The 142802-nt window shown below is 45.7% G+C and overlaps 6 protein-coding genes across 22 annotated transcripts in view; 2 read left to right on the forward strand and 4 right to left on the reverse strand.

Annotated features, from left to right (window-relative positions):
• Positions 1-6643: 6643 nt before the first annotated feature.
• LOC146355967 (uncharacterized) lies at positions 6644-37960 on the reverse strand. Of its 10 annotated transcripts, XM_084831289.1 has the most exons (11): positions 37637-37960; positions 30498-31506; positions 28589-28709; positions 27709-27791; positions 26317-26443; positions 25265-25399; positions 20361-20495; positions 18398-18610; positions 16463-16651; positions 14689-14823; positions 13526-13596 (listed from the first exon to the last, which is right to left on the reverse strand). In XM_084831289.1, coding segments are annotated over exons 2-11 (1872 nt in total). In that variant the 5' UTR covers positions 31230-31506; positions 37637-37960; the 3' UTR covers positions 13526-13594. The 10 variants fall into 10 exon arrangements, with proteins under 10 accessions (XP_084687414.1, XP_084687416.1, XP_084687415.1 ...); XM_084831281.1 differs by lacking the exon at positions 13526-13596 and having other exon boundaries at positions 13913-14823; XM_084831288.1 differs by lacking the exons at positions 13526-13596; positions 14689-14823; positions 18398-18610 and adding an exon at positions 6644-9604.
• On the reverse strand, positions 9453-13339 carry LOC146355968 (uncharacterized). 2 transcript variants are annotated; one of them, XM_084831749.1, is made up of 2 exons: positions 13252-13339; positions 9453-11968 (listed from the first exon to the last, which is right to left on the reverse strand). In XM_084831749.1, the coding sequence occupies exon 2, from the start codon at positions 11916-11918 to the stop codon at positions 10821-10823; it is 1098 nt and encodes a 365-aa protein (XP_084687875.1). In that variant the 5' UTR covers positions 11919-11968; positions 13252-13339; the 3' UTR covers positions 9453-10820. The 2 variants fall into 2 exon arrangements, with proteins under 2 accessions (XP_084687875.1, XP_084687872.1); XM_084831746.1 differs by lacking the exon at positions 13252-13339 and having other exon boundaries at positions 9453-12049.
• A 10145-nt stretch (positions 37961-48105) lies between the features above and the next one.
• Positions 48106-81454, reverse strand: LOC146355969 (uncharacterized). Its single transcript, XM_084831340.1, has 9 exons — positions 81114-81454; positions 75530-76535; positions 74395-74515; positions 70317-70399; positions 68642-68768; positions 66247-66351; positions 62063-62197; positions 56709-56843; positions 48106-53529 (listed from the first exon to the last, which is right to left on the reverse strand). Exons 2-9 carry the CDS (start codon positions 76259-76261, stop codon positions 52523-52525), a joined length of 2445 nt encoding a protein of 814 aa, XP_084687466.1. The 5' UTR covers positions 76262-76535; positions 81114-81454; the 3' UTR covers positions 48106-52522.
• On the forward strand, positions 81246-92323 carry LOC146355970 (uncharacterized). Of its 7 annotated transcripts, none has more exons than XM_084831509.1 (5): positions 81246-81630; positions 84099-85330; positions 86706-86876; positions 88517-88643; positions 89221-92323. In XM_084831509.1, the coding sequence occupies exons 2-5, from the start codon at positions 84599-84601 to the stop codon at positions 90273-90275; spliced, it is 2085 nt and encodes a 694-aa protein (XP_084687635.1). In that variant the 5' UTR covers positions 81246-81630; positions 84099-84598; the 3' UTR covers positions 90276-92323. The 7 variants fall into 7 exon arrangements, with proteins under 7 accessions (XP_084687635.1, XP_084687636.1, XP_084687637.1 ...); XM_084831510.1 differs by having other exon boundaries at positions 84312-85330; XM_084831511.1 differs by having other exon boundaries at positions 81247-81746; positions 86706-86861.
• A 23040-nt stretch (positions 92324-115363) lies between these two features.
• On the forward strand, positions 115364-126953 carry LOC146355971 (uncharacterized). Its single transcript, XM_084831434.1, is given in 7 exon segments — positions 115364-115515; positions 119603-120088; positions 121024-121144; positions 121888-121988; positions 122229-122349; positions 123361-124709; positions 124711-126953. Coding segments are annotated over 6 exon segments (2226 nt in total). The 5' UTR covers positions 115364-115515; positions 119603-119629; the 3' UTR covers positions 124786-126953.
• Positions 126954-132114: 5161 nt separating this feature from the next.
• Positions 132115-142802, reverse strand: part of LOC146355972 (uncharacterized) — a 19238-nt gene continuing 8550 nt past the window's right edge. Inside the window, 3 exon segments of the mRNA XM_084831461.1 lie at positions 132115-134856; positions 134859-135907; positions 136782-136908. Coding sequence (XP_084687587.1) covers positions 134779-134856; positions 134859-135907; positions 136782-136908 — 1254 coding nt within the window. The 3' untranslated portion in view covers positions 132115-134778.

Consider the following 142802-nt stretch of genomic DNA (forward strand, 5'->3'; position numbering starts at 1 on the left):
CAGTAGTCGTGGTGCTAAGATTTAAGTAAGTTTACAGTGCAAAACTGCACATGCTCAGAGAATTTGTTTTTTAACTTTATTGTGATTTCTCTAAATGTGCAGAGGATATTTTACATCTTGTTTAACACTGTATTTCTCATTCCTCCATTACTAATTTCAACAACAGCAAAGAACAACCAATCAATGGATGCACAGCACTGTCAGTCTATACAAATTGTCAATAGGAATTATACTGTCAATCACTTTTTCCAGATCTATGTGTAAGCTGCAGGTGCTGTACGCCTGTTCTCTGACTTACTTGTGAAGTAAAGGGATGCGAAACCATAAAAAAATGGTTTGTTCTCTATAAAGCCTGAGCTGGTGGGTTAGCTTCTGTGCTGTGGCAATGTGCCAATCTTTTTGATACCAGGTTTGCACCGAAAGTTCTATGATAACTTTCCAATGTCTCACAAAGACAGAAGATTTTTAAAATAGGTTTGGCAGTTTTCTTATTTTTAAGAATTTAAGATTTTTAAAATAGGTTTGGCAGTTTTCTCACACTGGGGTGTGAGTGACGTGTGGCTTTCCAGGTTTTTTGCCTACAACTCCCATCAGCCAATGGTGAGAAATGATAGGAGGTGTAGGTCAAAACATCTGGAGGCCACAAGTTTCCCACAATGACACACATGGCCATCTAAAGGGGTGCCCCATAAATCCATTAAGGGTGCAATCCTATGCATGTGTTTAGACAGAAAAAAGTCCAATTCCCAGCATTCCCCCCCAGCATGGCTGACTGGAGAATGCTGGGAATTGTAGGATGTTTTTCTGTCTAAATATGCATAGGATTGCACCCTAAATCCATCATCTAATATTACCTAGCTGCACCACTGAACCTCTGAAATGGAAGTCCCACTGAATTCAGTGGGGTTTATTCACAGGAAAATGTGTATAAGACTGACACCTTAGATGGCTTTAAAAATATTAGATAAATTCATGGAAGCCTATCAACTGGTATTAGCTGTAATGCTAAATGGCGTTTCCCTGGTTAGAAGCAGTGTACCCCAAATACTTGATGCTGGGAATATACAACAGGAATGGTCATCCCCTTCACACTCCACTGTTAACCTCTAGTCTATCAAAAGATTTCAATGCCCTCCGCATACTGCAGTTTACAATATTCCTTGAGGAAAACCAAATGTAAGGATTGTCTTGGGCCTTGCAATTTACATTTGAGTACAATATGGAAAGGGGTTAAAGCTAATGTGCAACGGGGCAAGTAGGGGAGCAAAATCCACTGTATTAGAAGCTTGCTAGATGCTGATAAGAGATGTTTTGATAACCTTCCAACCTTATCAACTGTGTCTTCCTTATAAGGAAACTGGGTAAAAAGTAGGGGGTCATAGATAAGAACATGTTGTGGTTTGAGATTGCTCTGTCTGGAAATAAAGGGAAGAAAAAAGGAGCTGTTGACCACATAAAAGGAGAACATAGACCTGTTTTGTAGTAAACAAGAGGTAGGAGGGAATGTTTGGGAAATGTGTCATGAGATGGGACGAATAGGATGACATGGACCAATAGGTGTAAAGATTTTGGAATATGTATTAGAGGGGAGGACACCAAATTTGTGAGGGTATTTAAGTTGATACACGGAAGAGATCTGGGTCTTCTTTCTTTACTCTGGGTCGAGCCTGCTACACTGTGGTCTATGTTATAGGCCATAGTTGAAGCTGGGATTTGGAGAAGGAGAGAGTCCCTTTACCCTTCATGGTAAAGTAGCCCTGTGTGTGTATGTCTTATCTTTGCTTTGTTGCTGTGTGGAAGGTTTGTGTGCTTGTTAAACTTTTCTTTATCTTTCTTTAATAAATGCATTTAGCTTATGTTGTTGTTTTAGTCCTTATCTGTAGAATAAGATATAAATATAAATAAATATAAATTATATATATATGTATATGAATGAATAAATCTGAATGAATGTGAACACTCTGGTCTTTTATTTATTTATGTATTTTATTTATTACATTTATATCCCGCCTTTTTTCCTCATTTAAGGTCCCCAAAGTCTTGGTCCCCAAAGGAACCTCACCTACCACATCAGGGCCAAACTTGAGGCTGTTTATGCCTAGGTATCCAATACCAGGGACCCTGAAATTTTAGCCTCCAGTTTTTCCCTTACAGACAATGGTTTAATCCTAAAGAAGTTTACACATAAGCCTGTTTAGGCAATGCCTGCTACATTCTACTACATATGCTTAGGATTTGCAACCAAAGACAGTGTACATCTTACTGACAAGTTAATCAACCCAGGGTTAACCCAACAACTGCCCATGGTCACTGACTCTCAGCCTAACCTGCCTCACAGAGTGATTGTGAGGATAAAATGGAGAGGAAGAGGATGATGTGTGACACCTTGGGCTCCTTGGAGAAAGGGATGGGATATAAATGTAACAAACAAGTTGTACTTTCCAGCTCGCGTTCCCCAGCAACTGGTATTCAGAGGCATACTGCCTTTGATACTGGAGGTAATTTGTAGCCAACATGACTAGCAGCTAGTGATAGCTTTATCCTCCTTGCATTTGTCTAATTCCTTTTTAAAGGTGCCCAGGTTGGTGAGCATCACTAGATCCTGTGGCAGCAAATTCCATAGTTTAACTTTGGACTGTGTGAAGAAGTACTTCCTTTTATCTGTCCTGATTCTCCCACCCTTTAGCTTCATAGGATGACCCCCCTAGTCCTAATTTTACAAGAAACTAAACCAGGCATAATTTTATACACTTGTATCATGTTCCCCCTCCCTTACTCGCCATTTTTTGATGCTAAAAAGCGCCAAACATTGAAACCCTCTTGGGGAATTGTCTGAGTCCCTTAATCATTTTGACTGTCCTTTTCTGCACATTTTCTAGCTCTACAATAACCTTCCTGAGATGCAGGGGAATCTCACTGTTTACATCCCTCCATACCAAGAACGAAATATCCTACTCTGTAGTTTCTGTTTTTACTTATCCGTAAGAGGATATAAGAATATAAGAAGAGCCATGCTGGATCTCTAGTCCAGCATTCTGTTCACACAGTGGCCAACCAGCTCTTGACCAGGAACCCACAAGCAGGGTATGAGCACAACAGCCTCCCACCCATGTTCCCCAGCAACTAGTGTACATAGGCTCACTGCCTCTAGTTCTGGAGGTAGCACATAGCCATCAAGACTAGTAGTCATTGACAGGCTTTTCCTCCAGGAATTTGTCTAACCCTCTTTTACTTGAGCTTGTGTCTTTCCTCCCTCCCAGTTCCCTTTTTTTTTTGTGTTTTATCTTTTACAGGCTTACAACATCTTTGTCAGCAACTCTGGGAGCCTTTCTTCAGCTGAAGAGCAAGAAACATCTTTTAAAGAAATAAAACAAATACAAGTCAGGAGAACTGAAGCTTTTCCCATCAGTGTGTTCCCATGCTGGGAAATGCTGCTCTTACTGTGGAATTCCCTGCCTTTAGAGGTCAGGCAGGCGCCAACATTGTGTTCCTTCTGGCGCCTCCTGAAGACGTTATTTCAAGAGTCCTTCCTTGCATGACCAGCCATGGTTTGTTAAATTCCATTTCATTGGGGTTTGTCTTGTTTAAAAATGTTTTAACTCTTTTAACCTGCTGTTTTATTCTTTTACTGTATTGTTCACCGCTCCGAAATCTTCTGATGTGGAGTGGTACATAAACATTGAAATAAATAAACAAACAAACAAATAAATAAATGTGCTGTGATACTGTTATTTACTTACTTACAGCATTTATATACTGCTCCACATCTAAACAGATTCCAGAGCAGTGAACAGTAACAGATAAAATAATAAGAGATAAAAGAAATAAAACACCATAATAAAATTGTTATTGTTTAAAAACACAGTACGAATAAAGTAAGGCTTCCTGGAATAAAGCTATTTTCAGGAAGCGCCAGAAACATCCCAGTGTTGGCGCCCGCCTGACCTCCAGAGGCAAGGAGTTGCATAGGACAGGAGCCACCACGCTGAAGGCTCTTCTCCAGGTAGACTCTAGTTAATACTAGTTAATAGCCTCTGGGAAAGCACTGCTTTCCCAACTTGGGAGGTTTCTTTCCCCTTTTTTCCCCATTTATACTATTTTTCTTTCTTTTCTGTGGCCTGCTGCCTGTCTGGGTATCTATTTGTTCATAACAGCCTAAGAAATTGTTCTGTGGCATGCACATGTTTACTCAGTAGTAAGTCCCATTGTGCTCAATGGAGCTTACTCCCAACAATAGGGATGTAAGATGGCAGCCTCAGTCTGTTACCCTCTTTTCTCTCACAAACAATTGGGCTCCCGTTCTCCAGGCCAACTGCCATTTTGAGCAGTCTCTCAGTTGCCAATTCCTTTTCCCAGGTTGTTCTTTCACTGCATGAATATCAGGCCTTTTAATTGTGTTGAATATTCTGTTCCTGTGGGATGGTTTTGCTCATACTCAGCCCTCACCAGGAGAGTTTTTGTTCTTGAACAAAGTTATATTTTATATTTTAGAGCATTTCTGCCTCTTGGTGGCTACTCCCTCCTGCAACTACCATCACAGAGCTCCTCAAAGACCATCCTGCTGGGAGGGGAGAAGAGATTTTGGAGGGGGAACCTATAGTTTTGTTAATGCTTACTGCTTGAATGTATTTATGTAAACCAGTTTGTGAGGTTCACCTGAAAAACAGCATATAAACACCTTAAAATATAAATAAATGTCTGGCTGACTGAGAGGGAGAACAGTGTAGACAGCTCAGCTAGGCCCAACTGCAATTTGGCTTCTCTTCCAGACCTCTCCCTCCGGCCATCCCATCTGCTCATGACATTACACATTTATATACCAATAGGCCTGAATATCCTTGTTTTCCTCATCAATCCCTGTCCTTTTTTTCCTTTTGTAGCACGCCTATCCAATTATAAGTTTTCGAGCAAAGACTGTGCTGGTCTCACAATCATTTTCAGCCATGGTGGCTTAAATAAGGCATGGTGGTTTGCAGCGTGGGGCACCCATTCCATAACCCAGCTCCACTCGTAGGTTGTCGTGCTTTCCAAACCTGTTGAGGGTGGGGTGATACTGTGGTTAACAAGGACAGCTCCCCCAGGAGCAAAATTCAAAATATGGGGGGGGGGGATGTGTGTGTGTAATATGAGAGCATGAGGTTTACGACAACCCTGAAATGTAGTCCAGGAATATTAGACCACAAAGCCAAGAATGACCAAGAGCAACTTTGGGCAAAAGTAAGGTCTTCTAGCAATGTTATCCCCACAATGCAGGCTGAGATGAGGAACAGTGGCTTACAATATCCTTGTAATATAGTTGAGGGATATTATTACCCACATATTGCAGATGGGTAGGGTCTGAGCTTAGGTATAAGTGGCTTAGGATTGATGCTACAGTCTAGTGCTGTCTTCCCAAACCTAATGACCTCCAGATGTTTTGGACTCCAACTCCCAGAATCCCTTACCATTAGCCATGCTGGTTGGGGATGATAGGATCATAGAATCATAGAACAGTAGGGTTGGAAGGGGCCTACCAGACCATCAAGTCCAACCGGCTGCTCAATGCAGGAATCCAAGTCAAAGTATCCCTGACAAGTGTCTGTCCAGCCTCGTCCTGAATGCCTCCAGTGTGGGAGAGCCCACCTCCTCCCTAGATCATTGGTTCCATTGTCATATTGCTCTAACAGTCAGGATGTTTCTCCTGATGTTCAGCCGGAATCTGGCTTCCTGTCACTTGAGCCCATTACTCCATGTCCTGCGCTCTGGGACGATCGAGAAGAGATCCTGGCCTTGCTCTCTGGGACAACCTTTCAAGTACTTGAAGAGCGCTATCCTATCTCCCCTCAGTCTTCTCTTCTCAAGGCTAAAACATGCCCAGTTCTTTCACTCTCTCCTCGTAGGGCTTTGTTTCCAGTCCCCTGATCATCTTTGTTGCCCTCCTCTGAACGCTCTCCAGTTTGTCTGCATCCTTCTTAAAGTGTGGTGCCAAGAACTGGACACAGTACTCCAGATGAGGCCTAACCAGTGCTGAGTAGAGGGGAACTAGTAGTTCCCGGGATTTGGAAGCTATGCTTCTATTAATGCATCCCCAAATAGCATTTGCCTTTTTTTCAGCCACATCACATTGTTGGCTCATTGTTGGGGTTGAAGTCCAACAGATCTGGAGGGCATGAGGTTAGGGAAGGCTTTTCTAGCATTATCCCTGTATTTCAGGGGAGGAGGAGCTAGTGGATATGTAGCAGACCACCGTCCCTGATACCCATCATTCCTTTAAGATCATCAGAGGAGAGCTTGCTAGTCATTCTGAAATTAACAGAATGCCACATAATACCTCGACAGTGGGGCCTTCTCGGTAGCGGCACCCACCCTTTGGAAAACCCTCTCCTGTGCATTTCAGGAGGCAGAAAATGTGGCATGTTTCAAATGCCTCCTGAAAACACACGTGTTCACCCAGGCTTTCTCTGGCTTGTAATTAAATTAATCATGCTGCGCCAACTTTCTGCTCCTTATATTATTCCATACTATTATTGTAATTGGAATTGTTTTTAATGTTGTATTTTAAATGTTAATCACTTAGGGATTTTATTATATTTAGTGATATATAAGTATCACAAATAATTTTTTTAAATGCTTAAGACAACCGTATAACGTACCCCAGTAATATTATCCCAAATTGGAGAGGAGCAGCCAACGCTGAAACATTTACAACAACCCTGTACTGTAGTCCAGCCATAGTGTCCCAATATTTCTGACTTGGAAGGAGAAACTGATAGAAGTTTGCAAGAACTTTGTAAGATAGTCCAGTGTTTCTCCATGTTTATAGTGCGGGGGGGGGGGGCTGACATAAGCAACAGTGGTTTGCAGCCCTTCTAGAGCATAGCCTTATGGAATTCTGGTGGCTAGATGCAAAAAGTGATAGGGCTTCTGCACCTTTAATAGTTGTGTAGAAGAGGGAATTTCAACAGGTGTAGCTTGCCATGCAAGGTGCAGGAGGAGCCCTGGCCTCTTTTGCATGACCTGGCTATCCTAACCACAATCCTGGGTGAGTGCTGAAGACAACTACTCCAATCCCACATTGGTGTCTTTTGACTTAGCCCCTGCTCCAGCCAATCTGCATGCAGCTACATGGTGCTATCACCGCCCATTGCCATCACCAAGCCATAAAAACGTCCCCTATAATGCTGGAAAATGGCATGGCTCAGCTTCTCCTCGCTCCAACTCTGTTGTTCAGACAGATCAGGTCTGCTCAGGCGCCTATGCAGGACTCACTCCAATCTAACAGCAGGGCCTTAATATCTTCAGGAGACCCTTCCTACAGGGATGTTTGGCTGGAAAGTGGAGAAAAGCAGGACATCAAACATACAGACATGTGGAATTGCTGCTTATGGTAGCAGCTCTCAAGAGTTTCCTCTTTTGGCTTTTTTGCCTGAAATTTAATGGCTGATCCACAGGGGAAGGCTCCACAAGTCTGCCCCTCTACTGAATGACTCCGTTGTTACAGCTCCTTCCCCTGCAAAATCACATGGATGTGAAAGCATCCTATGCACACAGAATAAATTTAATTGGACCCAGCGGATGAGTAAACTGGCTGGATGCTGTGCAGATCAGGCTGAGTTTCAGTGCTATTATTTATTTGTTATTTGTTAGACTGAGCTGTTTTCATTATGGGCATTTCTTTAATAGTGCTGCTTTTACATCTCAAATTTCTGAGAAAAAGTTCCTTGTGCAGCTTGCTAAAATAGGTAAAAAGGATACCAGTCTGTTTTGTTTTGAAAACCCAAGACTTTATTGAAAGTATTGTTAGCTTCTTAAACACACCATCATTTATGCAGAAGAAGCTTTGCCTCACAACCAACCCTGCAGCAATCTACCCCCAAGCATCTCTGAAAAGGAATGAATAAAGCCCAGATTCTAGTTACTCCAACTTGGGTGTGTGTGTGTGACAAAATGCCCCTCCAAGAATAGGAGGGGATATTTCTGTACACTAGTGAGTTGACTTCAGTCTTGCCAGGGCTATTTAATTTTTCTAGAATCCCATGGGCCAACGTGTGTTAAATGTACAAAACAATGCATACCCAAGATACCCCAATCCAAGAAGGTGATGAGTAGGATGAACATTTTGTGCCTCTGAACTGCAGGTGTAGAAAGCCTGTTACATTTGTTTTCATTTGTTTGTTATCTGCTACACGTTTGGATCCCTTCTGTGTGCTGGACTGGGGATGGACAGTTCTAGTTGCCTTATTGCAGAAGGGATGTCACAGAGCTGGAAAAGGTATAGAAAAGGGCAAATACAACTATAAAGGAGTTGGTGCTCCCTCCTCACACACGGAAAAACTAAAGTGTTTGGTGCCAATTAATGGAGAAGGCTATCAATGGCTACTGATCCTGATAGCTATATGCCACCTCCAGTATCAGAGGCGCTATGCCTATTTACTATTTACCCCAGTTGCTGGGGAACATGGGCAGGAGGGTGCTATTTTATTTATTTATTGCATTTATACCCCGCCTTTCTCCCTCTCGCAAGGAACTCAAGGTGGCTTACATTATCCTCCTCCTCACCGTTGTATCCTCACAACAACAACCCTGTGAGGTAGGTTGGGCTGAGAGTCTGTGACTGGCCCAAAGTCACCCAGTGAGCTTCCATGGCCAAGTGGGGACTAGAACCCGGATCTCCCGGCTCCCAGTCCGTCACTCTCACTTCATGCCCTCCTTGTGGGTTTCCCATGGGCAGCTGGTCGGCCACTGTGTGAACAGAATGCTGGACTAGATGGACCTTGGTCTGATCCAGCAGGGCTCTTATGTTCTTAAGTATTTGATTTAGGGAAAAAGCCAACAACAAAGATAAGAGTTTTTACTCATTCAGGAATAGCATGGAGAAAGTGGATAGATCCAGAAATGTAATTCTTATTTTCACTCTGTTTGACTGTAGAAAAAGCTCTTATTTGCTCCTGTATGTCAGATGCTCTGACTTCAATAGTAACTAATATTTTTGGAGTGGAATGATAAGATTTACAATATTGATATTTTTCTACCCTTTGGATTCCCTGATTTGTAACAAGCCACTGAAGTCTTTTTCTGTAGAACAATGAAGACTCACAATATGAACTCTGTTACTGAGCTAAATGAATTCTTTGGTGGCTAACCAAAGTGTCTTTGCGAGTAAAGCCTATCCCACACTCAGGGCATTGATAAGGTTTTTCTCCTGTATGAAGTCTCTGATGTCGCCTCAAATGCATTTTCTGAGTGAAGAATTTCCCACAGTGGGAACATTCATATGGCCTCTCTCCAGTGTGAATTCTCTGGTGAACTTTTAAGGTTTTTCTAGTAGTTAGGTTTTTCCCACACTCAGGACACTCGTACCTTCTCCCATATTTGGAGCTGAGGGGTGTTTTTAGCCTTGTATGCACAAGAGTTTCATTCTTGGTAGCTGTGAGAAAGTATTCATTCTCTCCCTCCACTGGTTTTGTCCCCTGCTGCCTTTTGGACTTGCAACTTTTGTCTTGAATCTCAGCTGTCACTGACATATTCCTCTGGGTTTTATCTGGATGTGTCCTGGATGTTTCCTGTGTCTGGCTTCCTCCACACTGAGAATTCCCCATCTTGAGCTTAATTTCCTTCCTGTCACCTGCAGAGAGAGAGAGGATTTTTGTTCATGCTCTAGCGATCTTTCCTCCCGCCCCCACGACCACTGCAACCTCCTTGTGGCAGGTTATGATACCCCTCTCTTTATAGCCTAGACTATGTCCATTCTGTGCCAATTTGTAAGAAATGCAAATTCTGTGCCAAGTGCTAAATTTTTGCAGCCTATATAATTATACAAATGTGTTTATTTTTCACTTATTTGCATAATATATTACTATTTTGCTAGTATGGGGAATGGCATGAACAAAGACGAGTGCACCGTTTTGTCTTACTGGTCATGCTAAACATATTAATTTCCCTGTCGGAAGGGAAAGGGGTTAACTCTTGACAGAACACAAGAAGGGCCCTACCGGATCAGCTCAAGGGTCGATTTAGTCCACTATCTTGTTTCCAATAGCGGACAGCCAGATTCTTCCTGGATGCAGGCCATGGAGGTAGCAGCCTGCCACTTTGTTCCCTCCCCCCTGCAACTTATATTCCTCTGAAAATGGGATGTTTGAATTAGCTATCATGGTTAATAGCTGCAGGTAGATCTGTCCTCCATGAATGTTGACAATCCCTTTTTAAAGCCATCTGAACTAGTGGTCATCTTGCAGCAGCAAATTCTCCAAGTAAATTACATGTTGTGTGAAGAATTACTCTTTTTTCCATCCTGAATTTACCAGCCATCAATCTTGTTGGGTGACCCAGAGTTCCAGTATTGGGAGAAAAGTTTCTCCCTGTCCACTTTCTCCACACCATTGGATAATTCTATAAACCTCTATCACCTCTTACTGAGCCACCTTTTTTCAAAACTAGAAAGCCTTTTTAGCTTTGAGTTGTCCTTTCTGCACCTTTTCCAGATCTATTACATTCTCTCTGAGATGGGGCGAGTACAATTGTATGTACAGGCTTAAACACTGGGAATTGTTATTTGAGAGGCAGCAACAGACCTCTAGTATATCAAAACCTTTCCAAAGATTTCCAGCAACTGAAGGGCCCTGTGCCCACACCAGCCCCCTAAGGGATGCATACTGACCACTCAGTTGCTTATCAAGGGCTTAAACAGGCATAGAGATAGTGGCAACTGTAGTATTAGAATCTGATGGCAGACCACTTTGACGGGGAGTGCGATGAAGCGTTGGCCCACCAGTCCTTACCCACTGCTTAAAAGTGGCCCTATACGAAAAATAGTTGCTGACCAAGGAGCAGAAAATAGGTCAATGTTGTTCATGGATGCTCTGGTGTTTAATTAGTCTATTTTTCTGACTGAAACTCTTCCCACACTCAGGGCATTTATAAGATTTCTGTCCTCTGTGAGCTGCCTGATGTCTGATCAACATATCTCTCCGAGAGAAGGCTCTCCCACATTCTTGACATTTCAGTAGGTGTTCTGTGATATGGGTTCTCTGATGACCAATCAGGTGTTCTCTCTGTCTGAAACATTTCCCACACTGAGAACATTCATATGGTTTCTCTCCAGTATGAATTCTCTGATGTTTCTTCAAATGTTCTCTCCGACTAAAGCTTTTCCCACACTCGGGACATTCATATGGTTTCTCTCCAGTATGAATTCTCTGATGGTTTTTCAAATGGTCTCTGTTAATGAAGCATTTCCCACACTGAGAACATTTGTGTGGTTTCACTCCAGTATGAATTCTCTCGTGTTTTTTCAAATGGTTTCTTTGGCTGAAGCATTTTCCACACTGAGGACATCTGTATGGTTTTACTCCAGTATGAATTCGCTGATGTCTTTTTAATGTTTCCATCAATGTGAAGCTTTTTCCACAGGAAGAACACTGATATGGTCTTCCTTCAGAATGAATTCCTTCGTTTTTCTTTAACGGTGATATATAATCAAAACTTTCACACTCGGGATAATCATACATTTCCTTTCCCGTATGGTTACTTTCCTGGGTACTTTGACATCCGGTCAAATTATCTCTCTTCCTGTACTGGGAGGCTTCATTTTCTTTCTCTCCCATTTTGAGTCCCTGATATTTATCAAGGCACGATTTTTGCTGGAAATTTTTCAACAATACAGGGCATTCATAGTGATCCTCTCCAGTGTGCATCATAGTAAGTTCTGATCTGTGGCTGTATTTCCTATCATACTTGGGAAACAAGGGAATTTTTCCCCTTTGGCTAATTGCACTTGTGAGACCTTCTGCAACCTCACTGTGTTCATTCTCTCTCTCCACTGGCTTCTTCCCTTGTTCCCCTTTGGACTCACATCTCTGTCCATGAATTTCAGCTCTTACAAGAATGTTCCCTTCGGATATTTCTGGCAATGTGCTGTGCATTTCCTCACGCCCCATCTCTCCCTCCTGAGAGTTTTCTGTCTTGATCAGACTTCTCTTCTCGTCACCTGAAGAAACATAGAGATAATTTTTTCCCATGCTTTGCTCCCCAAGAATCCTGCCACCTCCTTTTACTGGCATTCCCGCCCTCTCCAGTGGATTCAGGATAAACTGGGTCAGTATAAATTATGCAAATCAATCCAATGTGCACATATTTGCTGATTCCACATAATTTATTCTACTGCTGCTATTCATGGGATGGATAAGGAATTCTGCAAGGCACCGAAGATGAGAACTACTGTGTTTCGTGCTTCAGGTCATGCATGGCATCTCATCTTCCCAGTTGAAGGGGAATGGGAACACTCAGGGTTAAATTATAGGAATTGTGCTGATAACAAAAAAAAGTTGTTTCCAGAGACAGCTACCAACCTTTACAGTGCAATCCTGTATGTGTCTACTCAGAAGTAAATCCCACTGAGTTCAGTGGAGCTTACTCAGATATATGTGTGTATAAGATTGCAACCTTAGTCTCCCAAGAGGGGTGCCATTTGGATGCTCAGCTGTATATGAAGCATGGGCAACATGGCATCTGTTTGACTGATCAAAAGGAGACCACCAAAAAGGAGAGGCAACACCTCAGACTTCTGCTCAGCAATGAAAATGGATTCCGATGTGACACGCCTGACAAATTTCAACAGTATCTCTTCAGGGACATTGCAACTAAGTGGCATAAAATGGCCATGAGAGTATAATGGGCGGAAGAGTCCATCATGGAACCATCGTTGTTGTTGCTGGTATGAGCCTTTTTTCTTGAGAGTGTTATGTAATTATACTCCCGGAGATTATCTCCAACTACATGGTCTCTACTTTTGCAAGTGTTGCTATGCATTCCTCAGCACCACCTTGTAGATTCACTTTTAATTTTTATAGGAGTGGGTATGCATTTTGCTTTAAGGAGATTTGGATTTTATGTTTCATATCTGTTGGTTGGCATAAATGTGGCTGAATCAGAACAAACAGCCAAATATTTTTCTGGGGCTATTGAGATTTCAATTAATTAATGGCTGGCAGTAACAGTTATTGGGAGATCAATGGTAAGGGAACTATTTATAATGTAAAGTTGGTTGCTGATTTTATGTCACGTGTATGTTTAGCTTTTAATTCTTCTTTTTATGATTCGCTGTATCATACTTTGTTCTTTGTATTTTACATATCTTAATTTATTCTCATTTTACTGTTTGTTTTATAAACCAATATGTGGAAAGGTCCATGGAATAAATAAACACTTTTGGTTTGTTTTGGCATTTTGTGTATGTATGAGTAACTGGTGACTTGTGACTAATGCTCTTACTCAGCCTTTTCCAAATGGATGTGCTCTAGATGGGTTGGTGATGCTGGCTGGAGATGATGGGTAGTAGTCCAACACATATGAAGGGCACCAGGTTGGGGAAGGCTGCTCTAACTGAAAGCAGACAGAGCAGTTCTTTCCTTCCGGTTTTCAGAGATATCTCTCCGCACATCCAAATTATGACTTGTTTAAATACAAGTGGGCAGTTCACTTTTCCCATTTGGACATTATACGATTGTGGAGTTTTTTGTCTTATAACTCCTCTACATTTTTTATGAAGCTCTTTTGACATGTTTTCTGTGTTTCTTTCAGTTAGCTTCTGGTTGATAGGTTGTAACTTCATTATTCCTAGCAAAGAGGGAAACAGGAGTTACTGCCATGATTGAGAAATAATTGGCTTTATTATCTTCTCTCAGTGCTTTGGAAAAGTAAATGCTAAAAAAAAACATGGTCCTGTTCATGTAACATTATGTTAGCTGTTGTGTGTCATAGGTCACAATAAATATTCATTCCTGAGCAACAACCTGAGTCTTCACTTTTCATTTGTCAGTAGCAACAGAACCTGCTGCTAGCAAGCCACTTTAGTGCGTGGGAGTTTAGGCCTTTCTCGTTTCTTAGTGGCATTCAAGGAAACATTCCTCTAGACTACAGAGTATAAATTCTCTCAATACCCTTCATGCAGACTGTGATGTTTAATCAGTGCAGCTTTCTGATCTAAATTCTTCCTACCCTCAGAAGACAGAGACCTTATGAACGTTCTATGAGTTCTCTGATGTCCAATCAACTTATTTCTCCGAGAAAAGCCTCTCCCACATTCAGGGCACTTGAACGGCTTCTCCCCAGTATGGATTCTCTGATGACCACTCAAGTGTACTCTCTGTCTGAAACATTTCCCACACTCAGAACATTCATATGGTTTCTCTCCAGTATGAATTCTCTGATGTCTTGTTAATTCTGCTCTAGAAATAAAGCTTTTCCCACACACAGAACACTCATGCGGTTTCCTTCCTGCATGAGTTTTCTGATATTTCTGAAAAGTCTGTTTGTGTCTGAAGCTTTTCCCATCCTCAGGATATTCATAAGATTTCTCTTCTGGATGGTTATTTGGGTATCCGATGAAATCTCTCCGATGGAAACTTTCCCCACACTCAGAGAGTACATATTGCTTCTCTCCTGTAAGGATTCCCTGAGATTTATGAAGGCAACATTTTGTCTGGATCTCTTCCCGTGTGGGACATTCAAAGGAGTTCTCCCCTGTGCGTATCACAACAAGATCTGACTTGCAGTGGTATTTTCTCCCATACTTGGAGAATGAGGGCTTGTCCCCCTCTGTTGACACTACAGAGGAATTGCCAACAGCACCTGTATGACCTTCTGCAAGTTCACTGAATTCTCTCCCTCTTGCCACTGTCTTCTTCTCCTGCTGCCCTTTGGACTCACATCTCAGTTCATGCATTTCAGATGTCACTGGAAAATTCCACTGGAGTGTTTCTGCTCCCACCCTGTGTGTTTCCTCTGCCACAGAATCTCCTTGCTGAGATTTCTCCATCTTGATCCAACATCTCTTTTCATCACCTGAAGAGACAGAAAGAGGAATTTTGACCATGCTCTGGTCACCTTTTTTCTAGATTCCTGCAACCTCCTTCCTCTTGGACTTCTCTACTTCCATATCTACCTTTCCAGCTGATTCACAATCTCTCTACTAAACTCAGCTTCTCTCTCTCTCTCCCCACATCACCCCTCTCCTTATATCCAGGGCCATGTATATTCTTCACTTAACTCAGGTTCTGCTCTTGAAGAATTGGTTTTTGTTGTCTGTACACATTAAAAAAGGAAAAGGATGGCTATTTAGCTTATTTGTACAAAATCTGCTTCAGCTAAACCACGGAGAAAAGCTATTGGGGGCAATGAAGACCAGACCTGCCCCTTTCCAATGTATCTCTCATGTCTCACATGAAGTTTCCCTGTTGAAGGAGAATGGGGACAATTCAAACCCTAGGAATTGTGCTTTGGGAAGCAAAAGGTTTCAACATCCCCCAGAAACTGCAGTTTCTAATATTATTCCAGTAAATCCAATGGTCAGAACAATGGTTTAATTCCAAGCATATTTACACTTAAGCAATGAGCACTACGCCCCACTACTTATGCACAGGATTTGCTGCCAAAGCCAGTCTATATCTTACTCACAATATGAAAATGGTTTCTGGAGCATTTTGCACAAAACTGTCAGGGAATAATGGAGGCGAAGACCTGAAGGGTCTCTGTGTCTAATCCAGCTCGTTGAGGAATGCATTCTGGCCACACAGTTGCTTATCAGGATCTTAAATGGGTGACTAAAATGGCATTTATGATAATAACACCTGATGGCAGCCCATTTTGAAGGGATTAGGTGCTGGCCAACCACTACTCCCTCATGTCTTAAATGTTCTCCCCTTGAAAAATAGTTGCTGGCCAGGGGAGCAGAAACTCAGCATTGCTCTTGGATGTTCTGGTGCTTAATTTGTCTATTTTTCTGACTGAAACTCTTCCCGAAATTGGGCCTTTTGTAAGATCTCTGTCTCATGCGAGTTCTCTGATGTCCGATCAACTTTAAATGGTTATTCTCCAGTATGGATTCTCTGATGACCAATCAAGTGTTCTTTTCGTCTGAAGCACTTCCCACACTGGGAACATTCATATGGTTTCTCTCCAGTATGAATTCTGTGATGTCTCATTAAGTTCTCTCTCCGATTGAAGCTTTTACCACACTCAGGGCATTTATATGGTTTCTCTCCAGTGTGTATTCTCTGATGTCTTGTTAGTTCTGCTCTAGAAGTGAAGCTTTTCCCACAGAGAGAACAGACAAATAGATCTCTTCTTGAATGCATGTTCTGATACTTCTGCAACGTTTGTCTGTGTCTGAAGCTTTTTCCATTATCAGGGCATCCATAACGTTTCTCTTGTGTGTGGCTATTCTGGTGTTGGAGAAAATCATCTCTCTGGTAGAAACTTTCCCCACACACAGAGAGTACATAATTTTTCTCTCCTGTAAGGATTCCCTGAGGATTATGAAGGCAATCTTTTGTCTGGATCTCTTCCCCCCATGTGGGACTTTCAAAAGGATTCTCCCCAGTGTGAGTCACAACAAGACCTGACTTGTAATATTTCCTCTCATACTTGGAAAACAAGGGCCTTTCCCCCTCTGTTGACACTGCAGAGGAAATGCGAACAGCACCTGTACGACCTTCTGCAGGTTCATTGAATTCTCTCCCTCTTTCCATTGGCTTCTTCTCCTGCTGCCCTTTTTCAGATGTCACAGGAAAATTCCACTGGGTTGTTTCTGCTACCACCCTGTGTATTTCCTCTGGCACAGTCTCTCCCTGCTGAGATTTCTCCATCTTGATCCAACCTCTCTTTTCATCACCTGAAGAGACAGAAAGAGGAATTTTGTCCATGCTCTGGTCACCTCTTTTCTAGACTCCTGCAATCTCCTTTCTCCTGGCCTTCTCTACTTCCATATCTCCCTTTTGAACCGATTCAGAATTTCTGTACTAAACTCAGTTTTCCTCTCTCTCAACACATCGCCCCTCTCCTTACATGCAAAGCTGTGTGTATTCTTCACTTAACCCAGGGTCTGCTCCTGAAAAATGTGGGTTTTACTGCCTGTACCCACCAGAAAATAAAGTAAAAGATGGCTAGTTTGGGTTATTTATACAAAGTCTGCTTCAGCTAATCACAGAGAGATGCTATCTGGGGCAACGAAGACCAGACCCACCCACCCCCATTTTATCAGTTATATCTCATATCATAGTTTCCTTGTTGAAGGGGAATGGGGACAACTCAAATGCTGTTAATTGTACTTTAGGAGGCAAACCATTTCAACACACTCCCAAAATTTCAGTTCCCAATGTTCCTTGAGAAAAACAGTGGCAGGAGCCATGGTTTAATTCCAAGCAGATTTGCACATTAACAAGTTCCACGACAGCCAATGAGCTCTGTGTCCAACTAAGTATATGCGTCGGCTTCCAGCCAAAGCGAGTCCACTTCTTACTGATAAGATGAAAATGGATCCTGAAACTTTTTCTGTAGAACTCAACATTCCCAGGGAATATAAAGAAGTCAGCCTCTCAAGGGGTCCTGAGGCAAATCCAGTTAAAAAGTGTGAGGAAAGTAGCATCTGTGGTAACAGAACCTGATGACAGACCACACTGATGAGGATTAGGTGTTGGATCACCGCTCTTTCGTTGCTGCTTAAAAGTAGCCCCACCCGAAAATAGTTGCTGACCACAGAACAAGAAACTATGTCAATGTTGTTCATGGATGTTCTGATGCTTAAGACTATTTTTCTAACTGAAACTCTTCCCTCACTTGGGCCTTTCATAAGATCTCTGTCCTCTGTGAGTTCTCTGATGTCTGATTAATGTATCTCTCCGAGAGAAGCCTCTCTCACATTCATGGCATTTCAATGGATACTCTCTGGTATGGATTCTCTGATGACCAATCAAGTGTTCTTTCCGTCCAAAACATTTCCCACACTGAAAACATTTGTATGGTTTCTCTCCAGTATGAATTCTCTGGTGTTTCTTCAAATCTCCTCTCTGGGTGAAGCATTTCTCACACTGAGAACATTCATATGGTTTCTCTCCAGTATGGATTCTCCGATGTCTCATCAAGTTCTCTCTCCGACTGAAGTGTTTCCCACACTCGGGACATTCATATGGTTTTTGCCCAGTATGAATTCTCTGATGTCTGGTTAATTCTGCTCTAGAAGTGAAGCTTTTCCCACAAGTAGAACATTCATGCAACTTCCTTCCTGCATGAGTGTTCTGATATTTCTGCAGTGTCTGTTCATGTCCGAAGCTTTTTCCATGTTCTTGATATTCGTACGATCTCTCTTCTGGGTGACTGTTTTGGTGCCCAGTGACAGAGTCTCTCTGATGGAAACTTTCTTCACATTTGGGGAGTACATGTTGTTTCTCCCCTGTAAGTATTCCCTGAGGTTTATGAATACAACATTTTGTCTGGATGTCTTCCACCCATGTGGGACATTCAAAGGGTTTTCCCCCAGTGTACAGCACAACATCTGACTTGTAGCAGTATTTTCTCCCATACTTGGAGAACAAGGGTTTCCCCCCCTCTAATTGCACTGCAGAGGTTTTGCTAACAACACCTGTAAGATCTTCTGCAAGTTCTTTGCATTCTCTCTCTCTTCCCACTGGCTTTTTCTTCTGTTGCTGTTTGGACTCACATCTCATCTCATGAATTTCAGATGTCAGAGGAAAATTCCACTGGGATGTTTCTGCTAACATCTGGCGTGTTTCTTCTGGCAAAGTCTCTTCCTGCTGAGATTTCTCCATCTTGATCCAACATCTCTTTTCATCACCTGAAGAGACAGAAAGAGGAATTTTGTCCATATGCTGGTCACCTCTTTTCTAGACTCCTGCAACCTCCTTCTTCCTGGCCTTTTCTCCTACTATTTCTCCCTTTCCTTTTGTGTGGATTCAGAATGTCTCTGCTATGCTCAGCTTTCTTTCTCTCTCTCTCTCTCTCTCCATCACCCCTCTCCTTAGATCCAAGGCTGCATGTACTCTTCACTTAACAGACATTCTGCTTCTGAAAATGTTTGTTTTTGTAGCCTTTATAAATTAAGAAAAAAGACAAAGAGAAAAGAGAGGCAAAGATCGCTATTTTGGTTTGTTTAAACAGTGTCTGCTTCAGCTAAATCACAGAGAGACGCTTTGTGGCACAGAAGACGAGACCTGCCCCTTTCCAATCTATCTGTCATATCTCACATCATGGTTTGCCTGTTGAAAGGGAATGGGTACAGCTCAAACCCTAGGTATTGTGCTTTGAGAGGCAAAAGATTTCAACACCTCCCAGAACTACAGTTCCCAAGATTAATTGAGAAAATCCAATGACAGGAACAATGATGTAATTCCAGGCAGATCTGCACATTGCTAAGTCCCATGACAGCCAATGAGTGCAACGCGCCACTACATATGCATAGGATTTGCAGCCAAAGCCAGTCTACATCTTACTCACAAAATTAACATGGTTTCTGAAGCATTTTGCATAGTATTCTCAAGAAATAAGAAGACCCTATGTCCAATCCAGCCTGCTGAGGAATGCATTCTGGCCACCCAGTTGCTTATCAGGATACTAAACGGGTGACAAAGATGGCATTTATGGTAATAGTATCTGAGCCCATTTTGAAGGGGTTAGGTGCTGGCCAACTATTAGTTCCTCACTACTTAAAAGTTCTCCCCCCTCAAAAAAAAAGTTGCTTGCCAAAGGAGCAGAAACTGTCCATATTGCTCATGGATGTTCTGATGCCTAATTAGTCTATTTTTCCAGCTGAAACTCTTTCCACAGTTGGGCCTTTCATAATGTCTCCGTCCTGTGCGAGTTCTCTGATGTCTGATAAACTTTAAATGGTTATTCTCCGGTATGGATTCTCTGATGTCCAATCAATTGTTCTTTCCGACTGTAGGATTTCCCACACTGAGAACATTCATATGGTTTCTCTCCAGTATGAATTCTGTGATGTCTCATTAAGTTCTCTCTCCGATTGAAGCTTTTACCACACTCCGGGCATTTATAAGGTCTCTCTCCAGTATGTATTCTCTGATGTCTTGTTAGTTCTGCTCTAGAAGTGAAGCTTTTCCTACACAGAGAACATACATATAGATCCCTTCTGGAATGAATGTTCTGATATTTCTGCAATGCTTGCCTGTGTCTGACGTTTTTCCTGTCCTCAGGACATCCATAAAGTTTCTCTTCTGGGTGGTAATTCTGGTGTCGGATAAAATCATCTCTCTGGTGGAACCTTTCCCCACACTCAGAGAGTACATATTGCTTCTCTCCTGTAAGGATTCCCTGAGATTTATGACGGCAACGTTTTGTCTGGATCTCTTCCCCCCACATGGGACATTCAAAGGGGTTCTCCCCTATGTGTGTCACAACAAGATCTGACTTGCAGTGGTATTTTCTCCCATACTTCGAAAACAAGGGCTTTTCCCCCTCTGTTGACACTGCAGAGGAAATGTCAACAGCACCTGTACGACTTTCTGCAGGTTCACTGAATTCTTTCCCTCTTTCCACTGTCTTCTTCTCCTGTTGCCCTTTGGACTCACATCTGAGTTCATGCATTTCAGATGTCACAGGAAAATTCCACTGGATCGTTTCTACCACCACCCTGTGTGTTTCCTCTGGGACAGTAACTCCTTGCTGAGATTTCTCCATCTTGATCCAACCTCTCTTTTCATCACCTGAAGAGACAGAAAGAGGAATTTGTCCACGGTCTTGTCAACTCTTTTCTAGACTCCTGCAACCTCCTTTCTCCTGGCCTTCTCTCCTGCCATATCTCCCTTTTCAGCTGATACTGAATGTCTCTGCTAACCTCATACTGTTCTCTCTGTCAACACGTCACCTTTTCCTTACATACATAACTGTGTATATTCTTCACTTAGCCCAGGTTCTGCCCCTGGAAAAGGTGGGTTTTGCTGCCTGTGTAAATTAAGAAAATAAAGGCACAGATGTTTCTTTGGCTTATTTACACAAAATCTGCTTCAGCTGATCATGGAAGAAGCTAACTGGAATACTGAAGACCAGACTTGCCTCCTTCTTTTCTATGGGAAATCATGGTTTCCCTGCAGAAGTGGAGAGGGGACATCTCAAGATTTAAACCCTGGGGATTTTGCTGCAGGAAGCAAAAGGTTTCAGCATCACTGGTCCCAAAAGCTATTTATAGGGTGGCTTGGAGGAAAACAATGAAAGGAACCATGTCTTTTAGTATGACTGATCTCAAAATTTCTGTTTACTTGTTCCACTAAAACAAGTGGGAGCTATTCTCAGTATGTATGCTTAAAATTCCAGCCTAAGCCTAAACGATCTTACATCTTCCTAATTGGGTAACTGTTGTATTGTTTAGGTTATCACTTTCATATTATCCACTAATTTGATGGGCGAAATGTTCCTTCCTCCCCTAAATTAGGAATTCCCTTCAGCAAAAACATTTTGGACCAGGGAAGTCAAAACTGGCTCAAAATACAGCAGGGATATTTTGATGTTTGGACAGTGCAGCTTTCTGATGGGAACTTTATGGACACTATGGAAATTAATAATGGATGACCCTATGAGTTCCCTGATCTTTGATTCAATCAGCGTCCCCCAACCAGGTTCCCCTAACCATTGGTCATGCTGGCTAGGGCTGATGGGAGTTGTCGTCCAAACCATCTGGAGGGCAAAAGATTGGGAAATGCTGGATTAGATTATTGCTCCAAGTGGACTCTCTCATATACTCAGCATGCGTGCAGTTTCTCTTCGGTATGTATCTCTCAGGTATCATCAAATGTGCTCTCTGCCTGAAGCATTTCACAAACTCTCTTGTATGATTTCTCCTCCACTGGAAATCTCTCAAGTTTATCATGGTCTGATTTTTTGCTGGTAGTTCCCCCCTACATGAGGCATTCATACTAGCCCTCTCCAGCGTGTTTCATAAGAAGTCCTGATCTGTGGCAGTCCATTCTATATTTCACAGAATCATAGAATAGTAGGGTTGGAAGGGGCCTATAAGACCATCGAGCCCAACACCCTGCTCAATGCGGGAATCCAAGTCAAAGCATCCCTGGCAGATGGCTGTCCAGCTTCATCTCGAACACCTCCGGTGTGGGAGAGCCAACTACCTCCCTAGGTCATTGGTGCCATTGTCGTATTGCTCTAACAGTCAGGACGTTTTTCCTGATGTTCAGCTGGAATCTGGCTTCCTGTCACTTGAGCCCACTGTTCCGAGTCCTGCACTCTGGGATGACTGAGAAGAGATCCTGGCCTTGCTCTCTGTGACAACCTTTCCAGTACTTGAAGAGTGCTATCATATCTCCCCTCAGTCTTCTCTTCTCAAGGCTAAACGTGCCCAGTTCTTTCACTCTCTCCTCATAGGGCTTTGCGTCCAATCCCTTGATCATTTTCGTTGCCCTCCCCTGAACACCTTCCAGTTTGTCTGCATCCTTCTTAAAGTGTGGTGCCCAGAACTGGACACAGTACTCAAGATGAGGCCTAACCAATGCTGAGTAGAGGAGAATTAGTACTTCACAGGATTTGGAAGCTATGCTTCTATTAATGCAGCCCAAAATAGCATGTGCCTTTTTTGCAGCCAAATCACACTATTGGCTCATATTCAGCGTGTGATCTACAATTCCAGATCCTTCTCCCTTGTAGTATTATTGAGCCAAGTAACCCCCATCTTCTTTTTCCTAGGTGCAGAACTTGGCATTTATCCCTATTAAATTTCATTCTGTTGTTTTCAGCCCAGCACTCCAGCCTAGCAAGATCACTTTGAATTTTGTTTCTGTCTTCCAGGGTATTAGCTATCCCACCCAATTTTGTGTCATCTGCAAATCTGATCAGCATTCCCTGCACCTCCTCCTCCAAGTCATTAAGAAAAAATGTTGAAGAGCACTGGGCCCAGGACTGAGCCCTGCAGTACCCCTCTCATTACGTCTACCCAATTTGAGAAGACACCATTGATAAGCACTCTTTGAGTCCGATTCTGTAGCCATCTGTGGATCCACCTGATCATTGTTTCATCTAGCCCACTTTGAACGAGTTTGCTCATCAAGATAAAGCTTTGCTGAAGTCAAGATATATTATGTCCATCCACAGCATTCCCACAGTCTGCAAGGGAGGTTACCTGATCAAAAAATGAGATCAGATTCGTCTGGCAGGATTTGTTTTGAAAAATCCATGCTGGCCTCGATAAGTCACTATATTATTTTCAAGGTGCTTACGGATGGATTGCTTTATAATATGCTCCAAAAATTTCCCAGGGATTGATGTCAAGACTGATTGGTCTGTAGTTTCTAGGTTCCTCCTTTTTACCCTTTTTTGAAGATAGGGACAACATTAGCCCTCCTCCAGTCATCTGGAACTTCACCCGTCCTCCATGATTGCTCAAAGATAATAGACTGTGGTTCTGAGAGTTCTTCTGCCAGTTCCTTTATTGCTCTAGGGTGCAGTTCACCTGGCCCTGGAGATCTGAACTCATTCAAAGTAATTAGGTGTTCCTTGATGATATGCCTATCAATCTCAAGCTGCAATCCTGCCCCTTCAGCCTGTACTTTGCCTTTGCTGTGCAGGGTCATAGATCTTCTTTTGGGAGAAGACAGAGCCGAAGTAGGAATTGAGCATTTCTGCCTTTTCTTTGTCATCTGTTACAGAGAACAAGCAGATTTTTCCCTCTTCAGCACACTGTGGAAGTTTAGTTGATCAGTGTAAGACCTTTTGCACCTTCACAAGGTTCTTCTTTTGCACTTCAGATTCATATCTCTACTGATGAGTTCCAGGTGCCACAGGAAGGTTTTGCTGGAATATTTCTGATATGCACCTACATTTCCCCTCTGGTCCAATCTGTCTCTGCTGAGGAGTCTCCACCTTGATCTGATTTCCTTCCCCCTCACCTGAACAGAAAGTGAGGAATTTTGTCTTCCTAGTCTCCTCAGTTCTCCTGCAGCCTCCTTTTGTAGGCCTGTCTTCTGTTGGTTCAGATTCTATGCAGCTTGTATCCACTATGCAGATCAGTTTTATTTGCATAATTTATTCTATTTTTGCTAGTCATAAGGTGCACCAAGGAGCTATACAAAGTACTGAAGAGCTCATCATCCACCGGTAAACCCTCTACTGATGGGGGCAGGGACAAAGTAGACCACTCTACTTTAGGAGTCAGATCTTGTGAGGCAGCAATTGGCCTCTAGCTTAGCATATGATATCAGCACCATAAAAGAACACACCTGCATTTCATATTATTTGCTTCATGTATGGACTATTTGCTGTTAAGATATGGTTTCTTAATCAACTGACTAACACACATGGGACAGTCACATGGATTTCTCTCCAGTATGCATCATAGCAAGTCCTGATTTTAAAGAAGCATTTTCTTTATTTAAGAGGTGAGGACCGCTGCTCAAAAGGAAAGCTCATGCTATACATGCCAGAGGTCGCAGGTTTAAGCCGCAGCATCTCCATTAAAAAAAAGGAACTCGGCTACAAGAGACTGGGGCCCATATGAAACCTCAGAGAGCCGCTGCCTTGTCAGAGTAGAAAATATCTGGCAAGACAGACCAATGGTCTGATGCTGTATGAGACAGCTTCATATCTGGGGTTCCCAGGATCCTGTTATAGAAAGGCACGCCAGCAACAGTAGTCGAAAGTGTATTGTGATGGATATGTTTACTCAAAAAGAAGCCCCTCTCTATTCAGCAGTAAGTATGTATACCATTACGGCTTAATCAAACCTACTTGTTCCTAACAAGGTGAAATTCAATACTGAACATTTCTCTAGAACAGTCGGCCCTCAGACAATTAACTCTATTAATGTCCTATTACACAGATGGCTAATCAGTGTGTCTTTGCAGCCACTGTTCATCATCCCACAGTCAGGACATTCAGAAATTCACTGTCCCCTGTGAGTTCTCCGATGTCTCAGCAAGTCATCCTTCTGAGAGAAGTTCACTTGAGACATTTGTAAGGTTTTGCTCCAGAATGAATTCTCTGATGTCTCAACAAATTTGATCTCCGAGAGAAGTTTCTCCAACATTCAGGATCTTTGTAAGGTTGCTCTCTATATGAATTCTCTGATTGCTCATCAAATATGCTCTCCGCATGAAGCTTTCCCCACCTTTAGAGCAAGCATAGGGTTTCTATCCTGCATGGATGCTCTATGATGGAAGCTTTCCCTACTCTCTGAGCATTTGTATGATTTCTTTCTTGTGTGTCTCATCTGATATTGATCAAGGCTTGACTTCTGCTGGAATTCCCCACCCCCCACCCCAATATGGGACATTCACATGGGTTTTCTCCAATATGTTCCATAATTAATCCTGATTTGCAGCAGACCCTTCTATCACACTTGGAGAACAAGGGCATTCCCTCCCTCCTCTGCACTGTATATTTTTGACTACAAGAAGCTCAAGACCTTCTGAGAATTTGCTGGATTCATTCTGAGCTTTTAGAGGCTCCTCCCCCAGCCCCCTCTCAGACTCACATCTTTCCTCATGCATCTCAGCTGTCACTGACACATTCTCTTGGCTTGTCTGTGGCAGTGTCCTGTCTGTATCCTCTGGCTCATTTCTTCCACACTGAGAATTCTCCACCTTCAGTTGACCTCCCTTCCCGTCACCTACAGAGACAGAGAGAGGAATTTTATCCATGCTTGGGTGACCTCTTTCCTGGACTCCTGTAACTCCCTTCCTGCTGGCTTTCCCTTCAGCTGTATCTCCCTTTCCAACTGATTCACGATGTCTCTGCTACACTCATCTTTTTCTCCTGCCTTATGATTATATCTCCCTTTTGCTACTATCCAAGGCTGTGTGTGCTGAACTATAAAGTCAACACTCTGTTCCAAGACAGATTCTGCCCCTGGACATGGTAAATTTTTGCGAATTGCACAAAACAAGGAAGTATGGCTATTTTGAATAATTGCTTCTGGTACTGGCAGGGAGGGCAGAAGTGTATGGAAGCCACCAACAAAATCACCCAGACCACTAGAATTTTTATTCGGCCACTCTGCAACCACCCCCTCGCCCAATCTCTTTCTGAGAGGTCATCAATCACTAACCCAGAGGTGGGCAACTTGTGGTCCTCCAATGTTGTTGGACAATAACTCTCATCAGCCCCAGCCAGCATATCCAGCGGTGAAAGATGATGGGAGTTGCAATCCAGCAACATCCGGAGGGCCACAAGTTGCTCACCCCTGCACTAACCACACACTTCCACTGACATCCCAAGGTAATCTCTCCCTCCCATAGGAGCATTTTTCATAGCATTTTAATATTTTTTAAAACATTAATTACTCCTACCCCCCTCCTAGTCTCTTTTGTGGCTTATTTGTTCAATATTATGCTCTTTAGATGGGGGCTGTCTACAGCACCTAGCACAACTTTAGAAATTTGTGGATCAATAATTAAAAATAAATTTTACAACTTCTTTTCTATCATTGATAGAATGTGAAAGAGTCTCTCTCTTCCTATGTATCTGTCTGTCTTTCCCTAATTCTAAAAAGTTCCCCCATCTGATGTTTACTGGAGTTGCCCTTACCAAAAGACTGAACGTTCCCATCCTCCTCCTGCAGGACTTGCCAGAACATAGTCTGTTGGCCTGGCTGTGTCAGAGTCCGTTCAACCACATGCAAAGACACCCCTGTCTCCTTAAGGTTCAGCAGTCCCTGGAAACATAAAACATCCCCCCGCCAGGACTGTCAGATCCAATTGCACAAGGAACTGTTAATGCACAGACTGAAGTCCACGTCCTTCTCCTCCAAAATCCAGAATCATTAAATACATTTCCAACCCTCAGTCCACTAATAAAAATACAATTAAAGAGAGAGGAAAACTCATACTGCTAGCATCCTTTCAGTACTCTTGTCTTAGTACACCAAAGAATGATTAATGCAAACAGAGGATTATGTCTTATAATCAGCCACATCCCTGATCACCTAGGCTGAGTACATGTGGCCAGGCTGGAATGTTTTCATAAACTGACAGTTACAACATCTGGGACTGTCTAGCTTAGAAAAAAGGTGAGTAAGGGAACACATGATAGAGGTGTACAAAATTATGCATCATGTGGAGGAAGTGGATAGGGAGACATTTCCCCCCCTCTCTCATAACACTAGAACCCAAAGGGGTCATCCCATGAAGATGAATGGTAAGAGATCAAGACAGATAAAAGGAAGGGCTTCTTCACACAGCGCAGAGTTAAACTATGGAATTCACTTCCACAGGATGTACTGATGGCCACCAATTTGGGAGGCTTTAAAAGGGGATTGGAGAAATTCATAGAGGAGAAGGCTGCCAATGGCTGCTAGTCCTGATGGCCAAATGCTATCTCCAGGATCAGAGGCAGTATGCCTACGTACACCAGTTGCTGTGCAGTCAGATGACAGAACCAACTGCCTAGGGAGCTGGTGGGCTCTCCATCCCTGGTGGTATTCAAGCAGAGATTGGACAGTCATCTGTCAGGGATGCCTTAAACTGGATTCCTGCACTGAGCAGGAGGTTGGACAATGCCCTAAATGCCCCCTTCCAATGCTATGGCTCTATAATACAAACCTCCCTTACAGGATTATTACAAAGATTATAGCATGAAAATGCCTGTGAAGTGCTTTAAACTTTATTTATTGAAAGTATTTAAAGGTCACAGGACAATTACTTATTTATTCAAGGTATGAGTTGCCCTATAGCTGAAGCTCTCAGGGTGATATATATAATAAAAGCAAAAACAATAAAACCAGCAACACAAATGTTAAGTATTATATGACCTGGTGCCCTCCAGAAGTTTTGGACCAATTCCCATCAGCCCCAGCCAGCATGTGCAATGGTTACGAATCCTGGGATTCATAGTTCAACACATCTGAAGGGCACCAAGTTGGCGAAAACTGTTATGTGGTGTTATCCTGGTCTCGGTGCATTAGCAAACTGAGTCACGTACCTCACTCGGCCCAGCTCTGGCCATAGCCCGTCCTTCAGGAGTTAGTGATGAACTGGAATGACTTGGGCATTTGATTCCACTGTCTGCAAAGGGTGGAAGGGAGATTTTAGAAGGGGAACAGGTCCATCCCTTCCTACTTAGAGTGACCAGATGCACAGGAAGACAGGAACCCTGTCTCTTTCAGAGTTGAGGACAAGAGTAAATTTTGGCAGAGGCAGCTTGTTTTGACAAGGTGGGGAAAAGTGCGGGTGCTGAAAATCCCTCTTCTATACAGCTCAAGGTCCAGGGTCCCTGCCTTCCTTTGAACTGATCGCTTCAAAAGAAGACAGTCTGTGGCCATCTTAGCGCTCCTTTTTGGGCCTTGTTCACAGCCAGTCCCTTTTTGAGCTGAACATTCCCACCTCTCAGGTATGCACAGAGGGCTTTTGATGAGTTCTGATTCTCAAGTCTTGCCTAGCTTATTTCACCAGTCCTGCAGAGGATTCATCTCGCAAAGGATGTTATTACACTGTCCCAATCAAGGTAAAATTGAGAAAGTCTGAAAACCTGGTTAAGACCTAAAGATCGTGCACTTAGGACGAGCGGAATTGTGCTGTTCGTAAGCTTTAACTTGTAGCAAGTTCTATTTGTTAGTTTGGTTAGACATTTCTAGATCTGGCACCTCAAGTGAGCAGATCCAAAAAGTGACCCTAATTGTGTAGAACAAAGGAATTTGACGGGTGTGTTTTTTCTCATTCCCAGCAGGACAAACTGATGCTGCCAAAATCCCCACCAGACTGCTCTAGGTACTGGACTCTTATCCTTCTTCTGCAGCGGGTCATCTTCATCTTCCCACAAGCACAAAAGATGTAGAATGCTTAGTAACTCGATTAAATCTTACCTAGCAGACTGCTCTCCCCATCTCCAAGCTGCTGGGCTTCTTTGTAGATCTGTCCCTGGGCAGCATCCGATGGAACCTCCTCTGCATCTATGGAGCCCACGCACACATCCTGCAGCGGTCTCTGAAACAGCAAGAGTGATCTCACTCAGAACAGAAGAACGTGGTTGGGAGAGCAACAGTGATGCCTAAGAGGCACACTCTGGACCCTTCAATCCTATATTCCCTTTGGGGTATAATCCAATGGGCAGTTTTTGGCAAATCAAGCTCTCAACAGCTCACTCATTCTCATGAGGCTGTTCTGATGCCAACCAAACATTATCACTGTGAACACCACGTATGCCTGGCCAGTTTCTTCCCTATGATGCTTTGGGGCCTTTGGGGGCCACGTGGCTGGCGGCAGAAGGTCCAGGGCTCAGTGGCAGAGCACCTACTTTGTATGCAGAAGGTTCGATCCCCAGCTTCTCCAGATGGGGCTAGAAAAACTCTTGCCTGAAAGCCTGGAGAGCCGCTGCCAATCAGTGCTGACAATACTGGGTTAGATGGACCCATGGCCTGACTCAGTAGGAGGCAGCTTCCTATGTTCCTATTCCTGCAGGTCTGGGATTGTTTAGCTTGGAAAAAAGGCAAGTGAGGGGAGACATGAGGTGTACAAAATTATGCATGGTGTGGAGAATGTGGATAGGGAGTCATTTTTCTCCCTCTCTCACAATTCTAGCACAGAGTTAAACTCACTACCACAAGATGTAGTGATGGCCACCAATTTGGATGGCTTTTAAAAGGGATTGGACAAATTCATGGAGAATAAAAGTATCAATGGTTACTACTCCTGATGGTTATATGCTACCTCCAGTACCAGAAGTAGCATGCCTATGTATACCAGTTGCTGGAGATCATGGGTGGGAGGGTGCTGTTGCACTCAGGTCCTGCTTGTGGGTTCCTGGTCAACAGCTGGTTGGCCACTGTGTGAACAGAATGCTGGACAAGATGGACCCTTGCTCTGATTCAACATGGCTGTTCTTATGTTCAGGTGCCACACTCCCTCTAATGCTGCATCTACATGCTGGGAAAAGCTACAACTGTGAGTTTTGTACTCTGTGATGCAGATGTTAAAGACACAGTTGCTCTGCCAGAAAGAAGAGGTGGCGAACTTAAACTTATGCTGTAAGGCTAACACTTCAATCCTATATTTGAACTCAGTGAGATTTACTTCAAAGTAGGTTTGAGCTAAGAAGCCCTGGATCTGCAGAATTATTTTAGCATGTTGTTGTTGTTCAGTCGTTCAGTCGTGTCCGACTCTTCGTGACCCCATGGACCATAGCACGCCAGGCCTTCCTGTCCTGAGCATAAGAGCTCAACTCAACAAAGACTTGAGCACATGAATTCCAGGACCTATGGAAATTGGCAAGGAACTTAGCTGGTTTGAGCCCCTAGCAACTCACAGTATCCTGGGGATGTATTAGATTTGGGGTGGGAGGGATGTGTGTTGTCAGGTTAAAATACAAACAAAAACCCTTTCCTCTGCAGCCCAGGCTAATGAGGGGAGTTTAGGGGGAAGAACATATTTCCCATTTCTTACTGTCCAGAAACCTCCCTTCAATCCAAATATAAATAAAGCATTCAGAAATAAAGCACCCATGCTTGGTGTTAGCAGACAGCTACATAGTACAGCAGGGGTAAGGCATCAAGAGAGTGGGAAAGAAAAATGTGTCCTTTTCCCTTTCTCCTGAAACACCCCCTCCCCAACCAGTGCTGAAAAGTTTCTGTTCCTGACTGGAATTCCGAAAAGGAACACCCCCCAGGGGTTGGGGGTCCATGGCAACCATGTTGTTGAAAGCCTCCATTTGTTTTTGACACATTTCTAACAAGCCAAGCCAAATTCTGTGTCCTCTTACAAACATTAAAGCCTCACCTGCCACTTCCCTCCCTCGGCCTCTCGCTGGCTCATCAGGAAGTCCTCTGCCAGGGCCACAGCCTGGGAACAGGTGTCCGGCCCTCCTGCCTGGATCCAGCTCTGGAGTTCTAGCGGCAGGCTGGCCAGGAACTGCTCCAGGATCAGCAGCTCCAGGATCTGCTCCTTGCTGTGTCTCTCCGGCTTCAGCCACTGGCGGCAAAGCTCCTGCAGTTGGCTGTGAATCCTTCGCGGGTCTTCGACCTCCTGGCAGCAGAACTGCCTGAAGTGCTGGCGCTGCATCTCCATTCTCAGAGCTTCCCCGCGCAAGATGGCGGCCTTCACTTTCCCATAGTCCTCCTGGTCTCTGGCTTCCAGGCTTTGAAAGGCCTGTTCTGCCTCCCCACTCAGTGCTGGCAGGAGCCGAGCTGCCCACTCTCCTCTAGGCCACCGGCAGGCTTCAGCCACTTGCTCAAAGGAGGCCAGAAAGGCCTTGGTATCGTCCCACGGTGTTGGTTCTGACAGCTGAAGATTCCCCCATGCTGAATAAGGAGACTGCAGTGTCTTTAGAAAGTCCTGCCATTGGGCTTCCCAGCGCTGTTGCATCCCCTTGGATGGTTCCCCTTTGCCCACTTGCGACGCTCCCCATCCTGATCGCTTTGTCATGCATTCCGGCTGAACTGCATTTACACTGGTGGTTTTTCCTGCTCCTTCTGGTCCCTCTTCTAATTCTGCTGATTTTTTCTCCTTCATCTTTTTATCTTCCCCTCAATTCTATTATGGCAGTAAGCAATTGCCCTTCTGGAACACTGATTCCAGGTAAAAGCGTTTGCTGTCAACCCCCCCTTCCCCCCCCTTTAATACAGAGAAGGAAATCACCAGTTTTCAGCCTTTCTTGGTTGGTCTTAGAGCACTCCAATGGAATTGCTCAGGCTAATAAGGTTTGCCTGATGATAAGAGAGAAGCAACTGCCAGAGCCCCCCAGCAGTCCCTTGAGGTATTCCTGAGTGGAAAGGGGAATTTCTTCTTCCTGAGTTAAAAAGAGACACATGCAGCGGAATGTTAAAATGCTGGGAAAAACAAAGAAGAGATGAGCATGCAGTCTGGACTGAGCTCCTCAAATACACACTGCTCCCCAACAGACAGCAACATATAAACCCCCATTTGTATACACCACTGAATGGGTGCAGTTAGTGAGGTTATGCTCTGAACTCAGTAAGTCCTGTCTTCAAATCTTACTTCAGGCATGAATTCAAGCTATCAACAAACTTACAAATCCTGACTTGTTTGGGAGCAATAACCCAACAGTCCAGGTTTGGATGACAAAATCAGCTAAGGCTTCCTGGTTAGTTTCACCCACTTGTGGAAAGAGAAAAGCAAAGGAAATAGGCTGCATGCACCAGCATGCTCCTCTGCTCATTCATAGTAAAACAGGATAAACCAGGTAAATGGGCTAATTGGTATGTGTGAACCAAACTGTATTACTTCATGTACTCAAATGTGAATTGCAAAACAAACCCTACTGCTTCCTCAGATAAAACACATAACCTAATCCTATAAGCAGTAAGTCCCATTGTGTTCAATAGAGCTTATTCCAAAGTAAGCGTGTGCAGAAAAGGTTACAACCAAGAAATCCCAGCCTCCACAGACAAAAACATACGGGAGATGAGAGATCAGTGAGAAACAAAACACAAGGTGTGTGGAAGGTGGGCATTCCTCTCTTTCACTCCCTACGCCCCACTTTCTATACTTTTCGACTGATACATGCCTGCTGTGTTGGAACAAAATGGGGGGGGGGGGAGTTTGGCAACCCTGATAAATTAAAGAAGAAAGGGTACTCGCACATACCATGCGCAGAATTACATGTTTTACGCTCACTTAACTCATGATGGTACCATCATAACTACAGGATTACAACGGGGTTTGCTTCTGCTGCCCTGATGCTAAAGACATTTTCTTGTGAGGAAGCAACATTTTGTTACAGAGATGATTAATTTTAAAAATAAAAATAGTCAAATATAAAATAAGCTCCCATGATAGGTGAAAAAATGAGAAAAATTAAAACTTAGATGCATTTGCCAGTATCATGGCTGGGAAGACTGGCCATTTTAAAAATGAATATTCTGCCTAGTTTATCATATATTATGAGAAATATATCAATTTGAAACTCGATGGATAGTCTTAAGAGATGGCAAAAAAAGATGGTGGATTTCTTTGGGTTAGGGAAAAAAAGTCAGACTCGCGTTAATGACAATACAAAGACCATATGGAAGAGGAGGTCCTAAATTCGCTAATATATTACTATTAGCAATACATTTGGAGATAATACATACAGGACATGGTAAACATCATTTATCTACAATGCTAACTTTAACATTAGTGGCATGCTGTGGGAATGAATATTTTATCATATAACAGCATTTAAGGATGTAATGGTTAATGGGTCTTCTTTGAGTAGAGCTGAATTAGGATTAAAATGGGTGAACTGCTACCACAGTAGTTTCAATATTTGCAACTCTGTAGTTACACAGAAAGGAAAAAGCATCAAGGACTTATGAGATAAACTTTAAGTTGTTATGAAGAATTAATCATGAAGGAGCCAATTAAAAAAAAGGATTGTCGTCTGGAATTGATAAAGTATTATTGACTATAGATGATTTAAAGGGTAACAAATGCATGAATACCTGCAGGAGAATTACTGAAACCGAGCTATCACAACAAAAATGGCTGTATATCTTTAATAAAGGACCAGTCTTATCACATGAACTTGAGCACACTCCGTGAGAGAGCACAGGACAGGAAGGCCTGGCATGCTATGGTCCATGGGGTCATGAAGAGTCGGACACGACTGAACGACAACAAGTTTTATCACAATGCACACTAGAGAGAACTAGTATAAGGTTATATATACATAGCATCTTACTCCTGCATGGCTATTCAAGATTTATATGCAAGAGACAGATCAACACCTAGTGCTGTGAAAAAGGAAATGCAAATTTTTAACATATATGGTGGAGGTGGTACATTATGGGGGCAGAAATAGTAGGCACAATTAAATTTATGTTAGTTTATGAGATACCATTAGACCCAATAGTTCTAATTAGCATATGTGAAAAAGGTAGTATTAAGTAAACACACAGAGTTTACTTGTGGTAGCCAAAATATTAATAGCCACCAAGCCAAGAAATAATGAGGTAACCGCTGTTAAAAGCTGATTATTGAAAGTATGGGAAATAGCAAATTTGGTAAAATCAAAAGAATATGTACATGTAAGAGACAGGAAGAAGGAAGTATTTTTTCCCAATAATTGGAAACCCTTTTTGGAGTTTAGAGTTATGAGTTAGAAATATAATTTGGATATTGGAAAATATAAGATGAATTGATGAATGGTAAGATTTAGATTAGATGTATGGTTAATATAGGGCTAAATTTATGTACTAATAGTAATTATATAGTATTTATAATACTTTTTAAAACACTGATACACTGTTTGATATGTAGAAGCACTAATCACTTTACTCTTTGTATATATTGGAATATTTACCAATTTTTAAAACGTTACTGGACTTTAACAAAATTAACAAGATGTATTTGTATTTTACAGTATGTATTTAACATCCTATTATAAATAAATAAACATAAAATAACCATCTGTAACCATGTACATAGGTTTCTCTGGTTCAGTAGTGGTAATCATGGCATTACTTGTGTAGGACTGAAATGAGGTTATGTAGGGCTCTGTACATGCTTAGACATACTCATGTTATTTCTTTTTTAAAAAACTGTAGTTGTGTAAACATCAGGATTCCCCCAAGTATGCTGACACCTCTCACTGGCCCTGTTTAAGCTCCATTTCTGACAGCACTCACCACCTGAGTTCACTATCATAGGGAGAGATGATGATTACACTATCAAAACATAGTGTATTTTAAGAGTATCTGTTGCCATTACATGTTTTTTAATACCTCATCATAGCCAAAGCAAAATCATCAACACAGGTCAAACAGTCACATTTTTAAAAAGCAAATGGATTTGCATATTTACGTATGTAGCACATGGACCTATATAGCAATTGTTATAATTGCTTATAACAACAATCACCGAGAGACCAATTCTATTGTCCCCAGGGACCATAGGATGGCTCGGATAATCCCTTCCAAAGTTGGGGGCAGTACTCTGATCTCAGAAGGGCGAGTCAGATATATGAGCCCCCTCCCCCTCACAGCCGGCATGGGGAACCGCACTGGCTGCCTCTCCAAGGTCAGAAAATCGGAGAGGGAGAAAAGGGTGCATTTCGGGGAGGGGAGGAGACCGGAGAGGCCAGGATATTATTTATCCTGAGCCTCCTCCAGCCTCTTTCGCTCCCTCTCCAAAGCACCCTCACAAGACAGGCTGGAAAGCCCATCTAGCAAAAATAATTGGAGAACAGGGAGGCAAAATTGCCTCTGCCACTCCTCCTGGAATCTCAGAAGCCGCCGGGTTTGGGGGCTTCCGAGCAGAGAGGGCACAGTCCATAGGATTGTGTCCTTATTTATTTATGACATCTCTATACTGCTCATTAGCCAAAGCTCTCTGGGTGGTTTACAAAACAAAGCTTAAAATCATAAAATACAATCATATAGTAAAACATAATGAAAAACCACAAATTTATAATAGAATAATACCAAAGTAATGACCAAGATAAAAGCCAGCAGCAGTACAAAGATTAAAAATGCACAATTTTTAAAACCAAAGGGCTAAAAAGCCTGGGAAAATAAGGTCTTCACCTGGCGCCAAAAAGACCAAAATGTAGGCTCCAGGCGAGCCTCTCTGGGATGGTCATTCCACAAATGGAGCTGCCACTACTGAGAAGACTGAAATAATGGTTTCATGATTCCCAGTCACTGACGCAGATTGGAATCACATTTGAACCCTAAACATGTTTTGAAACAGCGGGAGGTGCTCTCTCTCACACACTCAGCAACCTAGCCCAGAGTGCAGAAGAATAAACAGTGGTACGGGGCAACTGATCTACCTTATACTAGCTTGTGTATAGCTACTCTGTTTGTGGAAGCAGGATCCCATCTTCCCTGGACTGCAGAAAACCACCTGGGCAAAGTCCTACAACAGGCTGCACTGACCCCACACCCACCCTGTTATTCCTAATGACGGTGTATGGGACCATCAGGGCATGTTGTCCTTTACGTAGACTGAGAAGCAAAAGGTAGGTCTATCGTCTAAATTTCTACTGGGGTGGCATGGAGTGAGAAGGGAGGGTAACCAGAAATGGATACAAGCAAATGCATTTAGTGTTCCATTTAGGCATCCTTTCAGTTCAGGCTGGGGTGGCGAACCTGGGGCACTCCAGAAATTGGTGGATTCTGTAAATTTGAGCTCCAACTCCCATCAGCCATCATGGCCAATAGTCAAAGATGATGAGAACTGGGTTAGGGAATGGGGATTATGGTGCTGAGCCACAAGCTTCATAGGAAAGGCCTCTGCCCTCCGCAGGAGTAAGGAATCCTTTGGCTATCTGCACATACATTGCCCCCATTCCCTTTCCTTGAGGATATGGGGTTGCATCCCTCTCTTCCATCCTTGTTCCTCCTGTATATCTCCGTTTCCTAGATTCCCCTCTTTCTTTCCCCCTTTAACTCACCTCTCCCGCAGCCATTCAGAAGCAAAATTCCCTCCAAGGGAAGGGGAGGACTTCTGTAATGACATCTCCACCCTGTTCTCAAATTTCTCCAATGTACTAGAAGCCAGGGACTTGGTTCAGGCATAATGAGAAACCACCATGGGGCTTTTCATCCCTGCGGCAGCCGCCATTTTGAACATTCGAGCATTGGCAGGGGCGTGTCATAACTTGTTGTTATGTGCGAACCTAGCAAGGGTGGGTTGTTGGGATACTTGACAAGCCACCCAGAACCCTTGGGCTGTTTTAGGGTTGCGGGTGGCTTGTCTAACAAACAACCAGGCTGGGTTTGCACATAACAAGAAGCTACAGCGCACACCTACTGCAGCCCGCATATTCAAAATAGTGGCTGCCACAACAACAAGAAGCCCCCCCCCCATGGAAATTTCTCCATGGTGCCTTCCTGTGGCATGCAAACCCCCCTAAGAGGCTAATCCAAAAACTACTCAGGCCACAGAAATCAGTTTTAATCTTGCCTCACCTATCCCGCCCCTCCAGCATGGGGTTAAGGAACGCTGAGAGAGAGTAGCTTATTAATGTAGACCAGAGATATTATCCCCATTTTTCTGACTGGGCTGGAGAGTTGAGTCCACAAGTGGCTTAGGAATACAGGAACATTATACTGAGTCAGACCTTTGCTTCATCTAGCCCAGTATTATCAACACTGACTGGCAGCGGCTCTCCAGGGTTTCAGGCAGGAGTGTTTCCAACCCTACCTGGAGATGCGGGGGATCGAACCTGGAACCTTCTGCAGGCAAAACTGTGCCTCTTCCACTGAGCCATGGCCCTTCCCCTACAACACGGGTGAGGATGCTTTTTTCTGTCAAAGACTGCATTCATTCCCTTGACGGTAATCTGTCGGGGGTCCCATGCTGGTGGTGGGCAGGGCCAACGCCAGCCTCTCTCCAGCGGTTTCTGACACCCCTCTTCCTCCCTGCCCAGCAGGCTTCTGGGGGGAAAACAGATCACTCCTGAACCGTCCACCCCAGAGGGCTTTTGAAATTAGGCAGAATGGTAGGTGGCTCACCTGTACCACAGATACTTCCTCCATGTTGCTGGGGAGGCGGAGGGGGGCAGAGCTAAGCAGCTCGGCAGCTTAGGACACCCCTGTAAGGTAGTCTACCGCAATCCTGGGTGAGTGCTGAGAACTGCTTGGCGCAACCCCGTACTGCAGGTGGGGCCGAGGCAGAGTGACCTGCGGCAGCCCACTGGCAGGCCACCACGTGGTGCTCTTGCTACCATCACCACAACTGCACATTGTTACCAGGGGCATCTGCAACAAAGTGCTGCAGCGCACCCTCTCTCGTCTCCCAACAGGGGGGCTCCTGTCCAGGGTTCCAGCGAGCTACAGAGCGCGCTCGGCCTTCACGGGGCTGGAGAGGTTGGGGGGGGGGCTCCTTTAGGGATGTTTATCGCTGTAAAATTAGCCGGGGCTCCCCCTTTTCCCCCGTGGCCCCGTTTCGGCCCGTTTTCTCTCGGCACTCACCACTGCAGTTGGTATTAAAGGCGGCGGCGGCGGCGGCGCTGAGGAAACTCGCAAAAAATCCCGGAAAGCGACGGAAGGGCGCGCGCGCGCCTTTTCTCCATCTTGGTTTTCGCCGCGTCCGCTCACTTCTTTCGGGCCGGGCGACCCGCTCCGGGCAGCACGGGGCGCCGCCGCTCCTCCCAGGGGAGCCCGTGGACGCCGCGAGGGACACCCTCTCCGGACGGCCGACTGGCAGGCGCAGGAAAGCGGGAGGCCGAAGCTCCTTCCTGCGGCAGCACCCAGCCTTTTCTCTCCGTTTCCTCCCCTTCCTCCGCCGCCGTCTCCGCTACTTCGTCGGTGCTTCAGTAGCGGAGCGGCCGAGGCAGAGGAAGCGCCACTGCCCTCTGCTGAACGGCTGAATCATTAGCGCTCCCCCTCCTCAAAACACATCGCTAGCAAGAGTGCAAGAACGCAAAGGCGGCCCCGTGGGCCCTAAGGAAAAACAACAACCCGACCCATGTCGTTTATTAGACCAACTCAAAGCTCACCCCCAAATGTGCAAGCTTTCGAGTTTTCCAGAGCTCTTCGTCAGGCAGGCTTGCCTTTTTGTAACATCCTGTCTGATGAAGGGATTTGAGGATCTTGAAAGCTTGCACATTTGGGGGCGAGCTTTGAGTGATAAAAGTGTGACGCTTCAAGAGCAGGTGGAGGAGAAGGCTATCAACGGCTACTAGTCCTGATGGCTATATGCTACCTCCAGTATCAGAGGCAGTACACTGGGGAACATGGGTGGGAGGGTGCTGTTGCACTCATGTCCTGCTTGTGGGTTTCCTGTGGGCATCTCGTTGGCCACAGTGGAAACAGAATGCTGGAGTAGATGGACCTTTGGTCTCATCCAACAAGGCTCTTCTTATGTTCTTATGAGATTGGGCTGCATAGAGCAATACAGGGCAGTCTTACTTTGCAGGGCTGTTGTAAGGTTTACCAAGCGGATGCTCACCTCCTGTAATGCAATGGATTGAAAACCTAACAACACTTTCAACATTTGAACAGGTGGTATATAGATATTTATATGGATATTTGGTCTGCTTTTATGGATGTTTATATGGATATATGGCTATATTTTTATGGATATTTATATTTAATAAATATATTTATTTATAATTATTTATATATATTTATTATATTTATTTATAAATATATTTATAAATATGGTTATATTTATGTGGATATTTATATGGTTCTATTTATATTTATATGGATATTTATATGGATATTTATATTTATATTTAATAAATATATTTATAATTTATATTTATTATATTTATTTATAAATATATTTATAAATATGGTTATATTTATGTGGATATTTATATGGTTCTATTTATATGGCTGAGGGCCGCAGTGGCTTAGTGGTTAAGACGCTGAATTGCAGACCGGAAGGTCAGCAGGACAGCAGTTCGAGACCCGAGTGCTGCGTGACGGAGTGAGCTCCCATCTTCAGTCCCAGCTTCTGCCAACCTAGCATTTCGAAAGCAAGAAATTGCAAGTAGATAAATAGGTACCGCCTCAGCGGGAAAGGTAACAGCGTTCCGTGCACCTCGGTGTTCAGTCATGCCGGCCACATGACCACGGAAGCGTCTTCGGACAGCGCTGGCTCTTCGGCTTAGAAATGGAGATGAGCACCACACCCTAGAGTCGGACACGACTGGTTGGGGACACCTTTACCTTTACATTTATATGGCTATAGAGATATATTTATATGGTTATATGGATAGTTGGTCTGCATTTGTTGGAGTTGATGTATAATTCTTAGAAAGCCATATTGTAATACACACACACATTTCATATGCATGCATTGTAATGGATATGTTCAAATTTATGTGGCTACTATTTTTTTCTTTTACTTATTTTGTTTTGTTGAAATTTAACAATAAAAACGAGCTCAGCGGAAGGCACATCAAGCAGACCCTCATCGTGATCGCCTTCCACCTGGAAACCTATGTCCTCACCGTGGGAGGCTGTGTGGATCCAGACCAGAATTGGCCTTCACAGCCACCTGCAGACCCACTGCTAAGACTCTACCCTTGGCAGACAATCTTACTTGGTCACGAGTGATCGCCATGATGATGATTCATGTATTTTTGTAAACTGCCTTGGTTGGTTACACAGAGGCAGTATATAAATGCAATAAGTAAATAAATAATGTATTAGTAAAGGTGGTTTAAAAAAAAAAAGACACCACCACTCTGCTATGTTTCAGAATTCCAAGACTTTATTCAATAACAGTATTGTTGTGGCATCTTAAACACACCACCACCCAGTCTCCCCTATCATCATATATACTAAACATGAATAGCAATCCCAGTTCTCTGAGTGCCAGTCCTTATGTAGACAAAACACACACAAGAGGGAGGTATCGGCCTGTTTGGGGAAACACTGAGGTTTGCAAAGGTACAAAAAATATTTAGGGAAACCCCACTTAGGAGACAAGAATAACTCCAAAATACCCAAGGAGTGGGTATGGAATGTTGACTGGCTAGGAAAGCTGTGGAAAGGAGGAATGCAACAGAGTGGCTGGAACCCTGAAAAGACGCATTCCACACTGCAACATTTTGTTGCAGGTCCTACTTGTATAGCCTAATAGCACACTCAGTTTGCCGATGTAGCCAAAATGGCACCATCCACACACAACGAGAAAGTATCAGCAGCACTGGGGGAACCCTGAGGTGTGCAGAAGGACAAAAAAATATTTAGGGAAAATGGGTGGGAGGGAGGCAAGAGGGAATGGAATAGGGTGGCTGGAATCCTGAAGAGAAACTCCACACTGGAGCTACAGACGTGGTTTTCAGCACCTTCCCCAAATACCAGTTCATAAGTTCCTTGGGGGAAACAAATGATAGGAACAATGGCTTAATACCAAACCAGTTTATTCATGAGGAAGCCCCACAAAGCTCAATGGGCATTACATCCCATTCCCAGTAAGTATCTTCAGAATTGTAACCATAAGCCAGCCTTTTTATTAACGACAGGATGGAGAATTTTTTTTTTTGAAGTTCTGAATGTAGAACTTAACTTTTTCTTGGGGCATTATAGGGGTCAGCAACTGGAGGCCGCTGTGCTAAAGAGGTCTGGAGAAAGGGACGTTTGTGGCAGAGAATCTGAGGGAATGGGGAGAGGGCTTGGGTGCTGGCTCATCCTCACTTCACTGAGTGGCCTCACAAGACAAAGCACTGCTACCCAGGGGAGCAGGAACGACGCCAGTGTCGCTCATGGATGCTCTGATACTTCATCAGTTTATTTACCTGAATGAAACTCTTCCCGCACTCAGGGTGCTTATGAGATCACTGTCCTCTGAGTTCTCTGATGTCTGATCAACTTCTCTCTTTGAGAGGTGTTTTGTGCACACTGGGCATTTGAACAGTTTCTCTCCAGTATAAATTCTCTGATGTCTCATCAAGCTTCCCCCACAACTGTAGCATTTCCCACACTCAGGACAGCTAGAAGGTTTCTTTCTTGTATGGTTACTCTGACATCCAATCAAATGATCTTTTCCAGTACGGAGAGCATTCCTGTCAGGGCTGGCTTAGGGGTGGGCGAGCGGGTAGGTCACCCAGCCGCTGAGCTGAGGGGGGCACCAAGCTGAACTCAGTGGCTGTGTTTTCTGAATGTACTATCTGCAGTGAGTTAGGTTAGCAAAAGGCAAGTGTGTATAACCCTTTTTTTCCAAAGTTCTACAGGTTGTTTGGGTACTAATGACAAAAATGATCTTCCTTCAATTAGCTTAAAGTATGTTTCTTTTTCAATTTCCACTTTGATATAATTTGCGCTACATAAAAATCAGTGGGACACAACTTTACTTTGAGGCAAGGCTACTGAGCGCTTAGCACTTCAAATACTGTAAATCAGGGGTCCCCAACTCCCGGGCCGCAGACTGGTACCGGTCCATGGCCTGTTAGGAACTGGGCCATAGTAGGGGTGTGTGAAACCCCCTTAACTTGGGTCCGCGGGGTTCCGCAGGCAGGGAGGCTATCCGTCCTTCCCCCCCGGAATTCTCACTGGCCCCGGCCAGCTCCGCTCCACGGCAAGTCCGCAGAGCTGCCAGCTGGCTCCAGCCGCTGGCAGACTTCTGGCCACCAGGACACAAATGGCGTCCGCGTACCAGACGCCATTTGCGTCCCTGTTCTTCAAGTAATAGGCTACGTAAATCTTTACGTAGCCTATTACTGCAAATAACAGGGACGCAAATGAACAAAGGTCTTGTCAGGGTTCAGCTTCAGCTTGTTCCTCCCCATCCAGCCACTCACCATCTCCAGACATTTGGACAGGGGTTCTACGGCCAACTTTGGTGAAGATTTGAATGAGAGGTAGAGCTGCGTGTCATCCGCATACTGATGACACTGCACCCCAAACCTCCTGACGATAGCCCCCATTGGCTTCACATAGATGTTAAATAGCATCGGGGAGAGTATGGAACCCTGTGGCACCCCACAAGTGAGCGGCCGCGGGTCCGAAACCTCCTCTCCCCATGCTACCTTCTGTTACCTGTCGGAGAGGAAGGACTGGAACCACCGTAATACGGTGTCTCCAGTGCCCAACCCCTCCAGGTGGTCCAGGAGGATACCGTGGTCAATGGTAACAAAAGCCGCTGAGAGGTCAAGGAGAACAAGGAAGGAGTATTCGCCCCTATCCAGAGCCCTCCTCATATCATCCGCCAAGGCGACCAAGGCCGTTTCTGTCCCATGCCCAGGCCTGAAGCCCGACTGAAATGGATCTAGATAATCAGCTTTTTCCAAGTGTGCCTTCAACTGCATCGCCACCACCTGCTCAATCACCTTGCCCCAAAATGGCAGATTCGAGACTGGGCAAAAGTTGTTCAGAACTTGGGGATCCAAGGAGGACTTCTTTAAGAGCGGTCTTATCACTGCCTCCTTGAGGGCTGATGGCATCACTCCCTCCTCAAGGGAGGCGTTCACCACCACCTTGATCCCCTCACCCAGCCTCTCTCTGCAGCTCATAAAGAGCCAAGATCGGCAAGGATCAAGGAAGCAGGTGGTCGGCCTTACAGATGAAAGCACTTTGTCCACTTCATCAGAAGGAAGAAGCTGGAACCGATCCCACAAAACCGGTGTACCACAGGCCGCCTCCTGCTAACTGTATCCACGGTGTATGGAATAACACTCCTAGCTGTATCCACGGTGCATGGAATAACACTCCTCATCCAATCAATTTTATCTGCAAAATGCCTTGCCAAGGCCTCACAGGAGGCATGAGAATGCTCCAGTGATTCCAGAGCAACTGGACCGACCAGGCTCCGGACCAATTGGAGCAGCCTCCTGGGACAGCACTCTGCAGACGCCATAGGGGCAGCATAATATTTCTTTTTTGCTGCCTTATAGAATCATAGAATAGGAGGGTTGGAAGGGGCCTACAAGGCCATCAAGTCCAACCCCCTGCTCAATGCAGCAATCCAAGTCAGAGCATCCCTGACAGATGGCTGTCCAGCCTCATCTTGAATGCCTCCAGTGTGGGAGAGCCCACCACCTCCCCAGGTCATTGGTTCCATTGTCTTATTGCTCTAACAGTCAGGAAGCTTTTCCTTATGTTCAGCCGGAATCTGGCTTCCTGTAACTTGAGCCCATTATTCCGTGTCCTGCACTCTGGGATGATCAAGAAGAGATCTTGGCCTTCTTCTCTGTGACAACCTTTCAAGTACTTGAAGAGTGCTATCATATCTCCCCTCAGTCTTCTCTTCTCAAGGCTAAACATGCCCAGTTCTTTCAGTCTCTCCTCATAGGGCTTTGTTTCCAGTCCCCTGATCGTCCTTGTTGCCCTCCTCTGAACCCTCTCCAGTTTGTCTGCATCCTTCTTAAAGTGTGGTGCCCAGAACTGGACACAGTACTCCAGATGAGGCCTAACCAGTGCTGAGTAGAGAGGAACTAGTAGTTCCTGGGATTTGGAAGCTATGCTTCTATGAATGCAGCCCAAAAGAGCATTTGCCTTTTTTTGCAGCCACATCACATTGTTGGCTCATATTCAGCTTGTGATCGACAACAATTCCAAGATCTTTCTCGCTTGTAGTGTTGTTGAGCCACATTTCCCCCATCTTGTAACTGTGCATTTGGTTTCTTTTTCCTAGGTGCAGAACTTGGCATTTATCCCTATTAAATGTCATTCTGCTGTTTTCTGCCCAGCGCTCCAGTCTATCCAGATCACTTTGAATTTTGTTTCTGTCTTCCAAAGTTTTAGCTATCCCGCCCAATTTTGTGTCATCTGCAAATCTGATCAGCATTCCCTGCACCTCCTCCTCCAAGTCATTAATAAAAATGTTGAAGAGCACTGGGCCCAGGACTGAGCCCTGCGGGACCCCACTCGTTACCTCTCCCCAGTTTGAGAAGGTCCCATTGATAAGCACTCTTTGAGTCCAATTCTGTAGCCAACTGTGGATCCACCGGATCGTTGTTTCATCTAGCCCACTTTGAGCTAGTTTGCTCATCAGGATATCATGGGGCACTTTGTCGAAAGCTTTGCTGAAGTCGAGGTATATGATGTCTACAGCATTCCCACGGTCTACAAGGGAGGTTACTTGATCAAAAAATGAGATCAGATTTGTCTGGCAGGACTTGTTTTTGACAAATCCATGTTGGCTTCGAGTAATCACTGCATTGTTTTCAAGGTGCTTCCAGATGGATCGCTTGATCATCTGCTCCAGAATTTTCCCAGGGATTGATGTCAGACTGACTGGTCTGTAGTTCCCAGGTTCCTCCTTCTTACCCTTTTTGAAGATAGGGACAACATTAGCCCTCCTCCAGTCATCTGGCACTTCCCCCGTCCTCCATGATTTCTCAAAGAGAATAGGCAGCGGTTCTGAGAGTTCTTCTGCCAGTTCCTTTATTACTCTAGGATTACTCTCCTTCACCGCCACGTGATAGGCTGAAGATACAGCTCTAGCCCGTGTCTGATCACCTTTGGAGCGAGACTTCCGCTGCCGGCGCTCTAGCCGTCTCACCTCCTATTTCAGAGCTCGTAACTGCCGATTGACCCATGGTGCAGACCGAGCCCTGTTCAGGGGGAGAGGGTGTTTCAGAGCCACCCGACATAATGCCCCAGTGATTGTAGCATTCCAGCCACCTGCCAGGGTCTCGACCGGGTGGCCGTTGGCGTGCTCCAGAGAATCCCCAAGCGCGTTCAGGAATCCATTCAGATCCATAAGATGCCTGGGGCGAACCGTTTTAATGGGTCCTCCACCCCTGCGGAGGGGTTGTGGAACCGAGAAGTCCAACGTCACCAGATAGTGATCTGACCATGACAAGGGGGTGGTGGATATACCCCCGACTTCCAGATCACTCCCCGCTTCTCCAGAAACAAACACAAGGTCTAGTGCATGACCGGCTACATGGGTGGGCCCAGTTGGAATATGGTGCAGCTCCCAGGAAGCAATGGTCTCCATGAAGTCCCGAGGTGCCCCTGTGAGGACAGCCCATGAATGTACGTTGAAGTCCCCCAACACCAATAAGTTAGGGGACTGGACGCGCACATCAGAGACCACCTCAAGCACCTCGGCCAGGGAGTCAGTCGTGCAGCAGGGTGGACGGTACATGAGCAGTATCCCCAGACTGCCCTTCGGGCCCAACCTCCAGTACATGCACTCAGTAACCTTGGTCTCCTGGAGAGGGGGTCTGGTGAAGACCAAGGACTCTTGATAGATAACAGCCACTCCCCCTCCCCAATCCCCAGCCCTCAGCTGCTGTTCATACGAAAATTCAGCTGGACACATGGCCGCCAGAGTTGGAGCAGTGGCCTCGGCCAGCCAGATCTCCGTAATACATGCCAGGTCTGCACCCTCATTCAGGATCATGTCATGGACGAGGGATGATTTCTGGGTAACAGACCTGGCATTGCAGAGCAGCAACCGAAGGCCAGAAGGTAGAGTCACACCTCCCCCAGCCATCCTTTGGATCTGGACAGGCCCGGAGCAGGGGACAGATACTATACAACTCTCCCTTGTTCCCCTTACCTGGCATGGCCTTCCCCTAGCGCTCCGCCAGCGCCTGCCGCCCAGCCTTGGTATGTTCTGGCCCCCAACACTCCCCCTGCTGCCTCCATCAGGTGGACACATCCCCCCTTGCTTCTGCCTATCAGGCAGGCTACCCACCCCTAAAAACACAACAGACTCCCCCCCAAATTTAAAAACAATTAAAAAATCCCCTTTAAAAATACTGCCAGGCAGGAGTCCACGGTGATGGTGATGGTGACAGGCACAGCAGGCACGCCTCTGTTAAGGGCTCCTTGGAGGGCTCTCTCAGTCTCATCCAGTAGCTAAGTCCAGACACAGACAAAGGGATTCTTTTCAAAGCTTTATTCTTCCTTTATAACTTAACAACTTTATGGGTAGCAACTAGATCTGAGCAGCAGAGTACCTATGCCCTAAGTTGAAACAGTTGGTCCCCGTTTGAAAGGGAATTACTGGCAGACCCCTGAACTTAAGGACTAGGGAGAATCCCTCCCCTTTTCCCTTGGATCCTCTGGGCGCAGCCGTTGTTTGAGCGCCAACCGGGCACTACACCTCCTTTCTGCGCCCTCCATCTGGCGCCGCTCTCTGCGTCTGTGTCGCGCGTCCACCAAGACTGCTTCCCGCGCTTGATTACTCCCTGGACTGCTTTCTAATCTAGGAATGCTGGTGGGAGGAATCTCCGTCAGCTGCGGGCCCTGGGAAAGAGGAGTGCGCTCCTCTCTCAGGAGCGACTGCTCTTCCTCAGAATCAGAACTACTCTGGGATTCTATGGGCTCAGTGTCCACCCTGACAGCCTCTTCCCCGGTGGTGGCTTCTCCTGCAGGCCCTGGCTCTCCCAGGCCACTTCAGCCAGCCACCTTATGTAACCCCTCCAGGAAGGGGCAGGTGGAACAATCAGCACAGCTGTCTCAGTACCTAGGGGCCTAGTCCTGCAGGGACTGGCAGTCCACCAGGCAGAAGTCCACGGGGAGGACTGGTGTTGGCGATGGCGGCGGCGGCGGCAGGCGCGGCAGCAGCAGGCATGCCTCTTCCCCAGTGGTGGTGGTGGCTTCTCCTGCAGGCCCTGGCTCTCTCTCTAGAATGTTGATGGGAGGGGGAGAGGATGTGTGAGTAGAAGATGTGTGGGTGGAGTCAGAATGACAGTTGGGAGGAGTGAGTGACAGGGAGTGACAGTTAAATCAGCTAAGTGTAGGGAGTGAGGCCCTTAAGTAGGGCACTTATGAGGTTAAACAAATGTAAATGTAATAAGCAATGTAATAAAATGCAAATGAACTATACTGTATACCTACTTTTGGGCCACTCTGTATAAATAATACTAAAATAAAGCCATAAGCTGTAAGAGGTCAGCTGGATAACCTTTTTATTTATAACTTTGATTATTTTAAAAGATAAAAATAATGGATATTGTTACTGTTAAGGATAATGGCCTGCTTTCCGCCATAAGATCAGGTCAGGCTGTCACTTCAGACGTAACCACCTGGAATGGTTTGTAATCTAGAGGCTCCTCGGCCCTTTGCCCAAGGCCAGATGCAGCCCCTGCCACCTAGAAAGTGCCAACAGCTGGAGGTGGGGAGTTCCAGCCTCTTGGAGGCCAGGGCTGCCCACCCAGGGACCGAGCCAGTGATGGGCTGAGGCAAAATCTGCCCTGGGTTGCCAGGGCTGGGCTTTAAAAGTGGGCTGAGGTCAAGGCATGGGGTCTCCCTTCATCCTGGTGGTCCTGGACCTGCAGACAGCTGGTTACTATCCGGGGAGATCCACACTTAGGTATGCAAGGATAGGCCAGGTAGATTTAATATTTTGGCTTGGGTGTGTGTTCATGAAGCTCTCTGTTTATAGTTAAGTGATTTAGCTTTGTACCCTCTGTGTAACTTGCTACTTCCATTCTTCCCTTTCCCTCTACGCTTTTATTTTGATCTTAATAAACCTTTATCCAACCTTTAGTTGGTGTGATCTCTCTGCATAACCTCAGTACTAATTTCAGTGCCTCTTGGCTTACTAGGGTGGTTACTGGGTATTTTGGGGGACTGAAAGGCCGGGTTTGCCAGTCCTGTTTTTGGGAAGGGGACCCTGGGATCGGGTCCTGGGCAGTCCTCCCTTGCAGGGAGGTTGGGGCAGGTCCTGGTGGCGGGGATCCTCCTTCCTTGACAGTTACACTGCTATGTTTTGCAACCATGCACAAGCCATACAACTTGGTAGCACTGCAAAGCTGCAGGGCTGCCCAGAGGGGATTGGGGCGGGGGGGGGGACTGGGGCAATTTGCAAGTGACCCCCTGACTCAGTTCCTGCGCATACCATTAGCCCCTGCCGCATTGCTCACCAGAATTCTTGGTATTTTGTTTAAAGTTTTCATAAAAAGAGGAAAGAATATATCACAGTGTAAGATGACACTGAATCTCAACATGTACTTGTGACTTAATGGGACCTCTCCTCGGACATGATGAAGAAAATATTTTACGTAGTTGTGCATGAAATAGAATAGGTGCTAAGTTGAGGCTTAAGCTGGCTATGAAAGTATCCTTGGGAGGCTGAAAGGGCAGGGCCTGCTTATTAGCTAGGCCTGCAGCCCAACTGTAAGGGAGCATAAACCCATCACAGCAAGGTAAAATCTTTCTTTATATCCAGCCAGCAGTAGAGATAAGATTGGTCAGGCAGGCCAAGTAGCCCCAGCTGCAGTTTGCTGTAAGAAGAGAAGGAACAGAGAAAGCCTTCGGGGGGAATTCTAAGGCAGCGCAGGCAGCCTGATCGCGTCACAGGAAGAACTTCAGGCCCGCAGGGGAAAGGGTTCAAGGAGTGCGTGAGTGAATGCCACCGGAGATTTCCAGGCAAGGTGTCACTGCACAGTAATTTTCCGTGGCCATTACCACAGGGAAAGGCATAGGAGTGGTGCGAGGCCTGGCCTTAAGGGAGGAATCTTTCCTGAGTAGCGGAGAAAGCCAGTAGCAGGGCACAACCAGAAGACCTGTGTGACCTAGTCCCCGGAAGCAGAAAGAAGCTCTGCCAGAACTTGGAGGAGGTACTCAGGAGCAGCACAACCTGATCCCTATTCCATTGTCGCCATGTAAGAAAAAATGGAGCACATCAATTGTTCTGCTTGATCCCAGGGCAAGGAGCTGCAGGCAAGAATTCTCAGATGCAGTCTGTGAATGCAATAATTCTCACATGTGGCCCCCCAGCTTTGTAGATATATGCATGGGTCCTTGTAGGGCAGGACCCCCCACATCACACCTGCACAGGCCCAATAAACCCTCTGGGTGCCCTGCAAAGCTGACCGGGGTGGGGGGAGGGGGCATGAAAGGCACTCTTCACCCAGGGCACTATTTATCTTAGGACCGGCCCTGACTGCAAAATTCTGTATCATAGAATAGAGTGGAACTTATTTCCCAGGAAACAGGCATAGGATCAGAGCTGGGGAAACTCTATGCATGCTTCCTCAAGAGGAAGGAAGCCCCACTGAACACAGTGGGTCCTGCTTCTGAGTAAAGATGCATAGGATCAGGCTGGACAAGTTCCTGATGGCACACTAACAATTGCGGTATAATTCCAAATGGGCCGTAGTCAGGTGCGTGCTTTCCTACGTGGATGTAGCTATGAGGAGGACAGATATGATCAATTTAAGGAAAGGGTGAGGCCTCTGAGTGAGGCCCAAGGGCGCAGCAATGCTATAGATTAGATAGCAGTTGGTGCGTCACATTACATTGGAGAGCACAAACGAATAAAAGCCGCAGTACCAGTGGGTACAACCTGGTCCTTCAGTTAGGCAAAGCTGTACCTCTTGCATTTCTACCTGCTGTACTCCTGTGCTTAAAAGCATAGGAGACCTGGCCAAGGGGAGGCAGGAAGCAGCAACATTCTTGTGAGCCAAACAGAAGAAAGACATAACCTCACCTCACACAAGACAGAATGACCAGAGAGGATAACGGAAAAGATGGTATTTAAAATGCCACTTATTTATTATTTTTATCCTGCTCCTCCTGGAGCAGCTCTACTTGGAGCGACATACAATCAGTCAGCAAAGAACACAGGCCCTGCCTGCAGCCGTGCAATCTCAAAGGACACGACACACAAGGAAAAAAGAAAGGGAAGAGGAAAAAGTTAAGTAGGCTGTCAACAGGGTTGGTGGAATGGCCCTGATTCCCCGCATTTCCCAGCAAGGGGTGGGGATGAGTCCAACTGGAGAAGGCCCTGATGTTCCCTTTGCCTGCTCCTGTCTCCCTCACTCCTCCTTTCAGTTAATAAACCACTTCCGGTGGTTTATTATTCATTAGCTAAGATTGCTTTAAACGTGGGTTAGACAAAGTAATAGAGGTCTGTCAACAGCTGTTAATCTTGATCACTAAATGGAAGCACCATGTTCAGATGTAGTGGACTTTGGAGTAGCAGATGCTGGGGGCATCTGGTACTCAGCATCTTCATGCCCTGCTGGCGAGCTTCAGCATCTTCCAACCCGGTGCCCTCTAGGATGTGCTGGATTACAGCTCCCATCAACCCCCAGCTGGGACAATGGGGTTTGTAGTCCAGCACATCTGGAGAGCCCAAGGTTGAGGATGGCTGTTCAGAGGCATCTGCTGGGCTGCTGTAGGAAACAGATTGCTGGACCTGGCCTAATCCAGCACAGTGGTGAAGAGAGTGAGCTGTGGTTTCCCTGGTTCAAATCTTGCCTCTGCCACATTACTCCCAGGTGGCCTTAGGCAAGCCGCAGATCACAAGAGCAGTCCCATCCCTCTTGTGCACTGGCCAGGGCTGTATCTGCAGCACTGCGTTCAGTTCTCTCTGCCAACTTTTAAGAACAAAATTGAGGAACTGGAGTGTGTCTGGGTGACAGAGACCAGGATGGAGAGGAGGTCTGGAAACTAAGTCCTATGAGGAATGGTTGAAAGAACTGGGTATGTTTGGCCTGGAGAAAAGAAGATTAAGGGGACACATGACAGAGGTCCTTAAATATCTGAAAAGTTGTCATGCAGACTTGTTCTCTGTTGCTCCAGGGGGCAGGACTAAAGCCAATGGGTGGAAATTGTAAGGAAGCAGATTTTGGCTAAACATCAGAAGAACTTTCCTAACAGCGTGGGCTACTCAGGAAGGCTCTCCTTCACTGGGCTGAACATCTGGCTGTCAGGGATGCTGTTGTTGCTTCTGCATCGCCGATCCTGGACTAAGCAGGGGGTTGGACTAGATAGACTCCTGAGGCCCCTTAGGGATCACCTCACCTCTTACATCCCTGCCCAGTCTCTACAATCGACAGAGAAAGCACTTCTGAGGGTGCGCCATGCTCCTGGATTCAGCCCTCAGGTTGAGAGAGGTTCGATACCCCTGGTACAGGCAAAAGAGAGGGATGGTATCTGAGAATCAGCAAAGACGCAATTCACTGTGGACAGTTCTGCTTGAGCTATTGCAGAAAGGATTTTGCAAAGCTGGGTCCAGAAAAAGGCAGCGAAGGGTGCAATCCTATGCGTGTTAGACAGAAAAAAGTCCTACAGCTCCCAGCATTCCGAATGCTGGGAGTTGTAGGACTTTTTTCAGTCTAACATGCATAGGATTGCACCCTAAAATGACCAAGGATTTGGGGGCTCCTAAGTTATGAGGAAAAAGCAAAGGGGATTCCATCTGTGACCCCTGCCTTAGCTGGGGGAAAGGTGCTCCATGCCACAGAAGCCCTTTGCAAGAGTTATGTTTTACTTTTCCTTATATAGTTTCCATGTAGTGTGATGCATGGATAAGCAGTGTCTGTGCCCATCTTTCAGACCCAAGCTCCTGCCAGCCCCACTACCTTGCAGGGAGAACGGAATGTTTCTCCTAAGCTCTCTGCATTGCAGCACTTACATAGGATGGCTACGTGTCCCACTGTACAGAGGGCCGTCTTGTGTTTGAAGGCATCCTCTATTTGAAGTCCAAGTAGAGTTGATAAAGAACCATTAGAAGGGACAGCAGACAGAGCAGGTAGGCAGACAGGTCACCTGGTTACAGTCTTCTCCACTAGGGTGAGATCTATTTCACTTCTATTTAAATTATAGGAATGGTTTCTGAATTTGCATCAATACATAGAAATTCACATATGCAAATGGTATGCAAATCAACAACCTCTTTGGTCCTCTCCCCTACCCACCCCATGCATTTCCCCTTTTTTCTCGCAATGTATAAATGGTCACCCTAAACACAAGGGGGTTGTTTATCTCTCTCCTTTAGTTCAGGGATGGGGAACCCTTTTCAGCCCTGGGTAACCTTCCTAGGGCCGCATGCCAGCAGTGGGCGGGATCAAGGCCGCATATGCACCCTATTCACACACAGAAATGCACACACCCATCCACCACATGCCAAATTCACTGCCTAACTTTCAAAAAGACAGCAAAAGGACATTTAAAAGCCAATCTTCACCCTGCTGACTGATCAGTTCTAGTCACCCAAGTTAATCACTTGTCCTTGATTGTCTCTCTTTCCTTGTCCATTATATTATGGTGACCTTCAGGGTTCTTATATCTTCTTTAAATTTTGTATTAAGCTCTTTCATCATCCCCCCCAGCCCCGTGTTTCTTTCAGTTAGCCTCTGGTTGTTGGCCTTTTCCATCAAGGGTTTTAAGTGGCGCAGAGGGGAGAAAGAAATCCTGCCATGACTGAGAGAGTTAAGAGTGGTTTTAATTCTTGGCCCCCTTTAATGCTCTGTAAAAGGGGGATGCTAAAAACAGACCTCTTTGTGTAATACTATGCAACGCACACTCTTTATTGCGTATCAAAGGTAGCAGAAGTTCCTGTCTGAGGTTTGGCCGCTGCTTTTGGTTTTCCTCCAGCAACACAACTTGCTTCTTGCTGGGTCGCTTTGGGGGATGGACGTTTATACCCCCCTCATTCGCTCCTGGGGTTTCCTGCCCTCTAGTGTTGCAGACGATGAAGCATAAAGTCTCTCAATGCCCTTCGTAGATGCTCTGATGTTTGATCAGTGTTGCTTTCTGATCAAGACTCTTCCCACACTCCGGGTGTGTGTAAGGCCGCTGTCCCCTGTGAATTCTCTGATGCCTGATCAATTTATCTCTCCGGGAGAAGTTTCTCCCACATTCGGGACATGTGAATGGTTTCTCTCCTGTATGGGTTTTCAGATGGCACATCAAATGTACCCTCTGCCTAAAGCATTTCCCACACTGAGAACATTCGTAGGGTTTCTCTCCAGTGTGGATTCTCTGATGTCTTAATAGCGGTTCTCGAGAAGTGAATCCTTTCCCACACGCAGGACATTCATGCAGTTTTTCTCCCGTGTGAATCTTCTGGTGCTTCGTCAACGTTTGTCTGTGTCTGAAGAACTTCCCACACTGAGGGCACTGATATCGTCTCCCTTCTGTCTGAATGCCTTGATCTCGCTTTAATGTCTTTCTATTACTGAAGCTTTTCCCATCCTCGGGACACTCATAAGGTTCATCTTCGGTGCGGCTATTCTGGCAGCCAATTAAACCATCTCCACGCTGAAAGCTTTCCCTACTCTCAGAGAGTTCGTATTGTTTTTCGCCTGTATGTGTCCCCTGATGTGGATGGAAGGACCGTTTTTGCTGGATGTTTTCCCCCAAGGTGGAACATTTATACGGGTTCTCTCTGGTATGCATCATAACAAGCCCTGGTTTGTAGCGGTGCTTTCTGCTATGTTTGGAAAACAAGAGCTTTTCCCCCTCTGTTTGCATGGCGTAGCTTTTGTTAATGGCGGCTGTGAGACCTTCTGTGAACTCACTGGATCCCTTCTCTCCTGCCACTAACAGCTGCTCCTCCTGCTGTTGCCCTTTGGGTTCCCATGTCTGCTCAAGAATGTCAGATGTTTCAGGGAGATTCCATTGGGATATTTCTGCTAATGTCCTGTGTGTTTCCTCCGGCAAAGTCTCACCCAGCTGATATTTCTCCATCTTGATCCAACTTCTCTTCCCGTCACCTGAAGAGACAAGAGAGAGGCATTTGGTCTATGGTCTGGTCACCTCTTGTTTAGAGTCCTGCAACCTCCTTCTTGCTGGTCTTCCCTCCTGCTGTACATGCTAACTCACGATGTCACTGCATCTTTTTTTTCCTCCTAGGTTCTAGTTTAAAGAACAAAACATGATGTGCCAAAATAGCCCAGATTCTGCTCCGGAGAAAGGTGGATTTTATGGCTTGTATAAATTAAGCCAATCAAGGCAAATGGCCTAAAGTTTGCAGAATTAATCTGCTCCACTCATCAGAGAAGGAAGCAAGGAGCTATATGGGGAACAGTAGACCAGATCTGTCACCTTCCATCCTACAAATTATGCATCACAGCACCGTTTCCCTGTCGAATGGGGAAGGGGACCAGTCACGACTTAAACCCTTGGGACATGTGCTACAGCTCTCAGGTCATCTGAGAGATTTTACAAAAATGCTGTTGTTCCCAGGGTGCCTTGGGGGGGAAGTGACAACAGGAAAAATAGCTGATCTGAAAATGTATTTACTTGTAGGTCCCATTAAGCTGCATGGGGGGGATGGCGAACATCTGGTTTGTAGGGATAATCTGAGTCTACAGATGGCCATGCTCCCCACCTACATCACCAGCCAATCATCAGGTCGCCACATATTTTCCTGATCCCCCCCAGCTGCCAATCATCTGGTGGTTCCCACCACTTCCTTTTCTCCTGCCAATGGCGGGGGTCTATTTTTTTTTAAAGCCTTGAAAAATATTTGCTTTGGTCCTGGTCACGCCAAGACAAAGATTTCTTTCTCCCCTGATCAGCTTCTTCCTGGCTTCCTCCTGTCTTAATCAGGTGATTGGGGAGGGCAGGACGGGAACTGGTCACGTTCTGTTTCCTGGTCCCTCTGCAGCTTAGCTTCACACATGTAAAGCAAACAACAAGGGACCTTTTAAAATGCACCACTTTGCTTCCTTATGTGATACAGACTGAAAGGGAGAGATGGGAATCCCCTTTCACTGCTATGCATCCTTAACAAGCCTTTGGCCAGGACATAAATAAAGTCTGAGAGAAACCTCCACTTTACTGTTTTGACTCGCAAGGGGACTGTGTATTTTTTAAAAAGTTCCACTTTGCTGCTTCAACCTGAGGCTTGTGCTTACTTCTGAGTGGGCATGCGCTGTACTGGGATGCTTCAACTTGCAAGAAGCAAAATGCTCGTTTGCTTTTTGTGCTTCTCTGCTGTTTAAACTCGATGCATATGCCTTGCAGTGTGGCTTACTTCTGAGTAGACACGCATTACAGAGAGCTGTGGTTACTGTGGCGTGGTTCATGCATCATGGACTGAGCTGTGGCAAGCTGATTTGATCCAATACAAAGTGCTTCCTGCTGGAAATCTGAAAGAATGGGATTTCTGCTCCGCCCTCTTTTGCATTTGACCCCACCCACCAGTGGAATGCAGCCCCCGAAAGCTTATCTAAAGTGGAATTTGGCCCTCAGGCTGAACAAGGTTCGACACCCCTACCCCTGCATGGGAACTTTTCCCAATACGTATGTTTCAGATCACAACCGATTTCTTTCCGACAAGGTGAAATTTGATAACCGAAGCATTGTGTGTAAAACATGACACTCTCAGAATATCATCAGGATGAACAGTAGATCCCTGAGCAAATCTGTTCCCACTTTTCGTGTTCTACATGGATGCTCCCCAGCAAAGACAGTCGCTGATCAGGGGAGTGTGGACTTTTGTTAGTGCTTTATAGGGATGCTTGGATGAATAATCAGTGGAGCTTCCTGGCTGAAACTTGGAAAAATGCTTCCAGTCAGGTAGACAAGAATGGGATTCCCAACCTCGGATCCCCAGTTGTTGGACTCAAGATGCCCATCATTCCTTGTAATCGTGGCCAATTCCCAGGGATAATGGGAGCTTCAGTCCAACAACAGCTGGGGACAATGTTAGTCCTACTTAGAGTAGATCCATTGAATTGAATGGAACTTAAGTTAAACTACCATTGGATACAACCAAGGTTTGGAATCACTGGGCCAGACAGACCAGTAGTCTCACTCTGTATAAGGCAGCTTCGTATCTTGAGTTCTCACAGTCCCTTTGGGGAAAACCCATGACAAGAACAGCGGTTCAAAATGTTGTTTTTACAGCCCCACCTAACATGTATCATAAACCTGACTATTATCTTGCAGGCCATTTACTCTGTTAATGTCCTATAAGGATTCTCTGGTGGAGAATCCATGCCCCTTTGGAACCAAAATGTTTCCCACACCCTCAAAACATTTATGTCATTTGTGGATTCCTTGTCCCAGCAGCTCATCCTTCTGCTAAATGTTTCTTCCACGCTCAAGGCATTTGTAAGGTTTCTCTCCTCTGTGGATTCTCAGATGTCTCATGGGATGTTTTTCCAGTATGCACCTTTCCCCCACATTCAGGACTTTCACAAGTGATATATTTAATTACTTAATTTATATTCTGCCTCCCCCCACCCCCAAAATGGCACTCAAGTTCTCTGTCCTCAGTGAGTTCTCTGATGTGTGAGCAACTTATCCTTCCTTGAGAAGTTTCTTCCACACTCAGCACATTCGTAAGGTTTCTCTCCGGTATGGATTCTCAGATGTCTCATCAAATGGGCACTCTGCATGAAACTTTTCCCGCACTCACGGCATTTGTAAGGTTTTTCTCCAGTATGGATTCGCAGATGCCTCATCAAATGGGCGCTCCGTATGAAGATTTTCCCACACTCGAGGCATTTGTACGGTTTCTCCCCTGCATGAATCCGCAGATGGGTTATCAAATGTAACCTCCGAGAGAACTTTCTCCCGCACTCCCGGCATTTGTAAGGTTTCTCTCCTGTATGGCTGCTCTGATGTCGAAGCAAATTTGCTCTCCAGCGAAAGCTTTCCCCGCACTCACAGCATATGTACAATTTTTCTCCAGTGTGTCTTCTCAGATGGTCTGAATTTTGCTCGAAGTTTTCCCCCACTGTGGGATATAGAGACTGGACCTCTTCAGCATGTTTTGTAACAACTCCTGGATTGTGGCAGTACCTTCTACCATACTTGGGGAACAAAGGGCTTTCCTGCCTTGTGTATTTTTCACTGCAAGCCGCTCCGAGACCTTCTGAAAACTTGCTGGATTCATTCTGAGCCCTTGGCAGCTCCTTCCCCTCTCCCCTGTTGAACTCACATCTTTGCTTGTGCATCTCAGCTGTCGCTGCAACGTTCTCCTGGTTGATTTGCGGTAGTACCCTGGATGTTTCTTCTGGCTCACTTCCACCATACTGAGAATTCTCCATCTTGATCCAACTTCTTTTCCTGTCACCTGAAGAGACAAGAGAGAGGAATTTTGTCTATGTTCTGGTCACCTCTTGTTTAGAGCCCTGTAACCTCCTTCTCGCTGGTCTTTTGAATCTGCTTCTACTGATTGTAGAGCAATGGTGACGGACCTCTTCCTGTACATCCCAATTCAGGCTGTCCCTGCTAAACTCATCTCCACACCCCCACCCCAGTCTCTAGCATCACCCTCTCCTTAAAAAGAATAACACATTATGTTCCAAGGTATTTGTAGATTCTTCTTCTGGGAAAGATGGATTTTGTGGCTTACATAAATTAAGCATACCAAGGCAAATGGCTTGCATAAGTTAAGCAAATGTTCTGGCTTGCATAAATTAAGCAAATGTTGCAGCTTGCATAAAGTAAGCAAACCAAGGCAAATGTAGTTCATTTTGCAGAATCAAATCTGAACAAAGACCAGGGGGAAGGGGCCCTCCAGATGTTGATGGGTTCTAGCTGCCCTCAGCCCCAGCCACTGGTCAGGGATGATGGAAATTGGAGTCCAGCAGCATCTGGAGGGCCTCAGGTTCCTCACCACTGTTCTATGACTAGTTGAAGCAGATTCTGTTCTGCAAAATAACATCTGGAAGGCCACAAGCACTATATAGAATCATAGAATCCGCCACCTTTCACCCTACAAGTCATAGATCACAGCATGGTTTCTATGCCAGAGGGGGAAGGGGATAACTCAAGGCTTAAATCCTGGGAACTATGCCTTGGGGGACAAACCAAGACCTGTGGTCATCCAAGAGGTTTCAGCAACCTCACAAAAATGCTGTTCCCACGGTGCCTTGCAGGAAAGCGATGACAACAACCATAGTTGATCTCAAAGGATATTTACTTGTAATTTCCATTCAACTGTACAGGAATTATTTCCTACTACGTACGCTTTGGATCCCGGCCCGTGTCCTAACAAGGTGAAATTTGATCACTGAAGTACTATGTAGAATTTGACACTTGCAGAATATCATAGGGGACAGCAAAAGTAGATCCCTGAGCACGATCTGTCCCCCTGAGGAATAACCTCTAACAAAAACACTCGCTGATCAGGGGAGTACAGACTCTGTCAGTGCCTCACAGGGATGCACCAAACAGATAATCAGTGTAGCTTTCTGAGTGAAACTCAGCCCTCCCTTGGGATGTTCAGAAAGTCTCTGTATCCTGTACAAGGTCCCCAATGTTCACTCAGCTTATCTATCCAAGAGACATTTCTTTCACGCTCAGGACATTTGTGCAGTTTCTCACCCATAGGAATTTTCTGATGTCTTAGCAAATTACTTCTCTGAAGGAACTACTGGCCACAAAGATGACATTCACACAGGTGCTCTTCAGTATGGATTCTCTCATGTTCTGTCAATACAATTTTTTTTACATGAAGCTATTTCCACACTCGGGACATTCATAACGTCTCCTTCCTGTAGGGCTACTCTTATGTATAACCATGTTCTTTCTTCGACACACCATTTTCCCACCAGCATTTGTGCAATTTCTCTCTGGTATGCAATCTCCAATGGTTTGATATATTATCTCTCTGGCTGGAACATGTCTCAAACTGTGGACATTTGTACCATTTTTCTCCCATTTGGATTCTCTGGTGTTTACTGTGGTTTGGATTCTCTGCTGTTTATCAGGCTATGATCTTTGCTGGAAGTTCTGTTTATAGTGGACTTCTCCATTACTTTTTATTAACACATTCTGGTCTGCAATATGGAGATATCATCTGGTCTGCAGCACTTAGAGATCCAACACATCTCACCCCCCTACTCCTAGCCAGGCCTATGTTAACTGTGGAAATTTGGCAAATAGAAGCCATTATAACTTCCAAACGTTCAGTGTATTCATTCTCTGCCCCTACCGGCTTCTTCCCCGGTTGTCCTTTGGACTCCCATCTCTTCAGCTGTTACAGGAATGTTCCGTTCTGATACTGTCAAGGGATCTGGAGAGGGCATCTTACAGTCATGCCTTCCCGTTTAAGCTGACGCAAAGGCAAAGAGCCTTTGCTGGGAACATCTTGTCCTCATTGCCCAAAGCCTTCTGTGTTTGGATCCATCATCGTCTGGACTTTTGGAGGCACTCTGCACATGGACTGGAACTTTGGATTGTTAAGGGCTTGCCATGAAAAGCACTGTGAGGCTTTTCAGACTTGAACTGTTGCTGTGGATGGTGTGTGTCTGTTTGTTGTCAGCTCAGAGTACTGGTAGGCTGGGTTTGATCTATGACTTTTGGACTTTCCTCTACCTGGACGCATGCAGTGTGGAGTTACCAATGCGAAAGCAGTGACACAGAACTCCCTGCGTACCTGGATTTACCCTTCCCTTCATCTTGATAGGCCTTGACCATGTAGCCTGGAGTTATCAACAAAAGATTCAAAGTTGGACTCTCTATGGGTGTGGTTTGTTTAGTCCCTTCAAGAAGTTATCCCTTGATTGCCTGATGGGTTCATTCCAGGAGTCATTCCCTTTCCATGTCCAGGGTTGGAACCCTGTGAAAGGATTGCCTGGGTTAGGTACTGAGGAATCCAGAGTCCCTTCCCTTGTGTTCAGAACCATGGAGAATGACAACAGGGAAACCACATTGATGAGGATCTCAGTCATGGTACTGGTGTTTAGCTTTGGACTGTTCCGGAATTACATAGAGCTCATAGCTACTGACCATATATGATTTCTGAAGAGTGTAACCATCAAGCTTTTGCCGTGCGATTCCCTGCAATAAAGAAATCTCACTGATTTGGGTGTCCGGTGTCAGATTGCCTGAGCGTGTGCGCTGGAGGGGATCTAGAAGCCTGACAGATACTTCTGCTTGTTTCCTCTGGCTCAGTCCTACCCTGGCAAGACTGTCTTGATCCTACTTCTCATCACTGGAAGAGTTGGAGTAAAAAAAGGCTCTCAAGAAGCCCCTGTTGGAATCCTTCATGGTTAAAGGGCACAACATACATACCCTGATGTATATCAGGGGTGGGCCACTTTGGTGGGGGTCTGGGGGCCACTTTCGACCCTCTGGATTTCCCTGAAGGTTGCACCACTGAATGTGGCGGCAACGACAAAAAACCAGCAAACCATTACGGAAGGCTAAAACAGACAAATTTAGATAGTTCTGAGGCTAAATTTGCCCGTTTTACCCTTCCATAGTGCTTCCCCCCCATGAATTTTGGCAGCCGTGTGGTGGCAGCAGGGGGGCACATGTGGCCCACCCAATGTATATAAATAAGTGCAAAGAACTGAGAACTGAATGACACTTGGAGAGCCAGTAACGTAGACAATAACAGGCTTGAGAAACCAATGGGCTCACCAATGGGCTCTTGAGTTCCCACAGTCACTTCGGGGGGAAACCCTCAAGAACAAGTGGGAGCTGCAACAAAAGGCTGCAGTGCAGAGTAGCCCTGTTTGCTGTTTCAGTCAACCAGCTCAAAACAAACATTCAAGGTTCAAGAGACCTAGCGGAACTGCACTAGACCAAGAAGAGAATTTTCTACAGCGTTTATAAATAAAGTACTTAATGGTACACAATCATACCAATTAATTTAAACACTGGTATGATCGTTTGTGTACCATTAAGTACTTTATTTATAAATGCTATAGAAATTACCTTCTTGGTCTAGTGCATGTTGTAAATGCTGGTTGAAATGCTGACTGACTGTTCTGAGAAGGCAGAAGGTCTAGGAGCTGGCAGGAACGTTTTCGGCTACGGATGAGCATCAACTGTTGCTCCCAGGACCTGAACTGGGTCTGAGGCTTTTCTTTCATTCAGAGGCTGATTGATAAGTGAGGCTGGCTGGGTCAAGCTGCAGATGTTTTCCGCCTGCCCATGTGCTGGGCCCCTCCCCAAACACTCTCAGGCTGAGGCATTCTGTGTCCTCATCCACCCTAAATGGAGGCACAACCTTGCAGTTCTGTTAGGTCTCTTGCACTTGCGTGTTTGTTCTGAGCTATTACTGGGGACTTTGTCTTTTTTTGTTTTGCATATGTTCCAGTCAGCCAGCCATGCCCTCTTCCACAGTATTCTATTCTATTCCCCCTCTCAAGTGATTTTCCTTCTGCCCTCTCAGAACAGTCAATCAGCATTTCATGGCAACTGAGCATGCTGTTAGGGCTGCAAAAACATTGGACTGTTTTTTTTGAGGTTTTACCCCTTAAGGGCGCAATCCCTCTTTTTTTTTACCCCTTAGGGGGGAACCTATGCATGTTTAGACAGCAAAAAGTCATACAACTCCCAACCTGCCCCAGCCAGCCATGCTGGCTGGGGCATGCTGGCAATTATAGAGCTTTTTGCTGTCTAAACATGCATAGGGTTGCACCCTAAGTGTTTCTTTACCAAGAAGTTTCTTTCTGGAAATGTCAGTGTTCCTCCAAGCCTGCCAATATTTCCCTCTTGTTTCGGGGTTGGTGCTTTTTTAGCTATATAAGCATTGGCATTCACACAAGAATATCAGAAAAAGAGGGAACGATGGTTTAACGTTTTACAGCCCCACCTAAAACATATCTTCTTCTAAGTCTGACTATTCTCTCTCAGACTATTAATGCTGTCAATGTCCTTCATGGATTCTTTGGCAGCTAACCTTTGCGCCTTTGGCCCATTTTTTCCTGCACTTGGGGCATTCTCAGCGTCGCTGTCCTTTGTGAGTTCTCTGATGTCTGAGCAGCTGATCCTTCCGAGAGAATCTCCTTCTGCATTGAGTGCATCTGTGCAGTTTCTCTCCTGTATGAGTTCTCCTATGTCTCATCAAATTTATACTCTGAATAAAGCAATTCCCACATTCATGGCATTTGTACGGTTTCTCCCCTGTATGAATCCGCAGATGGGTCTTCAAATGCGATCTCCGAGAGAAGCTTCTCCCGCACTCAGGGCAAGAGTAAGATTTCTCCCCTGCCTGGCTGCTTTGATGTCAAAGCAGATGCACTCTCTGATGGAAGCTTTCCCCACACTCAGAGAATTTGTGCAACTTGTCTCCAGTATATTTTCTTGGATGGTAAGCATCGTTCTGGAAGCTTGCCCCCATGGTGACATATTCAGATTGGTAATCTTGAGCATGTTTCATAACAACTCCTGATATGTGGCGGTACCTTCTACCGTATTTGGAGAACAAGGTCTGTCCCCCCCTTCGGTGCACTGTGTATTTTTCACTGCAAGCAGCTCCAACACCTTCTGAAAACTCCCTGGATTCATTCTGAACTTTTAGAGGCTCTTTCTCCTGCCCTTTGTTGGACTCACATCTTTCCTCATGCATCTCAGCCATCAGCGGAACATTTGCTTGGCTTATCTGTGGGGCTCTCCTGGGTGCTTCCTTCACCTCACTTCCTCCATGCTGAGGATTCTCCACCTTGAGCTGACTTCCCTGCCTGTCACCTGCAAAGACAGAGAGAGGATTTTTGCCCATGTTCTGGTGAGCTCTTTCCTGGACTCCTGCAACCTCCTTCCCACTGACTTTCCCTTCCGCCCCAATTTCCTCTCAATCAGATTCAGAATATCTTTGCTGCAATGTTTCTTCCTGTCTCTATGATCACAGCAGACCTCCCCTTTTATTCCGGGAAGTGGTTTTTAAAGTATACAGCTCTTAGCACAACATTATGGGCCTTATAAATAAATTACATTTAAAATACATTTAAAATTAAAATCAGAGAGGGCTTAGAAATGTGTTTTGTTTTCTAAAATTAAGGGCACAATCCTATGCATGTTTAGACTGATAATAGGCCTACAACTCCCAGCATGGCCCAGCCAGCATGGCTGGCTGGGGCATACTGGGAGTTGTAGGCCTTTTTTCTGTCTACACATGCATAGGATTGCACCTATTCACCTATTTAATTCATTTAATTAAACTATTTGTAACCTGCAAAAGTCTGCAAGTTGGCTACCAAAAATATCAACGGCAATATAAAAAGTTATAGACAGATATCAGATTTTGATAAACACACATATAAAGACTAGGTAGCAGCAATGTTGATCAGTGCAGCCTAGAGAGAAGTCTTCAGGGAAAGGCAAAAGCTCTCCAGAATGGGACTCAGTTGGTCTGGTGTCTTAGACAGGGGTGGGCAACATGTAGCCCCTGGCCTAATTTCAAAAACCCTTCGCCTGCACTTAACTCAGCCCTCTAACAAGCGTGATCTGCCCCTTCCCCAGTAGCCCACTCACTGACAGAGAAAGGGAGGAAGAGAATGAGAGAAAGAGAGAGAAGGCCTGACCCACCTTTGGCTCTGCCCCTGCCCACTGCTGTTAATTTGGTCCTGTTTAACTTCAGAACTGACACCAATTGGGTTCTAAACACCCCGGTGGGTAACCAAGCTAAATCCAAACAGGCAAATCTCATCGCAGACTAAAACATACACTGAAATCCATTAAATTGACCCTTGCCCTTCATGGCTTATTAAATCAAACAAGGAGGAGTTGTCCAGCTGGGTCCAGGAGGTTGTAAATTCCTCCTTGAGAGAGGGAGTGGTGCCTGCCGCTTTAAAAGAGGCAGTAATTAGACCACTCCTGAAAAAGCCTAACCTGGACCCAGAGGATGTTAACAATTATAGGCCAGTGGCCAACATCCCCTTCCTGGGCAAGGTGCTTGAGTGGGTGGTTGTAGGACAGCTCCAGGCACTCTTGAATGAAACGGATTATCTAGATCCATTTCAATCGGGCTTCAGGCCTGGTTTTGGAACGGAAACTGCCTTGGTCGCCCTGTGGGATGACCTCTGCCGGGAGAGGGACAGGGGGAGTGCGACCCTGTTGATTCTCCTGGACCTCTCAGCGGCTTTTGATACCATCGACCATGGTATCCTTCTGGATAGGTTGTCTGGGTTAGGAGTTGGAGGCACTACGCTACAGTGGTTCTGCTCCTACTTGGATGGCCGATTCCAGAAGGTGGTGCTGGGGGATTATTGCTCTGTGCCATGGCAATTGTGCCACGGGGTTCCTCAAGGCTCTATTTCATCCCCCATGCTGTTTAACATCTACATGAAACCGCTGGGGGAGATTATCTGGAGGTGTGGGCTGAGGTGCCATCAATATGCAGATGACACCCAACTCTACCTCTCTTTCTCATCAAAACCAGGTGAGGCAGTGGCTGTTCTGAATCAGTGCCTGGGCACGGTAATGGACTGGATGAGGGCTAATAAACTGAAACTCAATCCAGACAAGACGGAGGTACTGTTAGTGGGTGGTTCGTCTGCCCAGCTAGGTGATATTCAACCTGTTCTGGAGGGGGTGGCACTCCCCCTAAAGGATCAGGTTCGTAGTTTGGGGGTGCTCTTGGATCCAGAACTGTCACTTGAGGCACAGGTGAACTCAGTGGCACGGAACACTTTTTATCAGCTTAGGCTGGTATACCAACTACGCCCTTATCTGGACAGAGATAGCCTAGCTACAGTGATCCATGCTCTGATAACTTCTCGTCTGGATTACTGCAATGTGTTAGACGTGGGGCTGCCTTTGAAAACGGTCCAGAAACTTCAGCTGGTCCAAAATAGGGCAGCAGGATTGTTAACAGGGACTGGCCTGCGAGCTCATATTACGCCAATACTTTTCCAGCTGCACTGGCTGCCAGTCCATTTCCGGGCCCGATTCAAAGTGCTGGTGTTAACAGTCAAAGCCCTTAACGGCTTGGGGCCAGGTTACCTGAAGGATCGCCTCCTCCCATATGTGCCTGCCCGGACCTTAAGATCTTCCTCAGTGGCCCTTCTCCATGAGCCCCTGCCAAAGGAAGTGAGGCGGGTGGCTACTAGGAGGAGGGCTTTTTCTGTTGTGGCACCCCGGCTCTGGAATGAGCTCCCTAGTGAGGTTCGCCTGGCGCCTACATTGTATTCCTTTCGGTGCCAGGTGAAGACCTTTTTATTTTCCCAGGCATTTTAGCATTTTAGCTTTCTAAATTTTTATCTTTGCTGTTTTAAATCTGTATTTTAAACTCCTGCATTGCTGCTAGGTTTTATTGTGGTTGTATTGTTATATTGTGGTTTTAATGTTCTATATATTTTAAATTGTTTTATTGTGTGTTGTTTGGTTTTAATTTTTGTGAACCGCCCAGAGAGCTTCGGCTATTGGGCGGTATAGAAATGAAATAAATAAACAATAAATGCTTTATTTAAGAAAATTACAAAAATTGAGACAAGATAGCTTGGCAGTTATATGATAAACGTTAGAAGGCTTTTCTGTGATTACATTATCGGCAGTGAAAGAGAATGTAACATAAATATAAGATTAACTAAAAGAATTGCCATTGACAAAGCTGGCACTACAAATGTAGCAAGCTAGATAACAAATCTGGACAAGGCCCACATGGCGCCAACATTGTCATCTTTTCGGCGCCAGGTTAAAACTGCCCTCTTCTCTCAGGCATTTGGCAGCATATAATGAGTCTCTTTGATTGTCTCTGGCTGATGGTTTTAAATTGTTTTAGATATATCATAGAATAGTAGGGTTGGAAGGGGCCTACAAGGCCATCGAGTCCAACCCCCTCCATATGTTGTCTATGTCATTATGTGAATGGTTTTATACTTTATATAATGTATTTTAATGTTTTTTTAATTTTTGTGAACCCGCCAGAGAGCTTTGGCTATGGGGTGGTATAGAAATATAATGCATGAAATGAAATGGAGCTCCTAACACTGTTGTTTGAATAATATGACTCCTCCTCAAAACCCTCCTGCGTTCTACTTGTGATTTAAAGCTAAACAAAAACATGCTAAAATTGCTACCTCTTCCTTTTTACCTCCTTCTGCACATTATTTGTATGTAGAAAGCTAAGCTAAAGCATTACTAAGTTCCTCTAGGCATGTGAAAAATTACACCTAGTTAAATGTAGAAGCTAGAGTGAAAGAGGAAAAAACCCTGAAGTCTTGGAAATAATTCGAAATTCCGTCTTCAAAAATAAGATAAAGTCCCAAGCTCGGAAAATATTCTAACTTCAGAAAGGAAAGGCCTTGCCTATCAGCAGCATGGAGATCTCAACAGGTTACCCTGAGGGAATGCGGCCCACCAGAGAGAAAAAATTTGCCCCACCCCATCCTAAAAGCTAATCAAGAAAGAGCGAGGTGAACTACCCAGAGAGGCAGCATCATTTACTACTGCTGCCAAAAACATTAGAGAGAAGGTTTTCAAAGCTATTGCTGTGCAGAAATGTCTTGTTGTTTGAGAGGCAGAACTGTGGTGAGCTTTCAGCGCCTCTTGAACCCATTTAGGGTGCAAGCATGTTACACAGAAAAAAGACCTACAACTCGCAGCATGCCCCAGCCAGCATGTAGGCCTCTTTTCTGTCTAAACATGCATAGGATTGCACCCTTTTTACACAGGCTTTCCTTGACTTGTAATGGACTATGACACTGCTCCATCTTATCACTGTTTCTGTTGTAATGTTTTAAATTAATTAATTAGGATTGGTTTTATATTGGTTTTATACTTTATTAGATATACATTACCTGAATCTTGGCCTGGGTGTCTCTCACATCCCATCGGGAACTGGTGGAACGTTTCTTCTTTATGGGGATGGGACGAGAGGTCAGGTTTGGGTGCCAAAAATCCCTCTTGATTGGAGACAGGCAGATAATTATTTGTTATGCAGTTAGGTGCCAAGAGCATGCATGGTTTCCTACTTTGTCTTTCTTTTTCTTACTTTACAATCATACTGAGCTTTTGCATAGTACATCTAATTGTATTCCTTGCAACAACTGAGGGAGAAAAACTGTAGTTTTGTTCAGGCTGTAGCCATAAAGATAGGCCTCTGCCTCTCTCTCTCTCTCTCTCTCTCTCTCTCTCTGTGTGTGTGTGTGTGTGTGTATGTGTGTGTGTGTGTGTGTTCTAGAATGTTGCTAAAGAGGATGTGCTGGGATGAGAAAACTGTGCTGGAAGGTTTTGTTCCCTGTATGTACATTAGTAGCCCCCACTAGCATGTCAGTATCTGATTGGCTGACAGCTGTGGCGCGGTAAGAAATTCGCGAGTATATAAAGTTTTGTTGATCTGCTCTAGGGGTGTGGTCCTCCTAAGTGTGTGCAACCCACCCACACTAGTATGCTCTGCTCAGAATCTGGTTAATAAAGGCGTATAGTGTCAGAAGACCCCTGGCCTGCTGTGGTTCTTGGGAAGGTCTGAAAACTTTCCTCCTCAATTTGGCATAGGCGGCAGGATGGCTGGGCCTGACCCGGGACGCTGTGGACGGGGCAGCAGAATGCCTGCAGCTGCATTCTGAAAGGTGAGAGATCCTTTTTCAGAAATCTCCCACTGAGCCCTTCCTGCGCCCCGGCTTCAGACCACTGGCAGTAAGAGTCATTTTGCCTCCTTTTAAAAATTAACCTAAGGAGGTGACATAAGTATTACTATTCCCCCATATTGCAGATGGGGAGACTGAGGCTGAGAGACAGAGGTTAGCGAGTTGATGGCAGAGGCAAGATTTGAACTGGCAACTTCCTGATAAGTAGCTCAGCAATTACCACCTCTCAATAGAATGTAAATGAGGAAAATAATGACATATGAAACTGATTAATATCATATTAATATAACATACAACACAATCACATGTGTGTCTGTGAGATGAAAGATTGTGCCTGAGGAACCTGCTTGGAGAAAAGGCGAGTAACGGGAGACAAGACAGAGGTACACAAAACTATGCATGGTGTGGAGAATGTGGACAGGGAGACATTTTTCTCCCTCTCTCAAAATACTAGAACCCAGAGGGGTCACCCCATGAAGCTGATTGATGGGAGATTCAGGAAAGATGAAAGGAAAGACGTCTCCACACAGCGCAGAGTCAAACTATGGAATTCACTACCACACAATGTAGTGATGACCACCAATTTCGATGGCTTTTGAAGGGGGGTAGACAAATTCCTGGAGGAGAAGGCTATCAATGGCTACTAGTCTTGACAGCTACGTGCTGCGTCCAGTATCAGAGGCAGTATGCCTATGTACACCAGTTGCTGGGGAACATGGGCAGGAGGGTGCTGTTGCACTCCTGTCCTGCTGGTGGGTTTCCCACAGGCAGCTGGTTGGTTACTGTGTGAACAGAACGCTGGACTAGATGGAGCCTTGGTCCGATCCAGCAGAGGTCTCCTTATGTTTTTAAAGGTGAGACAAAGCTACCTGGAAAAGGACATAAGGGCTCGAACTCACACATGCATTCAGCTATAGCTCACATGGGAGGGGTTGGGAACCTCAGGCCCCAGGGCCAAATCCGGCTCTCCCGAAGTACCAATCCTGCCTGCTGGGGTTCCTCAGATGGCCATGCCCCCTCCACCTAGCCCCACCGTCTTTCCCTGAACCACCAATCATCCTGTGGTTTCCCGGCTGTTGTGCCATTGTTTCCCCATTCTAAAGGGCTGAACTTCCTCTCCTATGGCTTAGTTACCAGTAATAGGAGCCTTCAGCTAAAATATGCTGGTATTTTTTTGCATTTTGGCTCCACCCCTTTTGCCTTTGTCCCTGCCCCCTTTGCCTTCAGTCCCTCCCACCACTGGAGCGTCTCCAAAACTGAATTTGGTCCTCGGGCTGAAAGAGGTTCCCCTCTCCTGCCATATGGTCACATTTCCATTAACCATCCAACTGCTTGGCAGGCAGTTCAAGTAGTAAGGAGAGAAACCCTGAATGTCCTAACCATGGGAGAAACTTCTTTCAGAAAGAGAACCCGATCATACCTCAAAGAGGACACAGGACTCATTCTGCTTGGGGAACTGGTCTCGTTCCATATCAAATATATGAGAGCAACAGGGAGAGAGAATTTGGAAAGGATTTCTTGCGCTCTCTCTCAGATTCTGTGGATGGCAACCAATTATGGTGATGTTTCCTGGAATTCCTGAGGCCTAAGCAGATCAGAGGCTTACCTAAGGAATCTGTGTTCCCATCCTCTTCCTGTAAGACTTGCCAGAACATGGTCCGGGGGCCCGGCTGCAGCAGAGTCTGCTCGACCACATGTAAAGACGCACCTGTGTCTTTGAGGCTTATCAGCCCCTGGAAACAGAAAAACAATCACCCCCTTCCTGATCAGTTCTGGTTGCAGGAAAAATAGTGTTCAGAACCATTACATTGATCATCTCCAATCCACTCGTAAATGTGCAACATTGGGGAAAACCTACCTTTCTAGCATCTTTTAGCATGTGATCCTATACATGTCTGCTCAGAAGTAAGCCCCACCTAGTTCAATGGGACTTTCTCCCAGGACAGTGTATGCAGGACTGCGGCCTTACAGTGCAATCCTATGGGTGTTTTTTTTTTTTTTTAAGTACGTTCCATTGTGTTCAAGGTGGTTTAGTCCCTAGTAAGTGTGTTCACAACTATCCACTTAATTACCCTGATTTACAGTGCACCAGGTTCACCTAGCCTGCAATCCTACCCACACTTACCCAGGTGTAAGTCCCATTCAACTCAGTGGGACTTACTTCTGAGTAGACATGCACAGCATTGAGCTGTGAGGGTAGGATTTAGCTTCTTGGCATCAGGTGTGGAGAAGCCTTGAGGCAGATGGAGTCTGCCCAAAGAATAACTGGAGATACAGAAGCAACATTTTAAAAAGTGAAAGATCTTTTAAAATTGGACCCGGCTTTAGTGAGAAGTTGTCTTGTGAATCTATTCTAGTTCTACAACGCAGGAACTCAAATCACTCAAAATATATACATGTGTATATATACACACATACACACACGCTCAGGCACATTTTCAGATATATACTATAATTATATATTACATTTATGCACTGCCATATCTTCTAGAAAGTCATCAAGGTGGTGTGCATGGTGTGGAGAATGTGGATAGGGAGGTATTTTTCTCCCTCTCTCAAAATACTAGAACCCAAAGGGGTCACCCCATGAAGCTGATCGGTGGGAGATTCAGGACAGACCAAAGGAAGGGCTTCTTCACACAGAGGCACAGAGTTAAACTATGGAATTCGCTACCACAAGATGTAGTGATGGCCACCAATTTGGAGGGCTTTAAAGGGGGGTTAGACAAATTCCTGGAGGAGAAGCCTATCAACGGCTTCTAGTCCTGATGACTATATGCTACTCCCAGTATCAGAGGCAATTTTACACCAGTTGCAGGGCAACATGGGCAGGAGGGTGCTGTTGCACACCTGTCCTGCTTGTGGGTTCCCTGTTGACAGCTGACTGGCCACTGTGTGAACAGAATGCTAGACGAGATGGACCCTTGGTCTGAACCAGCATGGCTCTTATGTGTAAAATTTAAAACAATAAAACCTTAACACAATAAAAACAAGAATATTAAAAACAGTAAATCACATTAAAATTACCTATTTTAAAAGGCTAAATTAAAAAGATGCATCTTCATCTTCATGCACCCTTGCTACACACACACACACACACAACTATATATATACCCTCTCCCGTTGTCACCCAAATCTCAGCAAATGGCAAAATAGGGACAATGGTTTACCAAGGCAGGTACCAGAAAAGGCAGGAACGTCCGTGGCAAAGACGGATCACCAGAGCACACGCTGTCACCTGCCCTGCGTGTAGCAACCTGACCCACCCAGGTGTCACGTACCTCGCTCAGCCCAGCTTCGGCCATTTCCTGCCCTTCCAGAGGAAGCAACGAACTGGAGTGACTGGGACATTTGATTCCACTACCTGCGAAGGCCAGGAGGGAGAATTTTAGAAGGGAGAAAAAAGATCACTCGGCCCTGTCACTGTTGGGGTGACCAGACGCAAAGTAGGTTTCCTGACCCTTTACGAACTGCGTACAAGAGGGAGTGGTAGCAAAGGCAGAAGTGGGGAAAGGGACCCTCTTCAAACTCCCTCTCCTGCACAGATGTGAACGTTCCACAAGCCCTGTCTTGCTCTTGCTTGGCTCCACTTCACTCTCTCTCCCACCAACCCTGGTTTTTCCACCCCCACCAGTCAGCCCAGTGCCACCTCCAGGTTTTGGAGGGTCCTTGAGCAAGGCACCCTCACTGCCCCCCACCCCCACCGAGTCTACCTTCTCACTGCCATTGTCACCGGCTGCGCTTGCTCCTCTTCCTCCTCATGGCTCCCACTTGCTTGCTTGACAGGCAGCGCGCCAGTGAGGAAGTAGGCCAGGAGGCCCCTGCTGGGGAGCGGGCCCTCAGCAAGTGCCCAACCATGCCTACCTTTGATGACGGCTGTGACCCAGTCAGTTTTCTCAATGCTCAGTAGTCATTGGGCTGGTTGGGGGGGGGGGTCCCCCCTTATGGATCCTCCTAAATATTATTTGTACCTCTGCAAACCTTGGGGTTCCCTCAAGCCTGCCGATACTTCCCTCTTGTGTGAGGATGATGCCGTTTTGGCTACACAAGGGTCCCCCCTCACAGAACGGAGTTTGCGAATTTGTAGGTTTGATGACTAGATCAGGATTATGCAAAGAGAGGCCATGCTTGTGTAGAAGAGATAATTTCAGGTAGTACACCTGTTCTCATCCACTGCATGGTTGCCATAATTCCCTCTTCCACAAGACTGCTAAAAGGTACAGGAGCCCCAGCCTTCTCTGTTGTGGCCCCCCAGTTACAGAACACTCGGCCTGGAGAGGCCTGCCTGGCACCCACATTGTTATCTTTGGGGGACGAGATCAAAACTTTTTTTATACTCCCGGGCTTTTTAACCTTCTATAGTTTTGATATTTATGACATTTTCATTCAATTAACATCACTGAAGTATTGTTTTTTTTTTAAAGGACTGTTTCTGTCAGTCAGGTTGTACTTTAACTCTATGTGACACTATTGTGCTTGTTCTGTTAGTTCAGAGAATATTAGTTCGGCCCTCCAGATCTTTTAGCCTACAGCTCCCATTATCCCTCACTAGGCTGGCTAGGGCCGATGGGCGTTGTAGGCCAAACATCTGAAGGGTCACAAGTTGCCCGCTCCTGTGTCACTTGATATGAGTCACTGTTTGTGCTGGGTTTTTATTTCCTGGATTCTGGTTTACTTGACTGTACTTTTGATTTCTGTTTTAACTGGGTGACCACACGTGAGAGGACCTTCCCTGCAGCGGTCTCACACCTTTGGAACAAGTTGCCATCGGAGGTCCGCCATGCTCTGTCATCGCAGGCTTTTAAGAAGGTCCTGAAAACATATTATTTTACTGTGGCATGACTGCTGTTGTTACTGTTATTGCCAGTGGGGTTGTTGCTGGTTTTATTGTTGAATTTTATGGTAGCTTTTATTGCTATTTTATATTTTATGTTTTTATTGCTGTTAATATTTTAACTGTTTTTATGTATTTCATTGCTGTAAGCTGCCTGGGGAAGGCTTCTTCCCTGAAAAGGCGGCCAAGAAATGAGAACACTTGTTATAGAGCAGGGGTGCAGAACCAATACCAGCCTGAGGGCTGCATTCCATTTCAGAGAAGCTCTGGGGGCATTCCAGTGGTGGGCGGAGCTGAAGGCCACGAGGGTGGGGCCAAAACACCAAAAATATCAGCTTCAAGCTCTTAATGCGAGTAACTAAGCCTTTGGGGAGGCATTTTAAGGCGCAGTCCATGGCTGGCTGGGGCATGCTGGGAATTGTAGGCCTTTTTCTGTCTAAACACACATAGGATTATGCCCTTAACCTCTTAGAGCAAGGGAAAAAGTTCAAAAGCTGGAAAACCACCAAACAATCAGGAAAGAGATGGGGTCAGGAGAAAGGCATGGCCTCCTGGGGAACCCATCCGGATTGGTTCCCCGGGCAAACTGGCTTTGTCCTGCAGGCCTGAGGTTCTGTACTCCTGCTGTAGAGTGTCTCACAAATATATCAAATCAATAAATATGTAGATGAATAAATTTCCTTCTGGCCGTGATATCAATGAAATACATTGTTCACAGATAGAAGTGAAAATGATTTGGAGCCCAAGTCATGTGCAGTTCTGTCTTTTACTCTTCAGCGTTGCTTTTTGAAACTGAATGGCACCATTTAAATCTTCTTCTCTTTTTTTTAAAGCTTGTTAGAAAATTGACCCAATTTGGGGAACATACGTAGAAAATCAAGGCAGAGCCTTCCATGCAGAAAAGGTGAGATGAGCTGTTTTTAGCAGTTTGTGAAAGTCTTTTGAAATAAAAATGCTTATTAATCTCTCTGCTTTCCATGGGCAGTAAGAGCAACTAGGTGCAATTAATAATAATAATAATAATAATAATAATAATAATAATAATGCCAAACATACTGTCTCCCCAAGACTTGCTTCAATTTCATTCCACTTTTATTGTTTATTACACCAGGTTATTACAATATCACCAAGAAAAATATCCAATGTATTACAAAAGTAAAAGTGAACAAATTAAACATAGATCAGAGGAAATGATTAATAAATCAAAAGCTCACAAATTCAATCTAAAGATAAAATTCCATAATTCGGCTTTGCAGGTTTTATCAAAGTGGCTGTTAACCAAACCAAAGGCTGGCTCTAACTCTCGTAGGGGCAGAAGTCCAGGACTTCCCTGCCCCCCAACCCTCCAGAGCAGTTGCGGGGAGGGGGAAATCCGTTCCACCTGTGGTTCTCTCCTGCTGGCAGAACGACATAACTGGATACAACCCCTAGGATAAAATAAACTATGCTAAAATTTAAAATGTTAGAGAGATCCTAAGGTCCCTGGGTGAGCATCCGAGGGACCATAGAATGGCTCAGAAAGCACCTTCCAAGGTCGGAGACAGCACCCTGACCTCAGAAGGGGGAATCAGAGATCTGAATCCCTCCCCACCCCCTCACAGCCGGCACGGAGTGAACCACACTAGCTGCCTCTCCAAAGTTTGAAAATAAACCTCGGAGAGGGGGGAAACGGGGCACTCCGGTGGGCAGGGAGGGGAGGAGACTGGAGAGCCCAGGATATGAGTTATCCTGAGCCACCTCCTCCAACCTCCTTCCCTTCCCCTCCAAAGTGCCCTTGCTAGATGGGCTGGAAAGCCCATATAGTGAAAATAAAGGAGATCAAAAGATGGGGTGGCAAAGATTGCCTCCGCAGCTCCTCCTCAGCCCAGCAGGACACAGGAATCTCAGAAGCCTCTGAGTTCCGAGCCTTCGGAGAAGCGAGGGTGCAGTCCATAGGACGGTGCCCTTAGCAATCGAACTTCTCCAGTGTAACCTTGTATGTCTGCCTTATAAAGTCCAGCACAGACCTTAGCTAGTGACATTAAGAAAGTAGCAATTCTTCTCTAAATCTTTATGCGTTATTGAAGAGCAAGAAGTTTATCTTCTGGCAAACTGACCAGCTCGTTCCATTTTTTTTAGCAAGTCAACTGGTGCAGCTGTCCGATCCCCTGAGCTGCATGTGCCAGAAGTCCCTCTTCCACAAGCCTGATTAACAGTTCACATCTGGTCATTGTAAAAAGTCCCAGAAACAACAAAGATGCAGAACAGTTACTAACTAAGTGAATCCTCAGTGAAAGAGGGTGCGGTGTAGTGGTTAGAGTGTCAGACTGGGACTCAGGAGATCCAGTTCTAGTCCCCACTCAACCTTGAAGCTCCCTGGGTGACTTTGGGCCAGTCGCAGACATTCAGCCTAACCTACCTCACAGGGTTGTTGTTGTGAGGATAAAATGGAGAGGAGGAGGACCATGTGAGCCCCCTTGGGTTCCTTGCAAGAGGAAAAAAGGCGGGATATAAATGTAATGAGAAGTAAATAAATAAATCTGTACCCAGCAAACTGATCTCTCCAGCACTGTTCTGCTTGGCTTCTTTGTAGATCTGTCCCTGTGCAGCATCCAAGGGCTCTTCCTCTACACTCAGGGAACCCACACATACCTCCTGCAGTGGTCCCTGAAATAGGAAGGACGATCCCATTCAGAACAAGGATAAAGAACTAGTTGTGTTATAAGGATTCTGCACCCCTAAACCCGATTCCCTTTTGGATATACTTCGAGGAACTGTTTTTGGCAAATAAAGCTCCCTGTGGCTTACCAGTTCTCAGGAGGAGGGTTGAGACCCAGTGAGCTAAATAACTGTGAATAGCAATGACAGCTGCCAACTTTTGTTCCCACTGGCCATGCTGACTGGGAATGATGGGCACTGTAGTCCGACACATCTGGAGGGCACCAGGCTGGGGAAGACTGACTTATACCCTGGGAAAAGCTACACCTATAGATTTTCTACTCCAGCATGCAGCTAGCTGTTAAGCCATGGTCACCCTACCAGAAATCAGAAGTTGGGAACTGAGGTTGCCAACTTTTCAACTGGCCCCCGCAACTGCCTCGGTAACAGCAGTTTGCCCTACAGCAAATAGTAAGTGACCGTGTTTTGCTCCAAGCCATTTAAAGCTTCACCTGCCAGTTTCTGCAAATCAAACTTCTGTTAGAGAAACAGGAACGGGCCAAGCCGTTTTTTTCCTGGGCAAGCTGGCAACCTGAGTGGCAAATCTAAACCTACTTTGCAGGGCTGCCATGAGGCTAAGTGGGATAAGTACTGCAAATGGAAAGCTGCTAGAGGAATGATAGACAAGGCTCAACATTAAATGTTTTCTGGAAGCCATCCTTAACAAAAGGTCATTAATGCTGATTGCTTGTCCATAGCAGTTATATATGGTGGCTGATTTTGGATAGGAAATGAATCTATGGCCATGCTGGCTAGGAATGATGGAAGCTGTAGTCCAACACATCTGGAGAGCACTAGGCATGGGAAGGCTGCTCTAAGGACATTCACTGGACCAAATTAAACTGTTGTGGAAGGTTTCAACCTTTGCTATGTGTTAACAATTCTATCCATTTCTAACTATGATGCCAGCCACTCAACCTACATTCTGGGTTGTGAAAGAGCCTCTGGAGAGGAAAACCTCACCTGCCATTTCCCTGTTTCAGCCTCTCGCTGGCTCATCAGGAAATCCTCCACCAGGGCCACTGCTTGGGCACAGGTTTCTGGGCCTCCTTCCCGGATCCAGCTCTGGATCTCCAGTGGCAAGACAGCCAGGAACTGCTCCAGGATCAGCAGCTCCAGGATCTCCTCCTTGCTGTGTCTCTCTGGCTTCAGCCACTGGTGGCAAAGCTCCTGGAGCTGACTATAAACTCTTCGAGGGTCCTCAATCTCCTGGCAGCAGAATTGCCTGAACAGCTGGCGCTGCATCTCCATTCGCAGGGCATCCCCGCGCAAGATGGCGGCCTTCACTTTCCCATAGTCCTCCTGATCTCCAGTTTCCAGGATGCTGAAGGCCTGTTCAGCTACTCCACTGAGAGCTGGCCGGAGCCGGGCTGCCCACTCTCCTCTAGGCCACTGACAGGCTTCAGCCACTTGCTCGAAGGAGGCCAGAAAGGCCTTGGCATCATCCCATGGGGCCATCTCTGACATCACTGAGTTTCCCCATCCCGCGTGAATGGGCTGCAGTGTCTTCAGGAACTCCTGCCATTGGGCTTCCCAGCGCTGTTGCATCCCCTTGGATGGTTCCCCTTTGCCCTCCTGCAATGCTCTCCACCCTGGTCGCTCCGTCATATATTCCAGCTGAACTGCACCGGTGGTTCTTCCTACCAAGTCTGCTCTGACTTCTAGTTCTGGGCCTGCAGAGTTTTGCTCCTTCATCACTTTCACTGCTCGCTTGACACCTGCCAGTCTAGGTGTAGTGGTGACCTTTCCGGAAGGCGGATTCTTGGCAAAACCTTTGTTCTCAACCCCCTGAAGTCTTGCTAGAACCACAGAAGAGGAAAAGACCCAACTTCTGCCTTCTTGGTGGGTTTTCTAGCACTCCAGTGGGATGAGTATTACTTGGAGAGAGAAGAGCTGCAATTGTCAGGTGCTTCCAGTAGTCCAGGGTTACTCTCTGGGGGCATTCCTGAGGTGACAGGGGAGTTCCTTCCTGTTTAAAAAACACACAATGGAATGATTAAATCATAGGGAGTGACGGGGGAGGGAGGAATGGGAGTCAAGCAGGGGGAGGGGCCATAGGTCCATAGCAGAGCACCTGGTTTACTTGCAGAAGGTCCCAGGTTCGATCCCCAGCATCTCCAGGTAGGGCTGGAAAAACCCCTGCCTGAAACCCTGGAGAGCCGCTGCCAGTCAGTGTCGACAAAACTGGGCTAGATGGACCCATGGTCTGACTTTCTATGAGACAGCTTTCAAAACTTTTCCTGCACTGAGCAGGGGGTTGGACTCGATGGCCTTGTAGGCCCCTTCCAACCCTACTGTTCTATGATTCTATGAAATACATTCTCATAAACCCCAATATGAAGAGCCTATTTGTGTATGTCACTATGTGGGTCCAAAGAGAGAGACAGGGTGGTTAAGAAGCAGAGCCATAACCTGGAAATCCAAGTTCAAAACTCACCGCAAGCACAAATACAACAGCAGGTTTGAGGCAAGGCCACTCTTCCCTTCCAACAGGATAAAAAGCGAACAAAACATACAATTCTAAATAAACCATATTCTCCATTACATCACAGCACCTTCTTCTCTGGCAGCAGGCCAAGTATGCTAAACCATTTTCCTCAGGGCCGGCCTCTGAACAACTATCCTTCATAGAAGGACTTCATAAACACGTTCTTTTTCTTTTGCTTCTTGGTGGTTTACTCAGGGTTGGTTTGATATGTGGAGAAGGCAGGGAAGGATGATTGTATTTAAATGGCTGTGGTGTGGCAAGCAAGCAAAGGGACAGAAAAAGGGGCCCTGTATATGGTGACAGGATTCTAAGGAGACACATGTTTAAGGCCACCAGCATATTTATATAGCATTCAAAGTGCTTCAGGTATGTTATCTCAATAATGCTTCAAGCACCCTGTCAGGTAGGATGGTATTAATGCACCCATTTTGCACATGGGTGACTGAGGCTGAGATTGCTGAAGCGTACCTAGTAAGTGCATGGCTGAAAAATGAGATTTCAACTAGGGGCTTCCTGGTTCATCTCTTGGTCTCTCAGGGAGCAATCCTATGTGTGTTTGAACAGAAAAAAGTCCAACAGCTCCCAGCACTCCCCATACATCACGCTACATGTAATGCAAACTCACTTTAAAAAATTAGAACTTAAATCTTGCAAGGGCTTCTGTGGCATGGAGCACCTCCCCTCAGATAAGGCAGGGGTCCCTGATGGAATGCCCTTCGCTCTTTCCTCATAATTTAGGAGCCCCCAACTCCTTGGTGATTTTAGGGTGCAATCCTATGCATGTTTAGACAGAAAAAAGTCCAACAGCTCCCAGCATTCCCCAGCCATGGGAGTTGTAGGACTTTTTTTCTGTCTAAACACGCACAGGATTGTACCCTTAGCCTCTCACTTCTTATAGTGAATCTTATACATGTCTACACAGAGGTATGCCCCACTAAGTTCAATGGGACTTGCTCACAGGTAGGTGTGTATAGGATTGCTGTCTCAGTCTTTCAAGTGCCACAAGATTCTCTTTTGCATCTGCCGTAACAAACTCGCACGGCTACCCACCCCCCATGCCCAAAAAGGAAATGCAAAGACAAACATTTCTGCTCTTTCAGACTCATATTTTCAATGATATACATGCATTTTTTTTGTTTAAGCTTATCAGAAAATTGCCCTGGAAATGTGTCCTGCAATACATGTGAGGAGACTCGGAAGCTAAGCAGGGTCAGCCCTGGTTAGTACTTGCATGGGATTCTGCCTGGGAATCAGGCTTCCTGCATCGAGCAGGGGGTTGGACTCAGTGGTCTTGTAGGCCCCTTCCAACCCTATGCTTCTATGAGTTCTATGAGAAATGGACTGTCCTGCATTATTAGCCCATGTTGTAGATTGAGGGGTGGGCAGGAGACAGAGAGGCTTGTGTCAACTTTGTAACACAGTCTGCTTATTATTCCCATATTACAGATTGAATGTGGGATTGGGTCTGATAACTCAGAGTGGGAAAGGTAGAGAGGCTTATAACAAGCCTGTAGTGTAGGCCACTGTTAATAAATCCTTATTACAAACTGGGGTGGGGGGGAGTATAGAAGCTGCTTCGGACAACCCTTTATTGCTTATTCTATTTATATCCATGTATCATAATCTTGCAAGATGATGCTGTCAAGGTGATGAATGCCATATGCCAGCAAATTTGGAAAACACAAGAATGGCCAACAGATGGGAAAAAATCAACTTATATCCCCATACCAAAAAAGGGAAGCACCAAAGAATGTTCAAACTATCGAACAGTGGCACTTATTTCACATGCCAGTAAGGTAATGCTGAAGATCTTGCAAGGTAGACTCCAGCAATTCATGGAACGAGAATTGCCAGATGCACAAGCTGGGTTTAGAAAAGGCAGTAGAACTAGAGACCAAATTGCCAATATCCGCTGGATAATGGAGAAAGCCAGGGAGTTTCAGAAAAACATCTATTTCTGTTTTACTGACTCTTCTAAAGCCTTTGACCGTGTGGATCATAACAAATTGTGGCAAGTTCTTGGTGGTATGGGGATACCAAGTCATCTTGTCTGCCTCCTGAGGAATCTGTCTAACGACCACGTAGCAACAGTAAGAACAAACCACGGAACAACAGACTGGTTTTAAGATTGGGAAAGGAGTACGGCAGGGTTGTATACTCTCGCCCTACCTATTCAACCTGTACGCAGAACACATCATGCGATGTGCTGGGCTTGATGAAGCCAAGGCTGGAGTTAAAATCACTGGAAGAAACATTAACAATCTCAGATACGCAGATGATACCACTTTGATGGCTGAAAGCGAGGAGGGGCTGAGGAACCTTATGACAAAGGTGAAAGAAGAAAGTGCAAAAGCTGGGTTGCAGTTAAACCTCAAAATAACCAAGATTATGGCAACCAGCTTGATTGATAACTGGCAAATAGAGGGAGAAAACGTGGAGGTGACAGACTTTGTCTTCCTAGGCGCAAAGATGACTGCAGACACTGACTGCAGCCAGGAAATCAGAAGACGTTTTCTAATCTTGATAAAATAGTTAGGAGCAGAGACATCACACTGACAACAAAGGTCCACATAGTTAAAGCAATGGTATTCCCCATAGTAACCTATGGCTGCGAGAGCTGGACCATAAGGAAGGCTGAGCCAAGGAAGAGAGATGCTTTTGAACTGTGGTGCTGGAGGAAAATTCTGAGAGTGCCTTGGACTGCAAGAAGATCAAGCCAGTCCATCCTCCAGGAAATCAAGCCAGACTGCTCACTTGAGGGAAGGATATTAAAGACAAAACTGAAGTACTTTGGCCACATAATGAGAAGACAGGATACCCTGGAGAAGATGCTGATGCTAGGGAAAGTGGAAGGCAAAAGGAAGAGGGGCCGACCCAGGGCAAGATGGATGGATGATATTCTGGAGGTGACGGACTTGACCTTGGGGGAGCTGGGGGTGGCGACGGCCGACAGGAAGCTCTGGCGTGGGCTGGTCCATGAAGTCACAAAGAGTCGGAAGCGACTGCACAAATAAACAATTATCATAATAAATGAAATGAAATATCCCACCTCTCCCCCAAGAAGCTCAAGACAACACACAATTCCCTGCCTTAAAAAAAACAACAACTCACAACAACCTTGTGAGGTAGGTTAGGCTGATTGAGAGTGACTGGTGCAAGGTTACCCAGTGAGCTTCAAGGCTGAGAGTGAGTCTGAACCCAGGTCTCCTCGGTCCTAGGCCAACATTCTAAGTCACCCTCCCCAAACCTGATGCCGTCCAGATAAGTTGGACTGCAATTGGCTGGAACTGCTAGCTGGCAATTATAGGTTTTGCAGTCCAACAGATCTGGACAGCACCAAGTTGGGGCCACACTGCTCTAACCGCTATGCTGGCTCTCCTGTATTTATTTATTTGATTTACACCCTGCCTGTCCACCAAGGAAATGGTGCTCAAGGCTGCCCCACTCCCTAGTCTAATCTCATTATCCCCATACAGCTGGCAGAGGCTAACGTACAGCACAATCCTACACATGGAGAGCCAGTGTGGTGTAATGGTTAGTCGGACCTGGGAGACCCGGGTTCTAGTCCCCACTCAGCCATGAAGCTCACCGGGTGGCTTTGGGCTAGTCACAGACTCTCAGCCCAACCTACCTCACAGGCTTGTTGTGAGGACAAAATGGAGGGGAGGAGGACCATGTAACCACCTTGGGTTTCCTGCAAGAGAAAAAAAAAGCAGGATATAAACGTAATAAATAAATAACGGGAGCCCACATGGTACAGCGATTCAAGAGTTGGGCTAGGTCTGGGGAACGCCAAGTTCGGATCTCCACCTGGCCACAAAGCTCTCTGGGAGGCCTTGGGCCAGTCCCCCTCTCAGCCTAATCCACCTCGCAGGGCTGTTGTGAGGGCCACTCCATAAGCGAGCGTCGCCTCAGCAGGAGGGCCTTTGTGCTCAACGGGACTCGCCCCCAGGACGGCGCGTGTGCGGTCAGGAATCGCAGCCTCCAGGTTTGCCGGCCCGCCCCACGCGTGGCGCTCCTGCCCCCAACGATGACAGCAACAGAGCTGCCCAACCATACCGGGAGCGACGAGGAGGCCGGTGTGACCCTCGGCTGGCGGGATTTTTCTCTCTCGGCTGTTCAGCTCCGTTTGGGCGGCTGCGCGGGCAGTCCAACTGGGATGCCCGCCGGACACCCTCCCTGGACGGCGAGCAGTGGGCGGCGGCAGGTCCTCCGGGCGGCGGCAGGTCCTCCGGGCGGCGGCAGGTCCTCCGGGCGGCGGGCCCCCACCTTCCCTCCCTGCGCTCCGGCGGTGGGTTAATGGCGGCGGCGCCGCAGAGGCAAGACAGGCTTCGCACGACCGCCCCCTCCTGGACGGCTCCGCTTCCGCAACCGCCGCCATTGAATCCCCGACGACGGGAAAAGGAGGAGCAGGAAGCCGAGCGCGAAGGGTGGGATGTGCCGGAGCCGCAGCCGCCCCGCTGCCCGTCTTCCAGCAAGCCGCCCTAGGCTCGGGATCCTTGTTCGATTTTCCACCCCACCCGGAGGAGAGAAAGCCGGCAAGCCGAGGACCGCACGGGGCTCCTCGTCCTTCGCGGTAGGATTGGGGAGTTTCACCGAGCTCTGTTGTTATTGTGGCAAAAGCTCCACGTGGCTGGAGCGGGGCTGTCCTTTTGGGCAGCAATCCTAGGCATACACACCGAGCTGGGAGAGGTGAGCCTCCTTGCACACAATAGTACTTACTTCTGAGTCAGCAGCAGGGCCCCAAGTGGGAGGGGCGGGACCACAGGTCAGTGGGTAGAGCCCCTGCTTCGCATGCGGACGGTCCCAGGTTCGATCCCCAGGTAGGGCTGGAAAAACTCCTGGCTGAAACCCTGGAGAGCCACTGCCAGTCAGTGTCGACAGTACTGGGCTGGATGGGCCCTTGATCTGACCCAGTACAAGGCAGTTTCCTAGGTTCTACCCCTTGCCTTCTCTCCCTCCTTTTCTCTCCCAATGCGCTGCTGGGTGAGGGATAGCCGTTCTTGCAAGACGTCTGAACTCCTGGCTTGCAGAGGTCTTCTGAAATTTTGCTGAGGGCCCAAGGTTGCCCACCCCGTTCTTATGGCCAGATGCAGATAAATAACTGGGGTTCCTGTGCCTTTAATAGTTGTGCAGAAGAGGGAATTTCAGCAGGTGTGGCTTGCCTGACAAGATTCCCTCTTCTACACAAGTATATGCAGGAGCCCGGTCCTCTTTTGCGTCTAGCCACCCTGTCCAGTAACTGCTATTTAGAGAGAGCCTAACATGTGCTGGTAACATGTAGCCCCCGTGACTAGTAGCCAAGAATAGCCTTGTTCCCTATGTATTAGTCTAATCTCCCTTTGAAACCATACTCTCCTTCTAAAGCAGGAGTGCGGAACCTCTTGGCCAGACTCGGTTTCAGAGAAGCGCTCAGGGACTGTATTCCCGTGCTGGGTAGGACAGAAGGCAAGGCAGCGGGGTCAAAGATACAAGAAATATCAGTGTATTGTAATAAATAATAAAATGAGCTACATTTCTATAGTGCCCCATAGCTAAAGCTCTCTGGGCAGTTCACAAAAATATATTGTAGCTTAAGCTACGATATGCTGGTATTATTTGTATTTTTTTTACTTTGCCCCTTTAGCAACCCCTTTTGCCCTCAACCCCACTGTGAAGGATTGCTGGAACTAATCCCAGCCTTCCTGCAAGGTAGGGCTGCTCTGGAACTAATTCCAACTCTCTTGCAAGGTAGGACTGGCCAAACCCAGCCTTCATGTCCCCCAAACTACCCTGTAGCCACCCTCCTAGGCCAAGAGGCACTGAAATTAGCACTGAGATCATGCAGAGAAAATCAAACCAACTAAAGGTTGGATAAATATTTATTAAAGTAAAGAAGAGGGTAGAGGGAAAGGGAAAAATGGAAGTAGCAAGTTGCACAAGAGGGCACAAAACCAAATTACTAGATATATACATAGAGCTTTATAAACACACACCCAGCAAAATAATAAAGCTATTTGGCCTATCCTTAACATATTTCAGTATGGGCCTTCCAGGATAGCAACCAGCTGTCAGCAGGTCCAGACCCACCAGGACGAAGGGAGACCCCATGCCTTTACTTCAGCTCTCTTTTAAAGCCCAGCCCTGGCAACCCAGGACAGATTTGCCCATAGTGAATCACTGGCTCAGCCCCTGGGTGGGCCACCCTGGCCTCCGAGGAGACTGGAACTCCCCACCAATTCCAGCTGTTGTCACTGCAGTTTGCAGGGACAGCGCAAAGGGCCCGAGGAACCTCTAGATAACCTCCTATTCCAGGTGGTTGCATTAGACAGGACAACACAGCCTAATCTCAGGATGGAAAACAGGCTGTTGTTCTTGACTCCCACCCACCGCTGGAATGTGGCCCCTGAGAGCTTCTCCAAAATTGAATTTGGCCCTTGAATTGAAAGAGGTTCCCCACCCCTGGATTAAAGGGTAAAAAAAAAACTAGCATACTTTGGTGGGTGTCAGCTCTAGAATCTTATATTCCATTACTTGGCAGTAAACCCCACTGAACGTAATGGGATTTACTTATGAGTAGACATCTTTAGGATTGCACTGTAAGTGATTTTAACCTGGTGGCTAAGAGGCCAAGAGGTGAATCAGGAAGCCCTGTGTTCAAATTTCACCTCAGCCATATATACTTACTACATAGCCTTCACTAATCTCTCAGCCTCGGTCCCCCATCTGCAAAATGGGTATATTAATACCATCCTACATGGCAGGGTGCTTGTTATCATTGAGATAACATATTTGAAGCACTCTGAATACTGTATTAATATGATAATAATCTTAAGCATAGAATCCAGACTCCATATGCTGAACCTCTTTTTCTTCTCCATTGATTCCTTCCATCTGCATCCCCATGTTTGCCACGCTATGCCCATTCAAATACAATCATCCTTGCCTGCCATCGAGAGGCAAAAGAAAGAGAATGTCTTTAAGGCCTCCCATAAGAGGTAGCTGATAAGAGGCAACAGGCTCTACTTGCAAGTGTATTGTTTCTATTTTGTCTTTATCTTTTAGGAAGGGAAGGTTGTCTTTGACTGAAGCCTTCTGCTGAATTTCTGCTTAAATGGGGGATTTGAACCAGAGACTCTGAAGTTCATGGCTCAGTCTCTTAGCTACCCTCTCTCTTCCTGAACCCACATAGTGATGTACACAAATGGGCCCTTTATACAGAGGATTATGTGAACACATTTTTGAGGTTTTCTAAAACCTTCTATTGCATCTCTTTAGCTCAGCAAGACTCTCCCCTTTCAACTTGGGAATACCTCCCAGGACTGGCCTTGGACCTCTGGGAACCTCTGATCCTTGTAGCACTTTTGTCACCAAGCAGATCTCATCCACTGTGAGTCTTCCTCTGTGGGTGCTATAAGACCAATCAAGAAAGCCAAAGCTGGGTGTGTTCCTTCTCTGACTTTATAGCAAGACTTCAGAGATCTGAGAGCAAAGATTTTGCCAGGATTCAATCATTACTTGCTCTCAAGTCTAGATTTCACTGGTTATAGCCAGGAGCCGAAGGGATGAAGGAGAAAAAATTTGCAGGCCCAGACTTAGAAGAGGGACAAGAAGGAGCAGGAAAAGCCACCAGTGCATTTCATCCTGAATATATGATAAAGCGACCAGGGTGGGGAATTTCACAAGAGGGCAAAGGAGAACCATCCAAGGGGATGCAACAGCATTGGGAAGCCCAATGGCAGGAGTTGCTGAGGACACTGCAGCCCATTTACACAGGAGGAGGAAACCCATTGATGTTGGAGACTGCTCCATGGGATGATGCCAAGACCTTTCTGGCCTCCTTTGAGCAGGTGGCCAAAGCCTGCCGGTGGCCTAGAGGAGAGTGGGCGGCCCGGCTCCTGCCAGCACTGAGTGGAGAATCAGAGGAGACCTTTCAAAGCCTGGAAGCCAGCGATCAAGAGGACTATGGGAAAGTGAAGGCCGCCATCTTGCGCGGGGAAGCCCTGAGAATGGAGGCACAGCGCCAGCACTTCAGGCACTTCTGCTGCCAGGAGATTGAGGACCCGCGAAGGCTTCACAGCCAGCTCCAGGAGCTTTGCTGCCAGTGGCTGAAGCCAGAGAGACACAGCAAGGAGCAGATCCTGGAACTGCTGATCCTGGAGCAGTTCCTGGCCAGCCTGCCGCCAGAACTGCAGAACTGGATCCGAGCAGGAGGGCCGGACACCTGCTCCCAGGCGGTAGCCCTGGTGGAGGACTTCCTGATGAGCCAGCGAGAGGCCGAGGGAGGGAAGTGGCAGGTAAGATTTTATTATTTCATTCCCTAAGAGGACACAGAATGTGAATTAGGTTGTTGGAACCATCTGCAGTTATTCCGTTAAAAATGGATAACCTGTTGCAAAGGCTGAAAGCCTCTGGGCTAGCTTAGCATCATCTGCTGAACACCATTCCAAATAAGAGCATTCTTAGTGCTTCCAGAAAGTGCTTGAATCGGGGAAAGTTCCATGCTTGTAGTACTGCCATACACCATGCTTATCTTTGCACTATTATCATTATATTTAACTTTTTTAATTTAATGTAGTTATATCCTGCCTTATTGCAGAATATTTGAAGGAAGCAAAATTTATGGTTAAGCAATTAAACTTGTATAATATATATTTTCATTTCTTATTGTACATGTTCATCAATTTATGAGAAGAAGAGACAGTACCACACATGGAACCACCACACGTGGAACTACTATTAAACTCTAGAACAAACCATGGGTTTCAGGGTGGGTTGTAAACTACCCCAGCCACCCACCCTCTCTGGGTTTGGGCTTCATAACAACCTGCTCCAGGTGAGGGTAATTATTGTAATGAGGCAGTCCACAACCAGCATGCATGGGCAGGGTAAATAAGCCACAGTGGCTTATTTTCCCTCCATGATCATGTGAACCCGGTAAGTGGCTGGGTTCACACAACACGCCAACCCACACTCAGTGGCTGAGTGTGAGTTGTTTGTTGAACTGTGGGTTAGCATGTTGTCCAAACCCAGGGCATTTTCTGCAGGGTGGCTTGTTAACCACCCTGAACAACCCAGCAACAAACCTTGGTTCAATGTGGCTTTTTCAAGAAAAACAAGCCACACTGCGTGGTTAACAAACCACCCTGCAGAAATTGTCCTGGGTTCAGACAACACACTAGCCTGTGGTTCAACGAACAACCCACAGTTCAAAACAACCCCCACTCAACAACGGAGTGTGGGTTAGCATGTTGAGTGAACCCAGCCATTTATTTCCCTTATCGCCACAACAGCCCTGTAAATGAGATTAAGTTTGCTACTTTTTATTTTGAGGAGGACAATTGTGCTTTAAGAGCTTCATCACAGGGTAAAACTAACAGGTGCCGCCCTTCACCGTGGTGGAAAACAATGCAGCACCCCCTGAAATTCTGCAAGTTCTGCAGAGGAACCATGTTGGGGCGGGGAGCAATAATTCTATATGTTATCCACATTTAATTGGCCTGGGAATAACCTCATGAGAACTAGTGAGCTACTGAGATCTTTTTTTGGCAAAAGCAGCGCCTTGAATTACACTCACAAGCGAATAAGATTGAAGGGAACAGAATGTGCCATTTGCCCATAGCAGTTACCCCCCCAACCATGTTCTCAGTCGGATTATCCTCCCTGTTTCAGGGGCCACTGAAGGAGGAGTGTGTGGGTTCTCTGGATGCAGAGGAAGAACCTTTGGGGGCTGCCGAGGGACAGATCTATGAAGAAATCAGGCAGATTGATGACAGCTCATTCCCTCCCCCTGAAGGACAGGGAACGGATCAAACTGGTCTGAGAGAGGTATGTGATATTCTGGTGAGTCAGTTTCTTATGTGCAAAGTTGCGAGTATATACAAGTCAGGGTGGCATATGTGATCTTGGCTGCTTCCTTTGGATGCGGACCCAGCTCGGTGGTATGTGCTCACCTTAAAATAGTTGGGAGAAGGTTTAAAGCAGGGGTGCAGAACCTGTTTACCCTGAGGGCCAAATTCAGTCTCAGAGAAACTTGGGGGGGGGCATTCCATTGGCAAAGAGGGAGGGGCCAAAATACCAAAAGATACCAGATTATTTTAGTGGAAAGCTCTTATTCCCAGTAATTAAGCCTTAGGAGAGGCATTTCAACCTTTTAGAGTGGGGCAAAAACCTGCAGAAAAGTTGGGAAACCTCCAAATGATTGGTGACTGGGGGGAAAGGGGGTGGGGCCAGGCAAAGAAGGCATGGCCTCCTGGGGAACCCCAGAGGGCCTGATTGGGACCATGGGCCTGAGATTCTACACCCCTCCGGGAGAGAGCGGAGGACAGGAAGGCCTGGCATGTTATGGTCCATGGGGTCACGAAGAGTCGGACATGACTCAACGACTGAACAACGACGACATGCTCCCAAACTGAACATCGCAGGCAGCAACCTGTGTTCTCAAATACCGGGCACTGTAAAGAAGAAAAAATGAGAAAAAGTAAATTTTGGGGTGGTGAGGCAAATCACTGTAATGTGATGCATGTTGGGGCAAAAAATCCCAAATTCAAGTATAACCTGATGGGATCTGAGCTAGCGGTGACTGACCAAGAACGAGATCTTGGGGTAGTGGTGGATGGCTCGATGAAAATGTCGACCCAGTGTGCAGCTGCTATTAAAAAAGGCAAATTTCATGTTAGGCATAATTAGGAAAGGGATGGAAAATAAAACTGCCAAGATCATCCTGTCCTTATGCAAATCTATGGTGCGACCACACCTGGAATTCTGGTCACCGCACCTAAAACGGATATTGTAGACTTGGAAAAAGTGCAGGAAAGGGCAACTAAAATTATCAAGGGGCTGGAGCAACTTCCCTATGAGGAAAGGTTACAACATCTGGGATTGTTTAGCTAAGAAAAAAGGCAAGTAAGGGAAGACTGAGGTGTACAAAATTCTGCATGGTGTGGAGAAAGTGGATAGGGAGACCTTTTTCTCCCTCTCTCTCATAATACTAGAACCCAGTGGGGTCATCCCATGGAGCTGATTGGTGGGAGACTCAGGACAGATAAAAGGAGGGACTTCTTCACACAGCATTGGATGGCTTCAAATTAATGGAGGATAATGCTATCAGTGTCTACTAGTCCTGAGGGCTATATGTTTCCTCCAGGCTCAGAGGCAGTATGCCTATGTACACCAGTTTCTGGGGGACATGGGCAGGAGAGTGCCTCTGCACTCCTGTCCTGCTTGTGGGTTTCCTGTCGGCAACTGCTTGACCACCATGTGAACAGAATGCTGGACTAGATGTACCCTTGGTCAGATCCGGCACATCTCTTCTTATAATCTTATGTTCCGTTGTTTCACTGAATATTTATCAGTGGGCTGAGAATTGTAAATTGAACAGTACTGGGGTTTGGCACAAGTGTGTGATGTTTTACCATAACACTGTTTTTTCTCCGTCAAAATCTGACCAGGAGAGGGTGGCTGTCTTTTTTTCCTGTTTGCAGGGCTCTGTGAACTTGAAGGAAACAGGCATGTATTTGCAGATAGTCAAGCGAAGTCTGACTCGGCCAGGCCAACAGACAATGGTTTGGAAAGTCCTGCAGGATGATGGTGAGAATGGAGGTTCTTTGGGTAAGGAGTTCTTCTGCTCAAGTCCAGTAAATCCAGTAAACATCAGCCAGTCCGATTTGGCATTTGAATCATCACTAACATTTTAGAATATCGCCATCTCAGTCCATCCACATTTAATATTATGAATTTTTTTAACTCCAGTAATGGAAAATATTTTTTATATATTTTCTCCACTGAACAAGATATGTCAGCTTCCAGCAACTAATACCACCCCAACATTTGTTAGGAATTATTACAACGTTTTGTGGTATGTTGCTGTACTGTGGAGGAGTTTTCGACTTTGCAGAAGTGGCACTGGATTCTTTCATTTAAAAAGTACATCAAGTTTTTAGCCCGGATGAGCATTAATAGTGTTAATTAATTGGTGCCTGAGGTGGTGCTCGGTGCTTTGCGATTTCAAAACCACAGCCCCAGATAAAAAAAAAGAGAGGGTTGACATGATCATGGGGATAGAAAGAAAGATGGTTGTAGCAGAGCAGGAAGTATCTGAAAAAGAAAAGCCAGGCCAAAGAGGTTACAAGCGTCTTGAAAACAGGTCACCAGTGCATGGGTAAAATTCTTCTCACTTTCTCTGCAGGTGATGAGAAGGAAAGTCAGCTTAAGATGGAGAATTGTCATGGTGGGGGAAATGAGACAGCGGACATACTCAGGGCAGCCCCACACATAAACCATGGGAATGTGCTGGAGACAGTGCACAAGCAAGGATGCAAGTCCAAACAGGAACAGGAAAAGCAATCAGTGGAGAGAGAGAATGGATGTATTAACCTCACGGAAGCTCTTACAGCTGCAGTTATCCCAAATTCCACATTGCATACAAGGGATAACATTCCCTTGTTCTCCAAGTTTGGTCGAAGGCATTGCTACAGGCCAGAACTCAATATGATATGTACCATGGAGGGCCATGATGAATGTCCCATGTCAGAGGAAAACTTCCAGCAGAATTCATTATTTGATCAACATCAGAGAACCATAAAGGGAGAGTGTAAATCTGAATTCTCCGAATATGAAGGAGGAGAGATTTTGAACACTCATCAGTGTAACCACACAGAACAGAAACCTCTTAATGAGTGTGGGAAGAGCTTTAGTTATACAACGCCACTAATGGGAAACCAAGGAATTCAAAGTGAAGAGAGACCGTATGAACATTCCCAACGTGGGGAAAGCTTCAATCAGAAAGAACATTTGATGAATCAGCAGCAGCTTCAGACCGGAGAGAAACTGCATGATTGTCCTATGTGCGGGAAAGTCTTCACTTCTAGAGAAGCAGTGACAAGACATCAGAGAATTCATACTGGAGTGAAACCGTACAAATGTTCTCAGTGCGGGAAATGCTTCAATCAGGGTGGATATTTGAAGATCCATCAGAGAATTCATACTGGGGAGAAACCGTACGGATGTCTGGAGTGTGGGAAAAATTTCAGTCGGAGAATGCACTTGATTGATCATCAGAGAATCCACACAGGAGAGAAACCATTCAAATGTGCAGAGTGTGGGAGAAACTTTTCTCGGAGAGATATGTTGACCAGACATCAGAGAAGTCACGGAGGACAGAAACCTCACAAATGTCCTGAGTGTGGGAAGAGTTTTGTTCGGAAAGATAAAATGAATAGGCATTGCAGGAAACAGCACTAACAGAGTGTGTGGTCGGCAGCTATATTTCCAGACAGCCATTGGGAGAAATGAGCCAGGGGCTTTCCACCAGCACATAACCTTCTACCATCATCTAAACTGGCTTCCCATCAGGATCTGTTGCCATAGATTCTCCTTTCTCCAGACCCCTTTAGCCTCTAGATTAGAATCCCCCCCCCAGTCCCAGCGTACACAAAAAGGGTTTAATAGAGAGCCAGTGTGGTGTAGTGGCTAGAGTGTTGGACTGGGAGTCGAGAGATCTGGGTTCTAGTCCCCACTCGGCCATGGAAGCATGCTGCGTGACTTTGGGTCAGTCATAGACTCTCAGCCTAACCTACCTCACAGAGTTGTTGTTGTGAGGCTAAAATGGAGAGGAAGAGGAGGATTACGTATGTCGCTTTGGGTTCCTTAAGGAAGGAAAAAAGTGGGATATAAATGCAATAAATAAATAATAGCAAATTTCAACATTAGTAGCCAATGAGCTAGTTAAGGCTATGATCCTAAGCACACTGACACAAAGCCCAGTGAGCCTTAGCTGGGCTTCTATTTAGTCAGTTTGGGATGAAAACATTTTTCCTCTTGTCCTTCTTCCTTCACAAGCCTTGGGAACTCCAGCCCAGGGAGTAATCTGGAATATCTGCAGCCTACAATATGCTGGTTCTGCAGTGCTAGTAGTCTGCAGTGTTCTAGTTATGTATACATAGGAATGTCTGAGAAATCTGCAACAGATTCAAATGAGTTCAGATTTCTGTGAATCCAAACTGCTGATTCTGCAGCAGACCGGCTTTGTCCAAGTCGCACAGACTTGCAAACTGGTTTTTTACTGGGGGGGGGGGGGGTTGCATAAATTTGCACTTGCGTAAGCGCGCCAAAATTCTCGTAGTCCCTAAAAAAAAAAAAAAAAAATTGGATTCCATCAATGAGCGGACAGTGGGACGAGACACCTGACAATCCTTGAACACAGACGAAGAAATGGATTTAACAAAATCCTTATATCCCTTGGCACCCCAGGGTGGGGGAAACACAGATCACCAGATATTTTGGACTTCAGCTCCCTCTGCCTCTGCCAGCATGGGTAATGGTCAGCAATGTTGGGAGTTGAAGTCAAAAACATCTTTATGCCCGCCCCTGATGTAAATCACAGAGAATCCTAAAGAGTATTCCATGGTGGTGGGAGACTTCCACCAAAAACTACACCTCCGTGCAAGTACGAAAATTTAGGTCTGCAAGAGATTGGGTAGGGAAGCATCCACCAGAGAGAGGACCAAATAAGATGTGCAAAAGAGAAGACTTCTGAATGAATTGACTTGTGTGAGAGAGTCATTGCAATTAACTCTCTCCGCCTCAGCTTTCCCCACTTACCACAGGTGGATAATATTTCTCACACCCTTCTCTGTCCACATATCGGTCAGTTTGTTTCTTCCTTCTTAGGGCAGGAAGCATTTACAGAGGAGTTTTTTAAATTTGAAAGCTTAACAGAAGAAATGAAATGTTTACTAATAAAACTACCCAAGTCTTAAAGAACATGAAGAACGTCTGTCTATGCTTCTGCTTTGTTTCTGTGTGTGTTGTGTGTGTGGGGGAGGTTAAAATACCACCCAGTCTCTCCAACTGCAACATATTTGATTTCAGCATTGCCCCCTATGAGTGATGCCGTTGCCCCCTTAAGAAGAGGCATGGACTAGACTTCAAAAACAAGGAAATCTGCTTTGCAGGAAAAAAAGGGCTCTTCAGCGATTGACTTCTATGGTTCCTCCTAAAAGGCACCATTTGGGTGGAATGATCATGACCAGAGATGGGGTAACTGCCCTGCCCTGTGCATCTCTGTGGGACAAGGCCCGTTTGGAGGAGATTGGTCACCACAGCCGAATTCCATTTCAGAGAAGCTCAGGGTGGTGGGGCTCATTCCAGGGGCGGATGAGGCCAAAAGCAAAGAGGATGTTGGTGATTGGGCGGATTAAAAGTATAATAAAAAGGGGGTGGGGCAAAACACCAAACAGCCCCAGCATATTTTAGCCTAAAGCTCTTCCTGCCTGTAACTAAACCTTAGGAGAGGCATTTCAGCCTTTTAGAGTAGGGGGGAAATCTGCACAAAAGTCAGGAAGCCGAACGATTGATGGTTGCAGGAGAGGGGTGGGGCCCTTTGGGGGGAAATGTTCAAGGGCTTTTTGAACACTACGACTCCTCCTAACACCAGCCTGCCATTTCACCCACTCCAGTCTGGTGCGGTTCCTGGGAGCATGTTGTGAGATGAGGAGTTTGGACAGGAGAGGGTCAATGGAGCCAGAGAGACTTCTGGAGACTACCTGAATAGCCTTGACAAACTTGGCAGGCATCTCTTTGCTCTCTTAGGGAGTTGGGCTGATTGCTCTCAATAGCAGGACCTTCTTTAAGTCTTCTGAAAGGCTAGGAAATATCTGAACCAGCCAAGGAGCATGTAATGTAGGTGTCTGGGTGTGGAAAGGAACAACGGAAACTGCATTTGGGGGGGTGCGGGTGGAAAGTAAGACAGACTGGAAGAGAGAGACAAGACTCTAAGACACCCTGTTAGGCCTCATCTGGAGTACTGTGTCCAGTTCTGGGCACCACACTTTAAGAAGGATGCAGACAAGCTGGAGAGGGTTCAGAGGAGGGCAATGAAGATGATCAAGGGACTGAAAACAAAGCCCTATGAGGAGAGACTGAAAGAACTGGGTTTGTTTAGCCTTGAGAAGAGGATGCTGAGGGGAGATATGATAGAGCTCTTCAAGTACTTGAAAGGTTGGGGAGAGGATGCTCTGACTTGGATTCCTGCATTGAGCAGGGGGTTGGACTCGGCATTGTAGGCCCCCTCCAACCCTACTATTCGATGATTCGATGAAAAAACATTGTGGGGTGTTGGCTGTCTCTGGGATCTGGTGATGTGTAGCAGCAGACCTGGTTGTTGGTTGGAAAGTTTAAGCTCTGCCTGCACCTATGCTCAACCTGTATATTTGTAAATAAACGGGGATATTACAAAATGCCATAAGCAAAGCAGCAGTGCCACTGCTGGGCCCTGCTGGGTGGCAGTTTGAGGGCCCACAGCTCAGGAGCAGTACAGAGGGCCCCCAAACACCACTAGAAAGGTGGCAGCACAGCAGTGAACCAGGCTGCAGTTCACTGTACATGCCTCAGCAGCTGAGATTTCAGCCAAATTATCTTCCCTCAGAGCAAGAGTGTCAGGGAGCTCAGCAAGCCCCACCTGGGCCCCAGAAGGTGGCATCTGGTTCACTGAGCTCACTGCCACTCTTGCTCTGGGGGAAAATAAATGAAAATGGTGCACAGCTGCAGCTTCAGAGTCACTGCAGCTTCAGAGCCATTCTGCATGGTGTGGAGAAAGCGGATAGGGAGACATTTTTCTCCCTCTCTCATAATACTAGAACCCAGTGGGGTCATCCCATGGAGCTAATTGGTGGGAGACTCAGGACATATAAAAGGAGGGACTTCTTCACACAGCACAGAGTCAAACTATGGATTTCGCGACCATAAGACATAGTGATGGCCACTAAATTGGATGGCTTTAAAAGGGATTAGACAAATTCCTGGAGGAAAAGGCTATCAATGGCTACTAGTCTTGATGGCTATGTGCTACCTCCAGTACCACAGGCAGTGAGTCTATATGCACCAGTTGCTGGGGAACATGGGCGGGAGGGTGCTGTTGCACTCATGCCCTGCTTGCAGGTTCCCGTTCAACAGCTGATTGGCCACTGTGTGAACAGAATGCTGGACTAGGTGGACCTTTGATCTGATTCAGCAGGGCTCTTCTTATGTTCTTATGTTACTGTTATGCACCAGCCAGCCAGTGACTGCCTTATTCACTTTGCTTGCCTGCTACCCAGCCAGTGAGGGGAGGGGAGCCGAGCTCCCCCATCCACCCCCCCAGCTAGGCAGGATACGTTATAGATGAGAGAGAGTCCAGCCTTGAGCTATATGTGATGGGGACAGGCTGTGCATAGAGGCCAAAGTAATTGGGAAGAGCTTTCCCAAACTGGTACCCTCCATATGTTTGGACTTCAACTCCCATCAGCCCCATCCAGCATGGCCAATGGTCAGGAATGCTGAGAGCTGTTGTCCGAAACATCTTGAGGGCACCAGGTTGGGGAAGGCTGACATCTTCTGGAGGCGCCTAAGTTTTCCATCTCTGCAGTATGAGTGGGGAGAGGAGACGTCACCCAGGGAAACAAATGAATGATTTGGCCAGAGCCACGGCTCTCCTCCTGTATTGAAAGGCAGATCTGTCCTGCATAGCTGGGTGAGTTGACTTTTTCAGAGAACATTTTTCAACTGCAATTTCAGAATGATTCCCCACCACCACCACCACCACCACCACTCCAACGAAACTGTTGAAATCACAAATGAGAAACCTATATGAGGTTTAGACCTCTGATAGCTTGGATGCCCTGTCCAGAGCCAGGGCCTGCCTAGCTGCCTCACCCCCCAACAAAGGCACTGACACAAAGAGCTGGTTCACACGATACGACAACCCACCATGGCTTAATTTAGCTGTGAGGGCTGTTGTGTTGTGCCGCGCGACTCTGGACACCATTTGTGTATGGCGCTGGCAGACACCCAGCTTACCATGGCTTGTCGTGTCATGCGAACCCAGGTGGCATGGCTTGCTGGGAGCGGGTAGCAACCTAGCAACAGCCCATGGGTTGTTTGAGGGTTGATGCCCACTCCAACAAGCCATTCCGCCCGGGTTTGCATGACACGACAAGCCATGGTCGTGAGGGCAATTAAGCTGATCACGCTGGCATGCAACTGGCACACAGAGCGGCAGCTTATTTCCCCCTCAATGATAGGGCAAACCGGGTCAAAGACTCCCTTCCCTCTTCCCCAGTTGTGGTACACCTTGGCTAGGTGCCATAGGTCAAGGGTGCCATAAGGCCTTGTGTCGTCCTAATGGCTTGCTCCATTCCTGCTGGGAAGGACCAGACTCTCCATGACTAGCCAGCTTAAAAGCTGGCAGCTGCATCTATAGATTTTGTTTCTTGGCTTATTATTGACTCACTGAGTCAAAGGCTGAATGATCCTGCAACCCCTTTTTGTAGTAGTAAAGAAATCAAAGCTGCCTCTCCCCTTGCTACGATGCCCAACCATTCCATCACCTGTTCTATTTGTGTTTGTATCTAAACCAGATCTAGAGCTAGTTATCAGAAGGGGGTCTGAATGGATCCTCCCCCAAACCCTGTGAGTCTGTGGTTGGTAGAGGGGGGTGAGCTTTTCTACATGAAGCTTTTAACCTATCCGAGGCTTCCAAATTCTTTGTGGGATTAAGATCAGCTCCGTTACACTTTTTTTTCTCCTGTAGATTTTCTTTCTCCGCCTTTCTATATGTTCCATTATACAACCACAAGGTGGTGCTGTGGTATAGCAGAATTGCATAATTACATCAGATTTCTATGGCATTATAGAGGCCATTCAAAAACAACAACAACAACAATCACTTTTCTCGTTAGGAAAAAAAAACGTGATAATGGCCACAAAGCATGGGTGAGGCCCTGGAGGAGGATGACACAGGCAGACTCCTTATGCCCTATGCCGCCTCAGGAACCTGTGTGTTTTGCCTAAGGCAAAAGGCGGATCAGAGTTATACCGACCCTTTGTGTTTTCAGAAGTGCAGGTCAGCATGCCTCAGAGGCTGGGTCAGGGGCTGTTCTGTTGCAGAACCATGATGAACAGGAGCTCCTCCCTGTGGCTTAGATCAGTAAGAAGCTGCTGCCTCGGGGGGAAAAAGTCTGGCCACTGCTTCCCCAAATGCATTGGTATAATCTGATACATGCAAGATCTGGCACTGGCTAATTCATTCAGACTGCAAATTACCATTTTGAGACTGGGTCTATCTAAACTGCAGGCCTCATGGCCATAAGAGCTGGCCATTTGGGGGGTGGGGGGAATTTGTTTCTTCCCCTATCCCTTGCTTTTTTGCCTGACAAAGAATTCTGGGGAACTCGGAAACCTGCACAATTTTCTGGAATTTTGGTTGGTGAGGAACTAGAGATCAAATCGCCAACTTTCGCTGGATCACGGAGAAAGTAAAAGAATTCCAGAAAAACGTCTATTTCTGCTTCATTGACTACGCTAAAGCCTTTGATTGTGTGGATCACAACAAACTCTGGCAAATTCTTAAAGAGATGGGAGTACCAGACCACCTTACCTGTCTCCTGAGAAACCTGTACGAGGGTCAAGAAGCAACAGTAAGAACCAAACATGGAACAACCGATTGGTTCAAAATTGGGAAAGGAGTACGACAAGGCTGCATATTGTCGCCCTGCTTATTTGACTTATATGCAGAGTACATCATGAGAAACGCCGGGTTGGATGACTCACAGGTCGGAATTAACATTGCCGGGAGAATTATCAACAACCTCAGATACGCAGATGATACCACCCTAATGGCAGAAAGTGAAGAGGATCTAAAGAGCCTCTTGTTGAGGGTGAAAGTGCAGAGTGCAAAAGCTGGTTTGAAACTCAACATTAAAAAAACTAAGATCATGGCATCTGGCTCCATCACTTCCTGGCATATGGAAGGGGAAGAAATGGAAGCAGTGACAGATTTGATTTTCTTGGGCTGCAAGATCACCGCAGACGGTGACTGTAGCCATGAAATTAAAAGACGCTTGCTCCTCGAGAGGAAAGCTATGGCAAACCTAGACAGCATAGTAAGAAGCAGAGACATCACCTTGCCGACAAAGGTCCGTCTAATCAAAGCTATGGTTTTCCCAGTAGTAATGTATGGCTGTGAGAGCTGGACTATAAGGAAGGCTGAGGCCGAAGAATTGATGCTTTCGAACTGTGGTGCTGGAGAAGACTCTTACGAGTCCCCTGGACTGCAAGGAGGTCAAATCAGTCCATCCAAAAGGAAATCAACCCTGAGTGTTCATTGGAAGGACAGATACTGAAGCTGAAGCTCCAATATTTTGGCCACCTAATGCGAAGAGAAAACTCTCTGGAAAAGACCCTGATGCTGGGAAAGACTGAAGGCAAAAAGAGAAGGGGACAGCAGAGGATGAGATGGCTAGATAGCATCACTGATGCAATGAATATGGACTTGAGCACGCTCCGGGAGAGAGCGCAGGACAGGAAGGCCTGGCGTGCTATGGTCCATGGGGTCATGAAGAGTCGGACATGACTGAACGACTGAACAACAACAATAAAGGTATTGCCCAACTAGATTCCCTATGCAGCCTTCCCCAACCTGATGCCCTCCAAATGTTTTGGATTCAACTCCTATCAGCCGCAGCCAGCATGGCCAATGGTCAGTCCAAAACACCTGCATGGCAACCGTTTGGGGAATGCTTCCCTACTGTTATGGAAATTAGCAGAGTGGTGGCTGTCCTCATAGATGGCTGTGGACTGTTCTGGACATACCTTTCCCTCCCCTCGTCTAAGGAATGTGCTCCTTGAGAGCCAGGGTAAGCATAGAGAAAGCAGCGTGCTTCAGTTGCAGCTGGAGACAGACAGAGACAGAGATCTGGGTTGGAGGGAGCACTGGAAGCATCTTTTGGCTGCAAGAGACTTCCCCCGAAATCTAATGGGGGGAGCGGAAATCTGCTGGAGGGCTAATGCTGTGAAGCCCCATCTGTTCTCAGTCTGTGCATATGTGTAAATAAATAACCCATATACGGCAAACACTATGTAAGTACCTCATTCAAAGAAAACCAAAACTCTGAGTAAAACACGTGCACCTCTGGAGTTCTCACTGCTTGGAGAATTGGAGTGCAAGGGCATAACAATATTTACTTTGATTTATTCCTTTGATGCTTCTATAGTCCTTCTCTCCAGTACATTTCCAAAGAGAACTCAACTGTGTCAAGCGTCTACAATACCAAACCTTTGTTTTCAAGAGGCTAATACCTATTTACCACGATACCCCTCCCTCTGTGCCCCCTCCAAGAGATTCTCAGAGGGTGGCAAGAAGAGGGTGGGCCTTTTTTGTGGTCCCCCCCATTATGGAACGTTCTCCCACAGGGAAGCTTGTTTGTCATCTTTTCAGTGCCAGGCAAAGACATGTTTCTTCTCCCAGTCATTTTGATAGGTTAGGGGTCCAGACCTGTTAGCTATTTTGTTGTTTATGTTTAGGTAGAATGGGGGGGGGGGAGGGGATGGCTAAGGTGGCCTTTTGGATGGACACTTTTATTCTTTATTTTGGAAATCACTTCAGGAGACCTTTTGGTTGCATAAAGCGATATATAAATGTAATAAACTAAATAATAAACTAAACTAAACTAACAAGGCTATTCCAAACACACACACACTCACTCCCCGCCACTCCATTATGTGGGGATCAGCTATTGTGTTTCTGGATCTGATCTAGCATAACTATATTTCCAAGAGTAAAATCCAGATATTACATTGCCAGGAAAGGTCCCATCGAGTTTAAAGACATTTTATCTGTTGTTTTCATTGCATGCAGGATGACAACGTAACAACACATGTTTTTTCAGGAGAGGATTCATGACATACTGACATATCCTGTCTTCCTTGTTTGCTATCCAGGAGATCAATCAGAATCCCAAACTCTTACCCAACTTCACGCTGGGCTATGACATCTATGACAACTTTTTCAATGCAAGGGTGACTTATGGTTCCATGTTAGACTTGCTATCCACTGGGTGGGTGAACATTCCAAACCATTACTGTGGACGATGGAATAAACTATTGGCTGTTATTGAAGGGCCTGAATCTGACACTTCCAAAGTGATCTCAACCGTGTCAAGTGTCTACAAAATCCCACAGGTATGAATGGGCAGGAGGGGAGGAAACTCATTGTAATTCTACCTTGGAATTTCTCCAGAGAGATCAAAAAAGTAGCACTGCGCATTAAAATCAACTGTGAATCCAGAGAGTGACAGTCGTGTTTCGGAGGGTTGAAAATGGTTTGAGAGAGGGATTTTGGTTTCCATGTCCCTCTGCTCCCATCTCTATTCAGGTCAGTTCAAATCCTCTGGCATTCCACCTTGAGACTGTTGCAGACGGTAGGCTTAAGGCACAATCCTATGCATGTTTAGACATAAAAAAAGCATGGCTGGCTGGGACATGCTGGGAGTTTTCCATATGTTTTGGACTTCAACTCCCAAAAGTCCCTGCCAGCAAGGCCAAGTCAAGAATGCTGAGAGTTGAAGTCCAAAATATCTGGAGGCCTACTTTCTGCCCACCCCTGGGCAGGGCACATAAAATGTGCTAGGACACAAAAATGGCCAGGGCACATAAAAAGGTGCTGAAACCTGGTGCTGAAACCTGGTGCTAAAAAGACATCAAGCATCCCTTGAGGGGGGTAGCATTCCATAACCAGGCACCAAAACCAAGAAGGCCCTGTTCCCAGTCTCTGTCACCTCACCTCTGAAAGGGCGTGGGGGGAGGGGAGGGCTCAAAGAAGGGCCTCTGAGATTATATCAGTATTCAGGCAAGATATATGCAGGCGAAGGCAGTCTTTCAGAAACATAGGTCTGAAGCCATTTAAGACTTTAAAAGTAACATAGGAATATAGGAAGCTGCCTTATACTGGGCTAGATGGACCCAGGTGCCTCAGGAAAGAGCGTAGCTCAAAGCATAAGTGTGGTAAGGAAAGGAAGAGAAACAGGGTGTAAAGCAGGGGTGGGGAAGTTGAGGCTTTCCAGCTGTTGTTGGTCCACAACCAGTGGTGTAGTGGAGCTGGGGCTCACAGGGTCAAAGCCCTGGGACTTTCTGATTAGCAGGGACAATGATTCCATGTGCCCCTCATCCCACCCCCTGACTTCCCTGTTTCCTTTGAGTTTAGTTGCAACCCCCACAGTAGCTTGGGGAAAATGGATATTCCCAGCTACAATACATTGTTGTGAGCTATCCCTTTTGGTAATGTCACAGGGATAGCTCTTTGTTGGTACGTCTTTTGGAGTGGCTTCATCTTGAATAGGCAGCTAAGACCCATTAGCATTAGAAAAGACGTGCTACTGGTAGAGGTGAAAACTGCTAGAACTGTGGGTTGTTGTTTGTTCAATATGAATTGTCTGCATTTTTTAAAATTCTCCTTGGGGGTGTGGCTATGAGGATTGTCATGATGAGCACCTGCACTTCAAAATTTACCACTACACCACTGTCCACAACTCCCATGATTCCTGACCACTGGCCATGGTGGCTGATGCTGGTGGAGGGCCACAGGTTCCCCATCCCTGGTGCAGAGACAGAGGCTGATGCTTCGATTTAGTCTCAGGCACAACATCACTGGCAATAAGCTCAGACACAGAACAGGTACATCCCTTGGGTTTTTCACGGAGATGCAACTGAGAATCAATCCCAAATGAATTTTATATGCTCCCCTTTTGAATGTTAGAAAGGAAAGGCTAATTTAGCAAATATTTGTGTTCTGTTCAGCACCATCCTATCCACGAGATATAAGGTTAGATCCAATATAGGATTGGATATAGATACAGGATTGTCGTTCTGCCAGTAGAACAGATACCTCTAGTAGAACAGGACTTCCCTGCCCTCTTCCCTCCCCTGGCAGCCCCCCACCAACACCCCACTCCCACAAATCTGCTCAAGAAGGTCCCCTAACCCTCCAGAGTAGATTTGAAGAGCACACAGGGGGACTGTAGAAGGGAGAAGAGGGTAGTTCCGTTCTGCCATCCATTCTGCAGACAGAATGATGAAGTTGGATCCAACCTGAAATCACGATTCTCTCCAGGATTGTATGAAAGTTGTATTAAAAATAAGTTCCAAATATTCTGTGACACTCCAGGGTGATCAAGCCACTCAACCTGAGATACAGCTAAACTCACCGGAGGAGAGATCATTAGCTCTGATCCAGGGTGTACCCTTTCATTTTTCCTTTTGTAAGTGGAAGTTTGCCATGCAGGCTAATAGGGAAAAGGAAAGTACCACATTTGGGTTTTTGTTGGGGTGAGGGCACTAATCTCTTCCATCTTTTACTAGGTCAGTTACGGTTTTGTTTCTCATGCTGTTAAGGGTAAAGCTCAGTTTCTTTTTATCTACCTGATGGTCCCCAAAGAAGAACATCAGTACCTGGGGATGATCCAAGTCCTCCTGCACTTTAGATGGACATGGATCGGCCTCATCAGTTCGGACAGCGACAATGTGGAGAGGTGCAATGATAGTTTTTAATGAATGTGTCACAATACAAACTTACATTCTCCCTCTTACAGTATCAGGTGAGTCTTTTATACTTATCACTGTAACACTCAAATGAGTCGTCCCCCACCCCCGCATACAACACAGTCAGATACAAACACATATAATTACATCTCCCCTTTTCTGTTTTTTTTCCCCCCTTTCATTCTCCATATTCATATCTTAGAGGTTTTCTCACTATTCTTCCTCTAGATATAATTACTGGTTTCTCCTCCAGATCCATCTTTCTAAAATAATTTTGTTCTATATTCACACTTCCACTATCTTCCTTCCCAGTCTCCATATCATGACTTTCCCAGGCATCCTTTTTGTCCTATGCAAATCCTTTCTGTTTCTCCTATACAACCTTGCATCCTGGGTTTCCATCACATATGATCTGGGAGTCTGATGACATTCAATTACTTTTGCAGGTTTCCACACTCCCCCTTTTTGATAGTAACTTTTTCTCCCACTTTCAATGGCGGCAAAAGTTTAGTCCCTCAGTCATAATAATATTTTTGCCTTTCCTGTCTCTTCTTAATTGTTCTTGCACACTACTACATGAGACACTTTCTGGTTGCAACAATGATTTCACTGTAGGTAACCTTGTTCTCAAATGTCTTCTCATTAGTAACTGTACTGGAGACTGCTTATCTAAAAAAGGTGTATTTCTAAGATTTAACAAACAAAGATATGGATCTGTATTATCCACACTGCTCTTCTTTAAGATCTTCTTATCTGTTTGGATAGCTCTTTCAGCCATTCCATTTGATCTTACGTATTACGGACTGGAAGTGACATGCACAAAATCTCATTCTCTCGCAAACAATCTAAACTGTCTAGAATTGAATTGAGGACCATTATCAGTTATTACAACTTCAGGTATCCCATGCCCAACAAATACAGATTTACAATGCATAATCACACGTTTATTGGTTAAAGTTTACAACAAACAAACTTCCAAAAACTTTGAATCATAATCTACTGTCAAAAGATATTCCTTTTGTTCCCATGAAACTCAAATAGATCCATGCCAATTTCTGCCATGGTCTTTCTGCTACTTCATGAGTTAACATTGGTTCCTTTTGATTATTATTTCTGAAAGTTTGGCATACCTTGCAAGGGTGTCTTAACGCTTCTATTTGCATACACATACCTGGCCAAAACATCACATCTCCAGCTCTTCTTTTACTCAATTCAATTCCCAAATGACTCTCATGAATTAATTCCAACATTTCTTTCCTCAACTCTTGGGGTACAATTAGTCTATCATTCCTAAATATTAAACCATCATAAACACTTAATTCCACTCTATAATTCCAATGTGGTTTAAGTTCTTCAGAAATTTGAGTTTTCTTTTCTGGCCATCCTGTCAAAATACCTGCCTTTAATTCTTGCAAAATGTTATCTTCCAATGTTGTTAACTTACATTCTTTATATTTCAAAGCAGAAATAGGTAGACAAGACACTACCAAATCCACAGCAACATCAGCTTCTTCAGTATTAGTAACTTCTCCTGTCTTCATATACACCCTTGATAATGCATCAGCTATTTTCAACTCTTTACCAGGTTTATATATTACATTCAGATGATATTTCTGCAATATTAACAACCATCTCTGAATTCTCAGAGAATAATTATATGATGATTTTTTAAATAACTTATAATGGTTTATGATCAGTTTCAACTGTAATCTCTCTATCATAGATATATTGATGAAATCTAGTACAACCAAATACAATTGCCAACAGTTCTTTTTCTATTTGTGCATATGACTGCTGACACTCATCCATAGCCTAAAAAGTATATGCCACTGGTAAACCCCCTTGTAGCAAAAATGCTTGTAATCCAGTACCACTAGCATCAACTGCAGGTTCTTCAACACTATTGTATCTCAGCACAGGAGCTATGGTTAATATCTGTTTTAATTCATTATATGCTCCCTCATGGACCTTTGTCCATTCAAACTCCACTCCTCGGACTAAAAGTTGTCTCAAATTAGTTATCAATGTAGCAAGATTTGGAATAAATTTAGCCAAATAATTAACCATGCCCAAGAATCTCTGAAATTCTATCTTATTTTGAGGACTTGGCATTTCAACTATTGCGTCCATTTTAGTTCTGTCAGGTTTTATTCCTTCTGCAGTTAAGATATGTCCCAAATAATGAATTTCAGTCACAGAAAATTTGCACTTCTGTCTAGTCAATTTCAAATTCTTTGCTCTACACCTTTCTAAACTGTGCATAACTCTTTCATCATGCTCTTGTTGTGTTTTCCCCCATATCAGGATATCATCAATATAACACATAACTCCTAATCCTTCAAACACTTGTATTGTTCTTTGATATACTTCAGAGACAGATGAAATACCAAAAGGCATACTAGTAAATCTATATCTACCAAAAGGTGTATTAAAAGTACATAATCTGGAACTTTTCTCATCCAGCTGTATCAGCCAAAATCCATTACTAGCATCTAACACAGAAAACAATTTTGCACCTGCCAACCTGCTAGTAATTTCATCTACTGTTGGTAACTGAAAGTACTCTCTACGAATGACTTTATTCATATCCCTTGGATCCAGACAAATTCTTATTTGATCTTTACCAGGTTTATCCATAATCACTATTGAATTTACCCATTCTGTAGGTTCTTCCACCTTAACAATCACACCCATTTGCTCCATTCTTCTAAGTTCTCTTTCTACCTTCTCCCTTAACATAACTTAATTTTACAAGAAGCATGCACTACTGGTGTTATCTGTGGATCCATTTTTATTACATACCGACCTAGCAAACATCCTAATCCCTGAAACACTTCTACATAATGCTTATATAGTTCTTTTCTTTCCTTACTTTCTAACACATTTACTCTTTTCACTAACTCTAAACTATTAACTGTTTTTAAGCCCAAGATAACTTGTGCTTCAAAATTTACTACTTGAAATTCTATCTCAAATTCTTTCCCTTTATATGTACATTTCATAACACATAACATAATGTTGTTTCTATCTTCAAAAAGGGTAAAAAGAGGAAACTGAGAACTACAGACCAGTCTCACAGTGCTTTTCAACATTTTTATTAATGACTTGGAGGAGGAGGTGCAGGGAATGCTGATCATATTTGCAGATGACACAGAATTGGGCGGGATAGCTAATACTTTGGAAGACAGAAACAAAATTCAAAGTGATCTGGATAGACTGGATCGCTGGGCAGAAAACAACAGAATGACATTTAATAGGGATAAATGCCAAGTTCTGCACCTAGGAAAAAGAAACCAAATGCACAGTTATGAGATGGGGGATATGTGGCTCAACAACACTACAAGTGAGAAGGATCTTGGAATTGTTGTCGATCACAAGCTGAATATAAGCCAACAATGTGATGTGGCTGCAAAAAAGGCAAATGCTATTTTGGGCTGCATTAATAGAAGCATAGCTTCCAAATCCCGGGAACTACTAGTTCCCCTCTACTCAGCACTGGTTAGGCCTCAACTGGAGTACTGTGTCCAGTTCTGGGCACCACACTTTAAGAAGGATACAGACAAACTGGAGAGGGTTCAGAGGAGGGCAACAAAGATGATCAGGGGACTGGAAACAAAGCCCTATGAAGCGAGACTGAAAGAACTGGGCATGTTTAGCCTTGAGAAGAGAAGACTTATGGGAGATACGATAGCGCTCTTCAAGTACTTGAAAGGTTGTCACAGAGAGGAAGGCCAGGATCTCTTCTTGATCATCCCAGAGTGCAGGACACAGAATAATGGGCTCAAGTTACAGGAAGCCAGATTCCGGCTGAACATCAGGGAAAACGTCCTGACTGTTAGAGCAATACGACAATGGAACCAATGATCTAGGGAGGTGGTGGGCTCTCCCACACTGGAGACGTTCAAGATGAGGCTGGACAGCCATCTGTCAGGGATGCTCTGACTTGGATTGCTGCAATGAGCAGGGGGTTGGACTCGATGGACTTTTAGGCCCCTTCCAATCCTACTATTCTGTGATTCTATGATTAACGCCCCCTTTTCAGCTTCTCCGTGCTGCTTTTCTGAGCATGGAGCTGGAGACGAACCATGCCTCCTACAAGGCCGAGAGGAGGGGGAGGGGAGTCGGATTTCTGGGAACCAAGGTTGGAGCACCAGCTCCAAGCTTGCTTCCTATAAACCCAAAAATCCTATGGCCACCTAGACTCTGTCTAGTGGCCATAGGATTGCGCCCGAACTAATCTTATATTTAATTTCTGTAAACATTCACTCTGAAGGCTCTTATAAATTATTAAGGAAATAGCATTAGCTTGTGCTACAGTATATCTTTTAAAATGTAATCCTTATTCTTTATTTTAAGATCTACAGTCCACTCTACAGTCCATTTTAAGATCTACAGTCCAGGTGTACCAAAAGCTGTTGCCCTGGATACGTCAAAGTGATTCAGGAAGGAAGGCTTCTTTGCTGCCATGGCTGTTCTTCGACCACAGAAGGGGCCATCTCTTCTCAGGGAGGTAGGTGACTCTAGAGGGAAGGGCAGCTGTTTGGTAACAGGGCAAAGATTCACTCAGCCACTTGGTTGAAAATGCAGCAGCTAGATTATGAACTGGTGCGAGGTGTTCAGTACTGATCATATCATGCCAGTATGACTTCAGCTATACCGGTTACCAGTTTGCTATGGGGCCCAAGTCAATGTTCTGGCCTTAACTTTTAAGGCCCTAAATCAGCCTCCCTCAACATGGCATTCCCCAGATATGTTGGACTACAACTCCCATTACCCCTTCAGCCAGGCAGCTGGCTGGGGATAATGGGGGTTGTAGTCCAACACATCTGGAGGGTGCCACATTGGGAAAGGCTGCCCTAAATGCTCTGAGAGCAGGATATCTTAAGGACCACCGCTTCCTATACAAACCTATTCAGATGCCCTGTCCAACAACTCAGGCCTTGTTGATGGTCTCCCATTGTTTGAAGTATGGGGTAGTGGGGTGGGGATGAGAGACAGGCCTTCTCGACTGCAGTGCCCAAGTGCAGACAAAGAAGCATGTCATGTCTTTCTGCCATGTGGCCAATGCTCGCCTTTTTACAAATGCCTTTGGGCTAGTTTAAGGTGGTCTGTGGAATTATTTTCTGATGCTGTGATTATTTTCTCTCACAAAAAATGTTCCAGATGTTTTTGACTATGACTCCCAGAATCCCTGTGGAATTATTTTCTAATGCTGAGACTTTCTGACTTAATGGAGTTGTAGTCCAAAACATCTGAATGGTACTTCAGGAGAAATTGGACTTGGCCACTGTAATTCATGACCTAGTTACATCTAGATTAGATTATTGGAACTTGATCTATGTGGGGCTCACTTTGAAAAGTGTTCAGAAACTTTTATAGGACCTATAAAGCCCTATATGACTTGGGACCCTGGCCGGCCCTACCATTAAGTACAGTGGGGCAGCTGCTTCAGGCAGCAGATGCTAGTGGGTAAGGAGTGGCAGTGAGATGTTGGAGGACAGAGCCGTGTGTGCCACATGTCCTGTCCTGCACCCCCTAAACTAGCTTGCTGCCTCCAGGTGCTGTGGAAGATGCTGGCTGGCCCACAGCCACTGTTAAAAGTAAGATTCAATTGCCAGTCTCATTGGCTTCTGTACATGTAATGGGAAGGGGAGCCATCTTGTCCTTTGCCTCAAAATGTCTTGACCTGGCCCTGCTTGTGAGTAAGACGTCTACAAGACTGCCTCCTCCCATATGAGCTTGCCTGTAATCTGCAGTCTTCATCAGAGGCCCTGTTATACGTTGTCCGACCACCCAGAGAGGGAGGTTGGTGGATACACAGGACAGCGTCTTTTCTGCATTGTAATGTTGTTTTAAATTGTACATTGCTTTAAGGGCCCCAGTGGGCAGACAAGTGATTTATAAATATTACTACTACTATTACTAAATAACAATAATCTTTGCAGATGCAGACCACTGCACCAAATGTCCGGAAGATGGGTATCCAAACAAGGATTGAGATCAGTGTCCCCCCCAGGATACAACTTTCCTGCCCTATGAAAAATATTTGGGGATCATCCTGGCTTCCTTTGCTCTATTCCTGTCCTTAATCACGGGCTTTGTACTAGGAATCTTAATTAAAGACTTAGAAACTCTAATAGTCAAAGCCAACAACCAGGACCTCTCCTACATTCTCCTCGCCTTCCTGTTGCTTTCCTTTTTGACCTCCTTCCTATTCATTGGCCAGCCAAGGAAAGCAACCTGCCTTCTCCGACAAACGGCCTTCAGCATCATCTTTTCAGTTGCTTCTCTTCTGTATTGGCAAGAACTATCACTGTGGTGTTGGCCTTCCTGGCCAAAAAGCCAGGGAACAGGATGAGGAGATGGTTGGGGAAGAGTTTGGCCAACACCAAACTCTTGTTCCAGTGTCCAAGTTGGCATCTGCATCATCTGGCTGGGGATTTCTCCACCCTTCCCCAAGTCTGACATGCACTCCCAACCTGGACAGATCATCCTGCAATGCAACGAAGGGTCTGTCGACATGTTTTATAGTGCTCTTGGCTTCTTGGGCTTCATGGCTGCTACCTGCTTCATGGTGGCTTTCCTAGCCAGGAAGCTGCCTCGTGCCTTTAATGAAGCCAAGCTGATCACCTTCAGCATGCTGGTCTTTTGCAGCATTTGGGTGTCCTTTGTGCCCACCTACCTGAGCACGAAGGGGAAATAACATGGTAGCCATGCAGGTCTTCTCCATCTTGGCCTCAAGTGCTGGGTTGCTGGGCTGCCTCTTTATTCCCAAGTGCTACATTATTATACTGAGGCCTGATCTGAATATAAAAGAGCATCTAGCAACAAAATTAAGGTGGCATCCGATTTTTAAAAGATTCCTTTAAATTTTGAAATGTAATGTCATGTACTCCTCCCAGGGCTTGTTCAAGATATTTTGCTACCTGAGGCAAAGAACAAGATGGTTCCCCTCCCATTCCATGTACAAAGGCTGACTGGACTGATAATCCACTCTTCCTTTAACACTGCTGCTGGGACAGCATCCTCCAGTGCACCTGAAAACAACAGCCAGCTGCACTCAGTGTTGTGATCCATCCTTAGCTTTTTAAAAAACACACCACGAAACACCTGTGGATTAGTAGGTACTGCAAGGCAACAGGACTCTTGAAACAGGGACCCTGGTGGTTAGCTTCTAGGCAACTGCTAAGTAGGGATGTCAGAGAATTTCGCCACGAATCTTGGGGAGGCCGAATGCCAGCGCATTCGGCCCCCCGAAATTGGTGGTGAAACGGTCTGCCCCCCTGCCCCCTCCGGGACGGGACTTACCTTGGGCGAATCCTCCTGGCGGCAGCGGCTCCGGCGGCGGTTCAGCGGCGGCAGTGGCAGCCAGTCTTCCGACTGGCCGCCGCCACCATTTCCAGTAAAAAAAACCAAAAAACCAAAAAAAGTGATAGGCTACGTAAAGATTTATATAGCCTATCACGGCTAGATTTTTAAAAAATACCTTGATAGGCTACATAAATGTTTACATAGCCTATCACAGCTGAGTAAAAACAAAAAAACAACAACCGCGCGTATGCAAATGGCGGCGCCCATGGGCGCCACCATTTGCGTTCCTTATTTTGGCACGTCTAGTCTACGTAAACATTTATGTAGACTACGGCGAAAATAAGGGGAATGCAAATAGCGTAGACGCTATGCTATTTGCATTCCCCTTATTTTCGCCGTAGTCTACGTAAATGTTTACGTAGACTAGACGTGCCAAAATAAGGAATGCAAATGGCGGCGCCCTTGGGCGCCGCCATTTGCATACGCGCGGTTTTTTGTTTTTTGTTTTTACTCAGCTGTGATAGGCTACGTAAACATTTACGTAGCCTATCGTGGCTGACTGCAGGGACACAAACGGCAGCGGCTACGGCCGCCGCCATTTGCGTCCCGGCCGGCCAGGATTCGGGGGTGGAGGGACGGAGCACCTCCCCCCTGCCAGAATTTCGGGGGGAGGGACGGAGTGCCTCCCCCCCACCGCGAATAAAATTTCGTTCAAGGTAAGTGACTTTCGTACATCCCTACTGCTAAGCCTGATCTCACCTTTACTGCCCTAGTGGCACCGCTGCAGAGGACCAGAGAGAAGCATGCCAGTCTCCACCCCAGCTGGGATCAGGTGACACAAACAGCCAACGGTCCTGAAGCAGGTCTGTAACACTACTGCAGCCTCCCCCAGTTGCAGGTCAACAGCTGTTTTGCAGTACAACTCCCATCATCCCCTTCCAGCATGGCTTGAGGTGCTTGGAATTGTAGTCCAACACATCTGGAGAGTGCTGGGTCGGGGAAGGCTGAACTCTGTTCTGCTTCTCCTTCTGCTCAACCTCGTAAGGGACCAGTTGTTTGCCTAAGGACCATCAGTCCCTTTCCTTCAAGGACGTTCCCCTCACTTTTAGCTGAACATCAAGTCCACTTGTCAAAAAAGGGAACTGTCCTCTGGTTTAATTCCCCTTCTGTTGAAAACAGAGACACAACATTACGCTCTCTTTCAAATGGCAAACCTTAAGGAACTCTCTCCATCCTCTCACTTTGTACTTAGAGCATCGAGGAATGTCTTGCAGGTCCCTGAACAGTTGGTATGACTAGAAATATGGTCAGTTTACAAAATAACATAAAATAAAAATGTATGGCACACTTAGATTTCCCTCCTCTTTCTTTGAGATCATCCAGTACATTTGTGTCACATACATAAGAACATAAGAAGAGCTGTGCTGGATCAAAGCAAAAGCCTACCCAGTCCAGCATCCTGTTTACCACAGTGGCCAAACAAATGCCTATTTGAAGCCTACAAACAGAACATGAGTGTAATAGTACCTGCCCAATCATGTTTCCCAGCAACTGGTTTTCACACACACACACACACTCTCTCTCTCTCTCTCTCGCGCACACACACACACACACACAGCTTTTTTCTAGCTACAAAGCCCCAAGCGTTTTAACCTTCCCTCATAGATTTAAGCTGGATCAATGGTGCTGGTGAAAGTGTTCTTCCCCGCCCCCTTCTTCCCACAGAAGTTCCTCTAGTCCTCAGTGGGGGGGGGGGGGAGAAGGAACACAGGAAGCTGCCTTTATACTGAGTCAGATCATTGGTCCCTCTAGGCCAGTGTTGTCGACACTGACTGGCAGCAGCTCTCCGGGGTTTCAGGCAGGATTCTCTCCCAGTTCTGCAGGGGAATGAACCTGAGACCTTCTGCATGCAAAGCAGGTGCTCTGCCACTGAGCTACAGCCCCTCCCCTGGGATTTTGAGGATCCCCCCAAATTGGGCAGAGCGACTTTCCATGAGTGGAGCCCTTCCTTTCATGGCGGGTCCCTTCCTCTTACAGAAGGCAGAACCTGGATCCAACCAATTAAATGTTATGTCCTGCCTTTCGACTGAGAGATAATTTTGGGATGGAGGGAGGATATTTTTCCTCGCCATGGAACTCCACAGTCCCTTCGAAGTGCATTTCAGGATGAAATGCTCTCACTTGCTTCTCCTCTTACTTCTTGTCCTCTGCCTGGCTCAGGAAGATGCCTTCTGTCAAGGCCACTGCCTGGGAACTCATCTCTGGCCCACGTCCTCTGAACCAAGTGCGGGCAGGGGGCCAAGATGGTCAGGAACTGTTCCAGGATCATGAGGTCCAACGTAGGAGTCTTCATGTGCCTTTCTGGCTTCAGCCACCGGCAACAAAGGTTGTGAAATCAGCTGCAAACCTCTCGGGGGCCCATTGGCCTCCTGGTCATGGAAATGCCTGAAGTGCTGGCACTGTGTATCTGAACTGACAGCTTCTTCATCAAAGATCTTCTGTAGGGCTTCTCCACACGGAGCTTTTATCCTGCTATTGAGATTGATAACTCACAGAAGTTTGCGGGTCCTGTAGGTGACATCGTCCCACAGTAAATGACCCTTATTCTGTTGTTTAAAAGATCAGAGATAATGAGCTATCAAATTACTGGGCTTGAGTTCTACTTGAGTTCCCTCTGTGAAAAGAAGAAAACTCACAGTAAGAGGAGGCAGCGTCATCTAGCGGCTATATAATGAAACATATGGAAGACTCAGATCAGGGGGAAAAGGAGGGAGGAAAGTGGTAGGGGGAAGGAAGCGTGTGTAAAGGGAGTTCGTCATGATGCTGCTTTTAAAATGGAAGCAGAAAGCCCCGTTTTAAATGCAGGATTTTAGGCTGATGTAGAGATACACATAGTGTGATTTCCCAGAATTCCGCAGTGCCCCCAGTCTCAGTGGCATCAGGTCCTTCTCCCACTCCATTTCTTGCTGGGCCTGGCACATCCATTTTCCCTCCAAGCTCAAGTTCAGCTCCCAACTGGGCTAAAAGAAGTAACAGCTTAGTTTTGCAAGGCCAATGAGTCTTGGGTGGTCACATTACAAGTTGCTATTATCTCCAACCGCTCAGATACATCACAAGCAAAAACCAGGTGTTTCCAGCTATGGATTTGAGGTTCACCCTGAGGGAAAGAATCTGAGAAAGAGAAAGCCACAGGCCAAAACATTTAAACTCAGATACATCCCCCTCACTTTTTCATGTTTTTTTTTAAAGCAACCATTCTAAGGAAGACTTCTGCATAACTCAGAAGCTGACACACTATGTTGCAAACACCTAAGCTGACACACTATGTTGCAAACACCTGTTGAGTCCAATGGAGGTAATTATTTTACAGGCGCTGTGTATTAGATTCATATAACGAACTGACACAAAGATAAAGCTTTTCTCCGTCAATAGCCCAGGCTTCTCCAATCTGATGCCCTCCATATGTGTTGGAGGCTTGGGAGGTGGCAACAGGGGAGAGGATTTCCTCGTTGGTGGCCCCCTGACAGTGGAACGAGCTCCCCACTGAGGCCCGCCTGGTCGACACTGTCATCTTTTCAGCACCAGGTTAACACTGCCCTGTACTTCCAGGCATTTAATGGCATATGGTGGAGCACTTATGTCAGCTGTCTTGAACAGGTCTGTTATTGAAATTGTGTAGTGAAATTGTTTTTAGCTGTTTAATTTGTTTTAAATTTTCTATGTTAAGATTTTTTAGACTATGAAATAAATAATAATTCCATCACTCCTAGGGTGGCCATGTGTCCTACTTTGCAGAGGACAATCCTCTAATTGAAGCCATCCTCTGTTTGAAGGGCTGTCTAGTCCAAGTCCGGTTGAAAGTTAATCATTAGAAGGGAGAATATGGCCCTTGAAGTCGTCCCATTTCACACCTGGATAGTAGACTGAGCAGATACACAGGTCACAGTCTTCCCTATATGACGGTAGCCCTGACTAGGCCTTGTAAGTAGTGTGGTTCAGGCGAGGTGCCTGATGGGATCGAGAGAGTGTGTATGTGTCTGATCATGAGAAGGTAATTGTAACTTGCTGATAAGCAGGAATTCCTATCCACCAACGTAACTCATCCTTAAAGATAAGAAGAGTAATAATGCAGCTATGCTGATAAGACTGTTACTGAATACTAATTGATTTCTGAGCAGGCATAGTATGTTTTCTTTGTTCTCCAGCTTTCAGTCTGTATAAATGTATCCTGTTTTCTTTTTTTTTTTTTGAGAAATACAGTTTCGTCTGTCTCTCCCATGGCCGTGATGTGTTTGAATAAATTTCTGACTGTTCAACCTAACCTGCCTTGGATATTTCCTTAACACCCACTATGGGGAGATGTATGGTATTTCTGTTTAAATTACAGTAATTATTTTCCCCCTTCATGGATCACTGCCTTGTTGTGGCGAAGGGGCTTGCATAACTCAGTGAAGCCATAAGCTATGACGTGCAGGGCCACCCAAGACGGACAGGTCATGGCACAGAGTTCTGACAAAATGTGGTCCACTGGAGAAGGAAATGGCAACCCACTCCAGTATTCTTGCCAAGAAAACCCCATGGAACGTATGCAATTAATATGGACTTGAGCATGCTCCGGGAGAGAGCGCAGGACAGGAAGGCCTGGCGTGCTATGGTCCATGGGGTCACGAAGAGTCGGACACGACTGAACGACTGAACAAATTATTTCCACATTTGCACCTATACATATAAATTACCAAATGTTATGTGCATTTATACATATCAATTAGCACATCCAAATTTCATGTGTCCTTCTTTTTGGTATGTGTCCCCTCTTTGTTGACAATGTTTAAGTAGTCATCCTACTCATGCCCATTGGCTGTGCTGGCTGGGGGCTGATGGGTGTTGTAGTCCAACACAACTGGAAGACATCAGTTTGGGAAAGGCTGCAATAGCCTTTTCGCCTTCACCACCCCTTTCCTATTCACCTGCTAGGGTGGAGAGTCTTTCTATGTATTTACAAAGAAGATAAAATGCTGTCATATGCTGTCAGACTGTTGACCCATCTGTCTTTTCTCACTAGCAGCAGCTCTGTGAGGTCCCAGTTGGAGGAGGAGGCATTTCCCCAGCCCCATTAAGGAGACACCTCTAACAGGAAATGCTAGGGATTGACTGTGGGACATTAGTCATTACGGGAAACTTTTCCTTTGGGATGTATCTCCCCTCCTATAGCCAGCCTCTACATGAGAGAGTAAGCTAGTGGCAGGGGGGCAGGGATAGGATCCTGGACCCCCTCCTCTTACAATCACTCTGGCTGTAGCACATCTTTAAGGTCACAAGCTCAGAGATCTAATACTTGATGGAGCACCTCTCCCAGTATGAACCTACCCATACACTACAATCAACATTTGAGGCCCTCTTCCAAGTGAGGTTCGGAGGATGGCAACAAAGGAGAGGGCCTTCTTCATGGTGACCCCCCAACTGTGGAATGTTCTCCCTAGTGAGGTCTGCCCGGCACCAACACAATCATCTTTTCCTCACCAGGTTAAGATGTTCCCCTACTTCCAGGCATTTGACAGGACTTTTTAATGTTAGTTGTTTCATCAGGTCCTAGTATTTTATTGGTAATTGTTTTTAACTTGTTTTCCAAGTGTTTTACATTTTGTAACGTTAAAGGTTTTATATTGTGTTTTAGCATGTTGTGACCCACCCAGAGAGCTTTGGCTATTGGGTGGTATAGAAATACAATAAATAATGAAACGAAATCCAATGCTCCAGCGTGCTTCTGTCCCAGTACTGGGCATCCCCACGGCTACAGCTCATCCTCAGGTCATACGGGCATCTATTATGCATTTTGTTATTACTTTAAAAAAATAAAACTGTTGTTTGCTTTAATGTTAATAATATGTTTACTGCTGCATTTTAGAACCTTCCACATGCTCAGTTATTTATCTCTTTTAAATAATTCTGAATTATTGTTGCTACTTTTAAAACAATTATTTTCACATGCTTTACCATTGGTTTTATAGTATTTGCTTTTATCGTGCATGCTGCCCTGAGAACTTAGCGTGATGCATAAATCGAATGAATAAGCAGAATACGACTCAGGCCACTCCATCTGTTTCCAGAGCTATTTCCTCCAAAGGAAACATGACCCCTCACACCCACCACTACACTAAAGCTGCCCCAGAACTTCCCACCCCTCAAGTAACTGAAAAGTGGAAAATAGAACAGCCAGCTCCGCTGTGTGGGCCAGGAGTCTTTTTTTTCTTTTTTTCCCTTCCCTACGTCTTCCACACCAGTCCCTCTCTAGTGGAGACGGGGGTGGGGGAACCATCATCTTTCCCGTCCTCCCAAACTCAGCTCAGCGGACCCCTCCCACCTTTCCCAAATGGAGGAGGAAGTAACTGCCCCCCGCCCAGGCCTCTCTAGAAAGACAGGCTGCAGCTTCTTTAACCCATAGTGAGCCATTCGGTCCCCAAAAGGAAGGAAAAACCAAGGAAAGAATCCTCTCTCTTGATCAGACAAGAGGGAATATCAAAGGCTTTGGGTAATCTGAGGAAGCCAGGAAAGAGATCCGCTCCCTGCCAGAATCTCTTAAGGGGGACAAAATCACGCCCCCCTTCTTCGGCTTTTGTAGGGCGGGGACAGAGAGGGGGTGGGGCGGGCGTCCCCTTTTTGCTTCCCGGGGAGAGTTCATCTCAGGGTTAAAAGGCAAAGAGGCAAAGAGTCCGGATGCGAAGGGAGGCACTGAGAGTGCACACACCCGCACTCCCTCGCGTCCTTCCTGCTCCTCCGCTTGGAGTTCTAGCACCGCCACCTCCTCTTCCAAGGGTATCTGGTGAGTGCGAAGTGCATGGGGCGTAGGGCAGCCCCAGGGATGGGAGGGAGTGGCTGGATCGGTGCGGGGAGCGGAGTACCCAGGGGGAGAGAAGCCCTGACTGAATGGAGGCAAAAGGAAAGGGAGAAGCGTCTGTAAGCGCTGCTACGGGCCCGTATAAATTGGCCTTCCTCAGCGTGGTGCTCTCCAGATGGGTTGGAAGAGAGCTGTGGTCTAACTTATCTGGAGCGCGCCAGGTAGGGCAACTTGTGACCCCCCGGATGTTTTGGCCTACAACTCCCATCATCCCTCGTTATGCTGGCGAGGGCCAACGGGAGTTGTAGGCCCAAACAACTAGAGGGCCACAAGTTGCCCACCCCGAGGCAGGGAAAGGCTCGCTGCTGGCTGTGGATGATGGGAGTTGTAGGCCAACACACCTGGAAGGCACCAGGTAGCAGGTTGGCTGCTGGGTGGGGATGATGGGAGTGATAGGCCAAGACATCTGGAGGGTCCTAGGCTGGTATAACAGGGCTGGACCAACTTTGTACTCTAGGAACAGAAATCTGGATCACAAAATGGAAAAGGAGCTACTCAAATGTTATTAAATACAAATAGAGCACACTGGCCCCCAAGATCGCCTAAAATGCATTTGCCCATAAGGCTTCCATACAGTAGAACTCATTCATTTCATTTGTTATATTTCTATACCACCCCATAGCTGAAGCTCTCTGGGCAGTTCCGTCGCCACGAGGCCCCAACCACAACAGGGGATTTAATTACCAAACAAGGATACTTCACTGCAACTTAGGTGTAACTTGACTCCTTCAGCAATGAGGGACAGCCAGTCCTTGGATCTTCAGGTGGAAATGAGCCCCAAATCTTTTCTGGTCATTTCAGGAAAAGGCTTCAGTGACAGGATTGCCCTGGACTGAAGTTGACCAGGAAGTCCTCTTGAAAGCCTAAAGATATATCAACACAACTGCAAGGAATTGCATCAGGCGGTTCTTGCTTAACTTCCTCTTTGCTGGCTGTTCCTTTTATACCGTTTTCAGCAAAACCAGTTTGCAGAGATGCAAGCTGCTCCCTGTGTTGGCCTACAATACTGATGTCATTGAAACAAAGCGGTGTCAGCAAACCAATATAGTACTTTCAGCAGAACAACGCAGGAATAAGTAATCAGTGGGTTGGATCCAGGTTTAAGCTGAATCAACTGCACTGGCAGGACTCCTTTCCATGGCAGCCCCTCCAGCCCCCTGAAAATGCCACACACTCAACCAGGGGGCCTTGGTGAACGGTGCAAGCTGTGGTGTTTGAGGCGGGGGGATCCCCCCAAATCAGGCAGGAATGGAGCCCTACCTCTTGCATAAGGCAAATCCTGGATCTAACCCAATGAGTGCCACAAAAGTTCAGCAATGTGTCCTGTGGGTACAATTATATTTAGATCTTAAGCCATGTCTACAGCTTCTGTAATGTCTTGTTTTACCTCCTCATGGACTACGTTCTTCAGGCTCTCTCCATGTTCACAGCCATGGCCCTCTACTAATGTCATCACCAGTTATATATACACATCAGCAGATGGTCATCCTGAGGCAAGTCCTGATCTGCTGAGAGAGGGTTGTTGCCACATTTGCTAGACAGTGCACCCTTGTCAACCGGTCTCCCATCTTCTGTGGAGGACTAGGCCTTTACTGCTGGAGGAGAGGGGGAAGGAGAGTTCCAGCCTCCCCACCTCCTCTTCCAAGGGCACCTGGTGAGTGCAAACTGCCCTGGGGTGCAGGGGGCCCCCAAAGGATGGGAGTGGGAGGGTCATTTATTTATTTAGAGCATTTTTACCCCACTCTTCAGCCAAAAAAGGCTCCTAGAGTGGCTTACAAAGGCTAATATTAAGACAGTCCCTACCCTCAAGCTTACAATCTAAAACAGGGCTCCCCAACCCCCGGGCCGTGGACTGGTACCGGTGCGTGGCCTGTTAGGAACTGGGCCGCAGTAGGGGTGTGAGAATCCCCCTTACCTTGGGTCTGCAGGGAGGAGGCGATCCATCCCCGTCCCCCCCGGAATCCTTGCCGGCTCTGTGGCGAGTCCACGGAGCTGCTGGCCAGCTCCAGCCGCTGGCAGACTTCCGGCCACTGGGATGCAAATCTTTATGTAGTCTATTACTGCAAAGAACAGGGATGCAAATGGCGTCCGCTATGTGGATGCTATTTGCGTCCCAGTTGCCAGAAGTCTGCCCCCAGCCGGAGCCAGCTGGCAGCTCTGTGGACTTGCCGCAGAGCGGAGCCGGCCAGGGCCAGAGAGGATTCCGGGGGCGGGGGGGCGGGGAGGGACGGATTGCCCCACCCTGCGGACCCAAGGTAAGGGGGGTTCCCACAACCCTACTGTGGCCCGGTCCCATCCCCCCCCGGTCTGTGGAAAAATTGTCTTCCACGAGACTGGTCCCTGGGCCCAAAAAGGTTGGGGACCGCTGATCTAAAAGACACAACACAAAAGGAAAAGGGATTGGGAGGGAGAAGGGGAAAGAAAGCAAATACATTGCTGACTGATGTATTAGGCCAGGTTGGTTTCCCCTCGTCATAGTGTTCTTCCTGGGAGAACATTTTTAAAGCATAATGTTCTCTGGCTGATGGATGAGGGTTGGTAGGGAGGGGAGCTGAGACTCTGACTGGAGATAAAGGGGAGGCAGCTACTGCTGGGAATTGGAGGAAAGAGCCAGAGTTTCCACCCTCACCCCTGCCATCTCAAAGGAAGATGACTATGAATCTAAGAAGAGCCCTGCTGGATCAGACCAAGCGTTCATCTAGTCCAGCATTCTGTTCACACAGTGGTCAACCAGCTGCCCACAGGAAACCCACAAGAAGGACAGGAGTGCAACAGCACTCTCCTGCCCATGTTCCCCATCAACTGGTGTACATAGGAATACTGCCTCTGATACTGGAAGTAGAATATAGCCATCGTGACCAGCAGCCGTTGATGGCTTTCTCCCCCAGGAATTTGTCCTGGGGGACAAATTTTAAAGCCATCCAAATTGGTGGCCATCACTACAACTTGTGGCAGCGAATTCCATAGTTTAGCTATGTGCTGTGTGAAGAAGCACTTCCTTTTATCTGTCCTGAATATCCTACCACTCGACTTCATGGGATGACCTCTTTGGGTTCTGGTATTAGGAGAGAGGGAGAGAAATGTCTCTCTGTCCTCTTCTCTACAGCATGCATAATGTTGTACGGCTCTATCATGTCCGCCCTTACTCGCCTTTTTTCTAAGCTAAACAATTCCAGATGTTGTAAGCTTTCCTCATAGGGAGTTGCTCCCGCCCCTTGATCATTTTGGATGCCCTTTTCTGCACTTTTTCCAGCTTGACTATATCCTTTTTGAGGTGCGGTGACCAGAACTGTACACAGTATTCCAATTTGGTGTTCGTGCCATAGACCTGTATGAAGACAGTATTGATATTGTGAGCTTTATTTTCCATTCAAGCTTTATTTAATTGTGAAACTAGAACCATGGGTTGTTCATGGGTTGCTTTGCCAGGCTACAGAAGCAGTAGGCAAGAGCAGGAAAAAAAAACCCAGCCACTCTACATGCCAATACTACAGCATCACAAAAGTATTTGGAATTCAGGAAGGGAGTGGGCAAGGGAGGAGGGAAACAACCCAGGGATTGAGAAAACAGTCTGTGGTTTGCTAGGGCAACAAACCATATATTAAATAATCCATGGGTTAGCATTCTATGTGGATCAGGCCAACGTGAACCAGATGAAGGCTTGGGTCTGAGGTTCTTGTGAGGAGGAATCCCAACCCTGCCCTTCCATTTGCTGCCCCTGAAAGCTAATGCTGGAATAAATTTGTTAGTCTTTAAGGTGCTGCAAGACTCGGTTGTTTTTGCTGCCACAGACTAATATGGCTACCCCCTCTGGAAATAGTTTCCCTCTAAGTCTTAGAGTTTGTCTGCCTTCCTTGCAGGGAGCAGCCCTGGCCGTTAGTTCGTATCAACCAGCACTTCTTGCAAAACATCTTGCTGCTTGGAATATGTAATACCTGCATAGAGAATGACTTGAGACCTTTGCAAGACATGGTCTCCTCCTCTCTCACATTCGCTCTATCCCTTGCCTCAGGAACATCATTCACAGTAGAGCAAGGAGATGCTTGGAGTACTGTTGGAGGCCGAGCTGGAGCTGGTTTCAAAGATGGAAGCGCAAGATGCAGCTGACCCCCAGGCAGGAAAAGGCCCCCATATCATCCAGGCTGGGAGCAGTGGGGATTTCTGGGAAAGAACTATGCAGAAGATGCTGGATGAGGAGAACACTAACTCTGATATACAGCGCCAGCACTTCAGGGGGTTCTGCTACCTGGAGGCCAAGGGGCCCCGAGAGGTCTGCAGCCAACTCCATGACATTTGCTATCAGTGGCTGCAGCCAGAAATACACACAAAGACTCAGATGCTGGACCTAGTAATTCTGGAGCAGTTCCTGTCCATCCTGCCAGCGGAGATGGCGAGCTGGGTGAGAGAATGTGGTGCGGAGACCAGTTCCCAGGCAGTGGCCCTAGCAGAAGGCTTCCTCCTGAGCAAGGCAGAGGACAAGAAGCAGGAGGAGCTGCAGGTAAGAGTGCATTGTCCTCACAGCTGGAAGGGGCACAGAATTTTAACAAGGTTTTCATACAAATCCCCAGCAGTAGCTCATCTTTTTCTGGGTGTCATCCAAAGAAAGGGATGTTCCAACCCTGCAACTCCTCCCCTAGGATGGGTTCTAGATGTGTGGAGCAGGCCCTCCGTGGGGGGATCACGAGACATTTGAAGGGAGTTCTGATGTTCCAGGAAAGGAGGGGATCCTTCTCCAACCAGCGGCACTGTCCTAAGAGCACAGGGGTGCACAACCCTCTTAGCTCCGAAGGCTGCATCGGCAGGGACCAGGGCACCACACACAGATGTGGATATACATGCCCACACACACACACACACACACACACACACACACAGTCATGCCAATTGGTGGGGGGAGGAATTTAGCGGTGATATGAGGGTAGCACAGAGGCCACACAACACGCATTCGGGGTCTGCATACAGCCCATGGGCTGTGCACCCATCTTAGGAGTACAGGAATAGTATTTGTAGGCACCAGAGGCAGTATCCAGTGGTACTCCTACACAGAGTAGACCCACTGAAGTGAATGGGCCTAATCTACATAGGACTATCATTGGATACTGCCCCTAACTCCTGTGCTCATAGAGGAAGCTGCCAAGCGTCAGAGGGCATCTGGGTGGCTCTTTCCTATCCTCTTGGCTGATTTTAGAAAGGCCTTTGAGATGCCATGTTGAAGTCCTCTTCTAAAGCCAGGGTTGAATTATTGGCCCCAGCCCACGGATCCTTATGTCCACATTGCCAACGACACAGCTGTGAGTGTATTGGAAGGCAGAATAAGTTTAGAAGGAAACCTGAATGCAGATAGATTGAGAAACGCTGCTGTTGGCCTTTTCCTGCTCCATTCCTTTCCTAATCCCTCTTTGCCTCCACTTCTCACTCCTGTTCCATGTGCAGGAGATGGTAGCCAAAGAAGCCGCAGACTTCCCTGAAGCAGAGAACACTCTGTCAGACACTTCGCAGAGGCTGCTGTTCAGGTGGATCGTGGAGGAGGGTGACCAAGGTGCTACCTCTCCAGGTAGAGATTAACAGGCTTATTTCGACATGGCCTCCCTCTCTCGAATATGCCTGAAATCCATGGGCAACTTTTATGTTCCCCCAACACTTCTCTCTACCCCAGTTGCTGATCCCCAGTTCCCCAGATGGCCACATCTGTTCCCCTGCCCCCCAGTTGCACCAAAGCTGGAAAACCACCAAATGATTGGTGGTTTCCCAACTTTGGTGCGTTTTTCCCTCATCCTAACGATTGAAATGCCTCTCTTAAGCCTTAGTTACTAGCAGTGAGAGCACGAAGCTAAATTATGCTGGTATTTTTGGCCTGTCCCCTTTGCCTCCACCCCATTTCACCTTCAGCCCTGCCCACCACTGGAATGCAGCCCCCAAGAGATTCTTCAAAATGAAATTTGGCTCTCAGGCTGAAAAAGGTTCTGCACACTTGCTGTAGCCTCTCTAACATATTTAGGGTGCAATCCTAGGTGTGTTTAGACAGAAAAAAGTCCTACAACTCCCAGCATTCCCCAGCCAACCATGCTGGTTGGTGAATGCTGGGAGTTGCAGGACTTTTTTCTGTCTAAACATGCATAGGATTGCAGCCTGTAAAAAGTCTTGTATCAGTAGGTTAATACTTTTTATAAATATGAACCAGCTCTTTAAATGATGCCCAAAAGCAATGTGAAGGACTTAATTTCACTCAAGGAACTAAAATGCAAAAATGCTTATGAAGTATAAAATATCTTCCTGCCTTCCCTGTCTTCCCCACAGGAAATGGAACACTTGGAGACAGTGACAGGAAACTCTTGGTTCCTTCTAGGCTGCTTTCTCTTTGTGGTGAAGTTGAAGCAACTTCTGTGCAGCCAGAACAGGTATGGGAGGGATCATTGGGAGAAGGGGAGGGGGATGACCTGGGTGCCTCAGTCCCTTGCACATCTCCTTGGGCCTGAAAGAGACGGACCCTTTCCTTTTCCTTCTGTGAAAGCTGCTTTGAATACCATTGATGCAACTTTGGATGCTGCAGAACCTCCATCCACCTCACCATCACTGTCTTTTTGCATTGTCGCATTATCCACCAGGAAAAAACTGTTTTCTTTTTCTTTCATGATCAGTTGACCTTTGAGGAGGTGGTTGTGCATTTCACAGAGGAGGAGTGGGCTCTGCTGGATCCAGGCCAGAGGGCTTTGCACAGGGAAGTCATGGAGGAGAACTGCAGGAATCTGGCCTCTCTGGGTAAGGCTCTGTCTTTGCCTTAAGAACTTAAGAAGAGCTCTGCTGAATCAGACTGAAGGCTTCTCTCATCCGGGGTGGGCAGTCCCTGGCCAAATTTCATGCAGCCCTCAACCCAATTTCAAAAGCCTTCTGCATGTGATTTGTTGAAACGTCTGGCAAGACTGTCTGTCCATTCCCTGGCAGCCCACTGGGTGGGAAGGGAAAGGGAGAGAGAAAGAAAAGAGACTGGCAGAAAGAGAAAAAGTGATCCACCCACATTTGGCTCAGGATCTGCCCACTGCTGGTTTGAGGCCCGCTCACTGCCATTTTGAGGCCCACGACAGATTTACCCACAAGGGAATGTGGCCCTCAACAGAAATAAAGTTGTCTATCCCATATTTAGTCCAACATCTTGTTTCTCACAGTGGCCAATGATCCTGAAAGCTTTTGGGAATCCCAAAAGCAGGACACAAAGACAATACCCCTTTTCCATTATTGTTCCCCAGCAACTGGCAAACTCCCTCTGATCACAGAATCATAGAATAGTAGGATTGGAAGGGGCCTACAAGGCCATCGAGTCCAACCCCCTGCTCAATGCAGCAATCCAAGTCAGAGCATCCCTGACAGATGGCTGTCCAGCCTCGTCTTGAATGCCTCCAGTGTGGGAGAGCCCACTACCTCCCTAGGTAATTGGTTCCATTGTCGTATTGCTCTAACAGTCAGGACGTTTTTCCTGATGTTCAGTTGGACTGATACTGGAGGTAGTATATAGCCACCAAAGTGAGGGGAAATATTTATTAAAGATTGTGCTATCATATTGGCCAATGTTATCTACTTTGACTGGGAGTGGCCTTCCAAAGTGGAGGTCTTCCCAGCTCTGCTATTTGAGTACATTTGATGTTTTCAGAGATCAAAGCTGTAGTTTTGTGCATGCAAAATATCTTAAGCTCTGCACCCCATACTGGTTATCAGTGCTATTGATCATCAGAGGATTCATTGGGTTTCCTGATCAGATTTCTCTGATTCTTTCAGGTGATCCAATTAAGAGCAATAAAAAGGGTAAACAGCAGCGAAGGAAAACTGAAAGAAAACAGAAGAACAAACCCATTGCTCCTAAAGGAGCTGGCTTCCCTGAAATTCCAGTAACAGAAGAATGTAATGAAGGAAACAAAAGGATTATTCTCAATAGGGAGAAACTGTTCAAATGCTCAGAGTGTGGAAAGAGTTTCAGTCAGCAAATATACCTTACTAAACATAAAATAAATCACATAGAAATTAAAAGATGTTTGGAGTATGAGAAGAAATTCTGTTTCAACACAGACTTTAACTTGCATCAAAGTTTCTACGCTGATGAGCAATCCCATAAATACTCAGAGTGTGAAAAGAGTTTCATTGATGGTAGAAACCTTCAAGAACATCAAATATTTCAGACAGGGGAGATGCCCTATCAATATTCAGAGTGGGAAAACAGTGTCAGGCAAAGCATAAGCTTTAGAATACATCAAAGCATTCATGCAGGGGTGAAGCCGTATAAATGCTCAGAGTGTGAAAAGAGCTTCAGTCATAGCAAAAGTCTTGAAGTGCACCAAAGGATCCACACAGGGGAAAAGCCCTATGAATGCTCTGAGTGCGGAAAGAACTTCAGTCGCAGCACATACCTCAACTCGCATCAAAGAATACACACAGGGGAGAAGCCCTATGGATGCTCAGAGTGTGGAAAGACCTTCAGTCATAGCATAAGTCTTAAAAGACATCAGAGAACTCACACAGGGGAAAAGCCCTATGAATGTTCAGAGTGTGGAAAGAGCTTCAGTGATAGTGTAAACCTTAAAAGACATCAAAGAATTCACACAGGGGAGAAGCCCTATGAATGCTCAGAGTGTGGAAAGAGCTTCAGTCATAGCATAAGTCTTAAAAGACATCAAATAATTCACACAGGAGAGAGGCCCTATAAATGCTCAGAGTGTGGAAAGAGCTTCAGTTGCAGCACATACCTCAACTCACATCAAAGAATTCACACAGGGGAGAAGCCCTTTGAATGTGCAGAGTGTGGAAAGAGCTTCATTTGCAGGACATACCTCAAATCACATCAAAGGATTCACACAGGGGAGAAGCCTTATAAATGTTCAGTGTGTGGAAAGAGCTTCACTTATAGCACATACCTCAACTCACACCAAAAGATTCACAGAGGGGAGAAGCCCTATGAATGTTCTGTGTGTGGAAAGAACTTCAGTCGCAGTACATACCTGAATTCGCATCAAAGAATTCACACCGGGGAGAAGCCCTATGAATGCTGTGTGTGCGGAAAGAACTTCAGTCGCAGAACACACCTTAAAAGACATCAAAGCATTCACAAAGGCAAGGAGCCATGGAAAACCTCAAGAGTGTGGAATGAGCTTCCATCAGAGTGACCTTAGGTCACATCAGAGAATCCACTCCTGTAAATCCTACCCATGACTGGAAAGGAGGAAGATCTTCCAGTTGGTGGATCATTGCCCTTCATTTTAAAAGATTTAAACCCAAGATAAACCATATAATGAATGGATGAGAGTCAAGTTTTCCTTGACCAAACAAACCTTAATAGCCAACAGAATTTGCACAAAGGACCAACTGTATCGATGCTCAAAACGTGGCATAAATTTCCAGCAGTATGGCTGAGGAAGAGCAATGAACTAAAACTGAAGGTAGCCATCTTACAAGGGGTCTGAGTTTTAGGATTTGGCACCTGCCTGGTTGTCTGTGATGAATAAACGTTGCCTTCCAGTGATTTTGTGAGTCCCAAACTCACATGGGGATAAATGCATATTGTGTACAGCTGCTGGCTTAAGGCATATTTTATAAGGCTATGGGACTCTGTACTGGAGCCTATTATTATATTTGGTCCATTGCTTAAAATCCTGCATTGAGAGCATTTTTTGTCTTCCCATGCTGCCAGCTTTGCTCAATAATATTTACACAGTGTGATAATTGCCTGCTTCTAATCACTCCTCCGGCCTTTGAGTGCAAGGTTGCCTGAAGCTGCTGAGCTCCAGGCAGGCTGCTTTCTTTGGCTTCAGCCTCCCAGCAGCCCAAATAAAAAGGAAGCAGGAAGAGACAGGTAAGCTGGTCAGCAGCCTTTGTTTAGGGCAGGTGGGGCTGTGGTTCAGTGGCAGAGTTGCTGCTTTGCGTGCAGAAGGTCCCAGGTTCAATCCCCAGCATCTCTACAGAGGGCAGGACAGGATCTTGCCTGAAACCCTGGAGAGCCATTGCTGCCAGTCAGTGTCAACAAGACTGGCCTAGCTGGATGAATGGCCTGACTCAGGAGAAGGCGGCTTCCTATGTTTCCTAACTTGTGGCCCTCCTGATGACGTTGGACTGCAACTCCTATCAGACCTAGCCAGCATAGCCAGTGGTGAGGGATGATGGGAGTTGTAGTCCAAAAAATGTCTGGAGGCCCACCCTGGGCTTAGGGCTTGGTCTGCTTTTGTTTACTTGCCTCGTATCTCCCCGAGCCCTGCTTTTGGCTGTTTTCCCTTATCTTTTCCTTTGATCCTGCTCTGAGCAAGCAGGATCAGTTTGTACCCTAAGTATACACGAGAGGCATAAATAGACCCGAAGGTAGGCAATTTAATTAGGGCACAGTCCTGTTGGGAAGCCTGTCTGCCTCCGAACTTGGGAAGTCATGGGCATCCTGTGCAGAGTGGAGGAATGTGGAGACAATTTTCACCTCTGCGGTCCCCCTCTCTGCATTTTTGCTAGACAGGCATTTATCCCATTGAGGTGGGGCTCTGTGGAGCAGGAGGGAAGGAGGCTGGGAAGGCCAGAGAATTTTTTGTAAACCAGTCTTCCCAGTCTCCTCCCCAACAGAACTCTGCAAGCTTGCCCACGTGGTTCTTTCCACACCAGCTGTGAAGGGGCAGGGAGATCGGACTCCTGGATTTAAGCTCAGAGCGGTGTCTCCAGTCTCATATCCAGGAATCCGAACTATCCTATGGCCCCCCAGATGCTGTTGAGGGACAATAAGACTGTTCTCTCCATCATTTAATGAATGAAGCACTTTCCCCAGCTGGAAATCTGGGTGGGGAAATGCCTTTGGATGTTGCACTCTAAAACTGGCCTGGAATCATAGGAAGCTGAGACAGTGTCGACATGACTGGGAGTGACTCTCCAGGGTTTCAGGCAAGAGCTTTTCTTGCCCTACCTGGAGATGCCAGAGATCGAACCTGCAACCTTCTGCATCCAAGGCAGATGTTCTACCACTGAGCTATGGCTCATAATCCTCACAAGAAAAACTATACGCAGGATGCACTGGGTTGCATCCTAAGTCCGCTGTATTGTTTTTTTCCCCCAATCAAATTATTTCTGTTCAGCTATTTTAAGCTATTGGGAAAAACAATGGAGATATTTATATAGCATATAAAATTAACATAGCATATATTTATCATTTCTGTTTACTAAATATAAATCAAATAACAATGTAAGAGAGGTCTCAGTTGATTTACATCAGTGGAAAAAAATCTGGAAAGTTTTCCAGTACGAACTGTTGTAGAGAGCATACATCGCTGGTGCTCAGATACTGTAGTGGATAAGCATGCACTTCCTTTCTAAAGCTAACAAAACATCTTAATAAACCTCTCTTGCTCTTATTGATTCATTTATTGATCAATTGTAACTGGGAGCGCACTCCTTCCCCCATGGAAACAGCTACATATTTATCATTTTACTTTATTGTATTTATTCAAAGCATTTTTATCCTGCTCTTGAGTCGAAAGTCTCCCAGAGTGGCTTACAATAATTAACAATTAGACATTCCCTGCTGAGGGGCTTATAAGGTAAAGACAAGAGACACAGGGAAAAGGATTGGGAAACGGGGGGGCACAAGGTGGTGATATTTGATACACTTGCCTAGATGGATGGGAATATACCAATTGAATTCAGGTTGGCATGACATCTGTTGTTCTAGGCTGGCCTGTTCTTTCTTCTGCAGTTATGTTTCTTTTGAGTAATACTTTACCCAAATGTAGGGAAGGATTCACTTTGGGCTTCTTTTGTCTAAGTGACATCTGGAATGGCAATTCCTTCCAAAAGGTGCAGTGTGGCTCATCTGCAGTTTCCATAGGTGCCCGTCTCTGTGTACCTCTCCCATCTGAGGTGAGGGTGACACCAACAAGGGTGAGCTCTCTTTCAGCTGAGGTTTTGCCTTGTTTAGAGGTTTTACCTTGTTCTGCCTCCTAATCAGCAGAAGGAAGATTAACAGAGTAATCCCATGCATGTCTACTTAGACGTTCATCACATTGAGTTAGATGGGACTTCCTCCTAGCTAGATGTATATAGGATTCCAAACTTACCAGGCTTTTTATTAGGCTCACCTGTATACGGTATGCAACATGCTAGCGACTCACCATAGAACTCAGGATGGAAAAGCTGTCCTTCTAAAACAGTTTTTAACCTGCACCTGGATCTTCCATGCTGGAAAGGTCTTTCTTTTCTGTTAAGAAGGCTCCTTGGAGATGCAGGAGGACTGATGTAGAAATGAGAAGATTGCCACACATTGGGCCTAATGAACTATATTTGGGTCAGTGGGCATATTTGGAATCTTGAGTGTTGTGGATACTCTCACAAAATGGCTGCTATGAGGGGCTTGCCCATTCACAAAATGGCTGCCAGGGAGGGAGGGGAGCACAGCTGGTCACAAAGCATCCACTTCCCAGAAGGCCAAAAAGCCGAAGTACAAAGCAGAGGTGGGTCTGAACTTCACTCTAACCCCCTCTGTTGATCCCACAGTTTTTTGCTCCAATACTCACTTCACAGAAGGCAAACTTGCAGCTCAGAGACCTGGTGCCCAGACGCATTCTTAGAACTGCCTCATTCTATAGCCTTATCTACAATTCTGAAATGAGTGCAACTATAGGGCCATCTGCTAGGGAAACCTTTGAACTCCTCATTGAATCATGAGGTATATTTGTTTGGTAATTTTTAAGCTGTAGCCAGCTAGAAGAGCTAGCACACTCTTTTTTTTCTGTTGCCCTTGGAAATGCCTCCTAGGTCCCTTAAGTTTGGGGAGAGGGAAGCAGCTCCCTGAACAGATACAATCTGCTCCTTTCCTTCAAGTGACTTCAGAGGAAACAGGTGGGAAGGCCCTCAGCTAGCGAACTCCCTCATCTCTGCCCAGACAGCTCCCCAGTCCTTTTGTTTCTGAGGGGAAAGGAAGGCATCTAATGCTCTCCACAGAAGAAAATTTCTCTTGCGTCCCTCACTAGACAGCTCACCACCAATTCTGTCTTGGGAGAGAGGGGTCTGACACAGTTAGCCTCCTGGTGTGGTAGGTACATTTGCCTCAGGCTATCAACACAGGTTATCTTGGGCTGGTTTACAACTTTTGTGTGTGTTGGGGGAGGGGATTTCCACAACTCACCACCTCTGTGGGGACCCTGGGATCCAAATAGCTACAGTTTGACCATATGACCTGTGGTTTCCACCCACTCTGCAGTGATTATACAGTACTCAACACAGAATGTAATAGCCCTGCTGCTACACTATCAAGTCTTCAGATCTGGATGAAAAGGAGGAAGGGGATTCATCCCCACTTATGGTGGATTTTAGCTTTATGCTTCACTCCTGGGCCAGTTCATTCAGTCCTCCGAATTCTGCTTTTGTCCTCATTTATCCAACTGAAAACCCTGTGAGAAGGGAGTCAACATCAGCCATCAGGGCAAAGAAGGAGAGCAATTTTGCTTGTGAGAGAGATGTCTTCATGTAACTCCTGCTTGTCTCCACCTGGCATTTTGCACTTAATTAATGTGACTGAATGAGCGCTGCTCCCAAATGGCTGCTTCTCCTAGACTGAGCTCTGGGACTCTGTGGAGTGTCTTCAGAGGATTCAGTATACTGCTCCTCCATTCCCTTTCCCAGCTGCCTACTGGCAGCTTCTTTTGTTAAGAATCACTCTAGTAGAGCAGACAAGGGAGCAGGGAAGAAAATGGTTCCTATCATGGACTTCAACCTTGCTGTGGATGCTGACTCCACTCTCCTGTCTCAGCAGGCAGTCATGAGACCAAACATAAAAAGAGTCCTACTGAAAGGCCTACCTAGTCCAGCATTCTGTTCCCACAATAGCCAACCTATGGGAAGCCCACAACAGGATATTTATTTAATAGATTTATATATCGATGAAAAGATTAAAAAATCTAAGCAGTTCACAAAATATACTATAATATACATTAAAATACATAAACATGCTTTATATAAAACATTAATAAAAACATTAAAATAAATTAAAACGCTGTAATTGCAAACAAACAGTAGTATATTCAGCAGTGGGCAGTAGTATATTCACTGAGGGAAAATCTGGGTGAAGAACTGGATCTTTAAGTGGTGCCTAAAGCATGATGCAGTTGGCACCTCCTGAATTTAGGCAGAGAGAATTTAATAAATTAGGTGCCACCACGGAGAAGGCCCGCTTCCTGGTTGCTGCAAGATGACAATCTACAGGTCATGGTATAACCATCGAAGGCTCCTTTGATGATCTTAATGCTCGCACAGGTCTGTATTGGGGGAAGCCATCTGCCAGGTAATGAACACAATAGCACCCTTCTGCTACTGTTGAGGTTGTTGAAAGACAGACTGCCTCTGATATTGGAGGTAATATAGCCCTCATAACTAATAGGCATTGATAACCTTATTCTCCATGAATTTGTTTAATCCCCCTTTCAAGGCATCCTAGTTGATGGGCATAACGACATTTCGTGGTAGTGAATTCCACAGTGGAAGTACACTGTGCAAAGAAATCCTTCCATGTGTTCCCCCACCCTTTATCTTCACCGGATGATACCACCTTCTAGTTTCATGAGAGGAAAAAAACCTCTCCCTATCAATGTTCTCCACACCATGCATTTCTATTATGTTTTCCCTTACTCGTCTTTTCTCTAAGCTAAAAAGCCCTAAATGTTGCAAGCTTTCGTCATAGTTGCTCCAGTCCCTTGATAACTTTGCTTGCCTTCTCCTGCCCATTTTCCAACTCTACAATATCCTTTTTTAGGGACAGTGACCATAACTGTACACAGTTCTGTACAGAAAGCTGTACACGGTCAGTTACTGTACACGGTATTCCAAATGTGATCACACCATAGATTTTTATAAAAGCATTACAATACTGGCAGCTTTATTTTATTTTCCCAATGATTTCCAACAAGGAATTTGCTTTTTTCACAGCAACTGCAAACTGGATCTTCATTTTTATTATGCTATCCACCACAACTCTAGGTCCTTTTCTTGGTCATTCACAAGCTCAGACCTCATCAGCATACAGTCAGGGACAGAAATATTGGAACAAGGATAACTGTTTTGGCAGTTGGCCTCTGTATACCACCACACTGAAGTTGAAAGGAAACCCACCCAGATGGGAGCAAAGTCAGGACGTTCAGCTGTAATTCAAGGGGTTTGACAAAAGTGGGGCACTAACCATTCAGGAACGACAGCCAGTGGCATACACACACCCCCATCGTTGGTGGCTCATAAGTAATGGAACAAATGGTTGACAAGCAGCTGCATGGCCAGGTGTGGCCTGCTTCCTGGGCACCCCATGACCAATCAAGCGGATAAAAGGCTTGGAGGTGGTTCTGAGTGTTACATTTGCATTTGGTAGCTGTTCACTGGAACCCCCAACATGAGGTCCAAAGAGGTGTCCATGCGAGGTGTTCCATCATTAGGCTGAGGAAACAAAATAAACCCGTCAGAGAGATAGCGAAAACAGTGGGAGTGGCCAACACAACAGTTTGGAACATCCTGAAAAAGAAGGAATTAACTGGCAAGCTCAGCAACAGCAGAAGGCCTGGAAGACCACGGAAGACAACTAAAGTTGATGACCACAGAATTCTGCTCATGGTGAAGAGGAACCCTTTCACAACATCTAGCCAGGTCAACACTTTTGTGGAGGCAGGCATGTCATTGTCAACATCTACAGTCAAGAGACGGCTTTATGAATGTAAATACAGAGGCTTCACAACAAGGTGCAAACCACTGGTAACGCTCAAGAACAGACAGGCCAGATTAGCCTTTGCCAGCAAACACCTAAAAAAGACTGCTCAGTTCTGGAATAAGATTTTTTCGACTGATGAAACCAAGATTAACTTGTACCAGAATGATAGGGAAAGTATGGAGAAGGAAAGGAACAGCTCATGATCCAAAGCATACCATATCATCTGTCAAACATGGTAGAGGCAGTGTTATGGCGTGGACATGTATGGCTGCCCATGGAACTGGGTCACTGGTGTTTATTGATGACCTGACTACTGATAAAAGCAGCAGGATGAATTCTGAAGTGTATAGGGCTATACTTTCTGCTCAGATTCAGCCGAATGCTGCCAAACTGAGGGCGCCGCTCCATATTGCAGATGGATGACCCAAAACATACAGCAAAAGCTACCCAAGAGTTTCTCAAGGCAAAGAAGTGGGATGTTCTTCAATGGCCAAGTCAGTCACCTGATCTCCACCCAATAGAGCATGCTTTTCACTTACTGAAGATAAGACTGAAGGCAGAAAGACCCACAAACAAGCAGCAGCTGAAGGCAGCTGCAGTAAAGGCCTGGCAAAGCATCTCAAGGGAGGAAACTCCGCATTTCGTCATGTCCGTGGGTTCTAGACTTCAGGCAGTCATTGACTGCAAAGGATTTTCATCCAGGTATTAAAGGCGATCCTTAAGTTTGAAATGATGTTGGTTTGTTCCATTACTTATGAGCCACCAACGATTGGGGGGGGGTGTATGCCACTGGCTGTGCTTCCTGAATGGTTAGTGCCCCACTTTTGTGAAACCCCTTGAATTACAGCTGAAAGTCCTGACTTCGCTCCCATTTGGGTGTGTTTCCTTTCAACTTCAATGTGGTGGTATACAGAGGCCAACTACCAAAACAGTTATCCTTGTTCCAATATTTCTGGCCCTGACTGTATACGTGGTTAAGATTTTTTGCCCTAATGTGCATCGTTTTACACTTGCTTACACTGAAATGTATACCCATTCCCTCCATTTGGAGAGATCCTTTCAGAGCTGTTCTTTTTTATTTTAACCACCCTAAATAGTTTGGTGTTCTCAACAGACTTGGCTACCTTACTTCTCATCCATAACTCCAGGTTGCTTTTGAAACAAGCTAAAAAGCAGATCTTTGGGGGACTACTATTTACATCCCTCCATTGTGATTAATTCCTGGTCCATTAATTCCTAGTCTCTGTTTTCTGTTCTTTAACCAGTTACAGATCAATAAGAGGACCTCTCCTCTTACCCCATAACTACTAACTTAGCTCAGCAGTCTTGGTGAGGGAATTTGTTGAAAGCTGCTTGTTGATACACTAAAAAAACTTAAAAGTGCCTGCAGAGATGAGAACTTGTGGCCCTCCAGATGGTGTTGGAGCAACTCCCATATGCCCCAGCCAGCACAGTCAATGGTCAGGGATGATGGCAGTTGTACTCCAACAACAGCTGTAGGCAACAGGTTTTCTCCCCAGGGTAAATGAGACATGCTTTACCTTCAAAGAAGCCATGCTACTTCTTCTTCAACAAGGCTTGACCTTCTATATTTTGATTATTTTAATAAAGCTTTCCACTAATTCATCAGGAACAAACTTTAAGCCAATGGATCTGTAGTCTACTGGATCCATCCTAGCTTCCTTTTAAAAAATTAGTATTACATTGGCCAATTTCCAGATCAGGTACAGAGACATGTTACACATTTTTGTTAGAAGGTCAATGTTTTTATTAGAACTCTCTGATAACCATCTGGATCCTGTGATTTGTTTTTTTCAGCTTATCTATTAGGTTTACGACTTCATCTTTTATCACCACTCTTTGCCTCAATTCCTCAGACTTCCTTTCTGAAAATATTGTTTCAGGCACAGGTATCTGCCCTGCAGTGAAGACACACAAAGAATTCATTCAGTTGCTCTGCAATCTCCTTAACCTCTTTTAGTACTCCCTTAAGTCCATTGTTATCCAGCACTGCATCACCTCTCTAGCTGGTTTCCTACTTCTGATGTAATTTATATAGTTGGTCTTATTATTGGTAAAATGCTGCTTAAGATCCTTTTTACATACTGTGACCAAATATTCTAGGGCACAGTTGTTTAGAGCATCTAGAAATTTTACCCTTATCATGATCAGAACATAGGGGCAATTGAAATTACCTTTTACTACACTTTCCCTCAAGATCAACCTGTGCATTTTAGTCAGGCAGATGATGGCATCACCCCAGTATTTCAAATAGTATTTTCAAGTGTTGAACAGGGGTCTCCCAGCACCACCTTTTCAGATCTCCTTTCCAAGGACTGGAGCCACTGTAGTGCACGGCCTCCAAGTTCTGTCCCAGAGAGACACCCCAGAAGGATACCATGGTTGATGGCACCGAAAGCCACCAAAAGGTCCAACAAATCCAACAGGGATATATTCCCCCTGTCCAGTTTGCAGCATAGGACATCCACTAAAGTGACCAAAGCAGCTACTCTTTATGACCAGGTCTGAAGCCAGATTGAAATGGATCTGGATAATCCCCCTCTTCCAGAAATTCCTGGAAATAGACCTTGCTCATAGAAATGCACAGGATAGAGTAACTATTCCCTGCCCCCTCTGGTCATGGCTATACCATCAAAATGGTGACTCCTGAATGATCGCCATCGATATAAAGCAGTAGATGTAGAGGCCTTTTGTCTGTAGTCCAGTTTTCCATATTGTTTTGGAAGCCTTGGCCATTTCTTTTCTTATAGTGGTAATGTTGACACTGCTCGTGGGAGGCAATGTTGAAATCAAGAACATAATGGTTACAGAGATTTAGCAGTACTGTAAAATCTAATTCCACCCATCCAGAAAGAAGCAAAGCATTCATGTTCTTTCAGATGGGTCTTTTTATGATAGAAAGATTTCATTTAAAAAATGTAAACATTATCTGTAAATGCTTCCTGCACTAGGAGGGAAGAAAGATACTGCCCTATATATCATATTCCCCATAATGAAAATAAGGATGGGTGTGGGTTACTTACAATGACAGTGTCACCTAACCAATTCTGTAATAAGTGTTCTCTCTTCTTTGGCTAATCTGATGTTGAATCATCTCTCAGTTGGAAGTTTCTCCTATCAATATTCTTTCCTATCTGCATTTTCTTATCAATATTAAGGTATGGATTTTGGTGGAAACGCCCACCACTGCCCCGCCCCACTCCATCTGCCATGGGATAGTCACTGGGAATCTCTCCAGAGAACTTTGAACTTTTCACAAGCCACATTAATGGCATTTATAAAGTCTCTGTTCTTTCAAGTTCCGTCATGTCTGAGGAGCTTCTTCCACACTCAAGGCCTCTCAACGGTTCCTTTCATACCATCAGTATGAATTCTTTCACGTTTCTTCAACTGTGCTCCATGACAGAAGCATTTCCCAACTGTGAATATGTGTATAGTTTCTTCCCAGTATTAATTATCTGAATTAATAATAATTAATTCGGATGAACCTTCAAATTTTCACTGTGCCTGAAGCTTTTCCCACACTTAGGACATTTGTATGGTTTCTTTCTCTAGTATGAATTCTCTGATGGTTCTTCAAATGTTGACTCCGACTGAAGCTTTTCCCACACTCTAGACATTTGTATGGTTTCTCTCCAGTATGAATTCTCTGATGGTTCGTCAAGTCACCTCCCAGTCTGAAGCATTTTCCACAATGAGAACATTTATATGGTTTCTGTCCAGTATGAATTCTCTGATGACCCATCAAGGTTCCACTCTGCCTGAAGCTTTTCCCACACTGAGAACATTCATATGGTTTCTCTCCAGTATGAATTCTTTGATGGATCATCAAGTTTCCACTGTGCCTGAAGCATTTCCCACACTGAGAACACTTGTATGGTGTCTCTCCAATATGAATTTTCTGGTCCCTCACTAATGCTTGTCTAAAAGTGACAATTTGCCCAGGCTCAGGACATTCATGCCTTTTCTCCCCAATATGAAGATCCTTATGATTCATCAGATGTTCTCTCTTACTGAAGGATTTCCTACAATGAGAACGTTCATATGATTTCCCTTCATTCTGAATTCCTTGAGTTCTCTTTAGAGAGTTCATATAACGAAAGCTGTTTCCAGACTCCAGAGAGTTATTAGGATTCTCTTCTGTATGGTTACTCTGAACTCTGTTCAAACTACCCCCTTTCCCATGCTCAAAGAATTCAGATGTACTCTCTCCTCTTACCGCTTTCTGACATTTATCAGAGTAAGAATTTTGCTGGAGGTTTTCCTCTGATATAAGACATCCCCCAAGGTCCTCCCTGGTGTCACTCATATCAAGTTCCAATCTGTAGCGATACTTTCTACCATACTTGGAGAACAAGGGTATGCTGTCCCTTCTGTGTACTTTGGAAGGCTGGCTAATTTCAGCTGTAAGACCTTCTGTGAGGTCATTGCATTCATTCTTTCTCTCCATTGGCTGCTTTCTTTGTTCCTCTTTAGACTTGGTTCCTTCTTCGTGCATCTCAGCTTCTTCCAGCACATTCGCTTGGCTTATCTGTGTGGCTATTTTGCAAGTGTCTTCATTTCCTCCACAGTGAAAATTCTCCATGTTAACCTTTTCATCACCTGCGGGGGGGGGGGGGGGGAGAGAGAGAGAGAGGAATTTTGTCTATGCTCTGATAACCACTTTTCAAGATGCCCGTGATCTCCTTTTTCTTAGATTTTCATTCAGATCTTTCTCCCTCTGCCACATCCATCTTCCTCTCTTTCTTTATGATTAGGTCAAACTTCTCCTTTTATGAGGGGGCTATGGTTTTTAAATTATATAACACCAAACAGAAGTTCGGGCACTTTTAGGTAAATTAGTTAAAATATTAATTGCTCAAAAGGGCTAAAAACATTTTTTAAATAAAGGAACCCAGTGCTTCCTTTTGAAAAGTAGAAATTGTGAGACATAAGAGAAATGAGAAATTCAGTGAAAAGTACATCAAAGTAGGTCGAATCCAAGAGTAACCTTTCACCAGCAGAATGGATACCACTGGTGAATTTCCCCGCTTCCCCTACAGCTCCCCATGTGCCCCAAATCTGTTCTAGAGGTGGGAGGAGGGGAATCAAAACTGCTATCCCACTTGTGCAACATTGGCTGTAGTCCAGGGTGTTATTAGCTGCTGGAAGCTGACATATCTTGCTGAATTCAAAAATGGCAGAATAAGGCTGCAATCCTATGGGTGAGGAGGCAGGAGCCAAGGGAAAGATGAGGCAAAGCTACCTGGGAAAGGAGGTAAGGCTGGGTTCACTAACCAACACAGCTACAGCCCATGTTAACACTTTTTCATGCATCTTCCCCAAGATTTAGTCTATAGTTCATTTAAAATAACTGGAAATGGAATAAAACTAATTTCTCTCACGTTTCTTTTCAGATCTATGTTTTTAATTCTACAAAAGGGAATCATATTGGCTGATGTTGTATTTTCTGGACTTGAGCAAAAGAGCTCCTTACCCAAAGAATCGACTTTCCCACCATCTTCCTGCAGGACTTGCCAGACCATGGTCTGGTGGCCTGGCTGGGTCAGACTCTGCTTGAATAGTTGCAAAGACAGGCTAGTTTCCTGGAGATCCATTGGTTCCTGCAGACAGGAAAAAGGACAGCCACCAGCTCCCTGTCAGATTTTGTTCGAAAAGACAGAATGTTATGGCAAAACATTACACACTCACTCCAAAAACCACAACAATTAATTTTACAATAATCAGTCCACTGATAAATTATTCAGTGAAACAAAGAAACATAGAATAGTAGGGTTGGAAGGGGCCTATAAGACCATCGAGTCCAACCCCCTGCTTTATGCAGCAATCCAAGTGAGAATATCCCTGACAGATGGCTGTCCAGCCTCGTCTTGAACGCCTCCAGTGTGGGAGAGCCCACCACCTCCCTGGGTCATTGGTTCCATTGTCGTCTTGCTCTAACAGTCAGGAGGTTTCTCCTGATGTTCAGCCGGAATCTGGCTTCTTGTAATTTCAGCCCATTATTCCGTGTCCTGCACTCTGGGATGATTGAGAAGAGATCCTGGCCTTCCTCTCTGGGACATCCTTTCAAGTACTTGAAGAGCGCTACCATATCTCCCATAAGTCTTCTCTTCTCAAGGCTAAACATGCCCAGTTCTTTCAGTCTGAATTCATAGGGGTTTGTTTCCAGTCCCCTGGTCATCTTTACTGCCCTCCTCTGAACCCTCTCCAGTTTGTCTGCATCCTTCTTAAAGTGTGGTGCCCAGAACTGGACACAGTACTCCAGATGAAGCCTAACCAGTGCTGAGTAGAGGGGAACTAGTACTTCCCAGGATTTGGAAGCTATGCTTCTATTAATGCAGCCCAAAATAGCATTGGCCTTTTTCGCAGCCAGATCACATTGTTGGCTCATATTCAGCTTGTGATCGACAACAATTCCAAGATCCTTCTCGCTTGTAGTGTTGTTGAGCCACGTATCCCCCATCTTGTAACTGTGCATTTGGTTTCTTTTTCCTAGGTGCAGAACTTGGCATTTATCCCTGTTAAATTTCATTCTGTTGTTTTCTGCCCAGCGCTCTAGTCGATCAAGATCACTTTGAATTTTGTTTCTGTCTTCCAAGTTATTAGCTATCCCGCCCAATTTTGTGTCATCTGCAAATGTGATCAGCATTCCCTGCACCTCCTCATCCAAGCCATTAATAAAAATGTTGAAGAGCACTAGGCCCAGGACTGAGCCCTGCGGTACCCCGCTCGTTACCTCTCCCCAGTTTGAGAGGATCCCATTGATAAGCACTCTTTGAGTCTGATTCTGTAGCCAGCTGTGGATCCACCTGATCATTGTTTCATCTAGCCCACTTTGAGCTAGTTTGCTCATCAGGATATCATGGGGCGCTTGTCGAAAGCTTTGCTGAAGTCGAGGTATACGATGTCCACAGCATTCCCACAGTCCACAAGGGAGGTTACCTGATAAAAAAATGAGATCAGATTCGTCTGGCAGGATTTGTTCTTGACAAATCCATGTTGGCTTCGAGTAATCACTGCATTGTTTTCAAGGTTCTTACAGATGGATTGCTTTATCATCTGCTCCAGAATGTTCCCAGGGATTGATATCAGACTGACTGGTCTGTAGTTCCCAGGTTCCTCCTTTTTACGCTTTTTGAAGATAGGAACAACATTAGCCCTCCTCCAGTCATCTGGCACATCACCCGTCCTCCATGATTGCTCAAAGATAATAGACAGTGGTTCTGAGAGTTCTTCTGCCCGTTCCTTTATTACTCTAGGGTGCAGTTCATCTGGCCCTGGAGATCTGAACTCATTCAAAGTAATTAGGTGCCCTTGACCATATGCCTATCGATCCCAAGCTGCCATCTTGCCCCTTCAGCCTGTACTTTGCCTTTGCCAGGAGGGTCATAGACCCTCTTTTGGGAGAAGACTGAGCCAAAGTAGGAATTGAGCACTTCTGCCTTTTCTTTGTCATCTGTTATCATTTTGCCATCCTTATTTAATAGCTGAACCACCATTTCTTTCCTCTGTCTTTTACTTTGCATATAGCTGAAGAAAGCTTTTTTGTTGCTTTTAGCATCCCTCGCTAACTTCAGCTCGTGCACAGCTTTAGCCTTCCTGATGCCATCCCTGCAATTCTGTGCTACCTGCCTGTACGCTTCCTTTGTAGCTTGGCCTTCTTTCCACTTCCTATATGTGTCCTTTTTTGTTTTCAGGTCATCTCTAAGCTTTTTGTGAAGCCACACTGGCTTCTTCTGTTGTCTTCCACCTTTTCTTCTTGTTGGAATTGTTTGTAATTGTGACTTTAGAATTTCCTTTTTTAAAAACTCCCACCCATCTTGGACTCCTCTTCTCGTTAGAGTCACTTGCCATGGGACCTTACTTATCATTGTTCTGAGGTTATTAAAACTGAGTTTATTAAAATCAGCTTTCCTAAAATCCAGGGTACGGGTTTGGCTACCCTCGGCTTTTGCTTCCTTTAGAACCAAGAACTCAAGTATAACATGGTCGCTTTCCCCCAGAGTTCCTGTAACTGCTAGGATAGCCAATCCTCTAGTTCCTTCCTCTACTTTCTGTAGGAGGCAGTTATCCGCCACACAAGTCAGGAATTTCCTGGAGTGGCCATGTTTTGCAGAATTTGTCTCCCAACAAATATCAGGGAAATTGAAGTCCCTACTACATCATGCTTCCTTGAAACATTGGCTATTTGCTTTTCAAAAGTTTCATCCTCGTCTTCTCCTTGATTGGGTGGCCAGTAGTAGACTCCGACAATGTTCCTTTTATTCTTTGCTCCGTTTATTTTAACCCAGATGCTCTCAATGGGGCTACCAAGCTCATCCTCCTGTATTTCTGTGCAGATATAAGTATTTTTAACATATAGTGCAACCCCACCTCCCTTTCTGTTCCCCCTGTTCTTTTTGAACAAGTTATATCCTTCAATTACTGTATTCCAGTCATGAGAGTCATCCCACCAAGTCTCAGTTATACCTATCAAGTCATAATTTCCCTCATGTATTAAGAGTTCAAGTTTGTTCTGTTTGTTTCCCATACTCTGGGCATTAGTATATAGACATCAAAAACCATATGCTTCATGGTCTGGCTTTCTTCCTACATGTTTGTGAAGACTATTATTGGGCGCTATTAGAGCTGTTCTCTCCGTTGCGGTGCATGAGCCTTCGTCCATTGTTACTCCCAACTTTACGTCTCCCTTCCCCGTAGGATTCAGTTTAAAGCCCTCCTGATAAAGTTCTTCATGCTGTGGCCAAACACATTCTTCCCAGCCTTTGTGAGGTGCAACCCATCCCTTGCCAACAATCCATCTTCCAGGAAGTATAGCCCATGGTCCCAGAATCCAAATCTCTCACGTCAGCACCACCTTTGTAGTCAGTCATTCACCCGGAGTATTTTTCTTTCCCTTTCTATCCCTCTTCTAACTACTGGAAGCATGGATGTGAAAACTATCTGGGCCCCAAAGTTCTTGAGTTTCCTTCCCAAAGCTTCAAAGTCTGATGTGATTTCTTCGTAGCTCCGCTTGGTGGTATCATTTGTTCCCACATGGATGAGAAGAAAGGGATACCTGTCAATGGGCTTTATGAGTGCAGGCAACCTTTCAGTCATGTCTCTAATCCGTCCTCCCGGGAGACAGCATACCTGGCAAGTTCACAGGTCTTTGCGACATACCTGGGTTTCGATCCCACGCAGCAAGGAGTACTACTACTCTTCTCTTCTTGTAGCTGTAGGCCTTGGTTTCATCGCCTCTGCTTGGCTGACCTTCAGCTTCTTGCTCGCTCTCATGCAGGTTCCCCTGTAATTCTTCCTCTGCAGGCTGTCCTCCATTCTCATCCTCAAGTACCTGGAAATGGTTCCCTAGTTCCACTGCCTCCACTGGTGCCGAGTGTCTTCTAGTTCTTCTGCTCCTAACTGTCACTCTTTTCCAAGGAGTATCCTCTGCTTCATTTTTCCTCACCTCAGCAGTTTCCTCTTCTGCCTCAGCTTGCTGTTGCTCTTCTAGCTTCTGTTCTTCGCTTTGCTGCTGTAGTTCCACCGTTCTGTCCAAGAACTCTTTGTGTTCTCTTATTCCCTGGAGGGTTGACACTCGCTGCTCCAGTCCTCTTACTTTTCCTTCCAGCAGCGTGATCAACTTGCACTTGTTGCAGGTGTAGGCCATATTGTTTTCAGGCAAGAAAACAAACATGGCACACACCTTGCAGGTCACCACCACTGGAGAGTCTTGTCCTTCCATAGTCTTTTTTCCCTTTTTGTGTCTAGCTTCCTGGTTGTTCTAGAGTAGCCTGTGCCTGGTCCTCTACTCACTCTTTGCCTTTGTCTCTTCTGCCACTGCAGCTTCCCTGGCCAACTCCTGTTTGCTCCCCCTGCTTGCTCGCTCTGATCGCTCGCTCTCTGGGAGCCTGCTTGCTTCTGTAGTCCCTAGACCAGGTGGAGCAGCTTCCTCTGCTCTGCTCTGCTCAGCTGGGAGGCGGGAAACAGACTGAAGCTTCCTGCCCACTTAGCTGCTGGGAGTACTCAGGCCACCCCCCCCCCCAATTAACTGAAGCTCTCAGGGGCACCTGGTGAGCTCACAGCCACTCAGCAGGAAACAAACAGACCTCTGGGCTTCCTCCACTTACCTCTTTGCCTTTGTCTCCTTTGTCTCTTCTGCCACTGCAGCTCCCCTGGCCAACTCCTGTTTGCTCCCCCTGTTTGCTCGCCCTGATCGCTCGCTCTCTGGGAGCTTGCTTGAAAAGGAGAAAATTGCACCCCCACCCCAAGATTTACAAATATTGCTTTGCAGTATCCTATATGTGAGAATACAGGTCACTGTTTGGGATATCCGGTTGGAGCCACGGCATCCTGCAGTGACTTGTGGAGCTCCGCAGGTTGCTTATCTCAAACAGCTGTGAAAAGGTTGAGCAACCTTTTTATCTTCCCCTGGAATGAAAATGGGAAGTTTACAGTACCATCCGGATGAAATCTTGGAAGAACAGCTGCTTCTGCAGAGAAACAGAGGGGCTGAAATCTAAGATTTGATGCTGGAGTATCATCTACTGAATGCTGTTTGAAACTCCTAAGCAATTAGGAGACATAAGGACAAATGGCTCCAAATAGTATTTCTGAATTTAAACTACCAGCAATATCTGAGGACTTGTAACTAAATCTGTGTGTTTGTTTTTTCTGTTTCTGCAATTATACCTGCTTGATGTGCTTTTGAAAGTGGAGGATGGCAGTACCAAAGGAAAATAAGAAAGGCTTGAGATTGCCACTTACCCCCCGCCCCCCAATTGCTCTCCCAGCAAAGGTTTCTAGAAATGCCGGAGATGAAGAGGAGTTGCTTGCTTTGATAAAAACTATGTCTTCTCAGCTACCAGAGCAGTCAAAGAAACTTGAAACAATTCAGGACTCAATCATTACCCTTCAGGGGGCTGTGGATTTAATTAATATCTCTTTTCAAAAGATAGAATCAAAAGTTAATGTTCTCGAAGATCAGGTTACTGCTCATGAAACGGCCATGAAAGCGTCTCATAATATTTTGTCTGCTCGAATTTCTAAACTGGAGGCCTTCACACATACAGCGAATTTACGTATCCTTGGTATTAAAGACGTGGCTACTGATATAGGTTTGGCTGAATTTATGGATAAACTTTTGCATGAGCTATTGGCTTTACCATCTGATTTTTTACTTGATATTGAGCATGCATATCGTGTTCCTGGTTCAATATGTGGCACTAAAGAAACTTTTGGGACTGTTATTGTTCAATTTTCACAAGTCTCTGCTAAAAATTATCTTATGCGTCTGGCAAGAGAACAAGGTGAGCTTCACTGGGGACCAGCAAATGACAAGATTATGCTCTTTCCTGATTATACTAAAGAAATCACTGACAGAAGAAGGCAATTCACCAGGGTGAGAAGTTGGGCAAAACAAATTAACCTGCAATATCATATTAAATATCCAGCTACATTTTGCATTCTTTTTGAAGGCCAGATGAAAAGATTTTTGGATCCTGATGCTGCAGAATAA

Source organism: Heloderma suspectum, chromosome 2, assembly GCF_057233095.1.
Source record: "Heloderma suspectum isolate Gila_16-S chromosome 2, 16-S_ref, whole genome shotgun sequence".
In the NCBI taxonomy this organism is placed as follows: Eukaryota; Metazoa; Chordata; class Lepidosauria; order Squamata; family Helodermatidae; genus Heloderma; species Heloderma suspectum.

Bases quoted from the DNA above. Each gene is read 5' to 3' on its own strand.
- LOC146355968 (XM_084831746.1), bottom strand. From the start codon at position 12,041: ATGCCAGTAAAAGGAGGTGGCAGGATTCTTGGGGAGCAAAGCATGGGA.
- LOC146355967 (XM_084831281.1), bottom strand. From the start codon at position 31,229: ATGAAGGAGAAAAAATCAGCAGAATTAGAAGAGGGACCAGAAGGAGCA. The intron at 28,710-30,497 runs GTGAGGCTTTAA...TTGCTGTTTCAG, and splicing joins CCGAGGGAGGGAAGTGGCAG to AGACCGCTGCAGGATGTGTG. The intron at 16,652-18,397 runs GTGTTGTTAGCA...CTGTCTCTTCAG, and splicing joins ACTTGCAGAAGATCTTACAG to GTGATGAAAAGAGAGGTTGG.
- LOC146355969 (XM_084831340.1), bottom strand. From the start codon at position 76,261: ATGAAGGAGCAAAACTCTGCAGGCCCAGAACTAGAAGTCAGAGCAGAC. The intron at 66,352-68,641 runs GTAAGCCTCTGA...TCTCCAATCAAG, and splicing joins TGGGAACACAGATTCCTTAG to AGGGATTTTTGGCACCCAAA. The intron at 62,198-66,246 runs GTAATGTATATC...CTGTCTTTGCAG, and splicing joins ACACCCAGGCCAAGATTCAG to GTGACAGGCAGGGAAGTCAG.
- LOC146355970 (XM_084831509.1), top strand. From the start codon at position 84,599: ATGAAGGAGAAAAAATTTGCAGGCCCAGACTTAGAAGAGGGACAAGAA. The intron at 85,331-86,705 runs GTAAGATTTTAT...TCCCTGTTTCAG, and splicing joins CCGAGGGAGGGAAGTGGCAG to GGGCCACTGAAGGAGGAGTG. The intron at 86,877-88,516 runs GTGAGTCAGTTT...TCCTGTTTGCAG, and splicing joins GAGAGGTATGTGATATTCTG to GGCTCTGTGAACTTGAAGGA.